The following is a 144179-nucleotide window of genomic DNA, read 5'->3' as shown; positions in this document are numbered from 1 at the left end:
GGCGAAGAGTGATGCCGCCGAGTTAGTCCAGATTTGTGAAGCTTGCCAATTCTTGTCGAAGCAACAACATTTACCAGCACAACAGCTGCAGACCATCCCTGTAACGTGGCCATTTGCATGCTGAGGGTTGGACATGATCGGACCCTTTAAGAAAGCCTATTGCCTCTTTAACCTCAGCCAAGGCAGTAGAATTCATACAAGACATAATATTCAGGTTTGGGATAACAAATAGCATCATAACTGACCTGGGATCCAACTTCATCAGTTCTGAATTCTTTGATTTCTGCGAACAACGGAGTATCCAGATCAAATATGCATCAGTAGCGCATCCAAGAGACAATGGCCAGGTGGAAAGAGCCAATGGAATGATACTGGAAGCACTCAGGAAGAAAGTGTTCAACAAAAATGAAAAGCTTGCAGGAAAGTGGATTAGAGAGCTGCCATATGTGGTTTGGAGCTTGAGAACTGAAGCTTCTCGATCCTTTGAGACTCAGATGTGATACAATTACTAGTCCCAGGAGGCTAGTAACCACATTCCTTACTTCAAATAGTACAGAGTTCGAATAAATGTTATTACAATACCAGGGTACAAGCTCGAGAGAGCCAGAAATACAAAGCGCAGTAGAAGATAAACTAGCCCAAGCCACAGGCAGAACTGGGTGCAGACACAGCCCCCTCAATCAAGCATAGCAGAAAAGAAGTCTTCAGCTGCTGAAAAACATAAATAAATCTGGGTGAATACACTAGGTATTCCGCAAGCCCATCCCGCTCCCATAAGGAGAAAGGGACCTATATCATACATGCTATATATGGTGGAGTTGAAGTCACTCTTCTTTTTCTCAGAGAAAGGCAGTACTTTTAGAGTTTTTCCCAAGGAAATAGAAATAACACATTACTCAACCACTACTGAGCTTCCCGCTCCCGTGGCATCGTTTTCTTTTCCAAAAACATACTCACACACACATTTCCCTGTTCACGGAGGTTGTAAAGCACTAATTGTCATACCACACCAGACTCGTCCATACCAGTGGACACGGACTATTCGAATAGGTTTGAACTCTCCGCAGAGGGGTACACTTTACCCACTAGTCTGGCTCTATGATCCCATGGCCAATGAGATCCGAATCCGAATCTCTTTCTTCCCTCGCACGTCCTAACCTTAGCGGTTATACCGAAAGGAGTCAGGCCACCGCCATGTCCAAACTGGACAAAACATCCCCCCTCCTTATCCTCCCGGTGCTCCCCAGCCTTCATAACCCTAGGTTTGGACCGTACGAGTTTAGATTGAGTGACTGCCCATACAGTCTCGAGTGGTTGTACTTATCATGAGTATAGGTAGTGAAGGATGACAAACCAGTCCTTATATGAGGGGACGATCCTTCTGCTCACACCTAAACCAGTTGAGCCATCACCTTAGGCCCTCCCCTAAACCAGGGAGTCCCTGATCATCCCACTCACAAGGTGATGAGGGTGAATACCCTTCATCGCACACTTTTTGAAAACATCGTTTAATCAAAACCACTGCCCTTTTCCCATCCCACATTTTGTACTCAAAAGATGTTTGTTAATGCGGGCTATCTCTCTACTCACAATGCAAATATTCCATCCCTTAATCCCGGCTTAGGTAGTGGTAGAAAGAATGGGTAAATTATGCATCAAGGGAAGGATGGACTTGCCTTTGTCGAAGCTTTCCTGGCACAAAAGATTTATCTCGGAGGGGTCGGGTTCCTGCCCTTCTTCCGGAGTTATAAATTCCGGAGGATCGGATCCCTCTTCCGCTAACAAACATAGATAAGGAACAATACATCAATCATGGTGACTTGGTAGGGTGTGCCAATTATTATACATTATTATTTTTGTGCCCTATAATTTATTTAAACTATTTTTGGTGCATAAAATATCAGCATATAAATATATATGAAAATGGGAAAAAGAAATGGGAAAAGGAAAAAGAAAAAGGAATTCTCAGCTAGCTGGGCCGGGGGGGGGGGGGGGGGATTTTGGCCCAGCCGAGCGTGCGCGCGGGGCAGGCGACCAAGCCGGCCCACGGAGGAGCGGCGACGATGCGGCGGACATCATGGGTGTGGGCCCACGCGTCAGCGAGAGGAGGGGGGGGGGGGGTAACGGCGTGGAGCGCAGACAGGGGGGCGAACCGGCCGGGGCTCGACCGCCGGTGAAGCCCCGTGGTGGTTCTCCGTCGGGGCTCCGGTTCCGCGACGGGGGAGTGATGGCGAGGCACGGACGGGGGTAGGGGATTATGGTGGAGGGGCCAATTTGGCCGGAGGGTGTCTGGGGTGGCCGGTCCACAGCGCGGTGGCGGGCGCTCGCGGCGGTGAGGTCGCCGGCGAGGCCAACAGTGCAATGGGCGAGGGGAAAACAGTGTGCCGTGCTCGGGGTGAAGTGGCGGAGCTCAAGAGCTAAACTAATTTAACTAGAACCCAACGTAGAGGGGAAGGGGAGGCTCACCAGAGATGGATATGGCGGCGGCGCTGACTCAATTGAGCTCGGGGGAAGGGGGAAGAGATGGTCGAGGCCGGGGTGAGGAATTGGGGAGCTCAGGGCGGCCCTTTTATAGGCGCCCGGTGCGGGGAAGGGGGCGTGAGGTGTCATGCCCCGGTGAGCTCGCCACGACGGAGATGGTGGTGCACAGTGGCGACGACGGGATGGCTCGGGCAGACGGGGCGACGGAATGGCTCAGGCAGACGCAAGGCGCCAAACCGAGCTGGTGAACGCGATAATGGCGAGGCGACGGGGCGGGCAGTGGCCGGCGGCGATCGCGTCGCTAGCCCCGGTCATAGACGCGAGGAAGGCGTTGACGGGCGGGGCCCGCTCGCCAGAGAGAGATCGCGAGAGAGCGAGGGGGTGCGGGCTGACGGGTGGGGTCGACCGATCAGCGGGGGAGAGCAGCGCGGCGCGCTGGAGGGAGCTAGGCCGCGTGGGTCGGGGGAAGGGGGGGGGGGGCGTGGGAGGGAGCTGGGCCGAAAACGGCCCAACCGGGGGGGAGAAGGTTTTTCCTTTTTCTTTTCTATTTTCTATTTCCTTTCTATTTTCTATTTCTATTTCTTTTATCCCCTTTTCTTTTGAACAAATAATTAGCTAAATAATCTTAGGTGCTAAAAAAGTAATCATCTATGTGAGGTGCTTCTAACAATCAAGGTGTATGCATATGATGAAATGTCATATGAGGGAGAAATTAGGGAGAGATAAAGGGGTCAGGAGATAAGGGTTCCAAACCTCGGGTTGGAATTTTGGGATGTTACAAGAACTCAACCTAGTCGAGCTCTACATGGAAATACTCCATTCTTCATGGTTTATGGTTCAGAAGCAGTGCTACCCGCCGACCTCATGTTCGGGGCACCGAGGCTGGTCTTCGAAAGCATAGCTGAAGCAAAAACTACTAGGCTAGAGGATATTGATGTGCTGGAGGAAGAGCGACAGAACACAGTAATTCAGTCAGCTAGATACCAGCAGACCTTGAGGCGCTATCATGATAAAGTCGTACGACACCGATCCTTTGCAGTGGGAGACTTGGTCCTTCGCCGAATTCTAACGGGGGAAGGACGACAGAAGTTGTCACCACTATGGGAAGGGCCATTCATTGTATCAGAGGTCACTCGGCCAGGATCATACCGGCTTACTCAAATGGATGGTACAGAAGTGGGGAACTCATGGAACATAGAGCATCTTAGAAAGTTTTACCCTTAGCAAGGCCTCAAAAGCTCTCGAAGCAACATTGTACTCTGTAATTGGAGACTCCATCATCAATAAAGTTTTCGTTTTCAAAGGCATTCAAACTCTTGACTATCAGCTGACTTCGATTTGATTGGACTTGAAATCAACATGCTAACTCGGCTTAGCCGCTTAGGGTGACCACTATACCCTACTGACGGAGCAATCGGCTTAAGTCGATAATGACTTAAGACGGTGCAACATGCTCACACTTACTCGACTTAGGGTGACCACTATACCCTACTGATGGAGCAATCAACTTAAGTCGGCGACGACTTAAGACGGTGCAACATCATCACGCTTACTCGACTTAGGGTGACCACTGTACCCTACTGACGGAGCAATCAGCTTAAGTCGGCGATGACTTAAGACGGTGCAACATGCTCACGCTTACTCGACTTAGGGTGACCACTATACCCTACTGACGGAGCAATCGGCTTAAGTCCGCGACAACTTAAGACGGTGCAACATGCTCAGACTTACTCGACTTAGGGTGACCACTATACCCTACTAACAGAGCAATCGACTTAAGTCGACGACAACTTAAGTCGGTGCAACATGCTTGCGCTAACTCAGCTTAGGGTGACCACTGTACCCTATTAACGGAACCATCAACTTAAGTAGGCAATGACTTAAGTCGGTGCAGTATGTTCACATCCACTTATCTCAGGGCGACCACTATGCCCTACCAGCCAAGCGATCGGTTGAAATCGGAAAACGCCCTGAAACCACCATAACACCTTTACTTTTACAGCTGTTCAGGGTGACTACTATACTCTAACAGCAAAACAATTAACACTCCAGGAAAAAAGAACGTTTTACTTGTCAGCACCAAGGACATGTTCTGGCACCCTGCTCACAAAATAGTCGAGTTCTAACATAACCATCACACCCACGTAGAATTCATATTACATCAAGTGTTGTGCAGTACATCACTGCATTTATTGCGGAGAGGACGCGCATGACCATAGGTGGGCGGCAGTAATTACATCAACAGGCACACAGGTGCAGCAAGCCAACCACCAATCGGACTCTGGCCCCACCTGCAGACTCACATCCTCCTCTGAGGCGGGCCCGGGGGCCACTATCGGTACCCTGAATCAGGGTACCCTCTCCTACAGTATGAAGGCGCTGCACCCGTACGACACCTCCTGGTCACACGGAGAGCGGCACCCAACCCCACCACATGGGCAGGCCTAAGGGCACCACATGGCGAGGAAGGATGATACGTCCCAGGAAGCACCGTTGGGTCCGGACCTCCACAGAGGAACACCGGACCCCTGTAAGTACGAGCCCGGAGCTCCGATGGAGACATGTCGGGTCCCCCTGAGTGAGGTCCGAGCCTTGGCAGGGTCCCGGGACGGAGAGGACCCCTGCAAAAGCAAGGGTCCGGTGCCGACACGTGTCCAGGCCTTGCCCTACGCTCCCCGCTCAGGCAGAAACCCGCCACGGCCGCGTGGCTTGTGGCCCGTAACGTAAGCCAACGGACCGAGCCTAACGCAAGGCCCATGCGGCTGTGCAATCTTTGCATTTATTGCGGAGAGGACGCGTCGCTTGCCACCACGCTGACAGGCGACATGCCCTCTCAGCATTTAATGCGTCCTGTCCAATCCGCCGGCAGGCGGCGTCAGGGTCACCCAGCAGACGGCGCGCCTGACCAGTCTGTTAGCAAACAGTGCGCCCGTGCCGAGCGGCGCACAATACCCATCACCTCTTCTACAAGAAGCTTCCCTACACGCCGAGGATACGGAGATCTCGGGCGCCAGGGCACAAGAAGATTACCCTAGCAGAAAACGTTGGTGGCTCCAAGCGCTATATTCTTTATGTCCCTAGGCCCACATGTCGGGGCCCAGCACCTTTGTGCATGCCCCCCTTCAACTATAAAAGGGGAGGCATGCGATGTTACACACAGGCAGAATCAGACAGGCTCAGGTCAGGACATCCAATCTTAGGCCCACTCACACACTCACAAGTTCATACAAGCTCTCAAGCAATACATCACACAGTGGAGTAGGGTGTTACGCTCCGGCGGCCCGAACCACTCTAAATCCTTGTGTGTTCTTGTGTTCTTCCCACTTTTCCAACTAACAAGCAAAACGCTTAGGCCCCTCCTCATCTTAGGATTTAGGGCGGGTGCACTCCGCCACCCGGCCGGAGATTTGCTCTCCGACATTTGGCGCGCCAGGTAGGGGCTATGCATTAGGTTTTTGCTTGTTTTCCTTGTCCAAGCATGATGGTGCATATCATTGAGCACCGCGCCAAGACTTTGGTGGATTTTGTGGTGGAGGGAGAAGCTACTTCCTCCACACCGCAGGTTCCCAATCGACCAGGGCCAGGCACTGCTGCTGTGCACGCCGCACCCACACGGCAGCGCAAGCATCCCGGACTCCGTCGAGGGCATCACCAGGGGCGTTGTGGGCAGCCAGGGAGTTGTTGCGACACCCTCCAAGCTCCACGGCCTCACCAGGGGCCATGAAGCAGTGGCGGGACGACGTCGACCGACTACTCGGTATGACACATTCTATGTCGACCACGTCAAGGACGCGGTCACCCCGGTGCCAACACGAGGCGTCAGCATCTGTGCGCTCGCCCTCAGTAAGGGGTGCGCAGACCAACGACCTCCGGGCAGAACTCAACCACAGGCGTGCGGGAGAGGATGCCTGGGTCTCTTTGGAAAGGGCGTGCGAGCGCCACCAAAACATTGATGGTCGCAACCTCGATCAAGACTTCGCTACGGTTGCACCGCAGACGCCAATGCGCACCCGGTCTCAAACGGGTGTCCCCTTGGCCAGGGTGGGCTGCGCCGCTCTTGCGGATCATCTCCGCGCGGCGTCATGGCCACCCAAGTTCCGGCCGCACCTGCCGGAAAAATACGACGGAACGTCGAACCCATCGGAATTCCTGCAGGTGTACCTTACCGCCATCACGGTAGCAGGTGGAAACACCGCTGTGATGGCAACATACTTTCATGTGGCCTTGTCTGGGCCTGCCCGGACCTGGCTCATGAACCTCACCCCGGGGTCAGTCTACTCCTGGAAGGAGCTCTGCGCGCGGTTCGTTGCGAACTTCGCCAGTGCTTACCAACAACACGGCGTGGAGGCCCACCTCCATGCGGTGAGGCAGGAGCCCGGGGAGACCCTCCGGAAGTTCATCTCCCGCTTCACCAAGGTGCGAGGTACTATACCTCGTATTTCTGATGCTTCCATCATCACAGCCTTCCGATAGGGAGTACGTGATGAGAAGATGCTGGAGAAGTTGGCCACACATGACGTGGAAACTGTCCCCACACTCTTCGCCTTGGCCAATAAATGCGCCAGAGACACCGAGGGACGTGCATGGCACTCGGCCCCACAAACTGGAGCTACCCAGTCGGGTGGCTCGGGCGCCTTCCCCCGGGACGGAAAGAAGAAAAAGAAGAACCGCGACTACCAGAAGCCGCGGTCCACCGCTCTAGTGGTTGCAGCCGCGACCGGGGGCTAGGGCGACCGCAACAAACACCCACGACCATAGAGGGGTAACAGCGGCTCATGCCCAGTGCACCCCAACGGTCGCCACAGCGCCACGAATTGTCGCAAGATCATTGACCTCGTGAAATGCGTCAGTGAGCGACGTGAGCAGTTTTCCAAAAACGGCTCCCCACCTCGCCACCGACCTGGCAAAGGAAAGATCGACGATGGCGAGGTGGCCGCGGCTGAGCGGGATCTCGGGTATCAGTCGCCCGAAGGGGACCTAAAGGATGTTTTCGCCGGAGGCTCCTACTCCGGTGATGACAACTAGGCGGACCCCAGGGGGACCCCATGCTCCCCAGTCTATGGAGCTGAAGCATGCCTTCCTCCAGAAACCCTTTTGGATCCCCCGCAGATCCAGGCAGCCAATAGGTACACGCAGAAGTGACCACAAACAAAGACAAGGGCTCCCGTGTCAAATGCAGGTGGGGACCTAGGGTCGGGACCTAGGCCTACAGCAAGTACCTGAAAGGGAATTAGGCTTTCACCTAGTCCCTAATTGATTTTGGTGGTTGAATTGCCCAACACAAATAATTGGACTAACTAGTTTGCTCTAGTGTATAAGTTATACAGGTGTCAAAGGTTCACACTTAGCCAATAAAAAGACCAAGTATTGGGTTCAGCAAAGGAGCAAAGGGATAACCGAAGTGTGCCCTGGTCTGGCGCACCGGACTGTCCGGTGTGCCACCGGACAGTGTCCGGTGCACCAGGGGACTTCACGCTGAACTCGTCACCTTCGGGAAAATCCAGAGGCGCTCCGCTATAATTCATTGGACTGTCCGGTGTACACCGGACAGTGTCCGGTGCTCCAAGGAACGGCGCCTCAGGAACTCGCCTGCTTCGGGAATTCGCAACGGCTAGTCCTCTATAATTCACCGGACATGTCCGGTGTACACCAGACTGTCTGGTGTGCCATCGAAGCAACGAATACTTCGGCGCCAACGGCTACCTGCAGCGCATTGAATGCGCGCCAGCGCGCACAGAAGTCAGGCACGCCCATACTGGCGCACCGGACACTCTACAGTACATGTCCGGTGCGCCACCGGACATCCAGGCGGGCCCAGAAGACAGAGCTCCAATGGTCGGAACCCAACGGCTTTGGTGACGTGGCTGGCACACCGGACATGTCCGGTGTGCACCGGACTGTCCGGTGCACCATACGACAGTCAGCCCCACCAAACGGCTAGTTTGGTGGTTGGGGCTATAAATACCCCCAACCACCCACCATTCATAGCATCCAAGTTTTCATACTTCCAACCACTTACAAGAGCTCTAGCATTCAATTCTAGACACACCCAAGTGATCAAATCCTCTCCAAATTCCACACAAAGCTTTAGTGACTAGTGAGAGAGATTTGCTTGTGTTCTTTTGAGCTCTTGCGCTTGGATTGCTTTCTTCTTTCTTGATTCTTTATTGCGATCAAACTCACTTGTAATTGAGGCAAGAGACACCAATCTTGTGGTGGTCCTTGTGGGAACTTTGTGTTCCAAGTGATTGAGAAGAGAAAGCTCACTCGGTCCGAGGGACCGTTTGAGAGAGGGAAAGGGTTGAAAGAGACCCGATCTTTGTGACCACCTCAACGGGGAGTAGGTTTGCAAAAACTGAACCTCGGTAAAACAAATCCTCGTGTCTCATTCCTTATTCGCTCACGATTTGTTTTGCACCCTCTCTCGTGGACTCTATTATATTTCTAACGCTAACCCGACTTGTAGTTGTGATTATTTTTTGAGAATTTCAGTTTCGCCCTATTCACCCCCCTCTAGGCGACTTTCAATTGGTATCAAAGCGCGGTACTTCATTAGAGCCTAACCGCTCGAAGTGATGTCGGGAGATCACGCCAAGAAGGAGATGGAGACCGGCGAAAAGTCCACTACAAGCAACGAGAAAGCTCTATCGGGAGAGTCCCGTAACAAGGAGAAGAGGGAGGAGAAGAAGAAGGAAAAGAAGACTTCTTCCCACAAGTCGCACCGGAGTGGCGACAAAATTAAGAAGATGAGGAAGGTGGTCTACTACGAGACCGACACTTCATCACTTTCTACCTCCGGCTCCGACGCGCCCTCCATAACTTCGAAGCGCCATGAGCGTAAGAAGTTTAGTAAGATCCCCTTACATTATCCTCGTACTTCTAGACATACTCCATTACTTTCCGTTCCATTAGGCAAATCGCCAACCTTTGACGGTGAAGATTATGCTAGGTGGAGTGATTTAATGAAATTTCATCTAACCTCACTCCACAAAAGTATATGGAATGTTGTTGAGTTTGGAGCACAGGTACCATCCGTAGGGGATGAGGATTATGATGAGGACGAGGTGGCCCAAATCGAGCACTTCAACTCCCAAGCCACAACAATACTCCTCGCCTCTCTTAGTAGGGAGGAGTACAACAAGGTGCAAGGACTAAAAAGCGCCAAGGAAGTTTGGGATGTGCTCAAGACGGCGCACGAGGGTGATGAACTCACCAAGATCACCAAGCGGGAAACGATCGAGGGGGAGCTCGGTCGCTTCCGTCTTCGCCAAGGGGAGGAGCCACAAGACATGTACAACCGACTCAAAACCTTGGTGAACCAAGTGCGCAACCTCGGGAGCAAGAAGTGGGATGACCACGAGGTGGTTAAGGTTATTCTAAGATCTCTTATTTTCCTTAACCCTACTCAAGTCCAATTAATTCGTGGCAACCCAAGATATACACTAATGACCCCCGAGGAAGTAATCGGGAATTTTGTGAGCTTTGAATTTATGATCAAGGGCTCACGGAAGATCAACGAGCTTGACGGCCCCTCCACGTCCGAAGCTCAACCGGTTGCATTCAAGGCGATGGAGGAGAAGAAGGAGGAGTCTACACCAAGTAGACAACCAATCGACGCCTCCAAGCTCGACAACGAAGAGATGGCGCTTGTCATCAAAAGCTTTCGCCAAATCCTCAAGCAAAGGAGGGGGAAGGATTACAAGCCCCGCTCCAAGAAGGTTTGCTACAAGTGTGGTAAGCCCGGTCACTTTATAGCTAAATGTCCTATTTCTAGTGACAGTGACAGGGGCGATGACAAGAAGGGGAGAAGAAAGGAGAAGAAGAGGTGCTATAAGAAGAAGGGCGGCGATGCCCATGTTTGTCGGGAGTGGGACTCCGACGAAAGCTCTAGCGACTCCTCCGACGACGAGGACACCGCCAACATCGCCGTCACCAAGGGACTTCTCTTCCCCAACGTCGACCACAAGTGCCTCATGGCAAAGGACGGTAAAAAGAAGAAGGTTAAATCTAAATCCTCCACTAGATATGAATCCTCTAGTGATGAAAATGCTAGTGATGAGGAAGATAACTTGCGTACTCTTTTTGCCAACTTAAACATGCAACAAAAAGAGAAATTAAATGAATTGATTAGCGCCATCCATGAGAAGGATGATCTCTTGGACTCCCAAGAGGACTTCCTAATCAAGGAAAATAAAAAGCATGTTAAAGTAAAAAATGCTTATGCTCTAGAAGTTGAGAAATGTGAAAAATTATCTAGTGAGCTAAGCACTTGCCATGAGACAATAGACAACCTTAGAAATGAAAATTCAAATTTGTTAGCTAAGGTTGATTCTATTGCTTGTAATGTTTCAATTCCCAATCTTAGGAATGATAATGATAATTTGCTTGCTAAGATTGAAGAATTGAACTTATCTCTTGTTAGCCTTAGGAATGAAAATGAAAAATTAATTACTAAGGCTAAAGATTTTGATGTTTGCAATGCTACTATTTCCGACCTTAGAACTAAGAATGATATATTGCATGCTAAGGTTATAGAATTAAAATCTTGCAAACCCTCTACATCTACCATTGAGCACACTTCTATTTGTACTAGATGTAGAGATGTTGATGTTAATGCTATACATGATCACATGGCTTTAATTAAACAACAAAATGATCATATATATAGCAACATTAGATGCTAAAATTGCCGAGCATAACTTAGAAAATGAAAAATTTAAATTTGCTAGAAGTATGCTCTATAGTGGGAGACGCCCTGGCATCAAGGATGGCATTGGCTTCCAACAGGGAGGCAATGTCAAACTTAATGCTCCTCCTAAGAAATTGTCCAACTTTGTTAAGGGCAAGGCTCCCATGCCTCAGGATAACGAGGGTTACATTTTATACCCTGCCGGTTATCCCGAGGACAAAATCAGGAGAATTCATTCTAGGAAGTCTCACTCTGGCCCTAACCATGCTTTCATGTATAAGGGTGAGACATCTAGCTCTAGGCAACCAACCCGTGCTAAGTTGCCTAAGAAGAAAACTCCTAGTGCATCAAATGAACATAACTTTTCATTTAAAACTTTTGATGCATCTTATGTTTTAACTAACAAATCCGGCAAGGTAGTTGCCAAGTTTGTTGGGGGCAAACACAAGGGCTCCAAGACTTGTGTTTGGGTACCCAAAGTTCTTGTTTCTAATGCCAAAGGACCCAAAACCGTTTGGGTACCTAAAGTCAAGAACTAAACTTGTTTTGTAGGTTTATGCATCCGGGGGCTCAAGCTGGATCATCGACAGCGGGTGCACAAACCACATGACAGGGGAGAAGAAGATGTTCTCCTCCTACGAGAAAAACCAAGATCCCCAACGAGCGATCACATTCGGGGATGGAAACCAAGGTTTGGTCAAAGGATTGGGTAAAATTGCTATATCCCCTGACCATTCTATTTCCAATGTTTTTCTTGTAGATTCATTAGATTACAATTTGCTTTCTGTATCTCAATTATGCAAAATGGGTTACAACTGTCTTTTCACTGATATAGGTGTCACTGTCTTTAGAAGAAGTGATGATTCAATAGAATTTAAGGGAGTGTTGGAGGGTCAGCTATACTTGGTAGATTTTGATAGAGCTAAACTCGACACTTGCTTAATTGCTAAGACTAACATGGGTTGGCTCTGGCACCGCCGACTAGGCCATGTTGGGATGAAGAATCTTCATAAGCTTCTAAAGGGAGAGCACATTTTAGGACTAACCAATGTTCATTTTGAGAAAGACAGGGTTTGTAGCGCATGCCAAGCAGGAAAGCAAGTTGGTGCCCACCATCCACACAAGAACATCATGACGACCGACAGGCCGCTTGAGCTACTCCACATGGATCTATTCGGCCCGATTGCTTACATAAGCATCGGCGGGAGTAAGTATTGTCTTGTAATAGTGGATGATTATTCTCGCTTCACTTGGGTATTCTTTTTGCAGGAAAAATCTCAAACCCAAGAGACCTTAAAGGGATTCTTGAGACGGGCTCAAAATGAGTTCGACTTAAGGATCAAGAAAATTAGAAGCGACAACGGGACGGAGTTCAAGAACTCACAAATTGAAGGCTTCCTTGAGGAGGAGGGCATCAAGCATGAGTTCTCTTCTCCCTACACCCCACAACAAAATGGTGTAGTGGAGAGGAAGAATAGAACTCTATTGGACATGGCAAGAACCATGCTTGATGAGTACAAGACATCAGATCGGTTTTGGGCCGAGGCGGTCAACACCGCGTGCTACGCCATCAACCGGTTGTATCTACACCGAATCCTCAAGAAGACATCTTATGAACTCCTCACCGGTAAAAAGCCCAACATTTCATATTTTAGAGTCTTTGGTAGCAAATGCTTTATACTTGTTAAAAGAGGTAGAAAATCTAAATTTGCTCCTAAGACTATAGAAGGCTTTTTACTAGGATATGACTCAAACACAAGGGCATATAGAGTCTTTAACAAGTCCTCTGGACAAGTTGAAGTTTCTTGTGACGTTGTGTTTGATGAGACTAATGGCTCTCAAGTACAGCAAGTTGATCTTGATGAGATAGGTGATGAAGAGGCTCCATGCATCGCGCTAAGGAACATGTCCATTGGGGATGTGTGTCCAAAGGAATCCAAATAGCCTCCAAATGCACAAGATCAACCATCCTCCTCCACGCAAGCATCTCCACCAACTCAAAATGAGGATGAGGCTCAAGTTGATGAAGTAGAAGATCAAGCAAATGAGCCACCTCAAGATGACGGCAATGATCAAGGGGGAGATGCAAATGATCAAGACAAGGAGGATGAAGAACAAAGGCCGCCACACCCAAGAGTCCACCAAGCAATCCAACAAGATCACCCCGTCGACACCATCCTCGGCGACATTCATAAGGGGGTAACCACTAGATCTCGTGTTGCACATTTTTGTGAACATTACTCTTTTGTTTCCTCTATTGAGCCACACAGGGTAGAGGAAGCACTTCAAGATTCGGATTGGGTGGTGGCGATGCAAGAGGAGATCAACAACTTCACTAGGAATGAGGTATGGCATTTAGTTCCACGTCCTAATCAAAATGTTATAGGAACCAAATGGGTCTTCCGCAACAAGCAAGACGAGCATGGTGTGGTGACAAGGAACAAAGCTCGACTTGTGGCCAAGGGATACTCCCAAGTCGAAGGTTTGGATTTCGGTGAAACCTATGCACCCGTAGCTAGGCTTGAGTCAATTCGTATATTATTGGCCTATGCTACTTACCATGGCTTCAAGCTTTACCAAATGGACGTGAAGAGTGCCTTCCTCAATGGACCAATCAAGGAAGAGGTCTATGTTGAGCAACCTCCCGGCTTTGAAGATAGTGAGTACCCTAACCATGTCTATAAACTCTCTAAGGCGCTTTATGGGCTCAAGCAAGCCCCAAGAGCATGGTATGAATGCCTTAGGGATTTCCTTATCACTAATGGATTCAAAGTCGGAAAGGCCGATCCTACTCTATTCACTAAAACTCTTGAAAATGACTTGTTTGTATGCCAAATTTATGTTGATGATATTATATTTGGGTCTACTAACGAGTCTACATGTGAAGAGTTTAGTAGGATCATGACACAAAAGTTCGAGATGTCTATGATGGGGGAGTTGAAGTATTTCTTAGGATTTCAAGTGAAGCAACTCCAAGAAGGCACCTTCCTAAGCCAAACGAAGTACACTCAAGATATTCTAAGCAAATTTGGAATGAAGGATGCCAAACCCATCAAGACACCCATGGGAACCAATGGGCATCTCGACCTCGACGAGGGAGGTAAATCCGTCGATCAAAAGGTATATCGGTCGATAATAGGATCTTTGCTATATTTATGTGCATCTCGACCAGATATAATGCTTTCCGTATGCATGTGTGCAAGATTCCAAGCCGACCCTAAGGAAGCTCACCTTACGGCCGTAAAACGAATCTTGAGATATTTAGTTTATACTCCTAAGTTTGGGCTTTGGTATCCTAGGGGATCCACATTTGATTTGATTGGTTATTCGGATGCCGATTGGGCGGGGTGTAAAATCAATAGAAAGAGCACATCGGGGACTTGCCAGTTCTTGGGAAGATCCTTGGTGTCTTGGGCTTCAAAGAAGCAAAATTCCGTAGCTCTTTCTACCGCCGAAGCCGAGTATATTGCCGCAGGACATTGTTGCGCGCAACTACTTTGGATGAGGCAAACCCTTAGGGACTACGGTTACAAATTAACCAAAGTTCCTCTTCTATGTGATAATGAGAGTGCAATCCGCATGGCGGATAATCCCGTTGAGCATAGCCGCACTAAACACATAGCCATTCGGTATCACTTTTTAAGGGATCACCAACAAAAGGGAGATATCGAGATTTCTTACATTAATACTAAAGATCAATTAGCCGATATCTTTACCAAGCCACTTGATGAACTGTCACACCCGGTTTTTTAGAAGGCAAACCGAATGCGAACCATGTACGTGCCAGGATCAGTTATTCACGTACACAGCAGTTACATAACATGGACATCATCACACAGTGCTCGAATAGTATTAAAAAGGGAAATAATAGTCGATTACATCATACGTCTGAGACGTCCATATAGTCCTTACAATAAATCAAAGTGCAGAAAAGAAACGTAGATAAACGCGGCCTTCACAGACAGCCGACTGGGGGTTGCCGCTAACCCACGCCTAGAACTAGTCGTAATCTTGGAACTCCTGAAGGTCTCCTTCCACAGCTTCATCTTCTCCTGAGCAGTGGTTGCAATGCTGACAACCAGGGGATGGGGGGTTTGGTGTGTAGAGCAAGGGTGAGTACACATCAACATACTCAGCAAGTATCCTGTTTGGCTATAGTTGACTAGCTTTATGTGGGGATAAGTCAAGCAGTTGCTTTTAGTTGGTCAGATCATTATTTACTAATAGAAGGCCAGGTTTTAGCATTAACCCAAGTTATTAGCCCGATGTACCCTTTCCAAACGGAAAGAATACCACTTACCAGCACCATAGTCATAACCAGAACCATCGATCTCATAGCCACCTGTACCATAATGTCTCCGATCAAGTACCACTAATCACTGGAGCTCCCTTGGCCGCTCATAACCGTGAGCACGACTGATATATCAGTTTTCAAACATTCTGTAGAGGTTGTGCACTTTACCCACAAGCCGTGATTCCCATTCTGTCCGGAGAGAGCTACTCCCCATTAACCACTACCTAGGTGGCCTAGCAGGGCATCACTACGTAGCCTTTACAAAGATTCCTCGGGGCTGTAGCCACCCGTTAGGTTTCCTAAATGCACCGCACTCCTCCCCAAGGGGCGAACCCAAACTTGGCAGAGCGAGCCGCATACACCGAGCCCCATTGATGGCACGACGGCTAAGTGAACTACACCCCGGATCCTATAATTATTCAGCTAAGGGCATCCCATTCCACCCTCATGGTTGCACTGTTTTCCCGGGCGGTCATCCATAGAACAGGTCCTTATGGAGAGGCACTCGAGAAACCGCTCGAGCCCCCTTGAAGACCACAAGTATAACATCATAATAAGAGAAGGGAAAACAACGTATCATAGATAATCTCATCATGTTCATTGATTAGAGTTTGAGCAATAGCATAAAGCTAAACAATAATAATCCAACCCAAATAGGTAAACAAGGACATGGATAACAAAAGCTAGTCAATCCTTAGGCATAAATGTGTAATGCGGGAGGTGAATTAAAGAGTGAATAGGACAGAGATAGGTCAAGGGACACTTGCCTCCACCAACCGACTGCTGCTCAGGGGCTTCTCCTGCGAGTTCCTCGGGTTCTTCGACCGGATCGTTCTCTATGCGATTGCAAGCACACATACATCCATCCATTCAAATTAGGAAACAAACAGTACACCATACAAGAGAACAAATAAAGTAAATATGCATAGAATATCACATACGATAATGAATTTACCTTGGTTAGAAAGAAATGGGGAAAGGTCTTGCGAGAGTTAAAGCTTATGCTCGAGACGCACTACGGGTAAACGAATAACTAAACGTTACGTGCTCTAGTTCCAATTGGTTCTAACAAAAGGATTAGTTACACGCACTAATGTAAACGTGACCACTTTTAGTAGATTATCATTGAATGAGATAGATGATTAGCTATACAAATTAACCGACGTAACCAATTTCCAAGTTGAGACTCCTATCTTATTAATATAAACACATGATTAGCGCGCATAGGACACGGGGGGGGGGGGGAGGGGGGTAGACGGGGCGTCTGGGGGGTAGACGGGGCACGACGGGTCGTGCCAAGGCACGCGCACTACGCGAGCACGCGCGCGAGACCGCACGCACACGCCACAAACTAGTCGTGCGCACATCGGGGCCGAGCGCTAGCCGAGCTCAAAGCCGCGCGCTAAAGGCACGCTGGGCCGAGCTCGAGGCCACACCGGGGCCGTCACGACGCGAGCAAGGCACGGCGGGGCGAGCGGGCGGGGCGAAGCACGGGCGGGGCGGGGGGCACGGCCGGGGCCGGGACGGCACGGGTCCGAGGCGGGCGCGGGCGCGGCGGGGACGGCCGAGCCGGGGCGGGGCGGCCGAGGGCGGGGAGGACGAGGCAGCCGGACGCGAGGGGCCGAGCGGGGCTCGCGCGGGGGCGGCCGAGCCGGGGCACGGCGAGGGGCGGGCTCGCCGGAGCGAGGCGCACCGGGGCTGGGGGCGACGGGGACAGGGCGGCCGTGGCCGGGGTCGGGGCGGGGTCGGCGCGAGCTCGCCGGTGGGCCAGGCGGGGCGAGGCGGCCGAGGATGGGCGGCCGAGCCGAGCTCGCCGGAGAGCGGCGCGGGGAGGGCGGGCGCGGGCGGCCGAGGGCGGTCGAGCCGAAGGCGGCCGGGGCCAGGGCCGAGCTCGCCGGAGGCGGCCAAGCTCGCCGAGCCGGGGACGGCCGGGGGCGACCGGGCGCGGGGCCGGCCGGGCGCGGGCGAGGCCGGGGCGGCCGGAGCCGGGGCCGAGGCCAGGCGGCCGAGGCGGGCGCGCCCATGGCGCGGGGGCGGGGGATGCCGGCGGGAGGGAAGGAGGAGGGAGGGGAGGAGAGAAGGGAGGGGGAGGGAGAAACTTCACCGGAGAGGGAGGCCGGCGCGCCGGCGGCGCCGGGGAGGGCCGGCGGCGGCGCGGGGGCGGGACGGGGGCGACGACGGCTAGGGTTAGGGTGAGGGAGAGAGAGAGGGGATGACGAGCGGGGCCCGCGGGGAGGGGATTTTTGGAAAAAGAAAAGGGAGGGGGTGGGCGGTTGGGCCGGCTGGGCCCAAAGGGGGAGGGGGGGGGCACGGCTAGGCCGCCAGCCCACGACGGGGAGGGAAGGGGGGCGGCTGGGCCGAAAATGGGGAAGGAGGGGGGGAAGGAGAAGGAAAATGTTTTCTTTTTCTAAAATCTATTTTCCTCTAGATGAATGCTTTCACATTTTTAAACAATAAAAAAGTATGCATGGTTCGGCATGGTGCATCACTCAAAATAAAGTATTTTAAGGTTTTGCTTTACACGAGGTCTAAAGCCAAAACCCGCTATAACTTTGGAAAAGATCAAGGTTTAGCGAGGGGAAAAGGGAAAAGGAAAGGGTAACGCCTGAATTTGGTGAGAGAAAAGAAGAAAAAAAATTCTACCCCCAAATTCAGGGCGTTACAAACCTATCCCCCTTAAAAGAATCTCGCCCTCGAGATTCAGGGTTGGCTAGCAAAGAGCTCTGGGTATTTAGCCAACAGATCATCTTCACGCTCCCAGGTTGCTTCTTCCTCTGAATGGTGATTCCATCTAACTTTGCACATTCTGATGGTCTTCCTTCGGGTGACTCTGTCTGCGGTCTCAAGGATTTGCACTGGCTTCTCAACGTAGGTCAAGTCCTCCTGGACTTCAAGACCTTCCACTGGCAACTGCTCTTCTGGCACACGCAAGCACTTCTTCAACTGAGACACGTGAAAGACATCATGCACCGCAGACAAATTCTCTGGCAGACTGAGCTGATAGGCCACTTCTCCACGCCTTGAGAGAATTTGGTACGGACCAATGTAGCGGGGTGCTAGCTTGCCTTTGACTCCGAACCTTCTGACTCCTCTGATCGGTGACACTTTCAGATAGACAAAGTCTCCGACTTCGAAACTCAGCTCTCTTCTCCTTGTGTCTGCATAGCTTCGCTGCCTCGATTGCGCTATCTTTAGATTCTCTCGGACCATCTTGATGTTCTCTTCAGCTTCAAGTAGAATGTCTGGCCCAAACACCTGCTTCTCTCCAGGCTGATCCCATTGCAATGGAGTTCTACAACTCCTCCCATAGAGCGCCTGAAATGGTGACATCTTCAAACTAGCCTGGTAACTGTTGTTATAGGAAAACTCTGCATAAGGCAATCTCTTGTCCCATCCGGACTGATCTTGCAACGCACAGGCTCTCAACATATCTTCAAGAATTTGATTGGTCCTTTCGGTCTGGCCATCTGTCTGCGGATGATAAGCTGAACTGAAATTCAGATGTGTGCCCAAGGCTTCATGCAACTGCTGCCAGAAATGAGAGGTGAACTGCGTTCCTCTGTCTGACACTATCTTCTTTGGCACACCATGAAGACAAACGATCCGAGACATATACAATTCTGCCAATACTGCACTGCTGTAGTTGGTCTTGATAGGTATGAAGTGGGCTGACTTGGTCAAGCGGTCCACTACTACCTAAATGGAATCGTAGCCGGCTCGAGTGCGAGGCAATCCGACTATGAAATCCATACCGATTTCATCCCATTTCCACTGAGGGATCTGCAATGGTTGTAGCAAACCAGCTGGTCTCTGGTGCTCTGCCTTAATTCTTCGACAACTATCGCACATAGCCACATGCTCTACGATTTCCCTCTTCATTCCGTACCACCAGAATTTCTTCTTCAGATCCTGATACATCTTCTCACTACCAGGGTGAATCGAATAGGCTGTCTCATGAGCTTCCTTGAGAATCAACTCCCGAATAGACTGGACATTGGGAACGCACAAGCGGTCTTTGAACCATATCACACCTTCTGCATCTTCCCGAAAATCTTTGCCTCTGCCATCTAGAATCAGTCGCCGGATCTCACTGATCTTCTCATCATTCTTCTGCGCTTCTTTGATTTTGTGCTCCAAGGTAGGTTCCAACTCGACTGTGACTCCTCGCGAATTGTTCAGAAATCCGAGACTCAACCTGTCAAACTCCTTGGCCAACTCGTAAGGCATCGGACGAGCGACCATCAGATTGACTTGACTCTTCCTGCTCAAAGCATCTGCCACTACGTTTGCTTTGCCTGGATGGTAATGGATCTCCAACTCATAGTCTTTGATCAACTCTAACCATCTTCGCTGCCTCATATTCAACTCTGACTGAGTGAATATGTACTTCAGACTCTTGTGGTCTGTGTAAACATCGCATTTCTGTCCATACAGATAGTGCCTCCATGTCTTCAGTGCGTGAACCACTGCTGCCAACTCTAGATCATGGATTGGGTAATTCTTCTCATGAACCTTCAGCTGTCGGGACGAGTAAGCCACAACCCTTCCCTCTTGCATCAACACACATCCCAAACCTGTGTAACAAGCATCACAATACACCGAGAAGGGCTTGTGCACATCAGGCAAGACTAGGATAGGCGCTGTTGTCAACTTCTCTTTCAGCGCTTCGAAGGCCTCTTGGCATTTCTGGGTCCACCTGAACTCAACCTTGTTGCCTAGCAACGCTGTCATTGGTTTCGCAATCTTCGAAAACCCTTCAATGAATCGCCGATAATATCCGGCCATTCCAATGAAACTCTTGATTCCTCGAGTATCTGTTGGCGCTTTCCAGTTTAGAATGTCTGCCACTTTCTTCGGATCCACGGCCAATCCTTCTTTGTTGATTATATGACCCAAGAACAGGACTTCATTGATCCAGAATTCACACTTGCTCAACTTTGCATACAACTGGTGCTCTCGCAATCTCTGCAATACCATCTTCAAATGATCTGCATGCTCTTCTTCGCTTTGAGAGTAAATCAGAATGTCGTCGATGAATACCACCACAAACTTGTCAAGGTAATCCATAAATACACTGTTCATCAAGTTCATAAAGAACGCTGGCGCATTGGTCAAACCAAAAGACATCACTGTGAACTCATACAAACCATACTTGGTAATGAATGCCGTCTTCGGAATGTCCGAAGGTCGGATCCTGAGCTGATGATAACCTGACCTCAGATCAATCTTGGAGAACACACTGGCTCCTCTCAACTGGTCGAACAGATCTTCTATTCTGGGCAAAGGGTACTTGTTCTTAATTGTGACTTCATTCAGAGCTCGGTAATCGATACACATCCTTTTGGTGCCATCTTTCTTTTCCACGAACAAGACAGGAGCGACCCAAGGCGAGGTGCTTGGCCGGATGTAACCTTTCTCTGACAGCTCATCAATCTGCTCCTTAAGTTCAACCAACTCTAGTCCGGATATTCTGTAAGCTCTCTTAAAGATAGGAGAGGTTCCAGGAAGAAGCTCTATGGCAAACTCAACTTTCCGCTCTGGTGGCATACCCGGTAAGTCCTTTGGAAACACATCTGGGAATTCGGACACAACCTTGATACTCTCAATTGGGTCTGCTTCACTGCTATCGACAGCTATCTGATAACAACTTCCTTTCTTTGGCTCAGGCGGGACTAACTCGGTCACCACTTCCTCTCCTAGTGGGGACACCAACTTGATGGTCCTTTTATCACAACTGATAACTGCCTGATACTTATCTAGCCAATTCATCCCTAGGATGACATCTATTCCCTGAGTACCCATTACTATAAGGTTGGCGGGAAACGCTATCCCCCTTATTTCCACACTCACATTCAAACAAATGCTATCGGCTCGAATTCTACCACCGGCTGAGTCAATTTGAATGGGGGTTGACATGGTAGTAATTGGAAGATTATGTGCTTCTACCCATGATGCAGTAATGAAAGAATGTGTTGCTACAGTATCAAATAACACTTCTGCAATATGGGAGTCGACTGGGAACATACCTACTATCATGCCGGGGGTCTCCTGAACTGCTTCAGCCTCCAAGTGGTTCAGTCTTCCATGATTATAGCGTGGCTGAGAGCGGTTGCCTGCGCCAGGCTGAGACACATTCTGCTTTGCTAGGGCATTGGGGCCTGACTGCTGCTGGGCTGCCTTCTTCGGACATTGCATCACCCAGTGGCCTTGCTCTCCACAGTGGAAACATGCTCTGTTTCCAACCTGAGCTGGTGCTACCTGGCTGTTCTGCTGTGCTGCTGGGGCAGGAAGACGAGGTGCCTGCTGATTCTGCCTCTGAAACTGACCTCCTGACTGATTGCTCTGACGATTCTGATACTGGTGCTGAGGATACTGCCTTTGGAACTGCTGATGCTGCTGAGGTGGACGCTGGTTCTGCCTGAACTGCTGAGATTGATTGCCTGAGAAACAAGGACAATTGCTGCTTCCAGGCTGGGGTCCACTGATCTTGCGCTTACGATCCTCCATCTCCTTACGCTTCCTCTCTGTCATGATTGCTCTGTCAATCAGGTGCTGGAATGTCGGGAAGGTATGATTCATCAGCTGATACTGAAGAGGGTCAACCAAGCCTCTCAGGAAACGGTACTGTCGCTTGGTGTCGGTGTTGACATCTTCAGGAGCATAGCGGGACAACTGCAGAAACCTGTCCCGGTACTCACTGACAGACAATGGCCCTTGCTTGAGAGCCAGGAACTCCTTATTCACTGTCATCAGACCTGCAGGAACATCGTACTGACGGAAGCTTCCTCTGAACTCTTCCCAGGTGATGGCGTCAGGGTGGGCATGGGTGGCGAGGTAAGACTCCCACCATGACTGAGCTGCTCCTCTCAACATACGGGGACCATACAGGACTTTCTCCCTGTCATCACACTGAGCGGTGTGCAACTCCCGCTCCACAGTGCGCAGCCAGTCTTCAGCATCCATGGGGTCAGAAGAGTGAGCGAACGTTGGTGGATGACCTCTCATGAATTCAGCATGCTTGTCTCTGGGCATCTGAGGCATCTGAGGCTGAGGTGGGGACTGCTGCTGCTGCTGCTGAATGGCGGCCAAAGTCTGACCGATGGCTTGAACTGCCTGAGTCTGCATCAGAAACATCTGCTCGATCGACATCGGAGGCAGGGGCGGTAGGTGCTGTTGCTGGGGCACCTCCTCCTGTTGAGCGGCTCGCTCCTGCTGAGCACGCCTTCCTCCTCTGCGCCTGTTCTCTGACATCTGCAGAATGCAACCACACATCAGAACTGATCTGGCAAATCTTGCATTATAAGAAAAGAGTATAGAATTCTTCAACAGCACTGAACAGATGAGCATCTTCACTGATCTCCAACACAGACCACACAACTTCCCAGATAAAGAGGAAAGTGGAATAAAAGGTTTCCCAACTATATAACTAACTCCATTAACATAATAGGTAAACCAAAATGCAGGGGATACCCACACTCTGGTGACAGTCATTACAAAGATCCAAACCAAACAAAGTTCATCATGACAACCATAAATGCACAGGATATAGCAAACTACCCTGTCTAACTAAGACTAACTAAGAGCGAGACTAACGCTAAGACTGTAGCTTCTACATATATATTTCATATTAATTACAAGATCCAACTCTAACGATCTATGGTTCTAGATTTATCTTGGTCTTACAGTCGGGGTTGCCATAAGGCTGGTGTCCACGCCGAGGTGAGCGGTACGGGTGCTGAGTCCCGACAGGAGCGGGGGAACCATCGTCCAGGTGACGACGTTCCGCGCGCTCAGCCCGCAGCAGGGCGATCTCAGCATGAGCCCTACTCAGCTCGTCTAGTGCATGGTCCAGCTCCGTGTTTAGCACGGCGGCTAGGTTGACTGTGCTGCTCAACCTAGGATTGTCTTCACCGACAGGTGAGACAATCACGCCTCCTGTGCTGCCAGATGGACGGTGGGGGTAATACTTCAGGTCAAGACCGTCAGCTACCCCACCGAGAACCGAGCAGTAGTGCGAAAGCGCACGCCGTGCAGCATCTTGCATGGCCGCCCCAGCCGAGTCCCGCTCAGAGATAGAATAGTGCTCTGAGCAGGCCTCCGCACCCTGGAGACTGTTCTCCGGACGGCGCACCAAGCAGGTTGCCTCCCAGCGGTCCGGGTAGACCCCGCGACTATGCTGGTAGACCACACAGGGATACTCGATGGACCAAGTACGCCGGTTAAGTGTCCGACGTAGCAGGGTGTCGAGCGCATCGTGGAAGTGACACCCGCGAGCAGCGTCACGAGTGATGGGTCGGGCGACCCATCCTTCCGGCTCATGGTCAGTAGAGAAGTCGGTGTCGTGGCTCGAGCTGTCGTTGCCACCTCCGCCGTCTTGGTCTCCTCCAGCAGCTACTCCAGAGGCTGAGGCGCCGAGTGGTGGTGCAGGGGGCGCCTCCAGAGGAAGCACGGGGGAGCAGCTCCTCACGGGCTCTATCTCCTGCTGGAGCGAGAAAGAAGAGCCCCGCTGCTCCTGTCGTCGATGTTCCTGCTCCTCATGCAGGCGGTGGTGCAGTCTCTCCAAGTGGCTGGACTGTCCGGCCACGGGACGGCGAAGCGGACACTCAGCAAGGCGGGAGGGTAAGAAGGGGATGACGGACTTTCGTGCAGTGTGTCTAAGTCGAGCCATCTACAAAAGACATCGCAAGAAAAAGGGTGAGGACAGAATTAATATGACCAACAAATAATGAATCATAAATAAATGAAGGATTAGAATAAAACACAATTTTTAGCAAGGTATAATGTATAGTAGAACATAGGTTTGGTCGGTATGACCAACTTTTGAAGGGATATCAAAGTCAAGGCAGGGACAGAGGTCTATAGTCCTTAGAATGACCATTCTATTCTAGGTTAGCGGTCCTACAGTCAGCACGACTTTGATACCACTTATGTCACACCCGGTTTTTTAGAAGGCAAACCGAATGCGAACCATGTACGTGCCAGGATCAGTTATTCACGTACACAGCAGTTACATAACATGGACATCATCACACAGTGCTCGAACAGTATTAAAAAGGGAAATAATAGTCGATTACATCATACGTCTGAGACGTCCATATAGTCCTTACAATAAATCAAAGTGCAGAAAAGAAACGTAGATAAACGCGGCCTTCACAGGCAGCCGACTGGGGGTTGCCGCTAACCCACGCCTAGAACTCGTCGTAGTCTTGGAACTCCTGAAGGTCTCCTTCCACAGCTTCATCTTCTCCTGAGCAGTGGTTGCAATGCTGACAACCTGGGGATGGGGGGTTTGGTGTGTAGAGCAAGGGTGAGTACACATCAACATACTCAGCAAGTATCCTGTTTGGCTATAGTGGACTAGCTTTATGTGGGGATAAGTCAAGCAGTTGCTTTTAGTTGGTCAGATCATTATTTACTAATAGAAGGCCAGGTTTTAGCATTAACCCAAGTTATTAGCCCGATGTACCCTTTCCAAACGGAAAGAATACCACTTACCAGCACCATAGTCATAACCAGAACCATCGATCTCATAGCCACCTGTACCATAATGTCTCCGATCAAGTACCACTAATCACTGGAGCTCCCTTGGCCGCTCATAACCGTGAGCACGGCTGATATATCAGTTTTCAAACACTCTGTAGAGGTTGTGCACTTTACCCACAAGCCGTGATTCCCATTCTGCCCAGAGAGAGCTACTCCCCATTAACCACTACCTAGGTGGCCTAGCAGGGCATCACTACGTAGCCTTTACAAAGATTCCTCGGGGCTGTAGCCACCCGTTAGGTTTCCTAAATGCACCGCACTCCTCCCCAAGGGGCGAACCCAAACTTGGTAGAGCGAGCCGCATACACCGAGCCCCATTGACGACACGACGGCTAAGTGAACTACACCCCGGATCCTCTAATTATTCAGCTAAGGGCATCCCATTCCACCCTAATGGTTGCACTGTTTTCCCGGGCGGTCATCCATAGAACAGGTCCTTACGGAGAGGCACTCGAGAAACCGCTCGAGCCCCCTTGAAGACCACAAGTATAACATCATAATAAGAGAAGGGAAAACAACGTATCATAGATAATCTCATCATGTTCATTGATTAGAGTTTGAGCAATAGCATAAAGCTAAACAATAATAATCCAACCCAAATAGGTAAACAAGGACATGGATAACAAAAGCTAGTCAATCCTTAGGCATAAATGTGTAATGCGGGAGGTGAATTAAAGAGTGAATAGGACAGAGATAGGTCAAGGGACACTTGCCTCCACCAACCGACTGCTGCTCAGGGGCTTCTCCTGCGAGTTCCTCGGGTTCTTCGACCGGATCGTTCTCTATGCGATTGCAAGCACACATACATCCATCCATTCAAATTAGGAAACAAACAGTACACCATACAAGAGAACAAATAAAGTAAATATGCATATAATATCACATACGATAATGAATTTACCTTGGTTAGAAAGAAATGGGGAAAGGTCTCGCGAGAGTTAAAGCTTATGCTCGAGGCGCACTACGGGTAAACGAATAACTAAACGTTACGTGCTCTAGTTCCAATTGGTTCTAACAAAAGGATTAGTTACATGCACTAATGTAAACGTGACCACTTTTAGTAGATTATCATTGAATGAGATAGATGATTAGCTATACAAATTAACTGACGTAACCAATTTCCATGTTGAGACTCCTATCTTATTAATATAAACACGTGATTAGCGCGCATAGGACACGGGGGGGCGTCTGGGGGGTAGACGGGGCACGACGGGTCGTGCCAAGGCACGCGCACTACGCGAGCACGCGCGCGAGACCGCACGCACACGCCACGAACTAGCCGTGCGCACGTCGGGGCCGAGCGCTAGCCGAGCTCAAAGCCGCGCGCTAAAGGCACGCTGGGCCGAGCTCGAGGCCACGCCGGGGCCGTCACGACGCGAGCAAGGCACGGCGGGGCGAGCGGGCGAGCACGGCGCACGGGCGGGGCGAAGCACGGGCGGGGCGGGGGGCACGGCCGGGGCCGGGACGACATGGGGTCGAGGCGGGCGCGGCCGAGCCGGGCGCGGGCGCGGCGGGGACGGCCGAGCCGGGGCGGGGCGGCCGAGGGCGGGGCGGACGGGGCGGCCGGACGCGAGGGCCGAGCGGGGCTCGCGTGGGGGCGGCCGAGCCGGGGCAGCCAGGGCGCGGCGAGGGGCGGGCTCGCCGGAGCGAGGCGCGCTGGGGCTGGGGGTGACGGGGGCGGGGCGGCCGAGGCCGGGGTCGGGGCGGGGTCGGCGCGAGCTCGCCGGAGGGCCAGGCGGGGCGAGGCGGCCGAGGCCGGGCGGCCGAGCCGAGCTCGCCGGAGAGCGGCGCGGGGAGGGCGGGCGCGGGTGAGGCCGGGGCGGCCGGGGCCGGGCGCGACGGGGGCGGGGCGGCGCGGGGAGGGCGGCCGAGCGGGCGGCCGAGCGCGGGGCGGCCGGGGGCGACCGGGCGCGGGCGAGGCCGGGGCGGCCGGAGCCGGGGCCGAGGCCAGGCGGCCGAGGCGGGCGCGCCCATGGCGCGGGGGCGGGGGACGCCGGCGGGAGGGAAGGAGGAGGGAGGGGTGGAGAGAAGGGAGGGGGAGGGAGAAACCTCACCGGAGAGGGAGGCCGGCGCGGCGGCGGCGCCGGGGAGGGGCGGCGGCGGCGCATGGGCGGGACGGGGGCGACAGCGGCTAGGGTTAGGGTGAGGGAGAGAGAGAGGGGATGACGAGCGGGGCCCGCGGGGAGGGGATTTTTGGAAAAAGAAAAGGGAGGGGGCGGTTGGGCCGGCTGGGCCCAAAGTGGGAGGGGGGGGGCGCCAGGCGGCCCACGGCGGGGAGGGAAGGGGGGGCGGCTGGGCCGAAAATGGGGAAGGAGGGGGGGAAGGAGAAGGAAAAGGTTTTCTTTTTCTAAAATCTATTTTCCTCTAGATGAATGCTTTCACATTTTTAAACAATCAAAAAGTATGCATGGTTCGGCATGGTGCATCACTCAAAATAAAGTATTTTAAGGTTTTGCTTTACACGAGGTCTAAAGCCAAAACCCGCTATAACTTTGGAAAAGGTCAAGGTTTAGCGAGGGGAAAAGGGAAAAGGAAAGGGTAACGCCTGAATTTGGTGAGAGAAAAGAAGAAAAAAAATCTACCCCCAAATTCAGGGCGTTACATGAACAAACTTTTAACAAACTTAGGCATGAACTAAATATTCTTGATTCTAGGAACTTCTTTTGTTGATTTGCACACATAGCTCATTCATATACCTTTGATCATGTCTCTTTCATATGCCATGACTAATGTGTTTTCAAGTGAATTTCAAACCAAGTCATAGGTATATTGAAAGGGAATTGGAGTTGGAGTCTTCGGCGAAGACAAAGGCTTCCACTCCGCAACTCATCATTCGCCGTCGCTCCGCGCATCTCTCCATCCTTTGGGGGAGAGTCCAAAGCAAAAGGACTCCGTCTTTGGTATAATTCTCACTCATTTATTTATGACCAAAGGGGGAGACAGTAATTCTAAGGGCTTATATTTCATTCTAAATATCCGTTTTTGGCGATTCATGCCAAAGGGGGAGAAAGTATTAGCCCAAAGCAAAAGGACCGCAACACCACCTAATTTTAAAAACCAATGATTTTTCAGTTGGTAAATTTCAAATTGGTATCTTATTGTGTTCAAAAGGGGGAGAAAGTAGTATTTTCAAAATTGATATCTTAAAACCCTCTTGAACAATAAGAGGAGAATTTCATTAAGGGAGAGTTTTGTTTAATACAAAGGAAAAGCATTTGAAACAGGGAGAGAAAATTTCAAATCTTGAAAATGCTTTGCAAAATCTTATTCATTTACCTTTGACTAGTTGCAAAAGAACTTTGAAAAGGATTTACAAAAGAATTTGCAAAAACAAAACATGTGGTGCAAGCGTGGTCCAAAATGTTAAAAATAAAGAAACAATCCATGCATATCTTATAAATGTTCATATTGGCTCAATTCCAAGCAACCTTTGCACTTACATTATGCAAACTAGTTCAATTATGCACTTCTATATTTGCTTTGGTTTGTGTTGGCATCAATCACCAAAAAGGGGGAGATTGAAAGGGAATTAGGCTTTCACCTAGTCCCTAATTGATTTTGGTGGTTGAATTGCCCAACACAAATAATTGGACTAACTAGTTTGCTCTAGTGTATAAGTTATATAGGTGTTAAAGGTTCACACTTAGCCAATAAAAAGACCAAGTATTGGGTTCAGCAAAGGAGCAAAGGGATAACCGAAGTGTGCCCTGGTCTGGCGCACCGGACTGTCCGGTGTGCCACCGGACAGTGTCCGGTGCACCACCGGACAGTGTCCGGTGCACCAGGGGACTTCACGCTGAACTCGTCACCTTCGGGAAAATCCAGAGGCGCTCCGCTATAATTCACCGGACTGTCCGGTGCTCCAAGGAACGGCGCCTCAGGAACTCGCCTGCTTCAGGAATTCGCAACGGCTAGTCCGCTATAATTCACCGGACATGTCCGGTGTGCCATCGAAGCAACGGATACTTCGGCGCCAACGGCTACCTGCAGCGCATTGAATGCACGCCAGCGCGCACAGAAGTCAGGCACGCCCATACTGGCGCACCGGACACTCTACAGTACATGTCCGGTGCGCCACCGGACATCCAGGCGGGCCCAGAAGATAGAGCTCCAACGGTCGGAACCCAACGACTTTGGTGACGTGGCTGGCGCACCGGACATGTCCGGTGTGCACCGGACTGTCCGGTGCACCATATGACAGTCAGCCCCACCAAACGGCTAGTTTGGTGGTTGGGGCTATAAATACCCCCAACCACCCACCATTCATAGCATCCAAGTTTTCATACTTCCAACCACTTACAAGAGCTCTAGCATTCAATTCTAGACACACCCAAGTGATCAAATCCTCTCCAAATTCCACACAAAGCTTTAGTGACTAGTGAGAGAGATTTGCTTGTGTTCTTTTGAGCTCTTGCGCTTGGATTGCTTTCTTCTTTCTTGATTCTTTATTGCGATCAAAATCACTTGTAATTGAGGCAAGAGACACCAATCTTGTGGTGGTCCTTGTGGGAACTTTGTGTTCCAAGTGATTGAGAAGAGAAAGCTCACTTGGTCCGAGGGACCGTTTGAGAGAGGGAAAGGGTTGAAAGAGACCCGGTCTTTGTGGCCACCTCAACGGGGAGTAGGTTTGCAAAAACCGAACCTCGGTAAAACAAATCCTCGTGTCTCATTCCTTATTCGCTCACGATTTGTTTTGCACCCTCTCTCGTGGACTCTATTATATTTCTAACGCTAACCCGACTTGTAGTTGTGATTATTTTTTGAGAATTTCAGTTTCGCCCTATTCACCCCCCTCTAGGCGACTTTCAGTACCAAACCAAGAAGGGCTCCGTAACTCTCCCCCAGCTGGGAAGGACCCTTCAAGGTAACGGGAATACACCGACCCAGGGACTGCCATCTAGCTATGATCGGAGGAGTGCCTTACCCCGATGTCGAAACATCTCTGTAATTTCTATCCATAAAGCAAGTCTGAGGGGTCGAATCTGTTTTTTGTAACTAGGTAACGCATACGTGTATGACAACCTGGTGGGGTCTGTCCCCGTAAACCCGGCATATTGGTCTGCACACATGCACGACGAGTTATAAAGAGAAACTACCCCCTCAGTTGTGCTCTTGTGATAGTTCCATCTTGCTGCTCCATGGTCCTACCTTGCAGTCTTTCAGATAGTACTTTTTAGCTAACCCACCCGTACGGTTTCCATCTGTCTGACATGACGACATCCGAATTGAGCAGCCAGGCTTGCAGTTTAGGGCCTGTTGGGGACTTGTTCTCAAATGCTTCGAATTAAGAACAAGGCAACACAAAAGTTAATGATTAAAGACCTTTCGTCCTTCGAAGCACTATTTCCCTTAGGATATAATGATCTTCAGACAAAGGTCATGAAGGACATACCTTCATCATCTCAATATACAATGGAAAGCAGGATCATATGACACATAAAAACATGAATAATCATATAATATCATTCAGACATTTTTTATTATATAATCATGAATAAACACGGATAATATTAAATTACATTTATACCTTCGGCTTGGCAGAAGGTGAGAATCCGAGTGTGACGTGCGAGTAAATACAAGACAACATGAACAATACGGGGGTACTGTTCATCTATTTATAGAAACAGGGCACAGCCTGTGAGATATTACATTCATGCCCTTTACAAAAGATTACAATTATGACATAGACTCTCATGGATCAATCGGTCATTTCATCTTTAAGTCGGTACAGTCCTTCGTCTTGAGACATGCCACTATGCCGAAGCTTTATGGATGATAGCTTCGGTACTGCTTTTGAGAGGATCTACCGAAGGTGTTTCTTCTTACAGGATCTTCAGCGACGAAGCATACCCCCAACAGTAGCCCCTTCGCGGTGCTAGATCATTTTTCGTAACGAGCTTGATCCGTGAAAAAGTCTCCTAGGCTTCGGAATGCCAAAGGTCCGAAAAACACCTTCCCTGAGCTCGTTGCCGAGAAACGATTAAAATATTCCGAGCACGAGGTGGCCCCACCATGCGGCGGGTACACGCGTCCTGGCGATTCACCTTCTCGGGTTCTATGGCCCACCATTCAGTGGGTGCGGACGACTGTTTGTCCGGTACGGAAGACCTGACGATTCACCTTCCCACCGTGGCACTATATAAACAGACGGGTAGGTGTGAAGTTACCACAGCATTCATTGCTATTGCACTGTTTTGCTGCCAAAAATTTGACCATAGCCAAAGCTTGTTCATCGCACTCAACCGAAGCACCACTGTCGGCTTTGCTTCGTCACAAGAGGAAGAGCTTCGGGAAAATTAAAAAATTAACAAAGTCAACAACTTCATCAAAAACTGTGAGGAATTCATCATCAAATGGCAAGGGTATGTTCCACTGCCAGGGTTACACGTGACAGAGAAGAAGCCAAAGCTGCTGAAACCGCTCTGATTTCTGAAGTGATGAAACGGTCGGGGCTGGTAGCGCTAGAGGATGTTTCTGACGAAGGTGCATCTGCCGCTGAAGCTGAGCAGGTTGGTGCTGAGGAAGGTGAATCTGAAGATGATTATAGTGTCGTGCCATCTAAACCCAGCCACCTGTAGTTTGGGAGGTCCACTGTTACCGAAGATGATATGCCTAAGTTGATGAAGTTAGGCTATTTCAGTGAAGCCAAAAAGGAACTAATTCGCTTTGGCGGAGAGGAAATTACTCCGAAGCCATAAAAGGATGAGGTGGTAGTCTTTAAAAGCTTCTTTAAAGCAGGATTAAGATTTCCTTTGAATGAGATTATTGCGGATGTTTTGGGTAAGTTTGGGATTTATCTTCATCAGCTAACTCCTAACGCCATCGTTAGGCTTAGCGTCTACATCTGGGCCCTCCAAAGCCAGGGGGTAGAACCGTTTGCCAAAGGCTTCTGCCGGGCACATGAGCTTCATTATCAGACAAAAGCTAGAGAAGATGGGCTGCACGAAAACTTCGGCTGCTACAATTTTGCTTATCGCAAAGATGCGAAGTCTCCAGTTATCAGCTATCGTACCAAATGGCCAGCTGGCTGGAAGACTGAATGGTTTTATGTCAAAGTTGATGAGAAAAAGGAGAAGCTGGTTCAAAGCCCATTAGAATTAATCTTCGGAGAGACTATGCCTCGGTGTGACATGAAACCGGAGAGTCCATGCCAAATTGCACTGGGGGAATTTCGAGTTATTGCGGAGCACATTAGTACTAGGGATCTGGTGCAAGAATTCTTAGCTTTTAGAGTGTTCCCAACTTTGAAGGAATGGGACATGCCGAAGCTCAAAGGGGAAAAGAAAAAGAAGGAACTCGTTCGGTTGCCCTATTACTATAAATTCAAGAAACACTTCAAAGAGCCTTGCCAAGAATGGTTAGATACGATTGAGGTTATGTGCAACGAGATCCTTGGCAACTATTCTAAAAAAGAAGATCAATTAATGACTGCAGCCTTTGGCACTCGACCGAAGCGAAGGTTGAACCGGGTGATGGATGCCCTGAACTTTGAGTATCCTGACTATGAGCAATTGGACAGAGGTGCTGAAGGACAAAAAAGAAAAAGAGTTGCTAGCGTCCTAGATAAAGAAGCTGCTAAATTGGTGAAAAAGGATGAAGAAACTTTGAAGAAAAGAAAATTAAGCCCTGAACCGAACTGCTTCGAAGAAAAAGAAAGCTTCAGCTCTGAAGCGAAAAACGACTGATATTGAGGATGAAGCTCCTTCAACACCTCCTGCTACCGACGTGGAAGAAATTTTAAAGGTAATGACTGAATCTTTGCCTATCAAACTAAGTCCACTAGGGCCACATCTGACGAAGCTTTTTCAGAAGGAAAAGGAGCCTTCAGTAGCGAAGAAGCCAGATGAGCCGAAAAAACGAAGAATTATTCATGTAGTTGAAGTTATCGAGCAGACACCATCGCTGGCATCGACATCAAAGACTCCAGCTATTGAGAGCACTGCTGCTGCCGAAGCTGCACCCACCGAAACCAAAAGTGCCAAAGCTGAAACTGCTGAAGATGTAAATCTAGATGCCACACTCTCTGAAATTGATACCATGCTTCTGGATGCGGCCGCAGAAGAAGCTGTTGCAGCCGCTGAAGAGATCCCGGGCACAGTGGCTGGGAAAGGAAAGGAGAAAGCCGAGGATACTTCGGAAGAAGAAGACTTCAATTTCCAAGATATACTTGGGCAAGAATTATCAAAGGCCGAAAAAGAAGAACTGAAAGAGTATGTCATATCTTGCGGGTACAGACCAGGTGCGTTACTCTTCGGGGGAGTCAACGAAGAAAGCTTAGGATGCCTTTGGGACCATACTGGGCTGAAGGTTGTCGGCACTCTATCAAAGAGTGTTGGCTTCCCGAAGGTTGAGGCAGACCTCAGCAGGTACCGGCGGCAGCATATCGCCGGTAGCCTATTTTATGCTAACTTTAAGGTAAAATTCTTAACTTTTTATTGTTTTTATATGAGGATTGTTTTCTGATGAAGTTTATTTTATCAGAGCTTAGTGCTGAGCAAAGTCCTGAGGATGCAACAAGACCTCGAGGACAAAAAGAACGAAATTATAATTGAGGGCCTTGAGAAGAAGATTAAAGACCATGAGGCTACCTGGAGAAAAAAGACTCGAAGGTTCACTGGCGGAGGCCCATGCCGAAATTGCTAGATTGAATAGTGAACTCTCCATGGAAAAGAAAAATTTTGAAGCCAAACTCGAAGTTGAAGCTGAGAAAAATTCAAGTTTGCGGAAATCACTGAAAGAACTTCAAGAAAAATGCGTAGACTTCGGCAACCAGTGCCTGCAGCGGCTAAAGTAGGTTTTCAACTCGGTTGGAGCCAGCGCTGAGAAATTCAGTCCTTCGGTTGAGAACCTGCCAGAAACCTTCGAACATATTGAGGGCGAAGTTGATGCACTCGACGAAGTTATAGCTGGACACGCCGATTTCTGCGCTCTGCTAGCTTCTCGGGGCACAACTGTTGCCTTCATAAAATCTGGCTGTGAACATGGAAAAAATGTCAACAGACCAAATTTTAACTTATCACCAACAGATTTAATTGATATCCCCAGCCTAGCTCGGAGTATAGGAAATAGATTTATAACTCAAATTTAGGTAAAAGGCGGGCGAAAAATGGCTGGCGACGAAGCTCGAAGCCACCTTAAGCCGGTAAGAAATTTGTGCCTGTTACTTTACCTTTTCCTTGGACTCTGCACCTCTCTCATACTGTTTTAATATGTACAGGATGACAACGCTGAGGAACAATGAGCCGAAGCTTAACAGGTGATCCGAAGCTCAGATGATCCGAAGCTCAATGATGTTAAAACTGAAGACCTTGGTGAAAAAATTCTAGAGAAAATCTTGTAATATTGTTGTAAAAATATTTGTAATTTAAGAATCAAATACTAATTCTGTAAATTTGTGCATACCTTGTAATATATTTTCACCTTTTCATCCATGTATGACCTGCTTTGATGTACACAAAACTAGTATTTTTTGAGCCGAAGGCGAAAAACACCTTTCCTTCTTTTCGTACACAACGAAGCATGAAACTGCTTCTTTTTCTTTTTGTCGAAGCCTTATCTTTATAGCCGAAGCATCTGCCTGTGTCTGTATGTTATGATGATAATGATCCTATGTATGTCTAAATGAATGTTTATGAATGCAAATGTATGATGTAATGTGTCGTGCAAATGAATGTCCAAACACACGCATACGAAGCCACAACCATAGCCTTCAATCCCTTGGGAATGACCGAAGTCTCTTTGCCGCTTATTTTTCGGCTTCACCGCTTATTTTTCGATGTATCAGCGCTGACTTTTCGCTGTAAGTTCTGCATCCCCTTAGGAACGTCTTTTGAACTTCTTCGCCTTCTATTTCGGCGGTATTTTTCGCGTTGACTTTTCGCGCTTAGCCTTATATTTTGGCGGTATCAGCGTTCACTTTTCGCTGTAAGCTCTACATTCCCTTGGGAACGAATTTTGAGCAGAAAACTTACATTGCGCTCCTTAGGAATGGCTTTTTGTAGCTTCGTCGTGCTCTGCATCCCCTTAGGGATGTCTTTCGAGCTTCTCCCTGTTTTTTTCCTTTTTCCCTGCACTCGATGGTGCATGTTCAGTTTTTACATTTACATATTTGGGGGATTTTGCTCTCGTAGAGCTGAATAAGAAAAGGAGAAATTACATGCTATGGCCCCATTAAAAACTTTTCTCCCCCTTTGGAAAGGAAAAGGGTGCCATAGGAAAAATAAAAAGATTACATCAAGCTAAACATAATATCGTCGAAGCTCATCCGCATTCCAAGATCTAGGAATGTCGCTGTCGTCCATATCCTTTAATCTGTAAGAACCGGGTCTTGACGAAGCTGCTACCAGAAAAGGTCCTTCCCACTTTAGCTGTAGCTTGCCTACTGTATCTGGGTTGGCCACTCTCCGAAGTACCAAATGCCCTGGCTTAATGTTCTTTAGCCGAACTTTTCTGTCACACCATTTTATTGTTTCGGCTTGGTATTTATTGATATTCTCCATGGAAAGTTAATGTTGGGGACTTCGGAGGTGGAAGTGAGTTCACCGGAGGTGGGTGCCAATGTTGGGGACTTGTTCTCAAATGCTTCGAATTAAGAACAAGGCAACACAAAAGTTAATGATTAAAGACCTTTCGTCCTTCGAAGCACTATTTCCCTTAGGATATAATGATCTTCAGACGAAGGTCATGAAGGACGTAGCTTCATCATCTCAATATACAATGGAAAGTAGGATCATATGACACATAAAAAACATGAATAATCATATGATATCATTCAGACATTTTTTATTATATAATCATGAATAAACACGGATAATATTGAATTACATTTATACCTTCGGTTTGGCAGAAGGTGAGAATCCGAGTGTGACGTGTGAGTAAATACAAGACAACGTGAATAGTACGAGGGTACTGTTCATCTATTTATAGGCACAGGGCATAGCCTGTGAGATATTACATTCATGCCCTTTACAAAAGATTACAATTGTGACACAGACTCTCATGGATCAATCGGTCATTTCATCTTTAAGTCGGTGCAGTCCTTCGTCTTGAGACATGCCACTATGTCGAAGCTTTATGGATGATAGCTTCGGTACTGCTTTTGAGAGGATCTGCCGAAGGTGTTTCTTCTTACAGGATCTTCGGCGATGAAGCATACCCCCAACAGGGTCCCTGATGCGAAAGTAGGGAGGTCCGACAGCTTGGGGGCCGGCTCTAGAGAACGGGACCCCGTTCCATGGGGTGGTCCGGAGCCCGTGTAGCCGCTCAGCATGGTCCCGTACCGTGGGCCTGCATGCTCCGCCACCCCGTGACGGGAACTTAGTATCTAGAGTTATAAGTCCTGCGAGTCCGACAACCTCGGGACCGGAGCTAGAGAATGGACATTAGTCTCCTGGGGTGGTCCAGAGCCCATGCAGCCGCTCAGCCTGGTCCCGTACCGTGGGCCTGCACGCTCCACCGCCCTGCGACAAGTGTCCTAGTATCTAGAACCGCGACCCAAGGGGGTCTGGACACGCAACTTGGCCACCCGGACTAAAACCTGCGAGTCCCGAGCATGTATCAAAGGACGACTAATGTCAGATGGAGAACCCTATGAGGTGTACTACTAATGCTTCCTAGCTAAAAGTTGTGTACAGGTCCAGATCCCAGCGAGTTTGCCTCCCGAGGATTGTTGACAACCTTTTCAGAAACGCTGGTATCCAACCTCAACACATCAAGCCTGCATCCCATGCAGGGGGCCAGGTACCAAGGAGGATTCAACAATATCGCACACAGCAGGAACAAGTTGAAAACGGATAAGTGCTAATACTGCTTAACAAATAGTACTCTTGAGTACCTTACAAAAAGCGAAAGTATTACATCTGTTTTCAAGTGGAAGTCTAGTTCCATTTCTACTCTGCAGGTATGAACTACCTCCACACCAGTAAGGGCCGCGGGATAGCTGGCTCCGGGCGGCTCGCTAGCGGGGGCGACCACATCAGCACCGACGGTGGCGGCCACCTCTGCATCGACAACTCGCCAAGCAGCGGCGATCATCTCAGCATGTACGCCGCTGCGAAAGGGTCCTCACCCCCGTCTTCCTACGAGGGGCGACAACGAGGCCATTAAAGCCAAAGAGCCGGAGGTCCGGCGGCAGGTGGCACTGACGGTCTCGCCAGCGGAGGCAACCACCTCTGCAGTGGGGAGCCTCACCAGCAACGGCGACCACCTCAGCATCGACGACAGCGACTACCTGCGCACCAGTGCCGTACCGGCGAACGGCAGCCGACCTAGCACGCGCGAAGAGGTCCTCGCTCCCGTCCTCACTGCGGGAGTGAGGACAAGACCATCCAAGAACGCCGCTGCCGCCCCCACGGCGTACGACGTCTTATACGACCCCCTGGTGCGGCCGGTGACGTGGGAGAAGCCGTGGGTGTGGCCGACCTGCGCACGGCACGACTGTCGCCCGTGCGGTGGACGAACAGCCACGCCCCGTCCAAGCGGCAGGAGGCAGCGCCGGAGGCGGCACCAAAGCCACCCAGGCCGAGGAGCCAGACACGCGGCAGCTGACGGCGCCTCAGACGGTCGACCCCGCGTAGCCGAAGTTTGCCTCCTTCGCAAGGCTGGCAAACGCCCTTATCCCCCGAATGCTGGAGGAAGAAGCGGGCCGCCAGCCCGCGCGAAAGGCGGAGCCCCGACTCGGCTCACCCTCCTCCCCAGCGCGGATGATGAACATCCTTGAAGCTGAGGGCAGGGGAGGCTGCAGCCCGGCTCGCTTCTCTCCACCACAAGGCTGGTAGTCATCCTTGTGGATGACCACCGGCCGGAGGTTGCGATCGAGCTGTGTGATGAAAATCCTTGAAGTCGAGCGATGGCGGAAGGATGCCAACTCCCATGGGGTTGCACTCCTCTAACAACAACAAGAAGAATACAAGATCGGCGGCGCCACCACGAGCGCGAGCTCTTCGGCGATGAGATCACTGGAGGAGATGGCCCTGACGCGGATCCCTCTAGAGAACACTGGCGCACCCCATCTGGAGGCCCGGAAGGTGGAAGGGCGCGATGGATGCAAGGGGAGCGAGGCATGGCTACTACCCGGGAGATCGACCCCTTTTTAAAGGCAGATCTCCCCACTCGCGCCCCCGAAGCGTCACGGGCGAAGTCTCCCCCGACATACACCAAGGTTCCCACCTTTTGACACGGGGGCCAGGCCCCACATGTCATACAGACTGACCCGAAGAAGGAGCGTGCAACTGCCCCACAGTTATGCGCCCCTCCATTTTCGGGGCAACCGACGGACAGGAAGGCGAACCGCCACACAAGGGACATGGAACCGCCCCGCAGTTAAGCGCCCCTTCATCTTCGCTGTAACCGGCGGTCAAAAAGGCAAACCGTCGCGCAAGAAGCGTACAACCGCCCTGTTGCGTGCCCCCTCAGCTTCGCTGCAACCGGTGGTCCAACACGGGGGCCCAGGCCCACATGTCATGCAACCAGCGCGCCGGTTACTGGGTGTAGAAAAACCGCGCCGCCGCTTGCGCCAATGCCACGTCTTCTCGGGGCTGTAGCGAAAGTCTGAAAAGTTAAGTTTTTCAGAACCAGTGCAGCGACTCGAGGCGCCCCGTGCATGGCCCAACAGTGACATTAAGTACGATGGTCACGGGCCAGTCAGACGTGGGAATAGGCGAGGCAGACGACATGACCATATTCGGGCCGGCAGTAATTACATCAACAGGCGCATAGGTGCAACAAGCCAATCACCAATCGGACTCTGGCCCCACCTGCAGACTCACATCCTCCTCTGAGGCGGGCCCAGGGGCCACTGTCGGTACCCTGAATCAGGGGTACCCTCTCCTACAGTATGAAGGCGTTGCACCCGTACGACACCTCCTGGTCACACGGAGAGCGGCACCCGACCCCACCACATGGGCAGGCCTAAGGGCACCATGTGGCAAGGAAGGATGATACGTCCCAGGAAGCACCGTTGGATCCGGACCTCCGCAGAGGAACACTGGACCCCTGTAAGTACGAGCCCGGAGCTCCCGTGGAGACATGTCGGGTCCCCCTAAGTGAGGTCCGAGCCTTGGCAGGGTCCCGGGACGGAGAGGACCCCGGCACAAGCAAAGGTCCGGTGCTGACACGTGTTCAGGCCTTGCCCTACGCTCCTCGCTCAGGCAAAAACCCAGCATGGCCGCGTGGCTTGTGGCCCGTAACGTAAGCCAATGGGCCGAGCCTGACGCAAGGCCCATGCGGCTGTGCAGTATTTGCATTTATTGCAGAGAGGACGCACCGCCTGCCACCACGCTGACACGCAACGCGCCCTCTCGGCATTTAATGCGTCCTATCCAATCCGTCGGTAGGCGGTGTCAGGGTCACCCAGCAGACGGCGCGCCTGACCAGTTTGTTGGCAAACAGTGCGCCCGTGCCGAGCGGCGCACAGTACCCATCACCCCTTCTACAAGAAGCTTCCCTGCATGCCGAGGATACAGAGATCTCGGGCACCAGGGCACAAGAAGATTACCCCAGCAGCAAACGTTGGTGGCTCCAAGCGCTATATTTTTTATGTCCCTGGTCCCACATGTCGGGGCCCAGCACCTTTGTGCATGCCCCCCGTCAACTATAAAAGGGGAGGCATGCGACGTTACACACAGGCAGAATCAAACAGGCTCAGGTCAGGACATCCAATCTTAGGCTCACTCAGACACTCACAAGTTCATACAAGCTCTCAAGCAATACATCACACATTATAGTAGGGTGTTACGCTCCGGCGGCCCGAACCAATCTAAATCCTTGTGTGTTCTTGTGTTCTTCCCACTTTTCCAACTAACAAGCAAAACACTTAGGCCTCTCCTCATCTTAGGATTTAGGGCGGGTGCACTCCGCCACCCGGCCGGAGATTTGCTCTCCGACAGTGCAACATGCTCACGTTTACTCGACTTAGGGTGACCACTATACCCTACTAACAGAGCAATCGGCTTAAGTCGGCGATGACTTAAGTCGGTGCAACATGCTCGCGCTAACTCAGCTTAGGGTGACCACTGTACCCTATTAACGGAACCATCGGCTTAAGTCGGCAATGACTTAAGTCAGTGCGGTATGTTCACATCCACTTATCTCAGGGCGACCACTATGCCCTACCAGCCAAGCGATCAGTTGAAATCAGAAAACGCCCTGAAACCAGCATAACACCTTTACTTTTACAACTGTTCAGGGTGACTACTATACTCTAACAGCAAAACAATTAACACTCTAGGAAAAAAGAACGTTTTACTTGTCAGCACCAAGGACATGTTCTAGCACCCTGCTCACAAAATACTCGAGTTCTAACATAACCATCACACCCACGTAGAATTCATATTACATCAAGTGTTGTGCAGGACATCACTGCATCGAAACATCTTTGTTAGCAATGTCTTTCATAGGAGCGACGGAAGAGGAAGGACGACTCGAAGCATCGGGCGCAGCCTTAACGTCGGCGACAATGTCGTCAGGCACCACTACGCCGGGCCTCCTCATCAAGATCCGCCCAACGCGAATGGCTTTGTCCATAGCCTTGTCGCGCTAAGCCTTCAGAACGCCGCAGTTGTCCTCTGAAGCTTTGACAGCCAGTCGAGCAGCTTTTAGCTCATGTGCAACAAGTTTCTTTGAAGCACGAAGATCTCTAATGGTTGAATCCTTGGTTGATAATAGCTATCCAAGCCGCTGAACTTCATCTTGGGATACTTGCAGCTCGTGACGATGATGGTCCAGGTCCGACATAGTGAAGCGGTGGCTCCTTTCTAAAATAGTCAAGGAGTTGCTAGCGTCACGGTATAACCTATCCAGATTATCACGAGAGGCTGCAAGTGCTCGTCTCTCCTCCTACGAACAAGAAGCAACATTCAACACCCAATCAACAATAAGCGTGGCAAAGTCAACCAAGGAAGTTTACCTCATGTGCCGTCCTTTCAGAGTCAAGTTGAGAATTGAGGGAGGAATTCAAAGAACGCGCGTCGTCCAAAGAAGCAGAGGTTTGGGCCAAGTGGGCTTGACTCTGAGAATACCTCTCCTTGAGGTCGAAGCATTGTTGGGTCAACTCGGCCCGACTTCGTGAATACTTTTCCTCAAGATCAGAGCACCGCTAGGCCATATCCGACAATGCAGCTGAGAGAGTGTTTTGTTCGTGTTCTTTGCGCTCTTGTTGCTTGGATCGCTTTCTTCCTTCCTCATTCTTGTTTCAAAGTGACTTGTAATCAAAGCAAGAGACACCAAGTGTGTGGTGGTACTTGTTGGTTCTAAGTGACACGTTTGATTAAGGAGAAAGCTCACTCGGTCTAAGTGACCGTTTGAGAGAGGGAAAGGGTTGAAAGAGACCCGGTCTTAGTGACCACCTCAACGGGGACTAGGTTCTTTAGAACTGAACCTCGGTAAAACAAATCACCGTGTTCATCTGTTTTATTTCTTGGTTGATTTGTTTTCCCCTCTCTTTCGGACTCGGATTTAATTCTAACACTAACCCCAACTTGTAGGGTGTGCTTAAGTTTATAATTTTCAGATTCCGCCTATTCACCCCCCTCTAGGCGACTTTCAGGAAGCCCACGTGAGGTCCAAGCACCTCGGTCGAGTAACTCCGTAGAGAGTCATGGGCCTTCTCCACGCGCAAGTGGTGCTTCGTTTCTGGCTCCTCTCGGATGCTCCCCTCCATCTCCATTATCGAGCTTCCGACTAAAAACGTCGCGGGCCTCGTTCCCTCTGGTATGCGGTGGCGGCTGTGACACAAACTCGGTTCTCACGGTCTCGCAAGACTCTCGCCCCACTCGATACAATTACAACGGCTCGCGCAAGAGCCAAGGGGTTGTGTGGTTTATCTAAACTCACTCAACTAACTAGGGTTTCACCTAGAGCAAGCGCTAAAGCGGTCTAACTAACCTAAGCACTTCACAAAGCACCTACGCTAATCACCAAGTGATTCTATTAAGCACTTGGGTGTATGAGCACTTGGAAATGTCTACTATATGCCTTGGTATGTTGCTTGGGCTCTCACACCTTGGAATGGCTGATTGGGGTGTATTTATTGCCCCCAACACAAAACTAGCCATTGGAGAAAAGTTTGCTCTATGCGACACACTAGATAGTTTGGTGGTGCACCGGACAGTGCATTGTTCACTGTTCGGTGCGCCTAGCCATTGGTCTGACACTGCAGCCGACCGTTGGCACGCAGGATTTTTACACCGGACACTCCGGATGTCACACCGGACAGTCCGGTGGTCTTCTCTCCACAGTGCCACCTAGAACTAGTCGTTGGGGCTACTGTTCCTTGGTGCACTGGACAGTCCGGTGCTCTAGACTAGACAGTCTGCAGGCAACACTTCCTTTGTTTCTTAGACTTCACTTGATCTTCATAATGTCTTATTTTGAGGTGTTTCTTTCATCAATGCCTTGTTCTAAGTAACTTTAGCATCCTGTGAACTACAAACACAAACACTAGCAAACACATTAGTCCACAGGTTATGTTGATCATCAAACACCAAAACCTATTGAGCTAAATGGCCCGGGGTCCATTTTCCTTACAAGTGATAATGGAGTTGGGGACCCTGAAGCGATGAATAATGTCCATGAAGAACGCCACCACTTGCTCGGATTTGAATTTGATGTTGGTGAGAGGTCGGACCTCGATCCATTTGAAAAATTTGTCGATGGTGACCAACAGGCACGTGAAACCCCCGGGCGCCTTTTGTAGAGGACTGGCGAGGTCTAATCCCCATACAGCAAAGGGCCAAGTGATCAGAATTGTTTGCAGGGCCTAAGCTGGCATGTGTGTTTTCTTCACGTTGAACTAGCATCCTTTGCAAGACCGCACAATCTTAGTGGCATCGACAACCACAGTTGGCCAGTAGAACCCCTATCTGAAGGCGTTTCCAATAAGGGTTCGGGCATCACGTGGTGCCCGCAAGCCCCCGAGTGGATTTGGCCCAACAGTTCTTGTCCCTGGCTGATGGGTATGCACCGCTAGAGAATTCCCGAGGGGCTACGTCAGTACAACTCCTTTTCCTCTCCAAGCAGTTGATGGTCTTTGCCGCTGAGCTAGGCGTCTGACCTCAGCCTTGCTGAGAGGGAGTTCTCCTCAAAGGAGGTACTCCAGGTATGGGGTTCGCCAGTCTAAGTCTGTTGTGGCCCCGCCCTGTTCTCCACTGATCTACATGGCTTCGGGCTCACCAGCTGGGGGCACTATGGTGTCGGGAGCAAGTTCGAGCGCCTCCTTAATTACAACAGAGGGTTTATAGACATCCCTGGAAAAGACATTCGGGGGAACCGTGGTTCGGCCCGAGCTATCTTTGCCAATTCGTTCGCAACCGTGTTGTAACGTCGTTCGATGTGGTTAAGTTCCAAGCCGAAGAAGTCCTCCAGGCACCGAACCTCTTCGCAATAGACCTCCATCCTTGCATCATGGCAGCTTGAATTCTTCATGACTTGATTGATGATGAATTGGGAGTCCCCTTGGACGTCGAGGCACCTGATTCCTAGCTTGATGGCGATGCGCAGGCCATTGACCAAGGCTTTATATTCGGCCACATTGTTGGATGCAGCGAAGTGAAGGTGTATGATATAATGCAGATGTACTCTGAGGGGTGAGATGAAGAGTAGACCTATGCCTACTCCTATTTTCATCAGCGACCTGTCGAAGTACATAGTCCATAGCTCGGTCTGTATTGGAGCCGTCGACAACTGAGTGTCGGTCCATTCAGCCAGGAAGTCAGCCAAGATTTGAGACTTGATAGCCTTTCTTGGGGCGAACGTGAGTGTTTCTCCCATGAGTTCGACCACCCATTTGGCTACCCTTCCCAAGGCCTCCCTGTCCTGAATGATCTCCCTAGAGGGAAGGATGACACTACTGTCACTGGGTGAGACTAAAAGTAATGTCATAGTTTGCGCCGAGCCAAGACTACCGCGTACATCAATTTCTGGACTTTTGGGTAGCAAGTCTTCATTTCTAACAATACCTCACTGATAAAGTACACCGACCTCTAAACAGGCAAGGTATGTCCCTCCTCTCGCCTTTCAACTACAACCACGACGCTGACCACCTAAGTGGTTGCGGCGACGTAGAGCAAGAGGGGTTCCCCTTTGGTGGGTGGCACCAAGATATGTGTGTTGGTGAGGGTACCATGTACTAAGACCGATAGGGAGGAGGGCAGGTCCACGGAGACGTCGGAGCGCTAGTCAGCGGTCGTCGGAGGTCGGAGTCATCGTCGTACCGTCGGGCATCGGATGTTCTAGAGACTACGAGAGCAGCGGAGAGACCGAGAGGGCGAGAGGCGTGAGTGAAGCACGACCGCGCGACGTGTTAGGGTTACGGGTTACCAGGGGGCAGGGGGCTTATGGATGGCTTATGAGTTATCAAGGCGAAGCCAGCCCAACGAGATGAGTGGGGAGTGGTCGAGTGGGGGGCTGGGGGCCGGTCTCCTGCTGGATTTGTATCGAGCCAGTTTCCAAGCTCATCACCCACCGGGTCATGCCCAGGCCAGCCCAACGGGCTTAGATGGCTGTCGAGCGAAGCACACTTTCCGGGTCGGGCTGGGCCCAGGCCTGCTTTAGTTCGTGCGGGGTCAGGCTCGTGTCGTGCTAAAACACTGTGACCTTAATCTTCAACTATTGTATATCTTCAACTAATTTTAGCATCTAACTATTAGCTCTAGCGCATTCAAACAAGACCTTAAATAATTTATTTAGAAAAGAGTAGATTTAATTAATTTATTTAGAGCATATTCAATTTATGCTCTAATCTCATCTCCCTCAAGTACTGAGCTTTCTTAATCTTTTTTAAATCACTACTTTGGAGATATCTTATTCCTTATTTGGGATGTAATTATTTAGAAAATTTTAAAATATACAATAAAAAATCACCATGCAAAAGAATAAGTCAAGCTTATAGAACCTTCCATACAAGCTATGAAGATATGCAAGAATAAAGATGACTTTTTAGGAAGTTCGACATCAACCATGATAAGTTATGAAGTGTTAGATATTTATTGTCATAGAAAATTTTAGATTTATCTAAATATAGATAGTTTCGCTGAAGTTTTTAGAGTATAACATGTGTCACACATCCATCAAAGATGTTGCCTATATAATGAGGGTGTCCCCCTTGACATAATCTATAACATATCAAACAATACCATACCAAGTTAGCTTAAATTGTGAAGTATAAAAACTGTTGTATAATATTATTTATTATAACACACTGATATTATTGTAAGTGTTAGTCTCTCGTTTAGTTCGCATAATTTTTAATTATGTAATGCATAAAGTGTGTGTCTACTAAAAAGTTGAATGTGGCTCTCATGAGGTTTTATATTTAATTTCAAGATTTAAACTACTATAAGATCTATAGTTTGATTTTATTACCCGAAACAAAAAATTACTTAATCACACAGGAACTGCATGTCCAGCAATAGTGCATTAGTTAACGATAAATTAGAAAATTAACTTATGCTTATTTGAAATGATTCGTGACATAAATCCAATTAAATTTGCTTTTAAAAAAATAAAGTTTACAACAACCATATGAATTTGTTAGAGCAACTAGTTGCTCCGCGAATTTTATGTTTTCACCCGTGGTGTTTGGTATAAAGTTATCACTGGGTCACTGATTAAACAATTTATTAGTTTGTTTTGTTTTATTATTTTTACACTTATTTTCGACTATGGCTAGTTAAATTGAATTTTGTCATCGGCCTTGCGCGTCGGTACACAACTCTTTCACACAACTTTAAGTTGTATCGGCTTTCTCAGGTGCACGCACACAAGCTGCAGCATGACACAACAGCATCACCTCGTCTGCACTCTCGCTGCACACGCCGACACATCTAATATGACATGATGACGACGTAACAACCTACTCCTCGTCCTCCACCGTGATCGTCCATCCTTTAGCTTAGGCGGGGAGCGGGTTTGGGTCTGTTTGACGCACGACAAAACCGGATCAGATCCAATAGCTATGCTTCTTAGGGACAAGCATAACTATCGTCGCTTCATAAGTTGAAGACCATGTCATGCGGGGATGGTCGTTGGCAGTCGATGACTGATGATGTCTATCCATGCATGCATATCTGAAATATATTGTAAATTTGTTGCGGTTACAGGCCAAGCCATTGGTAGGAATGTCAACAGGAAATGACAGATCATTACCAAGTCCTGCGGTGATCCGTACTTGCGGTGTTAGCGCAGTGCACTAAATTGAGTGTTAAGATGAGATGCAGAACACTTGAGATTGTAAACATACAAGTGCTATTTGATTCATGTTTCTTTGGTGTTAAACTGTACCACACTAGAAATTGATATCGACCTACTCGAACTTGTTACTGCTCGTACTCGAGTGTGAATTATTATCATTGTCATTTATGTTACATTTGGTGAACTAAACAACACCACAATGTGATTGAACTGTCTTCTTGTGAAGTAGAAGATACAGGAATCCACCAGCTGTCTTGTGAAACAGAAAGGAAGTAGTAGTAGCTCCCAATATGGTTCTTGAACTGCTTGTCGTTGTAGGTGAAATTGCCATGAGCTCAGCGGACAGATGGTCAGTGAGGATGGAAGAATTCTTTACAGTGGCGTAGTGGACAATTGGTCAGTGAGTTGGTGGCTAATATGGATTTCAAGTGTTTAAACTTCATTCACGCGGTGAGCAGTTTGCAATTTGTGTGGTAAAATTAACCCATGTGTGAGTCATTCAATAGAGAAAAAATGCAGCACGACCTCAAAGGCTCTTGAGATAGCAGGCAGTCGCACGAAGAAGCGAGCAAGACAGAGAGATTAACAAAAGATTAGCGTTAGGTGCCCTAATTATCAACATGTTTGAAAGAGAGGATGCAATATGATCTGACGTTGTCATCAGTGGTGCTGACGCCATCTACGCCACCGCAACGCCTACTTCAGCTTGTCGTGGAGCACGTTGATTGACGTGACCTTGTTAGACCCACATCTATCTCGATGTATAGCCTCTTCACCCGCTTGATCTCAACTATCTCAATGTATAGCCTTTCATTTGCTCGAGCTCAACTAGATGCATATCATATTCACTCACTCGAGCTCAACTAGACGCTCCACTTATTGGATCTGATAACGAGTATATGACATGTGTGGTTAAATTTGAAGTACTAAAAGGGAAATGTGCCCTTGGGCAATTTTCTAGTATATTTTGGTGATTAAGTGCCCAACACATATTGAGTGAGTAATTATATGCCAAATGATGGATGAAGTGCAAATCGACAAGAAGGTATGGTTCTAGACTTAGTACATTGGTTTTTATGTACTAATATATTTGTCTAAGTGCTAGAATCAGGAAAAGAAAAGGATTGGAAAAGAGTTGGCTGTGTACAGCCATCTGCTGCTCAGTCTGGGTGCACCGGACTGTCCGGTGGTGCACCGGACAGTGTCCGGTGCGCCAGGCTGGGCTCTAGCGAACTGGCCACTCTCGGGAATTCGTCGACGGCGTCCGGTTATAATTCACCGGACAGTCCGGTGGTGCACCGGACTGTCCGGTGAGCCAACGGCCGCCAGCGCAACGGTCGGCCGCCAAATCCGCGGGCGACGCGTGGCCCGCTCCAACGGTCGGCAGGGTGCACTGGATAGTGTCCGGAGCGCCAACGGCTACAATTCTGCTACGGTCGGTTGTGCTATTTTAGGAAGGAGATCCGCACCGGACCATGAATAGTGGATGTCCGTTGCGCCACCCGACAGAAGGCAAGAATTGCCTTCCAGGAATGCCTCCAACGGCTCCTAGCTGCCTTGGGGCTATAAAAGGGACCTCTAGGCGCATGGAGGAGGCACCCAAGCAATCATTGATCATCTCTAAGCACCAAGACTCCATTCTCGTGCATTCGATTCTTTGAGATAGTGACTTGAGCACCATTTGAGTAGAGAACTCCTGGAGTTGTGTTGTGAGCTCAAGTTGTGGCTTTGTGTGCGTGATTGTGCTCATACTTTGAGTCTTGTGTGTGTTGCTCTTCCCACCCTTACTTCTGTGCTTCTTTGTGATCATCAATTGTAAGGGCGAGAGGCTCCAAGTTGTGGAGATTCCTCGCAAACGGGAAAGAGTATAAGAAAGAAAATATTGTGGTATTCAAGTCGATCATTGGATCACTTGAGAGGGGTTGAGTGCAACCCTCGTCCATTGGGACGCCACAACGTGGAGTAGGCAAGTGTTATACTTGGCCGAACCACGGGATAAATCACTATGTCTCTTGTGCTTGTTTTCTTTGTGACTACTGTGTTTCACAAGAGCTCGGTCCTTAGCCACTTGATTCTATTGTACTAACACTTAACCAAGTTTTGTGGCTACAAGTATTTGATTTTTACAGGATCACCTATTCACCCCCCTCTAGGTGCTCTCAATTGGTATCAGAGCCATTCTCTTCACGCAAGGGACTAATCGCCCGAAGAGATAGATCCTAAGGGAAAGGGGATGGTGGTCAATGACAAGACAAAGGAGTCTATCATCAACAAGCCAAGAGATGATAAGCCCTCGAACTCTGGCTCGAGTCATAAGAAAAGAGACGGGAAGAAGAAGAGGCGCATCAAGAAGATCGTCTACTACGACAGCGACGAGTCTTCTTCTTCCCCAAAAGACGACGACGACGAGAAAAAGAAACCGGTTAACTCAAACTTTTCTTTTGATTATTCTCGTATTTCGTTTAACTCCAACGCTCATTTACTTTCAATTCCACTTGGTAAACCTCCGCACTTTGATGGAGAAGACTACTCATTTTGGAGTCACAAAATGCGTAGTCACCTATTCTCTCTCCATCCAAGTATTTGGGAGATTGTTGAAAACGGAATGCTTTTTAATAGTACTGACAATTTCGTTTTCATTAATGAACAAATCCATAAAAATGCACAAGCTACTACTTTTTTGCTAGCGTCCTTGTGCAGGGACGAGTACCACAAGGTGAGCGGCTTGGATAACGCCAAGCAAATTTGGGACACCCTCAAGATTTCTCATGAGGGGAACGACGCCACCATGATCACCAAGATGGAGTTGGTGGAAGGCGAACTGGGAAGGTTCGCAATGATCAGAGGGGGAGGAGCCAACCCAAACGTACAACAGGCTCAAGACCCTGGTCAACAAGATCAGGAGCTATGGAAGCACGAGATGGATGGACCACGACGTCGTCCGACTTATGCTCAGGTCCTTCACCGTCCTTGATCCTCATCTTGTGAACTCAATTCGTGAAAATCCTAGGTACACGAAGATGACGCCTGAGGAAATACTCGGAAAGTTTGTAAGCGGGCGTATGATGAACAAGGAAGCAAGATACGTTGATGGTGGGGATTGCAGGCCCCGAGTGCCCACAAGTGCATCGGTATGATCTAGCCCTCGAGCTCCCGAGTATTTCATGAGGATTGCTTAGGGGTTTACTTAGTTTCTGGCGAAGCCATGGGCCTGCCTTTTGCTGACCTCTTCCGACCTTCCACCATGTAACGTGTCCCTCCTTAGACTATAAGTGATAACCACCATCATACAGTACGTAGGGTACTATCTCGTATCAAGAGTCCGAACCTGTCTAAATGTCCATGTTGCATGTGCATTTACCCTTAGTTCTTAATCTCGCAATCCACCACATAGATCACTGTCGAATAATCCTCGACAAACGAAATTTAAGTTTCCTATATTCTTTTTTTTGAAATGTTGGCATTATTATTGTTGTTTTATTTTTCCAAGAACATATGTCATTATTAATTTAATCCATACATAAAACATTACTCTTGCGATTAAATAAACTACACTTAGATGAAAAATAACCGCCAGAATTTACTCGCAAAAAGAAGAAGAAAAACATTAGAATTAACTGTTTAATGATGGAGTAAAAAGATAATCCTGAAGGTGCTTAATTATTTCTTAAACCATCTTTTTTTCTCACACTCTCGTCTAATTGATAACTTTGAGCATGTTTGGGAGGCCCCTAAATTGGCTTCTACTTATACAGGAACTCTTCCAAACAGTGAAAAAATCTCTCAATGAAGAACACTTATAGGATCTGGAGCCACTTTTTGGGGAGAAGCTGGAGCCAAAAAATATTGGCTCCGAGCGGCTCCCCCTCGCTTTGAGTCCTGCCCCTCTCCCACGCCCCTCTCCGTCCAATGTTCGCCGCTATGGCCCCGTGCCAGCCTCTGCTGCCACGCACCCGCTCGGTCACTGTCTGGCCTTAGCCGATCTATGTCAAACAGTGGCGAATCTAGCCGAAAATATTATTGGAGTCAGCATCATCAGCTTTGTTATGTGATATAAATTTTTTTGAACTCTAATAATATTTTACTAAAGGATTTACAAATTTTATCAGGGTCAACTAATCCCAACAAAGCACCCTAAATTCGCCCCCGGTGTCAAACATCGTTGCCCTGCCCCAGCATTTGCCGTCGTGGCCCCATGCCGGCCTCCGTCGCCTGTGCCTCATCCAGGATATTGGCCATCAATTTTTACTAGGTGGATGCCCGTGCATTGCAACGGAAACATATCGTCACTATAGGGAACGCGGCTCCTACCAATCTGGTATCAAAGGTCTCGACGATCATGAGCTCTGTCGCTGCCCCTAGGCAGCAGCCGCCGCCAGCATCAGGCGGCCCCCAGCAACGTCCAGCGCGCTGGTCGCAGCCCCTACTTCGTCGGTAGCCATGATGCTTCGCCGATATTCCCCCAAATACCCAGCCTCCTTGCCGGGCAGCGCCACTGGGGCATGGCGGACCCGCAGCCAATGGTACGTTGTACGGCGTGGTAGACGGGCTGCTCTACGTAAATGGACAAACAAAAAAATTATTGCTACAAACTTATGATCAGCTAGACAAAAAAACAATATAAATGATATATAAAGTTGTTATTATGAGTAAGTTAGAAAGCGCTACAATACGACAACCCCATGAGGCCATGATGCACAATAACAGATATTCAATATGCATAAAACTCCCAAGTGAACAACACATGTGATGAATCTGCTACTGACGCTAGAGCTGTCAATGCTCCCCCGTGCACCATTTGCTTGCCATTCTAGAATATGAACATGAGCAGTTAGCATTGTTTACTAACCATGATAACAAATATATTTGAAGCAACCTGAAACCTAATTCAACACAAGTAATTGTGTACCAGAAGAAGAACAAGTAATTTATTCACGATTTCATCCAGTTAAGGCGTCAAAAATTCTGGTGTACAATTATCACTAAAATTCAAAATCGCAGAAACAACATGTGCCTATAAACAAGAAGAGCAATACAGGTCAAAATAGATTGCCAGGTCCTAAGATGTATGACATGAACATGTAATCTGGTATAGTAGAATATAGGCATATAAATTGTATAAACTTAATATATCAATGCACACAAGACTTAAACAACATTCAGTTCAGAGGTCTGGCATACATAAAGTTAGTAGTTGCTTGGTAATAAAATTACTTTTTTATCGTAGAAACTTGTAAGCTCAAAGATCAAAAGGGATTTGTTTGACATTTAGATGTGCTAGCTGCCCACATATATTTATATTTAAAACATGTAAACCACACACAAACCATATTGGTCTACATCAACCTGTTTATTGATGCAACCTCAATTAAAATTGTGATGTCTTACAATTTTTAATAATAGGCAAATATGTCGACAACCGTACATTAATCTAATCTTTTCTAGCAATATTGATAAGTCGTTGTTGTATGTTTGGAGGGATGGCATAGCGGCATGAATTATCCTCGTAGCTTAATAGATCAATTACAAAGTTCCTTCGAAGAATCTTTGCATCCTACACACAAAGACATAAGAGAACAAAACATCAATTTTATATTATGTAACTGAAATGTATGTTTGAACAAGAAACAAATGTACTCCACTCACCCTATCAAATTCCATTCGTCTAGCACTCCCCCACATGACCATAGCTTGTAGAACGAAGTAGCTAGTATTAACCCTACAGAATAATGTTTGGCCAACTATATTATATACAATGGTTATCATAGAAAAAATTTAAACTGTTGAGAACATGGTATTGAGAAAATACCCTTTTAAGTCCATTGGAACACCAGACCGAATTGTATGTTCCCACTTAAAAATATCATCTGCCCATCCAGAATGTTTCTTATTGTAGGCAATCTTATATTCTTGGAGGCCATGATAATTGCTTCCGCAAACCTCTTGTATGGCATGTGTTTACACCAATCTTGAGTGGGTGTAAAGTCTATAAAAGTTACGTGCTTTTTACCATGATCGATTACGAAAAGTGAGTAGCATCCGTTGAATTTCCATGGCATAAGAACCTACAAAATATCAGTCATTAGGATTGCAACGAAGTGCCTTTTATAAATACATTCGAAATGAACACATACTTACATATTTACAACCAGTGATATAATAGTTCAATGAAGGCCAACAGCCAAGTGTTTTGGCTAACTCTTCTAATGTAGGATCCTGATGGTACTTTGGAAGTTTACCAAAACCAACCATTCTCTGGATAAATATATATACATGTTCACATGAGGATTATATGTATAGATACAATATATTACTACATTATTGATTAGAAACAAACTTACCCAGAAGTGCATGTCCATATAATGTTTTTTATCCTTTATCATTTCATCTTTCAACATATGTGACTCGTTAATGGCCAACAATCGAACAGCCATGTCAAAACATTTTAGAGTCATATCTAGATTTACCCTTAATACGTTTTGCAGGTCCTTGACAGATATTTCTATCTTAAAAGGGTTAAAACTTCGCACCCATGTCATCATGTAATGCAACATGACAAAAGTCTATCAAAACTCTACGTAGTTAGTACCTATAAAATAGATAAAACAATGAGCACTTACTCTAATGTCGTTGTGGGGGATAGATATCCCCTGGGTCCACTAAAGAAGTAAAAGGCCTCACGAACGGCCCAAGGGCCCAATAATTCGTAAGGTCATTCTTTCGTGGGCCTAGGGAGAGACAGCCAACAAAGGAGACGTGAGACTGATTAGTGCAAACACAGGCGGCCCACAACGTCGAACGAATGGATCACAACAGAGACCCGACTTTCCCGCGCTGAAGCCCTCATGCAACAGAGCCATGCGAGGATAAGTCGGTGAAGGTTACGTAGGGATAAACTCAAGAGGTTCACTATCTTTTAGCTACTTGTTGTTATCATATCACATGTACTGCTCCACGGCCAAGTATATAAGGCCTAGGGGGCACCCCTTCAGATCGACCCTATCCTACTTAGCCATCCACAAAAACTCTCTGCGCCCTCTATCTAGAGAATCCTCTTGTAACCACGCTGATATACTCACCAGGACGTAGGGTGTTACGCACTTCTAAGCGGCCCGAACCTGTAAATCTTGTCCATTGTTCCTCGTGCGATCAGGCACGAACCATTTTGCTACAGTTGTCGACACCGCCCTACTCCTAAAAACACCTTGAGGGGCAACCCCGGGTGTGCGGTCGGACCCAAAACACCGACAGCTGGCGCGCCAGGTAGGGGGTGTGTCGACGATCCAAGCTAGCTCAATGGCCGTCACCTTCCACAGCAAGATTACCATGCGTCCCGGATCCACATTCTGCTTCGGGACGATCTCATCCGTGGCGGACGAAGAGGGAATTCTACACCGCCTCGCGGATCTACCGGAACAGAAGTCTCCTCCAACAAACTCCGAAAATGCTGGAAAAACGCTACCTCCGGCTCTTCGGAACAAGATCGTCTCCGGGGAGGCTGGAGCTAGAAGCTCGCTGACCCGGAAGACTCCGCTGTCTACTTCCCCGACGAAAGAATGGACACAGATCATGAGAAGGAAGGAGATCAAGGAGAGGCCAGTCGTTCCTCCCGTTCCTCCGACCTCAAAGGAGAGCGGAAAGAAAGTCGCCGCGGCAGCAATACCGCTCTACCCCGACGTCCTCTTCATCGGGAGAGCAGAGTCGCCCGCCGTCTCCGACGATGAACCGACCGCGCCTGGAGAAGAACCACCTCAGCGAGAATCCCGCCGACGAAGGAATCGACGCAGGAATGTTCGACGACATCACTCAGCTGGAGAACGGGATCCGGAGCAGCCTGTCTCGCGAGACGAGGTCTCAGAGATAGGAGAAACTCCGGAAGAACGCGTCTTCAGGGAACGAAGGAACTCCCGACGACGAGATCGCCGTCGGACTCAGGAGCAAGCCGAGCAAGATGCAAGGCAACGACGCGAGAACCCGCTCTTCGGGCGCAACCTGAACCCCGACTTCGCCCGAGCTATGAATACGCCGAGCGAGGTCGGAGGCGTTCTGGCCCGGATAGCCGACGGACTTCCTCGGACCCCCGATGCCGAGGGATACCGGCGCCTGTTCACTCAGGCAGCCAACCATCTTCTACCGCTCGCCCACCCGCCGAACGATCTGCGACACGCCATCAACAGTCGCCGAGACGCGCGAAGCTCTATCAATGCTTCGCGCGAACGGCGGCACGAGAACGAAATTCGCCGTCGGGAGGAGTATGACCGAGATCATGGCTTCCCGACTCAAAGCCAGGCCACCCAAATCGAGTCGGCAACAGCTTCAACTGGTGGAACCACCCGGGGACGGTCGAGGAACAACCACCGCCACTCCCCTCCCCGGGACAGATGACATCCTCGACGACAGGAGGACACGTGCGGAGTATCTGCCCTTACTCCGCGCCTTAGGGCCATCCAATGGCCTCCCAACTTCAAGGTATCCAATGTCGACAAATATGAACCTAAGCAGGATCCAGGGGGCTGGTTAGCCGTCTACACCACCGCTGCTCGGGCTGCCGGGGCATCCGAGGACGTCATGACTGCGTATCTGCCCATCGTCCTCGGGCAAGACGCGCTGCAGTGGCTACGACATCTACCCCGACACTGCATCGACGACTGGGGAGACTTCAGCCGACGTTTCACCGCCAACTTCCAGTCTCTCTCCGACAAGCCAGCGCAACCATGGGACCTCAAATCCATCAAGCGCCGGGGGGATGAGACTCTCCGGTCATACCTTAAAAGGTTCCAGACCATGAGAAACCGCATCCCCGAGGTCACGGAGGCGGCCGTGATCGAGGACTTCTACAGAGGATCTAATGACTCGGCTTTCGTCCGAGCCATACTGCAAAAGGCGCCAACCACCTCCGAGGAGCTATTCCGGGAAGCCGACCTCTACATCACCGCTGACGAGCGGGCCCAGGACCTCATCGGAGGAGCAAAGCCCGCACCGGCGGCACCACGACGCGACGCGAACCAGCCGCCCGACAAGCGTTGGGAGAAGAGGCCCCGCGAAGAGGTACACGCCGCCGGACCACCCGCCTCTCGCGCCCGAGGAGGACCTCGTGGAGGCGAACGCACGCTGGACGACATCCTCGACGCCCAGTGCCCGTACCACAAGGATATGCGCCACACTCTCCGCAACTGCCGGGACTTCAAGCACTCCGTCGGGCATGGCCGACCCTTCCAACCTCTACCACCTCCTCCGCCGAGGGGAGGACCAGATGAACCACGACAGCCCCATCAGCTGGAGGAGGGGGGAGGAGGAGCTTTCCCGCGCGTTGACAGGGAGGTCAACGTCATCTTCGGCGGACATGGGTCGCAGGAGAACAAGAGACAACAAAAGCTCAACGACCGCCAGATACTGGTGGCGACCACCGGCCCTCCCGCCCCGTACCGGTGGTCGGAGCACCCAATCACGTTCACTCGGGATGATCAATGGCTCAACTTCGACCACCCGGGCAAATACCCGCTCCTCGTCGATCCGGTGATCCGAGAGAGCCGGGTGAAGAAGGTGCTAGTGGACGGGGGGAGCAGCATCAATGTCACCTTCCCCCGTACGCTTCAAGGCTTGGGAGTTCACCTCAAAGAGCTCCATGAGTCAGACACTCCTTTCTTTGGCATCGTGCCGACGGAAGGGGAATACCCGCTGGGCCACATCTACATGCCGGTCACCTTCGGGACTCCGGATAACTACAGAACCGAGTTCCTGAGGTTCGAGGTGGCGAACTTCGACTGCGGGTACAACGCCATCATCGGGAGGCCAGGGCTGGCCAAGTTCATGGCCATCCCACACTATACGTACATGATACTGAAGATGCCCGGACCACAAGGAATCATAACTGTGCGCGCTGACTTCCAAGGCGCCGCGGAATGTTTCCGAGTGGCCATCCAAGCAGCCCTCACCACCAAGCCGTCAACGGTTCCTTCTACACCGGCGAACTCTAAGCCTGATGAAGACCTCGCCGTGCCGGCAAACGAAGCTCAGGCCGCGACCTCTATGCGGCCGACTGAGGACACCAAGCGGATCAACCTGGGGTTCGCTGATGAGCGCAAGACGGCCATCATCAGCTCCAGTTTGAGTGACAAATAGGAAAGCGCGCTGGTCCAGTTCCTGCAAGATAACCGAGACGTATTCGCATGGCAACCTGCGGATATGCCGGGAGTCCCAAGAGAACTGGCCGAGCACAAATTGAAGGTCTATCCCCAGGCGAGGCCGATCCGGCAAAAGCTGCGTCGTTTCACGCCCGACAAGAGAGAAGCCATTCGTGCCGAGTTAGCCCGCTTGGTCGCGGCCGGATTTATTAGAGAAGTATTACACCCCGAGTGGTTAGCCAACCCTGTTCTTGTACTCAAAAAGAATAAAGTGGATTGGCGCATGTGCGTCGACTATACTGATCTCAACAAACACTGTCCGAAGGATCCCTTCGGGCTCCCAAGGATAGATCAGGTGGTGGATTCCACCGCTGGATGTTCGATGCTGTCTTTCTTAGATTGCTATTCCGGGTATCATCAGATTAGTTTGGCAAAAGAAGACGAAGAAAAAACGGCGTTCATCACCCCGTTTGGTGCTTTCTGTTATACCTCCATGCCGTTCGGCCTCAAAAACGCTGGAGCGACTTATCAGAGAGCTATTCAAACATGCTTAGCCGATCACTAGGGCAAGCGTGTGGAAGCTTACGTAGACGATGTGGTGATTAAAACGGAGAATCCGGAAAATTTCATTGAAGATTTACAGCTGGTTTTCAATAGCCTGAGAAGATATAGATGGAAGCTCAATCCTGAGAAATGCGTCTTCGGGGTACCAGCGGGAAAGTTACTCGGATTTATTGTCAGCCACCGGGGAATTGAAGCTAATCCAGATAAGATTGAAGCTATCATGAAGATGGAAGCTCCTCGATCGCAAAAGAAAGTTCAGCGACTCACTGGATGTATGGCAGCCCTGAGCAGATTCATATCCAGGCTGGGAGAAAAAGGTCTGCCATTTTATAAATTGCTGAAGAAGGTGGATAAGTTTCAATGGACTTCAGAGGCACAGGAAGCTCTAGACGCACTGAAGAAATTCCTGACAACGCCGCCAGTATTGAAACCGCCCCGGCGAGCTACGCCGACTCAGCCGGCTGAAGATCTGCTGTTATATATCTCTTGCACGACTCACGTGGTAAGCACTGCGTTGGTAGTCGAGCGAGTGGAAGAAGGGCATGCCTACCCGGTACAACATCCCGTCTATTTCATCAGTGAGGTTCTAGGCCCATCGAGGAAAAAGTATCCTCAAGTCCAGAAGCTATTATATGCAGTACTTCTAACTGCCCGCAAGCTGCGCCACTACTTTGACGACCACAAAGTCATAGTAGTTACTGGTTTTCCAATAGGGGACATTCTTCACAACAAGGAAGCCATTGGCCGAATAGCCAAGTGGGCTTGCGAGTTGGGGTCCCATGATATCGAGTTCCGACCTCGCACTACCATCAAAACTCAAGCACTGGTAGACTTCGTATCAGAGTGGACAGAACAGCAAGTGCCGGATAATCCAGAAACCGCAGAAGTATGGCGAATGTATTTTGATGGCTCGCTGAAGCTGCAGGGAGCAGGAGCAGGAATTCTCTTCACTGCACCTGGAGGCGAACACCTCAAGTACGCTCTCCAACTACTATTCCCGGCCTCCAACAACGCAGCCGAATATGAAGCTTTGATACACGGATTAAACATCGCCATATCGCTGGGTGTCAAGAGACTGATGGTATACGGGGATTCTCTGGTAGTCATTAGTCAGATAAACAAGGAATGGGATTGTTCAAGTGATTCAATGGGAAGATACTGCGCCGCCGTCCGAAAGCTAGAAGATAAATTTGAAGATCTGGAGTTTCATCACATAGAAAGAGATCGGAACACGGCGGCTGATGTACTGTCCAAACTTGGATCCGGTCGGACTCAAGTCCCGTCCGGGGTCTTCGTGCAAGAAATTCTCCAGCCCAGCATCTCGACGGATCAAATAGAAGAGTGCATTATCATAGAACAACCCGAGTCAAACTCTGAGGACTGGAGGCAACCGATTATTAAATATATAAAGAATGAAGAAGAGCCAGATGATAAGAACTCGGCAGAGCGCATTGCCAGACAATCAGCTCACTATACACTCATTGGGGAGATATTATACCGGAGGGGCGCGTCAGGCGTCCTCATGAAGTGCGTTCTCCCGTCCACCGGGAAGCAACTTCTGGAGGAAGTCCATGCTGGGCAGTGCGGAGTACATGCAGTATCCAGAACATTAGTCGGGAAGGTTTTCAGGTCAGGATTCTATTGGCCGACGGCGAAGAATGATGCAGCCGAGTTAGTTCAGAGATGCGAAGCTTGCCAATACCTGTCAAAGCAACAGCACATGCCAGCACAGCAGCTACAAACTATACCAGTAACTTGGCCTTTCGCATGCTGGGGATTGGATATGATTGGACCTTTCAAGAAAGCTCAAGGAGGATACACCCATGTATTGGTAGCAATTGACAAGTTCACTAAATGGATAGAGTTTCAGCCCATTGCCTCCTTAACCTCTGCTAAAGCCGTGGAATTCGTACAAAGCATAATATTCAGATTTGGGATACCAAACAGTATCATCACTGACTTGGGATCCAACTTCACCAGTTCAGAATTCTTCGACTTCTGCGAGCAAAAAAGCATTCGGATCAAGTATGCGTCTGTAGCCCATCCGAGAGCCAACGGGCAGGTTGAGCGAGCCAACGGAATGATACTGGAAGCACTTAGAAAAAGGGTCTTTGATAAAAATGAAAAATTCGCAGGAAAATGGATAAGAGAATTGCCTTATGTCGTTTGGAGCTTGAGAACTCAACCTAGCCGGGCCCTGCATGGAAACACTCCTTTCTTTATGGTCTATGGGTCGGAGGCAGTGCTACCCGCTGATCTCAAGTTTGGGGCGCCAAGATTGATCTTCGAAAGCATAGCAGAAGCCGAAGCCACTAGGCTGGAGGATATCGACGTACTCGAGGAAGAGCGACTGAATGCGGTGATTCAATCAGCACGATACCAGCAGACTCTAAGGCGCTACCACGACAAAGCTGTGCGGCAACGTTTCTTTTCGATGGGAGACCTCGTCCTCCGCCGAATTCTAACGGGGGAAGGACGGCACAAATTATCACCCTTATGGGAGGGACCTTTCATAGTAGCAGAAGTCACTCGTCCCGGATCATATCGCCTCACCCAAATGGATGGTACAGAAGTCGGGAACTCCTGGAACATAGAGCACCTCCGAAAGTTTTACCCATAGCTGTATCTCAAAACAGCCAGGGTGACCATGTATTCTGTATAAAGGAAATACGTCATCAATAAAGAGAGATTTCAAAGATACTTGACTCATTTATGATTGACTTGCATTCTTACTTAACTCGGGGTGACCACTATGCCCTACGAACGGAGCAATCGGCTTAAGTCGTAACGACTTAAGGCGATGCAACACGCTCACGCTTACTTAACTCGGGGTGACCACTATGCCCTACGAACGGAGCAATCGGCTTAAGTCGGCAACGACTTAAGGCGGTGCAACATGCTCACGCTTACTTAACTCGGGGTGACCACTATGCCCTACGAACGGAGCAATCGGCTTAAGTCGACAACGACTTAAGGCGGTGCAACATGCTCACGCTTACTTAACTCGGGGTGACCACTATGCCCTATGAACGGAGCAATCGGCTTAAGTCGGCAACGACTTAAGGCGGTGCAACATGCTCACGCTTACTTAACTCGGGGTGACCACTATGCCCTACGAACGGAGCAATCGGCTTAAGTCGGCAACGACTTAAGGCGGTGCAACATGCTCACGCTTACTTAACTCGGGGTGACCACTATGCCCTACGAACGGAGCAATCGACTTAGGTCGGCAACGACTTGAGGTGGTGCAACATGCTCACGCTCACTCTACCGGGGGTGACCACTATGCCCTACTAACGGAAGTTACCGGCTAAAAGTAATTGATGACTTGAACCAGTATAGCGTACTCACGCTTATGCAGTTCAAGGGATGATCTCCATATCCCACAAACAAACTTCATAATCATCATGCAGCGTTACCACAAACTTGCAAACTAATAAATTCTGATACAATAAGGGAGTAATCACGTCATTCGAATGATAAGCCGATACTTGATCATGCTAACTGCGCGCTCAGAGCACGCGAACTGTTTCTTTATTTTCTAATGTCTTTCTCAGGAACGACTGACGATGAAGGGCGATTCGAGGAATCAGGGGCAGCATTCACGTCGGCTTTTATATCTTCAGGGACAGCCGCGCCGGGTCTTCTCATCAAGATTCGTCCTGCTCGAATGGCCTTGTCCAGGGCCTTATCGCGCTGAGTTTTAAAAGTGACAGCAGCTTCTTCAGCAACTTTAACAGCCTGCTGAGCAGTTTCTAACTCCTGAGCAATGGATTTCTTAGAAGCTCGGAGTCCCTTGATGGTGGCGTCCTTTGCCGACAGCAACTGTGTAAGGCGGGCTACTTCATCCGAGGATTCTTGCAGTTGACGGCGCTGATTGTCAAGCTCCTCCATCGTAAAACGGTGGCTCCTCTCCAAGATGGTCAGCGAGTTGCTGGAATCTCGGTACAATCTGTCCAAGTTATCGCGAGAAGCGGCAAGGATGCGTTTTTCCTCCTACAAGCAAAAATCAACTCATTCAGAATCCAAGAGCATCATAAGGCGAAGCACAGATTCGTAAGCTACCTTCTCAGAGTCAAGCTGGACATGAAGGGAGGAACTCAGAGCGTTGGCATCATCCAAAGCCGCAGAGACCTGACTCAACTCGATCTGACTTTGAGAATACTTCTCCTCGAAGTCAGCGCATCGTCGAGCCATTTCGGCTTGATCTTGAGAGTGTTTTTCTTCAAGAACTGTGATCTGCCGAGTCATCCCTATCAAGAAGTATTCAAACAAAATGAGGTCAGAAGGTAAAACAATCCACGGGCAAGAACAAAGAAGAAGAAGAAAGGACACTAACCAGCATTGGCGGCCTCCAACTCAGATACACGACTCCGAAGCAACACCGGATTCCAACGCTCAAGAGATGAAGCCACCTCCGGGATGGAAGCACCCTGCGACTTCAGCTGGCCGACCATTCCATCCACCAAAGCCTGATAAGAAGAGCAGATGATCATAATGGCAACAATTCACGCAACATAAAGATCCAACTAAAGCACAGCACAGCACCTGGAGGTTGGAGAAAAGCGAAGGGATCCCCAAGTCATTCGAAATCGGCTGATGATCAGGTGCCAGACCACCACTCGAAGCAGTTTGCAGCAGACCAGCAGGAACAAGCTCAGTACATTCAGCAGAGTTTAACTCCAGACCAGTGGGGATGCTGCCCTCCAAAGCGACCCCCTGATCCGGAGTCCGAGCCACCATCATGCCGCCAGAATGTGGAGGTGAACCCACATGAACATCCATGGAAGTGCAGGAGGGAGACCCCGCTCGGACACCCTCGGGGGCTGGGTCAAGGTTGGCACTGCCCACTTGAGCCGGGTCACCCCCGGCAACACCCTCGGGGGCTGGGTAGTGGCCTACACTCCTCACCTGAGTTGAGTCCTCCCCGGCGACACCCTCGGGGGCTGGGCACATGTCAGCACTATTCAAAGGATCCAAGCTCTCTGCCGTGACCACCTCTAAGGTCGACGGGCCTTCAGCTGTTTCCACAGGATCAGGACGGTCCAAGTCATTATCCCGGCCCTCGAGATCGTGCTCTAAGGTCGACGAGGCACGGGACGACCTCAACCCAGCATCTGGCACGGCTGCACAAGTTTCTGTTGCATCAACGTCTGCAGGTTCCAACAGCAAGTTCTCAGGGACCATATCCTCTAGAGCTTGATCAAAATTGGCCATGGACAGTTCTTGCAGACCAATAAGAGCAGACAAGGCAGGAGAAGGAACCCCACTACTACCACCGCTAGCGACGAACTGCCGACTGTTCTTCCGAGTTAATGGAGTTTCATTCTCTTCCTCCTCATCTTCCACAGCAACAGCACAAACAGCATCCTCATTGGGGTCAGCAGCAGGCGGAGCGCACCCAATGGGAAAGGAAGACCTTCGAATGGATTATCCTTAAAAAATCCATTTGAAGGTCGGGGGCTGCACCCATTGGGTGCACCTCCGGTGCACCCCATGGGCGTAGAGCAAGATCGAAAAGACTAATCCTTAACCGAAATGCAAGAGTACGAATGAAGATAACCTTTGGAAGAAGACCTTCGAGTAGATTATCTTCTAAAATCTACTCAAAGGTCGGGGGCTACACCCATTGGGTGCACCCCCGGTGCACCCAATGAATTCCGGAGTCTTACAATCCAAAATGCCGACCTCTAAGGCACAAGCACAAAGCCAAACTTTGGTCGGACGAGTGATCAAAACCAGAGAAGACAGCAAGGAATCATTTTTTGGACCTTGGATCTTTGAGTTGATTATCCATTATAAACCACTCCAGACGCCAACCTTTAATGCTGTCCTTGAGGGGTATCTCGAGATACTCGGTCTTCCGCCCCCGGCGCATCTCTAAACTGGCACCTCCGACCAATTGATGCTGCCCCCCGGCCATCCCAGGACGGCAGTGATACAGATACTTCCACAAGCCAAAATGCGGCAGCACGCCAAGATAAGCTTCGCAAAGGTGAACGAAAATAGAGATTTGGAGAATGGAGTTAGGGTTCAAGTGAGTCAGGTTGATGTGATAAAAATCAAGGATACCACGGAAAAAAGGAGATATGGGAAGGCCGAGGCCGCGAAGAAGAAAAGGAGTGTAAACCACTGACTTGTGGGTATCTTCGGTTGGGACAGTGGTCCCGTGGCAAGAACGCCAAGAACAGAGTTCCCGTGGAGGGAGAACCCCGATGGAAACAAGGCGGAGAAGCTCAACTTCAGAAATCACAGACATATGGTTACCTGCGAAGGGTAACTGACTGTTGGGGTCGATGGCGGGGATCACTGCGGCAGACGAGTTCGCGGTCTTCCTCTTGGGCGCCATCTTGTTTCTCGCTGGCGAAACAGAGCAGGAGGCGAGTGGCAGAGAAGACTCAGATGCGGAAATGCAAGAACTAGGGCACGGAAAGCAAAGGCGGCTAAAAGCGCGACTCTTAAGGGATATTCTTGAGCCAGATACCTTTTCAAAAGTGCCCAGTCATCACCCGGCGGTCATCTCCGAAATCCCAGCATGCCACGTGGATATCTAACAATTATTTCCAAGAAAGCCGATGTGCCACCTCATCACTCGGCCGTTTTCCTCAAATTAACTTGAGAAGCTGGCTATCACTCGGCGCTGCATCTAAAGCGCCGACCACGTGTTCAATCGCTCGGCATTACTTCTAAAATGCCGACGCCGACCTTCAATCACTCGGCGCTGCCTCTAAAGCGCCGACCACGTGTTCGATTGCTCGGCATTACTTCTAAAATGCCGACGCCGACCTTCAATCACTCGGCGCTGCCTCTAAAACGCCGACCACGTGTTCAATCGCTCGGCATTACTTCTAAAAAGCCGACGCCGACCTTCAATCACTCGGCGTTATTTCTAAAATACCAGCCCCGTATTTTGTCACTTGGCATTACTTCTAAAATGCCGATGCCGACCTTCTATCATTCGGCATTGCCTCTAAAATGCTGGTCTTGTGTTCGATTGCTCAGTGTTACTTCTAAAACGCTGATGTCAATCTTCACTATCGCTCGGCGCTGTTTCTACTATATCAAAAGAATCGTTTCAACATTCAGCAAAAGCAGTGACAAGTCATCAAAAAGAGGGGATAAACGACAATCTTCATTAAAGGGAAGTTGATGAGCTTACAAACCAACTCTTTATGAGTTGGTACTTCCCTAATTCTACTCTACATTACTACTACTACTAAACTACATTATACTACTCTACACTACTACTACTACTAAATTATACTAATTACTACTACATTATTCTAGCTATACTAAACTATACTAATATCTAAGAAGACCAGTGGCACCTAGCCACTGGCCCTGCCCCTGCCGCCGCCGCCGCCCTTGGTGCTGCCCCTGCTGCTGCCCCTGGTGCTGTCCCCGCTGCCGCCGCTGCTGCCCTTGGTGCTGCCCCTGCTGCTGCCCTTGGTGCTGCCCCTGCTGCTGCCCTTGGTGCTGTCCCTGCCGTCGCCGCCGCCTCTGCCGCTGCCGTCGCCGTCGTCGTCATCATCGTCGTCGTCGTCGTCGTCGTCTTCACCCTCGTCGCCGCCGTCCGAGTCCTCCTCATCCGAGGAGTACTCCGACTCATCCGAGCCTTCGAGCCCGGCGCGCTCGACGGCCCGGATGTATGTCCAGACCTCCGCGGCTATCCCCTGGGAGTCGTCCGAGTCATCGGACGACGCCGGGGGAGAGACGGGAGCCGGAGACCCCTCGGGCTCGGAGGAGAACTCCTCCTCCGAGTACTCTGAATCACCAAACTCCTCCGATGGAGGAGTCGGCTCACGCTTGCGCTTGTTGTTCTTGCCCATGGTTAAAGCTTTGGGAGAGAAGAAAGGGAAGAGGCAGTAAGGAGCAGCGAAGAGATGTGAAGAAACCAGAGAAGCAAAGGGGTTATTTATAGAAGGGAAAGGCAACCGCTCACTTCTAACCGCGGTCACTGAACAGTCGCAAGGCATTCAATAAGCACTTCCACCCACCCGAAGACACGTCAGACGGCGGACGCCGTTTCATGCAACACTACACCCATTGGGACTCCAGTCAACAGCGCGAAGGATATGATTACACTAGCCGTCCCATCGCATTACTACTCAGAGGCAACTGGCTAAAACACTCCGCGTACCAAGTCGTCCCTTGCCCGCACCCATTGGGGGGGGGGGACGCCCAGGAATTATCGGTATATTTTTCAAACGGTCACATCTGTGCAGAGCATGCAGTGAATACCTCAAGACAAAAATGAGATATCAGTAAGGATCAGAGGAAAGCCAAATATAACCAGCAAAGTACAAGATATGGCCGACAGAAACGACGTGAAGACTAGACAGAGAACGTCCGTCAAACGTCCAATCAATCGCAGAAGCAAATAAATTGCACTACCTAGCAAGATATGGATGGATTGCAAACTCGGCTGCTAAAGACAAAATATACGCTGACCTGGGCAGCAAAATATTGATGACATAATGCTGACCTCCAAAGCATAATGCAAAATAGCCTCATGCCAGTTTTCGCAAGTGAAAGGAAGACCTTCGAATGGATTATCCTTAAAAAATCCATTTGAAGGTCGGGGGCTGCACCCATTGGGTGCACCTCCGGTGCACCCCATGGGCGTAGAGCAAGATCGAAAAGACTAATCCTTAACCGAAATGCAAGAGTACGAATGAAGATAACCTTTGGAAGAAGACCTTCGAGTAGATTATCTTCTAAAATCTACTCAAAGGTCGGGGGCTACACCCATTGGGTGCACCCCCGGTGCACCCAATGAATTCCGGAGTCTTACAATCCAAAATGCCGACCTCTAAGGCACAAGCACAAAGCCAAACTTTGGTCGGACGAGTGATCAAAACCAGAGAAGACAGCAAGGAATCATTTTTTGGACCTTGGATCTTTGAGTTGATTACCTCTAAATCAACCCAAAGATCGGGGGCTTGTGGGGGATAGATATCCCCTGGGTCCACTAAAGAAGTAAAAGGCCTCACGAACGGCCCAAGGGCCCAATAATTCGTAAGGTCATTCTTTTGTGGGCCTAGGGAGAGACAGCCAACAAAGGAGACGTGAGACTGATTAGTGCAAACACAGGCGGCCCACAACGTCGAACGAATGGATCACAACAGAGACCCGACTTTCCCGCGCTGAAGCCCTCATGCAACAGAGCCACGCGAGGATAAGTCGGCGAAGGTTACGTAGGGATAAACTCAAGAGGTTCACTATCTTTTAGCTACTTGTTGTTATCATATCACATGTACTGCTCCACGGCCGAGTATATAAGGCCTAGGGGGCACCCCTTCAGATCGACCCTATCCTACTTAGCCATCCACAAAAACTCTCTGCGCCCTCTATCTAGAGAATCCTCTTGTAACCACGCTGATATACTCACCAGGACGTAGGGTGTTACGCACTTCTAAGCGGCCCGAACCTGTAAATCTTGTCCATTGTTCCTCGTGCGATCAGGCACGAACTATTTTGCTACAGTTGTCGACACCGCCCTACTCCTAAAAACACCTTGAGGGGCAACCCCGGGTGTGCGGTCGGACCCAAAACACCGACAGTCGTATCATCTTGGATTGTCATGATGTAATCACATAGAACATCTATTAAATCGGCTTTGGTCACTGACATGTCCTTTGTTGAAAGGTCACTCAGTAAAAATTCATTAGTGCACTCATCGGTCGGGATTTTTATAGGAGTTCTTTTATCCCAATCATGAACAAACCACCTTTCTAAGTCTGCTTGAGTGATGGGGCCATCATCATCTTCCATCAATACTTCGCTTTCTTCAGATACACAGAGTAGTTTCCTCTTCTTAGGATTTGTGGGACTATTTAATATCTGAACACCAGAGGAGCTTCCAGCATCGACTTCTTTGTCATACTTGTATAACGGACACCCCTTTCTCTTGTTTATATCTGAAGATAGTAATATAGCAGCCATTTTTTTCCTAAAGTGTGACATGTCATCCTGCAAATAAGAAACATTTTTTTAGCAATTATATGTATCAATTGGTTTGGCATAATAACAGAAGACAGCAAACAAATATTCATGTTATAGCCACATGTAATTTATTGTTCAAAAAAGAGACCCATCAGAAAGTGCAAACTGCCGACAAGAAAATTTGTGCATGTGATAAATATGCAGATTGCAGTTATGTCCACAGTGTATGCAAAGCAAAACGACTGAACCAATCATAAAAAATCGCCAGTCGTACGACAAAAAACAAAGGCGAGCACGACCTAGAACAGTAGGGATGCAAACAAGTCTGCAGCCTAGAAGAAAGCTCTACCACAATTCACGGCGTCCATGATGCACGCATAATGTCATGGTAGTAATAAATAATATACCTGGGTAAAATTATCAGATAGTTCATCCCCTGTCCAGTATTCGATATAGTTTAGTAGAAAGAGGCCACACGAGGAGCTACATCAACCAGATGATAAAATGTCAAGATTAACAGCAATGAATATTAATAGCAACACAGAAGAATGTATGGTGTATCTATCTGTTTGCTTTGCATATTCCATTTCTATTTCTCTAAGTGGCCAAGAAGCAACTCGGAGGTCTGGCCACCTGTGATCTTTTAACTCCTTACGCTGAGATACCATATCAATTTGTCTTTGGAGTCCTTTTATCTGTATATTATTATAAAAACATAGAATTGGAAGTTGAGATTTTAAGTTAATAAGGGATTAGTAATTGTTGAGTTTGTATAAACTCACAGTGTCAATGAGGTCATTGCGACCGGACGATGTACCAAGTGAGTCGAGCACTTGTATCTCCATATTTCTTGTATTGATCACGGCAAGATACCAGTGCATTTCTCGGATATTTATTGAAATAAACACCTACAAGTCAATTATAAATATTGCATAATAATACATGTAAACACTAACAGTGTAGATTGCAATCTCGTATTTACCATGCCATGGTCTAGATAAAGTAAAACCCTTCTTTCAGCGCTAGATATTTGTGCCATGTCTTTACTTGGATATAACTCATATGTTTTAGTTTCAACATCACCGTCTCGCTTTAGAAAGTTGAATTGAAAAGCATTTTCTATGTGTACACGACCTCTAGATCGGCATTTTAGATGCTCTTGAGCTTTTATTAAATTTATGTAACAGTCTATCACCTGCAAGTATGTAAGTTATGGTTTAAAATACCAGGGTGAGTATCAAGGAAGTGTGGTGCTCCTAGCTAGTTGAGTTATCATGAATTACCTCATCACCTAGATATGTGTTCGGTTGAAATAGGCATTCCATCCACTTCCTTTCCACAAAGGCATCATCAATAAGCACGACTTCTACCCTTGGTAGGGATGGCAGTTGGACCCGTGGGTATGGATACCCGCGAGTTTCGTACCCACCGGATATGGATACGGGTACAAAAACTCACCCGTGGGTCCTATCGGGTCGGGTATGGGTAAAATACTTTACCCACGGGTATCCAGTGGATACCCGAAATATCAATATACCTCTTTAAATGTGCTACATCCACTAAAAATGTGCTACATTCACTAGAAAAACTAACTCGCATGTGTTGTTGATTAATGAATATTAATTTGTGTTGTGTTAACAGTCAACTGTAATGTAATCGAGACCAATGAGACATTGAAAATGTTATAACTGTCAACTGTCATGAACTCATTAAGCTTTTATTCTCTGTACTCAAATTTAAATTTATTGGATGTGATAATTATGAGTTGAGATATTGTATCGACGTGTAGCCAAATATAGTCATTCTCGTGTTGCATTGGTGCTTAGATGTAAACTAAAATATTTTATGCATTTATTATAACACTGACCGAATGTTATTTAGTCTACAATAACATATCCACTGGATACCCGATACCCGGTGGATACCCGATGGGCATGGGTACGGGTATAGTTTATCGCCCGATTGGCTTGGTGGGTATGGATATTTGTAAAAGTCTCGGGTACAATTTCGGGTCGGGTATTATTATACCCGAACAAAACCCGACCCGCTGCCATCCCTAACCCTTGGTTCACAAGGGATTTCTTTAATCCAATCGATGAGTGCAAGATCACCCTGCGTGCAAATATAATCTACAAACAAAACAGTCATGAGATCAAACATAAATCACTTACAATAAAAACAATACAAATTGATCCATACGGTAGTATGGAAGTTATCATACCTTTCGGAACTATTGTAGTAGTCACCGATTTTTTTGGCTTGTTATGAGACAAGGACATTAGTAGGGATTCATCTACAGATAATGTATTATCTCTTTGGATGACTATAAGTGCAACATTTTCCTCTTGAGATTCCATCCACGGGAGACAAAAACCTATACTCATTGTTACTATGTATTATTTGATACACGATTCAAATTTTTCTATTATAACCAGCTAAACAATTTTACATGCATTAGTGATAACATAACAATGAACAATTAATATTGCAAATAAAATGATATAAACATATTGTAGAGGGGAGGCGGGGGCAGTCTACAGTCAATCATTTGAATGCAGATTTACGTAACATTATTCTCCAGAGACTAACATACTGCACTGCAGTTATTAACTTCAATAAATAAAATCTGAGACTGGTTGTACAGTTTTTGACCCCAATAAAATATGAAGCTGCATTCAACCTCAAATTGTCCACAACCCGAAACATCCGCATATAGTGTTCACATACAGTATTGGCCGAGTTCACAGACATTATACCGATAGAAACAAATTCACAGTCCAACTACGGCGTAAGGACCTCCTTATAGACGATATTCTTTGTGTATGTTACGCCATTTATTGTTGACTTCTTTTCCACCCCCTTCTTCATTTTATCATCAGTGACTGGAATTACAAGTACCTTCACATTCAATCGAGTTGTGGCCCTTGAGAGAGCAACATATAGCTGGCCATGAGAGAATACTGGTTCGGCCAAGTACACAGCAACATTAGGAATCGTCTGTCCCTGAGACTTGTTAACAGTCATGGAGAAACTTAGTCTTACCGGAAACTGCTTCCTTTTAAAATGGAAAGGGAACATCTCGTCATCAGAAGGGCACAGGGGTATACGAGGCAAGAAAACCCGCATTCCAGCATGCTGACCAAGGACAGTTTCAGCATCGATACTATTTTTTTGGAAACCACGTACCACCAGCCGTGTACCGTTGCAAAGTCCGTTAGCAGGGTCTATATTCCTAAGCAACATGATTGGGCACCCAATTTTGAGCTTCAGAACGTGCGGGGGTAGTCCATTAGGAGTCAGCGTGTTTAGGAATTCCGTTGGATAATAGTTATTAGGATCGTCCACCGCGGTGTCAAAGCTATGGTACATCATCTGCTCCCGTTGGAAACGATCGATCATCCTCATATTTATCATATTCACTCCGTCGTTCCGAGTAGTCAATATTGCTCTTGAAGTGATGTAGCTTGTATTAGACATGTTTTCGTTTAGACTGGGGTAAATGTCATCTATCATTCTGTCAAGGTCGCGGTCATCACCGGTATATGGCACACATACCTCATCTGGAAGACGAACATCACCATCGTTGTTCACTTCCTCAGTTCCACCACCGACACACAACAAATATTCTACAAACCATGGGTCGCTCTTTGCTCTCATGTTGCGAACAAGCTTTAGGTGGCACATTGATTCCCATAGGTACGAACTTCGTAGAGAGGCAGCAACTATCTGAGCCCTTGACCCCTTACGTACAACAGGGAGTACTTGTCTGAAATCTCCCCCAAACACAATAGTCTTCCCACCAAAGGGCAGACCAGGGCGTCCCATGATATCACGCATGATGTTGTCCAACGCTTCAATTGATTGTCTCTTAGCCATTGATGTCTTGTCCCAAATAATGAGCGACGCTTTCTGTAGCAACTTTGATGTCCCACTTTGTTTCGTAAAGGTACATATAGCACCATCATCAATAGTAAGTGGTACCTTGAAGCGTGAATGGGCAGTTCTCCCACCAGGCATTATGAAAGCTGCAACCCCAGTTGTAGCTGTTGCAACTGCAATCTTGTCCTGACTACGTAGCACCGCAAGCAATGCCTTATACAGATAAGTCTTTCCAGTCCCACCAGGCCCATCCACAAAGAACACACTGCCATTACTGGTGTCAACAACAGATAAGATGACGGCGGATTGATGCGGGCGGTTGTTTGAGGCTTGAATGGAGATCATGTTTGCATATCCGTGTCTGTGGTTGGCGGATAGCTCGGGGCGAATAGCGCGCGGGCGTGCGGGCGTTTGCGGGGGCTGTTTGCGGAGAGGTCGTGGCATGGGCGGCGGGATGTGCGGGCGGTACCCGCGCGCGTAGGGAGCGGCATGGCGGCTGGATTCGCGGTGGGAATCAAGGCGTGGTGGGGGTGGGCGGGCGGGCGTGCGCGACCTGCGCGTGATCCGCGCGCGTAGGGCGGGGAATCGCGACGGGGTGGGGGTGGGCGGCCGGGCGCGCGCGGGATCCGCGGGAGGCAGGGGATCGAGAGGTAGGGGATGGCGGGGGCAGGGGATCGGGAGCGGCATGGCGGCTGGATTCACTGTGGGAATCGAGGCGGGGTGGGGTTGGGCGGCCGGGCGCGCGCGGGATCCGCGGAGGCAGGGGATCGGGAGGTAGGGGATGGCGGGAGCAGTCTACACTGGATCCTTAATAGTTAGTAGAGATAATTTTGTTATGCACATGAGTTGTTTACACATTTCTATGAACACACATGGGTAGTTCGTGTAAATAGCTACACAGGTGGCATTATGGACATTTTCCTTATATATATCAAATAAAAATACAAGAGATGTCGTTTTGCCAAATAATTTATTAAAAATTCCTCTTGTAAAAATGTTGGAGCCGGAGTCAATTTAAAAGTAGCCGGAGCCGTGCCAAACACACACTTGCGTTAGCTCCACGTACTAACCATATAGACAGGTCATCCTATTCACCGTGCATGCGTGCACAGGAGCTTCCAGCTATATATATATGCGCACAAAAATGCTAGCAGTTTCCAGATAAACCCAAAAGCATGTTGCATGCATGAAGACACGCGCGCGTATCATCATCGCACGCATACTGCAATCCCCCGATCATTACCCTTTGGTGAATCCCATGACGTTGGGCGTGCCGGTGCTCTGCAGCCATGACGCGCCGTCGATGAAGGCGCCGGCGGTGAATGGCGTGGCGTCGGCCTGTCCGATGACGTGGTAGCCTGGCCAGTTGACCCTCTTGCTGGTGCCGGCGCCCGGGCCGGTGTTGGCGTACTCGGCGTAGTAGAGCGTCTTGAGGCCGAGGTCGCCCATCCACTCCGCCCACCCTTCCGGCCTGATGAGGTCGCCGATGGTGCTCTCCATCACCACCGTCCTCGCGTACTCCTTCCACGGCCGGCCGAGGTAGGTGGCGATCTGGAGGCGGTCGGGGAAGAGCGCCTGCTCCGGCACGATGCGGCAGCCCTGGAGCACGATGCCCGTGGGCATGTTGGGGTCCGTCCGCCCTTGCGCCGTCACCATGTTGGACTGGCTGTCCCCGGGCTTGCGCACCGTCATGAGGCAGTTCTGGAACAGCGCCGCCGAGTTGCCGAAGATGAAGTCCACGGTGCCCAGCACCTCGCAGTCGCGGAAGAACTGCCGGTTGGCGTGCACGTACAGCGTGTCCTGGTACCCCTCGAACCGGCAGTTGTAGAACACCGACTTGTCGCCCTGCACGTGCATCGCCACCGCCTGGTGCCCCTCCGGCCCCGCCGTGTTGACGAACCCCATCGACTTGCAGATGAACCCGTTGCCCTCAGCAGCTGCACATGCACGCTTTCATCTTCATCAGACGCGTTCTTCCCGGCCGCATCTAGTCCAAGTCATCACTATCTATGCAAACTTACAGAAGGTGGCTGAGGCGAAGGTGGCGAAGCCGCCTGCGTTGCTCTTGTCGCCGGTGACCACCGTCTGTGTCGGCCCGTCGCCGTACATGAAGATGTTGGCCATGTTCTTGGGAACGGTGACGTACTCCTTATACGTGCCGGCCTTCACGTAGATGACGAAGCGCCCCTCGAAGGTGTTGGGCACGGCGGTGATGGCCTCGGTGATGGTCTTGAAGTCGCCGCTCCCGTCCTGGGCGACCACCGTGTTAGGCTTCTGGGTCTGCTGCAGGAGCCTCCGCTGGGTGGCCGGCAGCCACTTGGGGAAGTCGCTGGGCGGCACCCCGCTGCGCCCGTCTTGGATCTCATCGAACGTGCCGATGAGGCCCGTGGTCAGTACCCTGTGGTCGCCGGACATGGTGTTCTCCGTCGTCGCCTCATCAAGCTGGCGCTTGGCCTCGGTGGCCGCCTCGTCGATCCCCATGAGCGTCCGGGACAGCAGCTCTCGCTTACCGGCGAGCTCGTCGGGGAGCTCCTCCGCCGCGAGAAGCTGGCGGTTTGCCTCGGCGGACGTGCTGGCGATGCTCTCGAGCTCGGTGGACAAAAGGTTGCGCCGGGCAGCGTTATCGGTCTCGTCGTCGGGCGACACGCCCAGCAGCTGGTGGCGGGCGAGGACGTCGTCTCCCTGGGCGCTGGAAATCCGAGACCCCAAGGAGCTAAGCAAGCGCCGGCCGTTTGCGCCGTGGGACATGCCGGTGATCTCGTCCAGCGTATCCGACAGGAGCTTCCGGTTTGCGTTTGCCACGCCCACGATCTCGTCCAGAAGCCCGCGGCCGCCGCTGGTCACCTCCTCGGCATCGCCTATCTGCCAGCCAAGAAGCCGGCGGTCGTGCCCCACAGCACCCGCCAGGGTGGCCTGCAGATCTTTGGCTTTCCCCGGCATGAGATCGCCGAGGCGGGTGAGGATAGCGAGCGCGTTGCTGCTGAGCTCGGTGGAGTTCTGCAGCACCTTGTCCATGGCCTCCTTGAGCTCGGGCTTCTCGAACCCGTCGGCGCAGGTGTAGACGTAGGTCATGATACCGGAGACCCAGACCCGGAGGTCCTTGACGTGGCGCACCACGTCCGCGGGCTTGACCCGTGCCAGGGCCCTGAGGTCCTCGGTGGCGTCGTCCAGGAGCTTCTTGCACACGTCCATGGCGTTCCTGCTGAGTTTGTCCTGGGCGTCCTTGCCAATGTGCGCGGACCGCTGGAAGGCGGTGGAGACCTCGTCCAGCGCCACGTTGAGCGCGTCCCGGAAGACGTCCTCCGGGCTGGAGGTGTCGCTCACGACATGCTTGAGGCTCTGCTCGCACTTCTCCGGGTACCGCGTGAAGGCGCACACCGTGGAGACCTTCACGCTGGAGAGCATGTTGCCATCGTTGTCGTCGGCGCTGGTCACCGTGGCCATGGTGCCGATCACGGCGACGATGCCCACCGCGGCGATGACGCTTGCGACGGTGACCCTGTTGGCCATGGCTGACGATGCGGGGTTATCTGGGAGGACGAGGCCTCGCGGCGACGCTTATATATGTTACAAAGGCCGGCATCCCCGGCGTAGCGTGTGGACACGAGCAGTTCTTGGCTGGAGGAGCACCCTCCCTGCTTTGGGTTGGGTTCCGACTGTTTTAGGCTACCGGCTTCGAATGGTTTGCATTGCATGGCAGTACTCTCTCTGCATCGTGGCCGTTGCCACTGTTTTCTTTTTATGGTACTGCTAGTAATGGACGAGAAGAGGTCTTCCTCCTGATTTATTTCATTGGGGATGAATTATATTATTACTTTTACTATATTTCAAATTCTTGCAACATACAAATTTACCATTGTTCGACCCTCTTCCACATTAATTAACCAACGATAGAAAACTGGCATAGTACTGTAGAAAAATGGTGCCGGTGTCAAAAGGTTACAGTCAACTAAGGTTGATTGATAATGAGCCAACTCAACTCGATTCGTCTCAATATATTAACAAAGAGTAAAGTACACTAGTGGTTCACAAATTTGTCATGTTGTGTCATCTACCCCGAACTTAGAAAACCAAGCAAACAAGTCCTCGAATTTTGTCAGCCCATGAAAACTATCCAAAGCCAGATTTGTAAAACTAGATACCGACGTGGCATGCCACGTCAGAGCCCTTGGAGCCTCCAACTTGGCATGTCGTGTCACTTGGGTCCTCGAACTTAAATTTTATGTCACTTCAACTTTCATTGGTTTGCTCTAATGTGGCACGACACGTGTCAGTGTTTCGTACCTCGCTCCGACAAGTAAATTTATTGTGTGTTCCGGACTCCGAAGGGTGTGCACGGAGGGCGTAAGATTTATACTGGTTCGGGCAGAATGTCTCTACTTACAGTCATTGGTGGCTTGCGCTACAGACACCATTGATGATCAAACTCGTGAGTAGCGGTAAGCAATCGAGATAGGGAGGAGAGGCTCTCATATCTCTTGTTGAGGTGGAAGTGGAGCTAGATGCTGCAAGGTGGAGTCCTAGCTATGTCTTGGCTTGGCGGGGCTCCGGCCTCCTGGTCCTCGTCGACGCTCCTCCTCCTGTTCGTCCTTGTGGGTTCGTCTCCGTCTGAAGGCGTTCGGTTGTCTCCAAGAGCTCTCTCCTTCGGTCCCCCTACCCGGAGGTCGGTCTCTTCCTTTTATAGGCCGGGACATGGGTCAACAAGTGGTAGCTTCCCTAGGAAGGAGCCATAAGGCACGCGTTTTACCCTAGGTGGAGCCACGTGTATTTGTGGGGCTCAAGGCTGCCTGGTTGTCTCGTATTTACCGGGCGTCAATGGTCTCGGGCGTCATCATAATGACTACGACGACCCTAGCCTTCGTAGCCTAAGGCTCGGCGCAGCCCGTCGTGTAGTACCCTGCGGGGTGTATGCGTACTCAGGCCTAGTACGATAGGCCATAAGTGTGCCGAGGTCCGAGGGCCTCATAGGTCATGAGTGCTATGCGGCCCGAGGTGCTCGTAGGTCATGAGTAGAAAGCGGACTAGCGTTGCGCTGTGGCTCGGTGGCAGGCGTGGTTAAATACGGTCGGCTATTTATGGCGAGTCAGTTCAGGGCCGAACGCGAGATCCACTCGAGTGGTTCCCTACCAACACGTTCGGCCTCTATTGTCAGGTTCCGACACGTCCAACCCTAGGCTCGGTGCCGCGAGGTTCGACCGGGGGCAGGTCCTTTTAGGGTTGATGTATCTACCTCTCTCAACTGACTGGCGGGCCCTAGCGATCAGGGGCTCCTTTCCTTAGCGTGCTCTCTGACTGGCGGGTCATAGAGACCGAGGGTCATTCCCTCGACAACACGTCAACATCTGGTTCATATGTTACAAAGTACATCTTTATCTTTATCTTCCAACATCCTATTTACATGTCTAGAGTTACTCACCCTAGTGTATATACAGACTAAATCATGTGTATCTCAACATATATAAAAACATATTAATCCACCTAAGTTATCACCCATTTACCAAAATAAAGCAAGGACCTTTCAGTCTCTCTATTCTTGGTATTGATGATAATTCTACAAACAAATGAAAACTAAGCGCATAATCCAAAGTAGCACTTCACACTAGTGTAAATTGTTAGCTTGGTTTATATTTTATGATGCTTGTCCAACTTTTAAGCTTTGTCATTATGATATGAATAAGCACCATAAGATTTTATTGAGTAGTGATAATTTCCCCTACATGTGTGCTTGAATGATTTAGATACAAGCTTACACACAGGCATAAGTATGAAATTTGTGGAAAGATTGTCAATGATGCTAAGGTATACAATATAAATATATATACCTTTGTAACATGTATACCACTCATTAAAAATATAATGGTGACATGCCATGCCACATTAGAGCAAACCGATGAAAGTTCGCAGACTCAAGTGACATAGCATTCAAGTTCGGTGACCCAAGTGACACAACATGCCAAGTTGAAGACCCCAAGTGGCTCTGGTGTGGCATTGTCACGTCAGCATCGGTTTTACAAACCCGACTTTGTGAATGGTTTGCATGGGCTGACAAAGTTCGAGGACCTATTTGCCCAGTTTTCTGAGTTCGGGGATGATAAGTGACACAACGTACCAAGTTTGTGGACCGCTAGTTTACTTGGCTCGACCGAGCTTGAGCTTGCTCGACTCCGCTCGGCTCGTTAAGAAACCAAGAGAACCAATGTAACTTGGCTCGTTTGCGAGCTCGAGCAGCTCGTTTAGCTCGTGAGACACAAAAAAAATATACATATATATAACAATATAATAATTACTAGTTAATTATAGATCAATTTAACACTAGAAAAGAGTAATAATAGCCATAATTTTGCATACCATGTCAATCCAACACCAAATTAATAAAGTTCATTACTTGGTAATTCATTCAACACACGGACTTTATTTTTCTAACAAATGGTTGCTTGTTCAAGTTACCGAGCTGGTTCGAGCTGGTTTGTTAACAAACCGAGCTAAGATACTAACTTAGCTCGTGACAAAATTAAAACGAGCTAATTCAAGTCGAGTCAAACTGACCATGAGCTAAACAAGCTCACAAATTACGAATATTTTGTTCAGCCCTACTAACGAACCGATTCAAAAGAGCTATTGGTACAGCACCTAGAGCCACCCATGCTTATACAGTTTCAAATGAACAAAAGCAAACTGAACAAAAGCCAGAGGATTAGACTATTAGAGCACAAGATGATCATCCGAATGATAGGATACGTTCAGCCCCAACACTTTCCGTTCTCGTAGCGTCGATCGGCTGAAGTCGATGCAACCAATCGTCACGCTCTGCTGAAAGCTTGAAACTGAAAGGCTCGTGCAAGTGCAACACGAGCAAAGCCCTTGATCGGCTTTCTTTTGGCGAAAAGGGCCCGTGCCTGCATGCGCGCTCCCCGAAGGCCCGAGCTAGTCTCGACCTGTCCAACTCGTTACATGGGCTGCCGAGCATCATTCAGCACCCTTTAGCTGAACAAGCAATGGAAAAGTATAATGGAAGCGGGTGTAAACTCATCTTAGTCCTAGGTGTTCCCTGAGTAAAAAAGAGTGCAAGTGTGCAACCCTAGATTTAAACCAAGTCAAAAAAATAATAACAGAAAGTAGCATCTCTTGATAAATTTATTATTAAAACATACTATACTGGTAACTTAATGATGCTTATTCGTATCGCAAATGTTAAATTTTTTTCTTTTGTAGATCTAATCAATTTTGAACTCATTTAAACATTTAAGAAAAATAATAATTGGACCTAAATGGATGGAGCAGTTATCACCGGTATGTATGAGTCTATTTATATGATTTATGAGTCTATTTGTGTGTATGATTCAATAACCTGATGATAAATTTTTGAAGCCCGCTAATAAAAATGGTAAATAGGAAATCACTCTCTAATGTAAGCACCTAGAGGAAATAGATAATCCAATACCTCTTACGGACTCCTAATATCATTTGTCACAGAATTATTCTAGCCTCTATAAGTTCGAACCATGAATCCAGGTCACAGTCAAGCATACAGGACACAAGTACAGTTTGTAAAGTAAAAAAATGAAGAAAAAAAATCCTTCGTTCTTTAATACTCCCTCCGTTTCTTTTTATTAGTCGCTGGATAGTGCAAAATTGCACTATCCAGCGACTAATAAAAAGAAACGGAGGGAGTACTACGAAGTAAGCTTTTATTTTTAATAGTGATATATTTTTATTTGTCTTTTACAATACTACTTAAATAATTTTACAGGTGCTACCTAGGGATTAACGAAGGCGTACACAATAGGTGTCGTTTTCGTTAATTGTCGAAAGGCCCGGAGACAACAATCCACCTCCAATAGTTCATTAACGAAGTCAAACACTTTATGACAATCATCTCCAATAAAAGAGTTAACCTAGGTGACTATCTTAAGTAGTCTGCCACGGTTAATATGATAATATATAGAGACGACAATAGTACGACTGTTGCCATTAACATATCATTAACAGATCCACTAGCCCTTAGCATGTGCCTCTTGGCTAAAAAATCATCCTCTCAACCACCCCCATCATCTTTCTCCGGAAGCTCCCCCATTCATTTTGATGAGATTGGAGGTTCTAGAACTACAAAAATCACCATTTTTGAGGTGGGAGGGGGTTGCTCTTGGATTATTTGAAGGAGGACATTATAGGAAGTTCTAGAATGCAGATGTGGTGATGTGGGCATGCTAGGCCACATCACCGAACCTATTCATGCCCACATTCGAAAATTCTTCTGACGACACAGGACCTCCAAATTTTTAGAGCCCTCAATATTTTTACCTATTTTTTGTCAAACTATTACTTCATTGACTATAAGATTTGAATAATATCAAGGGGTATGAGAAAATCATTAGATTTTTTGTTTACATATGAGTTGTGCTCTTTAGATAACAAAAGTTTATTTTCTTCTTCTACTCAACTTGAGATGACGGTAAAGAGTGGCCAATATTCTGATGTCGGCGGCAAAGACTTGCATATATATAGTTAATGTTTCTCTAATACTTTATCTCTAACAAAGACATGGACCCCTCATGATATTCTAAAGTTCGTGAAGCGAATGGATTGTTCTCCTAATGCCAATATTGCATGCATACTTTTGTTGCATCTGTAGAACAAAGCTTTTCAAAATTGAAGTTGTTCAAGTCCCACATGCACAATACTAACAACAATTGTATTTGAACATGTTGTTCGAGAGAAGATTAAATATGAAGATGTAATTGAAGATCTCATTTCAAAGAACATCAGGCACAAGATCCTCTTTACTAGAAGTTAAAAATATATCAGTAAATATGATACACCCTTTACATTTTAATTTTAATGCCTAATTTTGTTTTAAATATTTAGATAAACACAGTGGAATAAAATTTAGGATAATTTTATTTTTATGTAGTATAGGTGATATGGCATACTTTTGTATTTTGCACATAGACCAAAAAAAACCTTAGAGACGAACCTATCTAGCTATTGTCATATATTAGTGTCAAAAATAGAAAACAAATGAATAAACATATCTAGGGCTCATGAAGCACATGCATATATGGAATTTGGAAGTTGAAACCATGATTCAAGTGTTGGGTTCTTGGAAACTTACATCAGTGTTGAGTATCACCAACTTGAAGACACAAATGGATGTTGAGTACCACCAAGAGTTCCCCCAAACACTTCACATTACACATAATCTTAAATGGAGTTGTCATTTGAATGGTGCCTCATGTGAAGTGCTTGAAGGGAACTCATGGTAACACCAAACATTGTTCAAAGGTGTATCCCATATGGTATTCACATGGATAACTTATATTATTATAACTAAATGCTTCATGATGCTAAGAGTTCACCCAAACACTTCACAATGGCCCTTTATTAAGTCAAGGTCTCATGAAGTGCTTGTAGGGAACTCCTAGTAACACAAAACGTTGCCATGTCCTTTATCTCATATCACATGGTGCATGACTAACATCAAGCAAATGCAAATGATTTGTGACACCAAGAGTTCCCCCAAACACTTCACAAAAGCTCTCAGTGTGATGCCTCGTGAAGTGCTTGAAGAGAACTCCTGAAGACACCAAACCTAATTCTTTCAAGGTATATGGATCCACGTCCTTAAATAATTTCTTCTGTCACACACTTGACCAAGATCCGCCAAATGATTTGTGACACCAAGAGTTCCCCCAAACACTTCACAAAAGCTCTCAGTACGAAGCCTCGTGAAGTGCTTGTAGAGAACTCCTAGGGACACCAAACCTAATTCTTTCAAGACATGGCACACACACTTGACCAACATGCTCCAAATGATTAGTGGCACCGAGAATTCTCCTAAACACTTCACAAAAGCTCTAAAAAAGTGTCAGCTTGTGAAGTTTTTGCAGAGAACTCCCGCGGTCACTAAACATTATTTCCAAATATGGTTGGTGGCATCAAGAGTCCCCCCCCCCCCCCAACACACACAAACACTTCACAAAAGGTCTGAAAAATAAATATAGTGCCGCATGAAGTGCTTGTAGAGAACTCCTGGGGACACCAAACCTAATTGTTTCCCCCACTATCCTGTATCATATGCTGGTCCTCGATCTAGTAAGATCTCCAAAGTTCATGCTGCACTTAAGGGGGGGAAAAAGCGCATGCTGCACTAAGGGACCTAGCTAGCCAGCACAATTGCTACTTGTCACCCAGACTTCCCTCAAACACTTCACTATGTACACTCAGCTAGCTCCGGTGCATGCATGCACACAATGCAAACACAGTTCCATTGAACTAGGTGTAGCTACTGAAATAGTTTGACAACGCCAGAGAGGACGACCAGGGTGACAACCAAATTAAAACTAACCAACCAGGACCCTTACTTGGTACATTTCCCGTGGACTACTTCGCTTGTTTAATCCGCCGCTGATGATGAGCTCAGAGCTGGCTGCTATTTATAAGTCTAGACCAAAGTGTTAAGCTAGCTAGCTGTGTGTGTGAGCACTGTACGCGTACGTGGTTCTTGGTCATGGAGAGAATGGAGTGGAGGATGCACCTAGCCGCGATCCAGCCTAGGTTAACCAGCAGGAGCGAAGGGAATCCGGCGAGAGAGCTTTTGCTCGGCACTCAGTAGCTCTCTCCATACGAGTTTGGAATCGCAGAAAGCACATGGAGCTAGCAAAAAGCGCCCAGAGTCTGCAAATTAAATTCTCCTTATCTCCAGGCTCCAGCAGATCGAGCGATGGCTGATGCGTGCCGTCGTCGTTCGGTTGTTTCTGGCCATGCACGTTTTTTCAGCTAAACCGCGCGCCTGTAGTAGATCTCGGTTTTTCTTTGAAAGTTTTCATGTAGTTCTCGCTAGACTTTCGTTAAACACACTGGCATACACTATCGATGTGGTCAGCAGAGCAGAAAAAAATGCATAAAATGGTACAGAAGTTGGGTAGCTAAATACCATGTGTGATGCAATGTGATTGCCTCATGTGAAAGCTCGGTTCCAGTCATACTCTGTGATCGATGCGAGTCGTTATCATTCATTATATTAGAAGGTGATGATATTTAGCTCTCTGGACTCTAGAGCATTGCTTATACCTTGACGAAGCAGAGCTCTAGACAAGTTTTTATCAGCGTTTTTTAATGACGTGGAAACGTTTTTAAGAAGAGAAAGAAGAAGTGAGTTTTATGGGAATGAAATTTTCTTAACACGATTACCAACTCTCTGGACGAGTAATAAAATTAGACGTCAATAACATTATAGAATTAAACTTTCCATTAAAAAAACGAATGTTACATCTACTCCCTCTGGTATCCTGTTAGTTATCGTTTTGGACAAGGTTTGAGTCAAATTTATAAAATTTTGACTACAAATAACTATTTTATTATGTAGTTTTGAAACATAATGTATATATGCACCGATTTGTCTTAACAAGTACTTTTATGAAAGTATAAATATATTAAGAATTTACTTGTATTTTAACAAAAAAAATATTGGTCAATATTGTATTTTGAAGACCGTGCCGCTGTCCTAAGCGACAACTAATAATATATATACCAGAGGGAGTATGTTTCACTTCGTTCTATATAATGAAACTTCCCACTGAAGCTAACAAGGCTATAAAACTCCTTACTGAGACTGGCCTTAGTTAAAGACCTGTAGTTTCCTATTGTGGTTAACCCAGGTTTAACAACAGATGCCAAATTAAACTAGCATGAGCTGTCAATTTCGAATTGGGGATATCATATCATATAGGAGTAGCATATTGGCATGATGCACGGCGGTGTGTATTCCCTAGCCTGTTGTCCAGCATGGTGCCATGTCGGTGCAGCTTAAATAATGTTCACCAATACTATTAAATACACGACGATGACAGCAATCATACAATAAACAATTGCAAAGCACATTACCTAATCCGGCAGCTCCATGCTATATAATGTGCCCAAACCCAGTGGTCTCTAGTTGCTGTGGCTTTGTGCGTGGCTGCTGAATGGGCATGCAGCATAAAGGCAGCAAAAAAAAAAAAAAAAGGTTGAGACGGGACGACACAGAGAGAATCAATGACTCGTATTCCCAAATCCCAAAAGGCCAAAAACCATACGCCGCCCAAATGCAAAAGCTGAAGAGGGCGGGGGGGCGTCCAGGTTCAATGCATGTACACGACCCCCCTTCCGTCTTGATCTGACCTGTGGGCTGTGGCCTGTCGCTGCTGCCTGCAACTGCAATGCAGGTCATCTCTTTCAAACCCCACACGGCCACACGGCATGTTTCAAAGTCAGGTCCAAATTCCAGCAGCTCTGAGCTATAGAAAAAACGGCTTGGGGGCGACGGAGAGAGGGGTATTTGCAGTATAAGTACCTTTGGATCGAAGAGCATCACTCGAAGATGCATCGAGGACTGTTCTTCTTCTTCCTCAAGCTGTAGCCTGTGGGAGGAGAGGCCGGAGAGGCCTCCCATGGAGTTCCCCCACTCATCACTTCTTGTTGGTCCCCTGCTAGCTGTTCGTTCCCTCAGCAGGTAGCTAGAGATGATCTTGCTTTAATTTTGTGCTGATCTCTTACTCGTCGTGTACGCTCATATGCATGGGGCGACGGATTTGTCTCTGATCGTTCCCATGCCGCCTCTTGTATCTTGACTTGGATCTATATATCAATGCAAATAAATCATCGATGGGTGACAATCGATCCAAGCTTCCTCATGTGTTTTCTTTTTTGAAGTTCTTTCACTAGCTATTCGATCGGAATTTCTTGTCTACTGCTGTATATGCTTGTGATTGATCGCCTGCATATAAATGGAAATATTGTGACTTGTAGTTTACGTGCTCTAAGTTTTTATCTTGACGCCGCTATCGAAAGGTGAACATGGACCCTACATGTCGTTTTATTTTATTTTAGGAAAAAAGACTTGGATCCTGCCTTTTGTTCCAATGGTGACTGCTAGTATATTTTAACTGGATTGTTTTAGAACGCACGTTAGATCAAAGATTTACTATCCGTGCTGTAAAATCTCTGTAATTTTTCTAACCGCTAGTAATTACTAAGGTTGTGACTTATGACAAACAAAACGGCTCCCCTGATCAAAGATCCAAAGCACCATATAGGCACGGTTCCTAAAACATTCTATAAAGTACTCGCCCCTCTCAAAATTGCCCGATGTTTATTGTTTCAAAAATAAATAAATAAATAAACGATGTTTTAGATTTGTTCTAAGTCAGACCAATTTAATTTTAATTAAATCTATAGTAAATAATATTAATATTTATGACAAAAAAACCAAATATATATATAATAAGAAAATATATTTCATAATGAATCTATAGTTATTAATTGGTATCATAATCTTTTGTATGGAATTATCAAACTTGAAATGGTTTAAATTATAATACATCTAAACAATGTCGTTCCAACTTGCTGAGAAGTCAAATTAATGACTTTGTCCAATTATATATATATAATGTTAATATTTACAATACATACCTAATAATATTGAATATATTTTTATAATAATATTATTTATTGATAAAATATTGCTAATATTTTCTGTAAAACTAATTAAATTTGAGAAAGTTTATTTGATAAGCACGAATCTCATTTTCTGGGACGAAGGATGTTAAACGGAGGCATATAGGGTACATATCAAGTGGCACATGCTTCTAATCTTTCAACGTCACATCGATTTTTCTTACGGCTCTTATTTAAAATAAAATACGCCGTACTATTAAATTAGCAATTACATAATTTATAAATATTTTTTCTAGAGCTTTTTGACATTTTGGACATTAAAATAATAAGGACCAATTAAAAGATGACACAGCAGTAGGTGATTGGTAGCCAATGCTACACGCCAGTATCCATCGATACCAACGGAAGCCACCCATCTACTGCAGCTGCGCTTCCAGCTGACTCGCTACTCTTTATTTTAAACTTTAGTCTATAAAATGTATAATTTATAATATAAAAGAGTGTGATCTAGATGGCCTTAGGACACCTTGAAAGGCAGGAACTCATACGAGTTGTACAAGTTTTTTTTATAAAAAATCAGTTCATTGCTAAAGGAAAGGAAAAATGCAGTATTTCTATGTTCCAAAGGTGGCCTAAATCCCAGCCTGTGAAATAGTATATATCATCGTGTGAAAAGGGGATCTTTCCCCTCCCGTTGAACTAATTTGAAAACTCGAATCCCCTGATAGATTAGGGGATAAATTAGTTCATTTCTCAGTCTTAACGAGATTTGAGTTTCTAAACTAACCGTTATTAGTCGTCGTCGGAGCAGAACTCCGTATGATCCAATTTGTCTAGCTCACATCATCGACCATCACCGGTGGTGGCAACTGGGAAGCGGTGAGATCCAAGTAGCAACATTCCCTGATCCCCACAAAGCAATACAGGTGCTCCACAAAACCACAATCTTAAAAACAAAAAGGCATGCACCAGCGCAATCCAAGCAGGAAACAGGAAACGAGTGTTCGTTCACATGAACATAGTTTATCAGATGGGCAGGACGAAAACAGCATATAAAACGCTGCAAGGTTTCTAGTTTCAACAGAGTTTATTCTCTAAGCAGAGGTAGATTGCCCCACCAGCTTTGAGACACCCACCTGACACTGCCGTTTCACTCCATCGAACTCGCCCATCCTTGCTGTGCCGCCGGTATCACACATCGGCACACGATTTCACATAGCTGCCAGCATGAGATCGTCATAGGCTAACTCTATGTACATAATAACTGGATGTCTGGATACAAGCAAGCCTACAAGCTCTAGCAGACTTCGGTCTCAAACTTGAGGCAGATCCCCATGCTGAATAGTTCCTGGTAGAGCAGCTTCGCGCCGTAGGGCACGTTGATTCTCACAATGTTCTCCGAAGACTTGCAGAACCCACAGTAGGGGCCACGGATCTTTTTGCCTCCGGGGACAGACCTCATGACAACATTAGCCACGCGCTCGCACGTCTGGCAGATGTGCATCTGGGAGAAGTCACTCAGCATGAAGAGGCGCTCATGCAGGTTGGCAGCTGACCCATGGGCGAGGAGGCAATCACGCTCCATTTCCCCAAACTTGACTCCACCGAACCTTTTCCTGTCAGCGACAGGCTGCCTCGTGAGGGGGTGGACCGGCCCAGTATTACGGTATTTCACCTTATCTTCGGACATATGAATCAGCCTCTGGTAAAAGGTAGGGCCCATGAAAACCAAGGATTTCATTCTTTCACCAGTTCGACCATTTAGAACGTTCTCGGCTCCCCATCGTGAATATCCAGCCCTGCAATGCAACAAGATACATAGAAAGTTGTGTGTTTCCGCCATTTTGAGCAAAATATTACAAAAAGAAACACAAATGTGAAACTACTGTAAACTAAGAGATACTAGGAACAATGCAGTACATGTTTATTCAGATGACCAATATACAAAATGAGGTTAGCCACTATTCTCTCTCTGTGTAATTTATTTCTCTACCTTTCTTTTTTCTTCTTCTGCATGTGTAATAAGCAGTAAAGTACTAACAGAGTTAAGACTTCAGAGAATTGGATGCATTAATGACGTACAAGGTTCTTATAAGATGTACTCCCTCCGTTTCGTTTTAGTTGTCGCTGGATAGTGCAAAATTGAACTATCTAGCGACAACTAAAAAGAAACGGAGGGAGTACTAATTTAAGGCAAGCAACTATTCATCCTTTGAGAGGGTCTCGTATATTTGTTTCGCGTGCAAGGAGTGGTTTACTGAATCAAGGCAAGCAACTAGTCATCCTTTAGAAGAAGAAACACTTACTTGTGCAACTGTTCTGCAATAACATCAACTGATGCTGTGGTGAATGGTGTTGCGTATCTCATTGTACCTTTGCAGGCTATTCCCTTCCCAAGAGCAGCTTCAAGCAGCTGTCCGGGAGTTTGACGTGTTGGGAAGGCATGTGGATTTATCACGATGTCTGGGACTATACCGTCGTGAGTAAATGGGAAGTTCTCTTGAGATTCTAGAAAACCAACAACACCTTTTTGGCCATGCATGCTGGAAAACTTATCTCCAAGGCAAGGTGTCCTCACCTAAAATCAGATCAAGAAAGAAAACTTTATATGGTCAATAGAAAGTAGCATATGGGTGTGAATATGAAAGTGGGGACGCAAAGAAAATGAGGATAATCACATTACAAGAAATGGTAGGAATCTAAGGGCCTGTTTGGTTCTATGGGACTAAACTTCAGAGTTTAATCCCTCCCTTTTAGTCCCTAAATTGCGAAAGTGAAACACCCAACATATGGTTTAGTCCATTTTAGTCCTTGTGTTTGACAATTTAGGGACTAAAAGGGACAGACTAAAGTTTAGTCTCATGGAACCAAACAGGCCCTAAGGAAATGGAAATTGTGAGTTGAGCTGCTGACCAATCGAGCCAGCAGCCTATCTGGGCCCACCCATGTCCTAAAAGTCAAGAACAAAGAGAAGCTAAATTCTTATTATTAGCTTTTTGGGGTATGGGACGTGGGTTGGATCAACGGAATCATGTAAAGTGCTGAACCCCATAAAAGATACTACCCCTGTTTCATAATGCTTGTCAACTTTGATTTTTCTGTCTATACTTTTTATATATATGGTATTATGGTTCAATAGTGGAAATTAGCATGGTTAGAATTGGCAATGATGGTACCCAAAGAATATTATGTACATAGAAATGCTTGTGTGTGTCAGTTACATCTTAAAAGTTAATAGTGTCAATTGTTGTAAAAGAAAAAAGAGGTAATCAAGTCAAATCAAGTTTTATTTTAATCACAAGGGATTAAGTAACCATGAGTGCACACTGATGCCTGTATTTTTTATCATCCATCGTCCCTCTTAATTGCATGGCAAGAATATAGGCATAGATAACCCATTAATCTTTTTGGGTTAAAAAAGAATACCAATAAGGCCAGCAATAATCACTCGAGCAAGATAACTAATGGTTTAAATAACAATGCCAGGCACACAAAATAAGATAACAAGCTTAATTGACAATCAATGAATCAATGCAGCTACATATGGTTCCTGTCAATCCATCCCAAGTTCCCAACACATGTAGAATGAGGTGCAGCCAAACAAAGCCTTACCTGTCTTAGAGTAACCACAGCAAAATTCTTCCCTTCATCATTTGCTGAAAGCAATACTTTCTGAACCATTCCCTTTTCTGTATGCTTCAACTTAATACTGTGGTCTTCTCCAGATTCTGAGACTTTTCCAATAACAATGTCATTGGTCTGAAGACTTGCACCAATGTAGGGTAAGCCATCATCATCAAGATTGTCAACACGTCCTCTTTTGCTTTCCGTTTTCCCAAAGTCTATCTTTTCCTTCAATTTCAGTCGCTTGGTTCCATCCTTGTTTTCTACATCTGCCTTATAGCTCCTGAGGTGTTCAGTCCTAAACATACCTCGTTCAAGAGAAGCTCTATTCATAACCAGGGAATCCTCTTGATTAAACCCCTGATGAACATTGACTGCTACAATTGCATTTTGTCCATTGAAATATTCTGGTCTCGTGAAGTCATCTTTTCTTCCAAAAGTAGTGCAGTCTGACCTGCCAAGACAGTCGGCTATAACTGTTTTGAAAAGAGGCCTCTGAGGATAATATAGTTGATGAGAAAGAGTGTCAACTCTGATGCGTGGATTTGAGGTTGAGTACCCAATAGCTTGTTGCGAGTGTTTTTCAGATTGGTACAATACCCTCCGAGCAAAATTATGGTTTGCAAAAGGAATGATACCACAGCTTAATCCCAGAATAAAGGAAGGATCCAGCTCACAGTGAGTATAACTAGATATAGCTCCTTCACTCTCAAACAAATGTCTGATTCCCCAGGCACATTGTATATCTTCCTCCTCTTCGACACCAATGAATTCAATTATTTCTTGTTGCATTAATTCCTGGAAAGAGAATGAGCGTCCCTTGGGCTTTCTGATTTTATTAAGGTTCTCAACCACAAGAAGTGGTCTGAGGATTCGCCCTGCATCTGAAAACAGACGAACCTCCTTGTAATGCTTGTCCCTTTTAATTTCAACCTAATAAGATGAAACAGGAAACATACAAAACATTATAAAGAACATCTTGGTGTGGAATATTAGTATGCACTACTGAGGTGTCAACAACTAAAAGCAACTGACATCCTCACATTTGTGCATTGAGAAAAGGATGCAACCTAAAATTACATGCCTCAAACACAATGGTCGAGATAGGCAGGAAATATTCAACGGTTAACTGAAACAGGAAAGACAGACGGAACACAGTTTTGGAAACTGATAATGAACAAACTAATATAACAGCTTGATCACTTCAAAGCCAATGATTTTAACCTATTTATACTCGCTAATTAACCAAATTGCGGAAAACATTTGTCCTCCAAAAATAGGTAATAGATATAAGACAGAGTATCAAGATTGCAAAAGAGCCAAAGAAAACCATTATTATTCAAGGAGCCTTTATAACCAAGTTATATGGATCAATGTTTACTAAATATGAAATTTGACTTCTGTAAAATCAATAACATGAAATTGGGATTCTTCTAAAACAAAACACTGTACATATATGGAACCTGCACACCAAGAATCTTAGTAAAGGCTGTAAATAAGTTAAAGCAGAAAGTGATCAGCCATAGGGAAGAGAGAGCACCTGAGGATCAATCAGACTGCTGCGTCTCATGCACCTTAATCGAAATACAAATGAAGCTGAATCAGAACAAGATCCTAGCCAATTGCCATTCAAAAAGATCTTGTCCATTCTTTGAATGTGCTCAGTAGGAATGTCATTCAGCTTATTCATTCCACAAGAAATGAAGCTCTCAATCAAGGGCTGCACCACCTTTGAGCTAACAATTGAAGTAACAGCTAGATTTTTTACAAGTCCACAGTTTTCACCATCCGGAGTGGACATAAAACACAGTTTTCCCCAATAGGATGGATTCCTGTACGTAAGGGTTTAGTTTTAGGTCACGCCATGAGGAGATACAAAAAGTCAAAAACACAAGATGGACATGCAATATTTGGTTGATGAATAATAAGTTACTTACGGATATCTTGCATCACCAGCTTTCCCAGCATAAGCAACCCGCTGCCGGGTTTTCCTCAAGTCAGACATCATTTGAAGAGGATTAGTTCTCCTTAGAGTTGCAACAATTCCTGAGCACCGTTCAGCTCTTTTGTAGGGATGGCACCAAGAACCAGTGGAAAAGGCACGATTTAGACCATTAGTAACAATCGATGCATCTATATAACGTTCAAGATCTTGTAACTCACGGTCACTGTTTAAATCTCTTTGAATGGCCTTAACCATGCGTCTCTCTGCTTGCCTAAGATGTGCCCTAAGTTCCCTTCCAAGCAATTCACCAGGTAGGTCCAGCCTCTTGTTCCTGAAATCATCCTTATTATCACATTTACGCTTCCCAGTAAAAGCCATTAGCAGACATTTCACCATGTACCCTAAGAAAAGTGCTTTGTTCCTATTTCCACTAATACCAGGAAACAGAAACTTAGCGATATAGTCATCAAAGGACTCCACTGGAGGAAATTTCGAACTTTTTACCAACTCATCAACATATTGACGAGCTTTATCTGATTTACGAAAGCCTCCACACAGCTCATCAGATTCTTTGATAGTTGCAGATATCGTGTTGATAACAGAAGCATCGCAATCTTGCATATCTATCACATCAAAGGCTTCCTTATCTGACGATATTCCAAGTGCAAAGAACAACAACCAAACTGGCATTGTCGCATACAAAAAGGAAATGGAAATGATTTTGCTCCCACTGAAATCTTCACTCCTTGTAGATTCAACTAGTTTAATATATATACGTCTACGCTTCATTTCAGACATAAAAGAGATAGTCCAGCAAGGACGGTCACTAATCCAAAGCCTCCTTAGACATCTTAGCTCTTGAGCAATAAATACCTGCAGGTATGACAACAATAGAAACATAATTCGTTCTGTTTGCAGTAAAAAGGCTACGACTCAGATAGTCACACCCCAAAAGGAAACTCCAAATTAACTTAGCAAATAATCAGCTATCTAAAATCACGAAATGGTATCTGAGCATATCATCAGCAAGTCCTCGTTGTTCCTGTAAATAATTATCACTGGAAACTTTGAAATTTTATTAGAATATCCGGGATATGACTAAATAACACACTGCAGCTCATTTACACCATGTATTGCATGGATATGTGCCGGAGGGCTCGTAAGGCGTATCCGATACAGATACACATCTGATACGTATCTGCAGAGTATCCAATTTTTTTCTGTTATCACAAATTTTGATTGTGTGCGCCGATAAGTATGCCAGTTGGATACAGCCTAAGCCTAGCCCAACAAGAAGCAATGGTATCTCCCTCTGCCCATGACACCATAGCCCCCGATGCTGGAACTCTCGCACCCTCATGCCGCCTCCCGGAAACTCGTGCGGTAATGCACGCCTCGTCCTGCGCACGGACTGCCAGTGACGAGTCTTCACCCCCGCGATGTCGATCCAGCGACCCTCCAACTCCTGAGTTCATTCCCTTCCCTGTTCTCACTTCTCGATCTACTCTATTATTGCTTGATTTCTTTGCTCCCCACTGATGCATCGGTCATGAACTGATACATACAAGACAGTGGGATGTGGGAGGGAATTCTTTTGATTCACTTGGTGGTATTGGCGTTCTCAAAACGGCTAACCCCTCTGCCTTGATCTCTCCCCCTTGATGAGCCTGAATTGCAAGCTGTCTTTTGGTTTGGGTGATTTGCAGCATGATGGATCTTGTGGACGAGAATTAAGCAAATGAGGAAATAGGAACTGGATGCGAGCCTGAATGCCTTTTGTTACTTTCCTATATTTGAGAATTTGAGACATGAGACATGTTGTTCTGTAATAATAGAACTTAAGTACTTAAGTAGATTGCAATGTGTTATTGTTTTATCAATTTTAATATGTGTTATTCTCTTTTTATTTTTAACTAGCAAAATGTATCTGCGCACGTTTTTTTTTTTTTGAAAAACTGCTGTATCCGTGCATCCATATCCTTCCAATACTGATACACATATCGGTACTTCGGCATTTAGACCTATATATAGTTTAAACACAAGAAGCGGCATATGGCACCAGGAGACCAACTCAAACGGATGCTGTGCCAAAGTATCCTTCGATACAATAGAATCCTATTTTACATAGCTACAATCATATTTGGACCCCCCCCCCTCTTATGAGCATGTACATGTTTTCTGAATGGGTTCTAAGAAAGCTATAGTCCCATGCCAGCAACAAAAGGACACTTGAAAGTTCCTACATACTAATACATTAACAACAGAGAACACAGAGTTATACCTTCTCCATTCCCTTGACCAAAAAGTATCCACCTGCATCAAACAGGCACTCACTTTCCTTAAGACTATGCAACAAACATAAGTTTGATTTCACCATAACTGGAAGGAGGCCAATAAATATCCAGTGAGTTTCATTCATGAAGTTCCTTTTTTGAACAAAACCATCATTCCCTGTTTTAGATTTGTCACTTTTCTCCAAAGAATAAACCTGGTACAATGAAAAATAACCCACAGATAATCAGGTGACCATAAAACCTAAACAATTGTGAGTTCAATTATGACACCAAAACAAGTACCAGGGTGGCTTCATGTCGAGCTTCATCATACATAAGGAATAAGTAAATGTAATAGGCTCTTCAAATAGAATTCAGCAAATGGAGAAAACAAGAATAACTATAGTGCTGATGACTGATGGGATGTCCTCAAAACACCAATCACACATCCAATCCTAGGCTGCTTTATTTAATATTCAATCATTTAGAACTATGCTATACTGATTAGTGTGCCAGGGAAATTCAAGCAAATGACATGCAGGCATGTCAATATTGCTCAGTAGCCAAGGCATTGGTTTGTGTGTTTGGCTTATAAGAGAAGGACTGAATTTTGTGTTGCCTACAATAGATAGTATGGGTTCATGCCATTCATATCCAAGCATTTTTGTAACTTTTCTTTCCTCACCACTGATTTTATAGTTCACCCAAGTGGCACTTTTTTTTGGAAAACATTGTATTATAAAGAGCAAGTAATGGACATGTAAAAGAATGAAAATACTCAGGACCTGAATAGTCACTTCTACTCTAAGTCTTGAAGCATATGTCATATTCTGGAGACGAGCATGCCAAGGTTTAAAATCAACAGAAACCTCATCTTTGCCAGTCCAAAACACAGGCTTTTCAAGCTTCACTCTCCCAAACTTGATGATTGCATGCTTCCAGCTACCTGATCCTTTCTTTGAAGGATCATAGCCAGGTTCAACAATCACTTCACCCAGCGAATCAAAAAGCTCCTGGAGCCCATGCGAGACAAACTCATTGTAGGAATTTATCTGATGGCTAATCAGACCAACTTCATCAAAGAAGGACCTCGACGCTTCTTTGCAAAACTTCTCTAGGCTTTCCACACTCATGTTGATTGGAGGATTGGAAAATGGCTCAGAAGAAGACTTTCCATTAACATCATCGTTGAGAGATGATTTTCCCTTAATATCAACATCCATAGATGGCTGGCCTTCATCAGTGTCTATAGGAGAATCCCTGTTTCCCTCGATGCTATGGGATTTTCCTGCTCCATTGTCATCCAATTCCATAGCTTCTGGCTCAGAATCAGAGCTATTTGATGGTAGCGCACTGTCTTTCTGTAGCTCTTCCATGACACAAGCACTGGCAGCTTATACCCTAGCAAGTATCACAAAATCACCAAATTAATCAATTAGAAACTAATCGTATCAACAAAAATTATACCATACAGAGTGGGCTGTTAAGATCATGAAACCAAAACCACTAACGCATTAATGATCTATAAAAAATACGGTCATGAAGGGCAAGGGGAGTTAGGATGGTGTTAAATCATTTATAAAGGTCAGGGTATACAGTATACACCGAGTTGCATAAAAACCAAGGAGCAAGTGACAGCACATATCAGAAAAACCGAAGCAGAAAACAATGATATATAAACATCAATCTATCACTTATCAACAACCTGGCTCATCGTCAATTGATGGTGAACTGAAGAAACTGGACAATTGCCACACATAAAATGTTAGAACAGAGCATGTCACAACAGAGAAACCCCATCAATACTGCCGGATGTTTTTTTTAACAGTAAGTCAGTGCCGACTAAAGAGTAATCAAAAGACACCAGGGGATGAAATTGACATAGGGGGGCACAGGGATTCAGCTGAACTCAGGAAAATCATGGAAAATAAACTGCATTCGTCCTTCGTAGGATCTCAGATGCCGACCAATGTGAGTGTTAGGGATGTAATCGGATCGAATACAGACCGATATCACCAAAACCATGTTTGTTTTCATATTTCTATTCGGATTCAAATTCGAATACGGGTAGCTTCGGATACGAATACAGATGTTCTCGAATACAAATACGGATAGTTGCATGTCGAATACGGAACTAGTCGGACACAGATATCATCGTTAATAATTTTTTTATCGGATACCATGTAAGACATCATTACACATATATTATGGTTGTAATCATTTATCCACTCTGAGTCTAAACAGTTTTTAGCATTATGTGTGTACATATGCCACTACTTCGTAAATTTTCATGAATTTTATTTAGAGTGATTTCTCGTGTAACTTACGCAACAAGTGAAAATGAAATGAAATAGACACTGATATATTGTGGATGTTATGGTCCAAATATTTTTTAAGATTATATGTGGACATATGTTATGTCTCCATAAAATTTCATGAATTTCCGATGATATTTGTGTATTCTTAATTTCTTTCTGCAAAATATCAATAAAATGTACACAACTATCTGGTAAGATATCCGGATATCCGAGAAGATATCCGGATATTCGATATCCGACGGATATCAAACATATTGTATTCGAATCCGATATCCGAACATAATATCTGTACATGTATCCGTTATCTGCAAAAAAAAAGTCCGAATATCCGAAAATTCTATCCGAATCAATGTTCGGCATCTTTGAATCCGTCGAACTTCCAAACCAAATTACATTCCCTAGTGACTAGTGAGTGTTGCCCGCTGAAGAACGACAAAAATGGAAGCTAGCGCTAAGAGCAGTGGTATCCTTGCATATACCAGCAAATGGGTCCCCCATCCGCGCGCATTTTCTTCTATTTCTTTATTCATATAGAACTTTCTTGTCATTTCTTGTTTTTTGTCTCATATAATCAAGGAAGGGGTATAAACTAAAATCCAGTCAAATTTCACCTATAAAAGAAAGACTACTATTCCTTAGTAATGTATAGGAAGAAGGGGTCATCTTTTTTAGGGATAGGAAAATCTCGTGTGTGTGTATATATATATATATATATATATATATATATATATATATATATATATATATATATATATATATATATAATATTCATTTTGTTTTTTTAGTTAGGAATTTCGCCTAAACAAAAGAAATACAAAGGATCTGGCAAGAGTATCTGATCAACCCCACTCTCACAGACGGCGGACGAGCGGCGGGTGGTGGATCCGAACCTGGCGGGTGAAGGGGAAGCTGCGGCAGGCCGGGGTCGGCGGGCGAAGGCGGACAGCTGGCGGTGCAGCGCGTCTCCGGCGACCGGCGGCAATGAGCGGTAGTGGGAGGCGGTTCGTAGAATGTGTCGGAGACTGAGAGTGAGGGACGGAGAGTTCGGGCGTTGTAGCGCTGCGGGATGATCACCTCGAGACGGGGACGGGGGTTTAATGGGCAACCGGCGGCGTCGACGATGCCCGGTGGTTCTAACAGGCGGAGGCGGGCCAGCGGTCAAGCAATGCTCTGCGGGTCCCGGTCTCAGTGACGAGCGGGTCCTGTCCGCCGAGACAGATACGGCTTTTCATGGTGAGTACCTTAGCGGGGATCAAGGAGGGCAAGGGCATCATGTGATCTTCTGTGCGAGATCACGGTTTATCACAGCACAGGTTTGGATAGACGGCCCAACCAACGGCAACGAGAAAAGCTGAAATCGAATGACAACACATATAACAACAATAATTGAAAAATCATGCATATGTTACATCGCATGCAGAATAGCCTCAGTTCTTTTCTTTGTCACACGCTTCTCGTTTCAGGCTTTTGAAACATTAGAACTGCTTCCCAGGTTGCCTCCAACTCCAAGCATGGACAAGAGCCCTCCACCGTGCAGCCTTCACTCCGGATCTCTGGCTCCGGCTCGCTCCGTCATCCGGGCCGTTGCCTTCTAGACCACACGAAGGGGAGGACGTCTTCAATGAGCCAGGGACCAGCGCCTGATGTGGTATCAAGAGATGGTGCTTCCCTGCGCCCCCTTACCGCAGTTCGGGTGCTGGCACCGGCGGCCACCTCCGTGTGAGATGCACAGCCCAGAATGACCTTCAGCACCGCGAGTGCAACCCTCGATCCTCCACCTTTTCCCTTCACCGTGTTTTAGGCAGAATCCGGATTTCCCCCTTGCCGCACTCGAGCATTCCTTGATCCCACACCAGCGCCCACCACCATGAGCGATACAGAACTCTGTCTTCCCTGCCACGCTTTTGGTGCAGCCTAACTCTTGGCATCGTCTCCCTCCTCCATGAGCCTTGCAGAATGTTGTCCGACTCTCAGCACCTTTGTTGCAACCTCTGCCCACCGCCATGAGAAATGCAAACTCCTGATGCACCCCTTGCACCTTTCCAACACCCGTTAAACCTGCATTTCTTTGGATGACGCTAATGACTCCTCTGCTCACTACTTGTGCCAGAAGTTGCAGCAAACGAACAGTCAGCTGTAATGGATACCTCGTGATGATTTAGAGATCTATCATGATCGCTTTCAGTACCACATCCAGTTCCCTCATGCTGTTGGCCATCAGTGTCTGGAGATGTTCTATTAAAACAAAAGTCTCCTGATCTTGGCACGAACAGAAGTGGCAGCACCTTGTTTCCTTGTTGCTGAAGTTGAACCCTCATCAATGAGCGGAAAGATGATACCAGTCTTTCTTACAGGTGAATAATTCTTCCTACCACTCGTTGTTGCAGATTGTAAATTTCTCGAGCTGCATCTTGAAAGGCCCAACATTAAACCAGGTTCAGCTGTGGCACAATATTGAGTGAGCAAACTAGAAGATTCATAAGTTTCGTTTCCACCAAATGAGTAACTATCGGCAGAATAAAGATTTGGTGTTGGCCCAAGTCCAAGGACCAGCCTGCAGCTATCATCAGAATAGGCCAAACTTTGTGGTTTCCTACATATGGACTGCGGTATGGTTTTATCATTCAGCATGTGTACTTTAATCCAGAATAGCACTACTTTAGAGAGACAGAAAAGTACTACATTCTTTTCTTTTTAAGTGAAAAAAAAAAGAGATAGGTTTCTAGGCATGGACAGCATGGATTGGTGGGTTTACAGGCTGACGCAGGAACATAATACATACCGGATCATATCCCTTGATGCTCAAGCGTAACATGGCCACCCTTGATTGGAGTTGACAATCCAGGCACCTAGAAAAAAATGATTTTGCAGCGGAAAACAACAGCCACAAAGAAAAAAAAATCTTACTAGTCTGATATGATACTGTGTGAAGTATGACAGTTCTGCAGTATACCAGGGCACAATAACAAAACACACTTCAAAATTTCAGATAGCTTTACAACTCTAACCATTGGAGAACAAAAAAAAACTGCATATTACATGTTCAAATCGGGAATAGTTTCTCAACCAGCACTGGTTAGATCCTAAAGGACTTCATCCTCCTGAATCAGGATCTCCTCCTCCGCTGCTCCCCAACAACAGCTCTGGGGCTTTCCACCGCATGAGGACGGGCAGCAGCTCTGCAGTAAATTGATACAGGCTAAGGAATAGTGCAGAGAGGAGAACTGTAAACAAAAGAACACAATGAACAATGTCTGGTTTCACCCCGGTACCAGGAAGAAGAAATATTAAACAATGACAACTACGTGCATGTAGCAGCCCACTGAGCTTTCAAGATTGCCGTGACAAGGATAACTAACAAAGTTCCCAAGGGACAAGATGGAATCTGGCGAAACCCACAGACCAGAAATTTGTTTGTCTAAGAAAATAGTGCCATTGGAAGTCTACTTTGTAGACTGGATTAAATCCTGGTAGATGTTTCAGACAACCTAGCATCCTTGTCTGCTAGGAATTCTGAAGTACATTGAGAACATCAAGGACGCAGAAATCTCTTCACCAAACAAAGCTCAAGTGATGCTTTGATGGTATACTGTTCTTCATGGTGTACTTTGTAGATCAAATGGTTTTTCAAATGAACTACTATCCAGGAATAATGTTTCGGGCACTCGGAATTTCTTACACTACCGTATCAGGAAATTGAAGAAAAGACATACCTTGGGGCAGGTGTATATTATAACAGTCAGCCAAGTCCAGCTGCTGGGTGCATAATTTGAGGAACCGTCTCCAGCTTCATGGAGAAAGTATGATAAAGGAGACATCAATTGCAGTTCATACTGGCGTGGTGAACCACACAGCCTACAGGTGCCAGGATCTTGTAATTTTGTTGTAGCCAACAGTGGCTTGCCACCATAAGAATACCTAAAGAAATATTGCAAGCCAAAATTTAATTCAGGCTGTGCAAACCAAAAGGGACAAGAAACAAATGGTTTGCAAATACCAAGTCAGGTTGCAATGATACTATGTAAACTAAATGTTTAGCTACCTAAAGCATTGCTGGGGATATGCATCCAGCCGTTTCTTGAATTTTAAAAAAGTTCTGTCAGCACCAATAGCTCTATCGTACTCATACTTTTCTCCTTCCCATTTTTCTTCTTCGTCATTTGCGGCATCCATGATTTCTTTGTCCAAAACCAACTCACTGCTACTTGAACCCACAGCGCCTTTGCCCCCATATAGTTCCTTATTATAATGTATGTAAAAACAAGGAAGGACTGCAACAAAATTTTATCAGATCAAAACACTCGGGTTTTGCATACATGGTAACGAGTTGTTTCAAAGTTGTCCTCACCAGGTATGCTCAGATCACATGCTTGCTCCTTCAATACAGGACGTTTTACAGGAGCATTAGCATGCTTCGATTTGTTCTTCTTCTTTGAGTTTGATGCCAAAGTTGCAGCTTGTTCAAGTGCTTCGGCTAAGGCATCTAGATCAAAATCGTCATCATTTGTCTCAGGAATTTTATTTTTATCATTCTGTTCTTCTGGAAGACTTGTAGAAGAAGGTCCATTCGGTTGACCTAATTCATCACCACCACCTTCTGTTTGCATAACATTATGGCATTTTTGAACTCTTAGAACCTTCCAACTATATAAGAAGAAAAAGGAACAAAAAGGTACTGACTTAAAATCATGTAAAAATGTCTGGATATCTAATAAAAAGATTGAATCAATTGGCATATACTTGCCTTTGAGGTTTAGGTCCACATTCTGGTGTCGGGCAAACAAGCACATAGATTATCCTCTCCTCAATGTTTAGCTTTGCCACAGGCGCATGTACCTTAAGTCCGAACCACATTAGTTTTTTTTTACAAGGAACGACATTGATTCATCAACATACAAGCGTTTTGTGCCATCACGGATCTGTTCGTAAACATAGTTCGTAATGCTAAGTCAGAGAACTGCAAGCTTGTAACTTTACAAGCCTGTGCCCAAGCACTGCAACACTCCGTTTCCTTACATGACTGACCATAAAGATGTTTTTCAACTAGTAAATTCTTGCTTAATCAACGACACGAAGACATTTACCTGAGCAACAAGACAAAGCTTGGTCCCACATAAGCTGCACTGAAGAGTCTCGGGCTTGAAGCCCATATCACCAGTTGGCCAATCCTACATAATAAAAAAAACAGCAAACGACTCAAAAAGAGCTCGGCCTTCAACTACTGATGCCCCATTGCTTATGATCCCTCAGAAAAATCTCTGACCTCCGAGAAGAGTCATCGAGTAAAATGTATAATCATGGGTGGGTTAACTGAATAACGTGCATGACATAAGCTAGAACCAGGAAGAGCTACACAGGAAACACATACAGGGACTCCACCGATCTTAGTGGTGTAGTGGTCGGCCATCTCCCTGTAATCCGCCGCCCAGGGACCTGGCAGACCTAGATGCACCTCCGCCATGCCGACCTCCCTGCTTCTGTGCTCTTCCTCGGCAAAGGGAAGGCTCAGCCAATAAGGTACACCGCAAAGGCACGTACCCGCTGCTACTCGCCGGCTACGGCGGCGTGAAGAGAGGTGAGCGGAGTGGTGCGAGGGGGGGGAGGGAGGTTTTAGGCGGCGAGACGGCGACGGCGTGGCAGCCTGGCAACGGAAGCCGAGCGGGGCTGCATGCTTGGAGTTGGAGTGGGGAATTCCGCGGTGCATTCTGGGCCGGCGGCCGGCGCTGGTGTCCTAGAACCAGGCCCTGATGGAAACGGGTTCGGCGGGTCGGGCCTAAAAGGACGGTAGGCCCAGGACACAGGAGTTATGGATCAGATGAACCGGTCGGCGGTCGTGATTATAATAACAACTGGTTGTTACGAAGACTAGCCTCGTGGTTTGGTTTGAAGGTACGCCAAAAGCGACGGATCACGACGATTACAAAGCACTAGCCAACGAACACCTTCGTCTATTCCAGATCTGAAGATGCCAGCACCAGCACTGGCTTTTCTCTGGGGAACTGAACATTCTCCGGCCGGTGACACTTTGTTCCCATGCATGCTGGTGCACGTTCCGATATTCGACCGGCTAGCACGGCGCGACAATGGAAGATACAACTACAGCTCGACTTGTCACGGAGCAACCGAATGCAAACAGCCCACACGTATGGGATCCGATACCTCCTCTCCTCATATGTACATTACATGGCCCTGCGTGGCTGTGTTGGGGGTGAGCTCACGTCGTCGATGAAAGGACGTGCAGAACCCTGGGCTCGTGACACGTACGAGTCTGTTAAATGGATGATCGTTTCTGCTACGCCTGCATTCGCGATAAAATAATTAATGGTTGCTCTGGGTGGGGATCTAATCTAGTCCATGAGGATCCATCCCCAATATGCTCGACAGCTAATACGTTCGAAGTTAGGTCTGAAATACTGAAGCTCTGCACTTTTGCATGCTTCCGCAGCAGTAGCATTTGTCTGAATATACTAGGTAAGTGCCCGTGCGTTGCAACGGCAACATATAATACCATGATGAATTATGTACAAATGTGTGTTTCATTGTTATCGTAAAATGTCTGTGCTTTGCATACAATCATATTTGATACCCATAAAAAATATATGTTCTATACACATTTAGATCTCGAGATTTCCAATTCCCTCCAACGAAATAAGTCCAAGAAATTTTGTTTGAGACCTAAGTGACCTCAGAACAAATGTTTACATTCTGACAAATCTTTTTAAGATGCTAGAACATATTCGATCTTTAAAAAGAACCATAGATTCCAATCTAAAAAATCAGCTTGCTGACATTGCCTTGGCTCCACGGTGTCGTTGTCACCGCCACATAGGAACATCGGTCCCTTGTAGCCGCCACAATACGCCCTCCCTACAACCGCGTGCACAACAGCGCAACAAAACGGCCTGACATATAGCAATAAAAGGCAACAGTCAAAGACATTTACAGAAAACAATGTTGATGCACTAAGCACTTTTAAAAAAAGAATGAAGGTAGTAAATGAAAGGCATAAACATTGAGTAATAAAATCAAATTCCCTTGGAGTTGGTAGTATATATTACCACTCAACTCAATAAGTGCTTTTGTGCATATCCTACACATATGTTGTTTCTAGGCAAAGTCAAATTAATAAAGACTGATGGTATTGGTTAACAGGGATGCAGTAGATTAGTAGTACATTGAAGGAATTAGTAAGACCATTTTAAAAATAACTGACAAGGTATTGGTTGCAAAATGAATGCAAGTATAACTGTAGTGAACACCTGTCATATTGTAATGGTGATTAAGTACGAAATTTCTAGCTCAAAACGGGTGTAGTAGGAGCAACAAAGATGATTTACTACTATGCACAACCAGTGCTGGTGAACAAAAACCCGATTGTTCATAGAACATAATGCATGTTAACATAACTTATGGGTTACCAGTTGTTATACCTTGCCAAAGTATGAAGAAGCAAAAGATGACAGAAATGATCAAAGCCACCAGATTCGCAATGGAAGATGCTGATTTGGAATTCATCATCTTCTCCAATGCCTTCATACGCTCCATCCTAGCCCTCTTTAACACCACAAGCTGAAACATGTGAGATGGTAAACATGAAACATTCTTAAATATGCTCTTACAGTTAAAATGATATAAATTTGTATTATATGTGGAGGTCAGTTAAAAAATCCATTCTTAAATATGCAAAAACTAATAGGAAAGCAAAACAAAATGTACCCTATTTACCAAAACATGCTCCATAAGTTTAGTGTCAGCATTAGTCCATCCATCAACTACACTTATTGCCATTACAATAAGATCAGCTCCCAATACAATAAGATCACCTGCATAAACAATGGTCAATAGATGGAGTAAGTCCAACAAACTATAGAAACATACATCAAACAGATACAAAAGGCCCTCGCATACCCTGGTTCACGGGTTGGCGCCTATTTGAGGATACATTAGAATGGTCCAGTCAAACACATAGTCGAACGAGTATCCTGTATTAGTAACAACACAATTATGAGATACAAATAACATGACATCCTAGTAAAGAACACCTGAAGAATAAGCATGCACGCTAAAATCATACCTTCCCGGATAAAGAAACCATAGAATAGTCACCCTGATATATAGAACAGCGACAATATGCTATTGAAATTAGAAGACAATTAATACCATGAATTAGTATATAATTATACCAATTAAATCTAAAACAAAAGAAAAATATTATGTGATTGCTAATAATGACATAAGTGATTCAAAGTGCAGGGGTGATTCACAGATAGAATGAAACATTCATGTTTCATTCTCTACACTCCCTAATCACATCGAAATTGACATTTCATTGTCGTCTCTAGTATAATGACACCGACACATACCTGTGGATCACCTATGTCACTGTCCGGTCGAGGCGCAGATGGCTTCTAAGGAGCAGATGATTTGGTCGAATTTACTGCTCACAACCATAGTATTTCAGCCCACCGTTACCAGGTGGAGGCAGCACCTGCCAATTCGAAATTCCTCTCCGTTTGCTGCCCAAGAAACATGTAAAAACAACGGATATACATTACAATGAGAAAACAACCAGACAAATCTGGAAAAAAACAAATATTCAGATCCGAAACAAGAGAGTAGAATTACTACATCAACATGGGAAACAACTTAAGTTAAAAAATGAGGTTTCCAATTTTTAGGATTCCACTGAATGTACAACAGCTCCAACCTCTTTTCTTGTGCCTTAGCAGCTACGCGAGCGCAAAGCGTCCAAAAAGGAGCATCACAAAATCTATGATTGCAAAGTAAATATGTCAGTCATTTTCTAAAAATGATACGAACCCAACCAATAAGCATATCATTGACTGAAACATTGAGAAATTCACATGACACGTGCAGTTGGCACACTCCTGATTTTAGTTTCAGCAGTCTTTGAAACGTAGGGATTTCACCAGAATTGTGAATTTCTTTGAAATGCATGCCGTGGATCAAGGAGTATAAAAATTTCACAGAAATTTGTTTAAGCGGTAGCTCTACCGAAACTATGGCCTATTCGATGATAGTCACCTCCTCTCGGGCCTCTTGGTGCTCTTCGTCCGCCGCGTCACCAAGTTCGGCAACACGGCCCACGCGGACCGGCTCATCTTCTCATTCTAGGATCCGGATCCAAAACACGCATACACAAATCTATATTAAAAAGGATTATCACCTTTGTGTTGGTCCAGCACCGATGTCTGACCAACACTCTAGCCATATATATTTTCATCAGTTAGGCCATTAACAGGTAGAACAATTGCTTGATATAATTACCTTAGATGAAATAAATTATGTTTTGCTGAGGTCAAAGCATTCTAGAGGAAGATACCTGAAAAAGAATAGAAAAATAAGTGTAATGAGACATGCATGTCGTTCCAAAGGAACAATGGCCATAGTTTGCTCATCTCTATCGTCTCTTAGCTCTCACCTGCTTATTCACCATGCACCACCATCGCTCCCTTCCCCGCTCTCGCACCCCATGTTGCAGAAATAGGGATTTTTAAATCTGAGGCGAAAGAGGTGTGCATCAAAGATTCCACTCCAGTTTGCATATATATGAGTAAAAACAGAAATCAAAGAAAGTGAGAATAATATTCTCACACAAAGTCTGTAAAAAATGCATAGGCATATATGAAACTATTAGTGCCAGTGGCATACCATTTGTATGTTTCATTAGTTATCCTTCTTTCTTTAGTGAACAACATCATGGTTAACGCAGAGAGACGGAGTGTGGCGGCAATTAGCAGCGAACAGCAGGCATGAACAACCATCAGTTACCCAAGGTGAAAAGTCGTATGATCTGGATAAATAGAGTTGCCCATGGTCAAGAGTCCTATGAGCTGGAGAAAGTCTATTTAACGGGATACATAATGAAATATCAAGACCAAGTCATCTAATAAGTTATCTTGTTCCGATGAGCCTTAATAAGTTATCCTGGTCGCGCTCTACCGCATGCTACTCTCTCCCATTGATTTCCTTGTGAACAAGATCAGGAACAGCAATGTGTAGCTTTCTACAGATATCTGGTTTCCAGGCTGACCAGGGCAGGTTAAGAGATAGAAAGAGAGATAGGCAGACAGACAGACAGACATACAGACAGGGAAGTAAACTGCTCCTGCAGTGGAGTCGTTTGGCGGATTGACAATAAACAGTGTCAGGGTCAGGGCCTTTCACCTTTACACTAAAAGCCGGACTGGAGGGCGGCAAAGAGCGATCGCAAATGGGGGGTCCCTTTTGAGAATCCAAGGAGATAAACCAGCAGCCAGGCCCCTGCGTTTCTCTTTCTCCCTCGATGTACAGTGGAGCAAGCAACGGACACGGAACGTGTGGAGATGGGGAGGAGTGTCTGTCGAAATGCAGTGAAGGGTGGATCGACTTCACTGTTAGTCTGTTACTACCAATGAAGCCTGAACAGACACAGGACAGGTGATGGACAGGGCTAATGGTTTCAGGAATGGCAAAGGCAAGAGGTCCACTGATACAGCATATCAGCAAATGCTCCTTATAGACATTCTAATAATGTTGCAATATATAGCAGCTTGGTACAGATAATCTAATCATGCAAAACAAAGTTGGCACTTGACAATCCTATAGGGGCTGATATTACCATTCAATAAGGGGGCAAAATCTACATCACTGCAAAGCAGAATGTAACATAGCACAAGGAAAGAAATTTTTATTACTAACCAGGTATTACAATGTCACCAAGGCCAAGCATGGAGAATGGCCGTGCATCATCCGCAGTAGAAAACAGAAGCTGTACATAACCAAACAAAGCCAGATCAGCTGAAGCATCAAGATGAGAAAAATGGAACCAACTAACTGAGTAACTGACAATGGTATTAACAAAAAAAAGATTCAGTATGAAAGAGTGCTGACCTTTATCAGAGCATCAAAAGATTTAGCCACACTGACCATAACTGGAGTGAAGAACACCCAGAAAATGTCATATACAAGAAGTCCACCCAGGAAATGGAAAAGGACAATTGCATGTAATAATGAACAGAGAATGATTCACTGGCACAATGTTGAAACAAGTAGAAGAAATCAACTCAGCCATAACTGATAAAATGGTTGTAACATTATTTTCAGAAATAGTCAATACAGTAGTCAAAGTGCAAGGACCCAGCCCCAATTACTTCAGAACTACTCCATCTGTCCCAAATTAAAATTTATTTTACCTTTTTACATGATTCATACAATAATTAATGTATGTGTTCTATATATATGTCTAGGTTCATAATTATCCATATGAATATGGACATAAAAATCTAGAGCTAAACGACTACTATTTTGGGACGAAGGGAGTATTAATCAATTATGCATGAGACACAGGTTCCATATTATAATATTCATGATATAATATGATCACAATTCAAAGCTCGCCAAGGAAGTATATGACAAAGTGCATGCTAAAAAACCCCACATTAAGCAATACTTGTTGCCCAATACAATCTGACAAGAATATGAAATTGTACACATTTAAATCCACATACAAACAACAAGCAATACTTTTAACTTCCTATAGTGCATAAGAGATAGCTCCTTTCATAGACAAATGAAGTAAAGATATATTAAGACTAGATGATCCGTAATAAAGCATAGATATAATATTATAATGTTTCAGTGGTGATTATGATAGTATAGAGATAATAAAATAAGGACAGGTTTGTGATTGAAATAGTGATGATGTGTTCTCAGAAGTTATAGCAGAAAATAGAAGTATATAGTGTTCAGACCAAATCAAGCAATCATTGAGAAAACACTTACCGAGAGAATGGCTCCGGTTTTAAATGATCCCAATGACAGCATCTCAATCCCCTGAGAAAGTGAAGTGTTAAGATTCTAGTATTTCAACGAGGTCCTACCTTGAAAGGAAGAAGGACAGATCGATCTCTGACAGTCTGACGCCACGTCAACCAGCAGAGAGAATTCCTCAAAGATCGTTAACAAGTCAATCCATCATTGGATCATGCAGGACTGCACCCATCATTTGCTGCAAGCAACCGAGCTGGTTTGGTGTGCTAAAAAGCCCCTCCCAGATCGATCGAGCAGCATGCCCGATCGAGGGGGATGCAACCTGATTATTTGGTGATATAATTTGGTTTGATATTGACATCCTAGATGTAGCTCCAAATTGTTAAAATCATGATTTTGGCTTAGAACATCGTTCTCATGAACAGGAGACTGATTATGTTTTGCTACTCGGCTCTCACGTGCCGCTCAACCGTCAATACCATTAAATATGATTGTGCCGTTGCAACGCACGGGTATTGAACATAAGATTCAATTGCATAGTGATCTACCATCCTTAAGGCACTACCTCTTATGCACTAATCATCCTCAGAAACAAACATTCCAGTGATAAACCCAATACAACACTACACAAGAGAAAGTTGTACAAAGGCCTTAGAGCACAAAAATATGGAAATTTACTCCATTCCAAACTATGTCATTTTGGATTTTCTAGATAATGTTTTTTTACTATGTATCTAGGCATGACATATATCTAAGTGCATGGCAGCATCTAGAAAAGCTAAACGACTTAGAGAGGGAGTAACAGGAATAGAAAAACAGTAGCATGATTGTACTTAACTACATTTTCATCTCTATTTAAACATTACAGTCAGCTATAATAGAACCCTGAAATCAACTATATTCCATTTAAGGGGCTTAGGCCATAAAACCAAACCCAAACTAATAGAAAGTCCCTGAGGAATCAAATACAATGGTTCGGTGTCGTTTCAACGATCATATAGCCCTAGGAAATTACCATATCAATGTTTTCATGTCCACTGCATATCTGGTCAGTGGGCAACAACTCCATCCCATCCTCTTGGTATATCTATTATGGACAAAAGAGATACAAGAATTAAAGAACGTAGAAGATAAATACTGAGTCAACTAAAACAGAAGGAAAAAATGGAACAATTAGCTTGCCTGTTCACCATATGCATTCACATTCTTCTGCTCACTGAACAGATAGGTATCATTGAATTGGTTATCACATAAATCTGATGAAGGACCAACTGAGGGTAGTGATTTATCTTTTGCACATTGGAATGCTGAGAGATCATCTAGAATATCATAATCGGAATAAGACGAGTCAAACCCTTGCTGCAAAGCAACATAAGAAGAATAAACAACATTTGAAGAAGGAAGCCAAGATAACCCATCTGTATTCTCCAGCTGCTGTTGATCATATGTGAAATCAGATCTCCTTTTTCCAATAAAAGGAAAAAAGAAATAGAGTTAATTTCTTTAAACAAATCAAGATTTCAGACAGTAAGCTATAAGTTCTGAATACCTGAATAATGTATCAACATCCTCAAAATTGTCAATGCCAGGCCAATCAATGTACTTTAGATCATTATCTCCATAAGTGAGGCTATCCTGTGGAGCACTGTGGTTATTGAGAATGGGCGAACCATTGCTCAGTGCAAACTGACAGGAGTTCGAGTTATCCGTTGGACATCTGGTTTCAGCGATTGTATTTTCTTCCCTTGAAGAAAAGGCGTTGGAGCTGTTTTTGCAATCTCCAATGCAGTCACCAGCACTGTTTATATTCTGGGATACTATCTTGTTCTCATGTTGGATGTTCTCTGAATTATATTTCTGTGGAGCTGAGCTATTTGTTCCAGGGATGACACCTTGAATTTTCTCACTGGCAACTGCATGCTTCAACTTCTTAGTACAGAGATAATAAAATAAGGACAGGTTTGTGATTGAAATAGTGATGATGTGTTCTCAGAAGTTATAGCAGAAAATAGAAGTATATAGTGTTCAGACCAAATCAAGCAATCATTGAGAAAACACTTACCGAGAGAATGGCTCCGGTTTTAAATGATCCCAATGATAGCATCTCAATCCCCTGAGAAAGTGAAGTGTTAAGATTCTAGTATTTCAACGAGGTCCTACCTTGAAAGGAAGAAGGACAGATCGATCTCTGACAGTTTGACGCCACGTCAACCAGCAGAGAGAATTCCTCAAAGATCGTTAACAAGTCAATCCATCATTGGATCATGCAGGACTGCACCCATCATTTGCTGCAAGCAACCGAGCTGGTTTGGTGTGCTAAAAAGCCCCTCCCAGATCGATCGAGCAGCATGCCCGGTCGAGGGGGATGCAACCTACTCCCGCCTGAACTCCGCGGCGGGGGAGGCGACGAGCGGTTCATCGGCGATGGGGGGTGGATCAGACGGTTGGCGACGGTGGAATCGAGGCTGGGGCGGCGTTGGCGGCGGGCGAAACCGGGGACATGGCTGTAGGGGATCCACCCGCGCCCACGACGAGGGAGTCCAGCACGGACTCTCGTTGCTGCTGCTTCTGCATCTTCCCGAAGCAGTCCACCACGGGCGCCTTGGTCAACAGCTCCATTGCGGCGCGACGAGGGCGAGGTTCACAACCCTATGCCTCTGTTCTTCCTTAGATCTTGGTGCCGGAAGCATAGAGCGCGAAGGTGATCGCCTCGTTCTCGAAGGCAGCGATGGAGGTGAGGTGAGGCGGTCGGGGGACGAGCAAGTAGGGCAGGCCGGAGGTGACGACTGGTGGGAGATGGGGGATCGTGGGCGGGTGGGCGTCGGGGGAGAGATCGGGTGCATCGGACGGAGGAGGGCTTCACGGGACATTGGACGGTTGAGATCGCGGAATGGCAGAACGGAGCTGAGGCAGGCTACCCTTAGAGCCTTAATAAGTAGTAAAGATTCTTATGCTGGTTTACACATGTGTATAACAGATGTCCACTGTGTGAGTACGCAAGTGGATCTGAACTTGTAAAAAACAAATGAGTAAAGCGCGGAGGCGGACCTGGGGATCCATGTCCGGGAAAAGAGGGAGAGATGGGATTCGTCATCTATAGGAGTTTTGAATGCATTGCCCTCGGTATATATCCAGGCAAAAAGAACAAAAAAACTCTTGGAGTATTCTGATGCTAGAGCAGCATGTTTTTGTCAATTCCTCTTTTAACTGAAGTGCATTAAACTTCTTGATACTAATAAGTAACACAAAATTTTACACAATTGAATTTTTAGAAAGACCCAGCAGAAAGAAATTATCTTGGCACGAGACTATATGATGGCATCACTTTCCACACAAATTTTAGAGCACTACATTGGTAATAGTAATCTAGCTGGCATAAAAAATCATGGTGATTGCGACAAGGCAGTTGACATCATGAACAACAATGATAAAATCTCAGGAATGACAAAAGGAAACCACTGAAACTGCCAAGAGGGGGGGATATGGAGTTAATACTGAATGGCTATGTAAACGACAAAGGTAATGAAAGTAGTACATCAGAAGTGAGGAAGCAATGACAAAATGTACAACCAAAATATAAGCAGCTCTTACTCAAAATCGGTGCCTAAACAATTATGTAATGCATAGTAATGCATCAACAGTCCAAATGTAAACATTCAGGGGCTAATAAACCAAAATAGTTAACATTGTAGAACATGATGTACTTACTGCCTAGGGGCCACGAGAACCATTCGAGGTGAAGGTTTCTTTCCCACTTGGTTTTGGAGCCAAGACTGCCCTCAGCTTGGGCCAGTAGTAGGGACACCAGAGGTAAAGAAGCATGTGATTTCTGTTAGGCCTTTCTGAGACCGGATGATTTCCATACAGGCTGCACCTATCAGTGATGTTTCATTTAGTACAAAATCAACATCACATAAAACACAAATAAGGCTTATTATATACTATACTCTCAGCCCAGACCAAGCAGAGACTGCAACGAAACACATGTTTAAAATTTAGAAGCACGGTTCTTCACATAACATCGTTAAAGATTGGATCAATTTAATTCTACAAAATATATTAACAAGAAAGTAACATCTAAGCACATGCTTTCCTTAATCTACTATCACCGTAGCGAATAGTTAGTAGCATTCAATAACCAATGCAAGGAATGTATATCAAAATCTAATAAGATTGAAAGAAAGTTTGTTGATCCAATAGCAGCCAAGTTTATTCCTGGATTCTACTGGAGGGAAGAGAACAACTACACAATCAAACGAGAAATAGAAAAAGGCATTGAGACTGCAACCAAATAGCTGACTGAAAACCGAATAGCTTTCATTCGAAGGCTGGTTCAATTCATACCATTAAGGAACAAGATGCAGCTATAATTTAGATGTTTAAAACTAAAAACTGTGAAGATCAATTGCCCTACAGAACACTCTGCAACTAACTAAAATTTTGTTTGGATGTCAGGCTTGACATAAAAACAATGCATGGATGCATTGTCGCTGTCCTAAAGCAAGTTTTGAAGGGCTTGTTGTTTATATCTCTGCTTCCTTGATAGGATCAGCATGGCCACTTCGGTCGTCAAGGATGTCCTACAAGTGACAGACGTCCACGGAGATCCGGAAGCAACAGTCTCGCCCGCGCTCCTAGACCCTGAGGAGCGAGTTCATGCACTTTTGTATGACTGTGAGCTGCTTGCACACGCGGCGGCCACACACCAGCGCCTGCAGCCGCACAATGCCCCGCAGTGCCCTCAACACCCTCCAAGCATTAACACATCCACTAACAAGAACGAGTGACAGGACAAAAAAGCAGAGGCTGTGGCGATAAACCTAACAGGAATGCAAGGTGGCGAACTGGATGCGGATGACAGTCCACTCCTGCCTGATGACACAGAAGTCCCTAGGCTGCGCGCGCACGACAGCCGCGATGACAGAGGTGCTGAGCATGTCAGCAGTGGTGGTGTGTATAAGTTTCTTGGCTGCTTATATAGCGCCTTGTACTTGGTCTTCATATAAGACATTTTCTTCTCTTGATCTAAAAAATGTGCAGCTCTCCTGTGTGTTCTAGAAAAAAATGGAGCTAAAGAACCCTTTGTAGTTTCTTAATAATAATAACCTTGGACAGATCCAAAACGAGAACTGCTATATATTTTTGAGTATATAATGATACCAGTATATGTGTGGTGTTTTCTATAAATTTTACTAAAAATCTAAAAGTTTAACCTAATACAACTGTAAGAACTGATTTATTTAGGAATGGAGGAGGATACCAAGTTACCAACCTGGTTGGGACTACAAGGAAGTTATTTTACTTATTATAAAATTAGATAGCATGGGGTCTAGCAGAGAGGTTAATGACAAAAAAAGTTTGAGAACTTGGTTAGCATACAGGGAAGTGAAGATGTGAGAATACCTTGTGGCGCTTTTTGCGAGCGAAGAGATAAGCAAAGGTACTTATCATACATTGACTTTGTAATCAAGTTTTGGTATGCAACCATATTTGCTTGGAATCTGTTTGGAAAGACAGAAATCCATCATTAGTGTGTTTGGAAAGGCAACTGACTAAGGAAACTCTGGACTATAAACAAAGCTCTCAAATGTTCTCCTCCCACAGGAAAATAGAAACTGACAAATGATACACATGTGCACTGCATTTCTGCCTAAGCACTAAAAAATATTACAATTGTTTCGTAGGTATTGTCAAATATACTTACCCACAACCTAGAAATCTTTATCGGTTTTGACGAACGCTGCAACAAGCGCACGTGGGAGTACGACAAGCCACTCCTCCATGCAAAACACATGTACGAATGGCATGCAAGACATTGTTCAATAGATTCTCCCTTGCGTATATGGTAGCTCCTGATTTGTTGTGCCCATCGAAAAGCTATAAATCAACAAAGCACAATGGCAACCGTAAGATGGGTATCAGAATAAAAAAGAATCAATTATCAACGATATACCATCATCAAGCTTCGGCTAAAACACAACATGAGATGTAATCTAATATGTTTTTTCATAACACCATATAGTAAAGATGTGATGTGTTGGCCTACGTCGGCGAGGAGCAGCTCAAAGTAAGGTCACTGCATTGTAATGAGATTATCCATATTGAACACTCAAGCATGTGCAAAATGAATTTTATGATATTCATTGTGAAAACTAAAAAGGAGAACAAATCGGTACTAAGGAATCATTATTTATGATCCACTTCGCAGTTCAATCAGTGCACATTTTCTGTTGATGGCTCAAGTAACTGACCAGTACCAATGAATCTGACAAAATTTAACATTTCAGAGTTGCATTGATTTGTTGTTATTATTTGGAGTGGAGTAATAACATATCACACTTTAAATAATTTTAAGCACAGCAAAACAACACAAACAAATCATGAGACAAAAAGGTTGTTTCAACATTTCAGGGTGCTCATGTATCTAGAAGTATGATAAAATTGCAGACCTGTGACTTGGGGTCAGAACCACTACTGAACACATAGCTGCCAATGGAATATGCAAGATCCCAAGCTGCTTCAATATGTGAAACACACTGCCTGCTTACCCATTAGATAAGTACAAGTTTAAGAGGCAATGTAATGGTGTGTGTGTGTGTGGGAGGGTGGGGGTGAGCGACGCACTACGTACTGGTAGTTTTTGAAGTTGGCCACGCAAAGGAGGGGAGCAAGCCCTCGTCATATGCAGCGGTGATGGGGCTCACCATGGGAAGCCCCTAGTGTTTAGTGTTCCTCGGCCAGCATCATTTCCAGTCACATAATATTTACTAACAATTACCTGCAAAATTCGAATTATGTACGACATTACCAGCCAGTTGCAAGGATGATGATTGAGGTAGCAATAGCAAAGCCAATACCTTGGGTCATGTACAGGCTATGTTGTCAAACATTTTAGATTTGTAAAACATATCACCTGATGAAGTAGACCTGAAGCATAGCAGATGTCTTCTCTAATTGGGAAAATAATTTTTAAGAGAAGCGGGATCGGGGGAGTAGGCGCGAGGTGCGCGGGGGAAGGCGGCCTTGGGTCTGACGATCTGGCCTGTCCTCCTCTAGGCCCCATCATCCTCGCCCTCGCCGGTCCTGTGGGCTCGTCGTCTCCCTCCCATGGGAGAACAACATCGTCGAATCCGGCGGCTGCGAACTGGAGGTCGGGCCGCACCTAGTCCTGGTTGAGCAGGTCGTCGAGGCGTTCGGTGCCGTGGGGGCGCGACGGTCGTGGCAGCGAAGGTTGAGGCAGAGGGATCGTCGTCGTCGGAGGGAACCGCTCACGCCACCCAACGTTAGCAGATCCTGATCCGTCGGAGACTCGGAGGGCGTCGGGAGGTAGGTTCAGGGGAGCAGGCGCGAGATGCGGCGGGAGATGCAGTGAGAGAGAGGAGGGGAGCAGTGGCGTCGGTGGTTCCGTGGAGGCCGAACTGCACAGCTTGAGCCCGTGGGAGTCGGATGGTGCAGATTGACCGGAGGCAGTCTTTGCTCCCCCGCTGCGAGGATGAGCTTCGCCACGGTCGACTCCACTTCTGCCCCTTCCCCGGGGTGCCGGGCATCTATCTCTCTGCGTCGGGGGCGAGCTTCTCCATCGGCGACCGATCTGCGCACCGAGCCAGCGGCGGCCTCGTGGAACGTGGATCTAGGCACCGGGGGAGTGCGGCGCGCTTGTCGTCGTCGATGGTGGTGTGGGGTGGGGCGTGGGATCTGGGCACCGGGCGGGGGCGCCAACAGCTTCTCCACCGGCGGTGTACTTGTGGGACGTGGATCTGGCCGTCGAGGGGTGCGACGCTCATCGTCGTCGGCGAGTGTGTGGGGGATCTGGGTACTGGGGGAGGGGCGGAGCGGTGGATCGGCCTCGTGGGCGACGTCGCCGAAGGGTGAGCGGGACGGTGCTTGCACGACGATCGATTGGGGCGGCGTGGTTGCCAAAGGCAGGGACGGCTGGGACGTGGGAGGGGGCGGGGGCGGAGCACGGTTGGATCGTCCTGGATGAAGCGAACGGTCCAGATTCACAGATGGCAGAACGAAAAAAGGCAGGCTACTCTTAGAGCCTTAATAAGTAGTATATATATATATATATATATATGGAAGAGGTAATGGAAGCCCTGGGCTTCCATTAGTATGGGAAGCCCCAGTCAGGTATATTCACGCGCGCCCGATCTGGTTCTGATTCTGGCTTGGACAGATTCCAGCGTAAAACGTGAGCAAAAACAGCGTAAATGAGTACGAAATTTAGCGTAAATCCTATATCTGTTTGTAACAGCAAACGGAGCCCAAAATTCCGGCGTGAAAATCGCGTGCAGCCGATCGTGCGCGGGTTCTGGCTCGGGTAGATTCTAGCGTAAAACGTGAGCTAAAACAACGTAAATGAGTACGAAATTTAGCGTAAATCCTATATCTGTTTTGTAAAAGCAAACAGAGCCCAAAATTACGGCGTGAAAATCGCGTGCAACCGATCATGCGCGGGTTCTGGCTCGGGCGGATTTCAGCGTAAAACGCGAGCTAAAACAGCGTAAATGAGTATGATATTTAGTGTAAAACACACGCACAATCTCACTTCGCAAGAGATTGTTGTAAAACACATCAAAAAGTGTCATAAATTTGGCGTAAAACGCAGTAAGACTGTTTTTTATGGAAGCATAAAACACAACAAGAAGTGTCGTAAAATTTATTTTGAAATGCATAAATCACGATGGTCTCATAGGACACTTGTTTTGTTCACAGTTGTAACGCCCTGAATTTGGGGGGTAGAATTTTTTTCTTCTTTTCTCTCACCAAATTCAGACGTTACCCTTTTCTTTTCTCGTTCCCTCGCTAAACCTTGATCTTTTCCAAAGTTATAGCGGAGTTTGGTTTGGAATTTTCGTGTAAAGAAAAACTCTAAATTACTTTATGTTGTTTGATGCACCATGCCGAAACATGCATTCTTCGATTGCTTAGAAATGTAAGTGCATTCATCTAGGAAGATCGGATTTCGAAAAGGAGAAAAACCCTTTTCTCCCTTTTCTTTCTCTTTCTTTTTCTTCCTCTCTCCCCTCCTTTTTCTCTCTCCCGCGCCGTGGGCCGCCCCTGGCCGGCCCAGCCGCCCCCGCGCGCGCCCCCTTTGGGCCCATTGGCCCAGCCGCCCCCTCCCTTTCCCCCAATTCCCCCAAAACCCCTCTCTCTCCCTCTCATTCTCTCTCTTCCCCACCCCAGCCGCCGCCCCCTGCCCTAGCCGCCGCCCCCTGCAGCTCGGCCGCCCCCTGCAGCTCGGCCGCCCCGCCGCTCGGCCGCCCCGTCCCCGTCCCCGGTGAGCCCTCCCCTCTCCCTTCCCTCTCCCCTCCCCTCCCTCTCCCCGGTCAGGCCGCCGCCCGGCCCAACCGCCCCTGCCCGCGCGCCCAGCCGCCGCTCGGCCGCCCCTGTGGCCGCCCGGCTCGGCCGCCCCGGCCCCGGCCCAACCGCTCGCCCGCTCCTGCCCAGCCGCCCCTGCGCGCCGCCGGCTCGGCCGCCCCCGCCCCTGCCCAGGCCGGTTCAACCCCCCCCCTTTTTTATTTATTTTATTTTATTTTCTTTCATTACTGTTACTTATTTTATTTTAGGTAGGTTAATCATTGTTCATGTTATTGAAATAGGAAACTTAATTTAGAATTTCGTTAGCTAGTTAATTCATATAATCAATTGTTTATCCAGTTCAATGTTGATCAACTAAAAATGACTAGGCTTCCATTAGTGCATATAACTAAATTCTTTTGTTAGAACCAATTGTAACTAATCATTAGTGCATAAGCTTTAACCCCCCCCCCCCCCCCCCGCGAGACCTTTTCCCGTTTCTTTCTAACCATAATGAATGTGATATCGAATGTCATACTTGATGCATATCCACTTTATTTGTTCCCTTGTATGATGTACTGTTTGTTTCCCAATTTGAATGGATGAATGTATGTATGATTGCAATCGCATAGAGAACGATTCGGTCGAAGAGCCCGAGGAACTCGCAGGAGAAGCCCCTGAGCAGCAGTCGGTTGGTGGAGGCAAGTGTCCCTTGACCTATCTATGTCCTATTCATTATTTAATTCACCTCCCGCTTTACACATTTATGCCTAAGGATTGACTAGCTTTTGTTATCCATGTCCTTGTTTACCTATTTGGGTTGGATTATTACTGTTTAGCTTTATGCTATTGCTCAACCTCTAATTAATGAACATGATGAGATTATCTATGATACGCTGTTTTCCCTTCTCTTATTTATGATGTTGTACTTGTGGTCATCAAGGGGGCTCGAGCGGTTTCTCGAGTGCCTCTCCGTAAGGACCTGTTCTATGGATGACCGCCCGGGAAAACAGTGCAACCATAAGGGTGGAATGAGATGCCCTTAGCTGAGTAATTAGAGGACCCGGGGTGTAGTTCACTTAGCCGTCGTGCCGTCAATGGGGCTCGGTGTATGCGGCTCACTCTGCCAAGTTTGGGTTCGCCCCTTGGGGAGGAGTGCGGTGCATTTAGGAAACCTAACGGGTGGCTACAGTCCCGGGGAATCTTTGTAAAGGCTACGTAGTGATGCCCTGCTAGGCCACCTAGGTAGTGGTCAATGGGGAGTAGCTCTCTCCGGGCAGAATGGGAATCATGGCTTGTGGGTAAAGTGCACAACCTCTGCAGAGTGTTTGAAAACTGATATATCAGCCGTGCTCGCGGTTATGAGCGGCCAAGGGAGCTCCAGTGATTAGTGGTACTTGATCAGAGATACTTTGGTACAGGTGGTTATGAGATTGATGGTTTTGGTTATGACTATGGTGCTGGTAAGTGGTACTCTTTCCGTTTGGAAAGGAGTACGTTTGGGTTAATAACTTGGGTTAATGCTAAAACTTGGCTTTCTACTAGTAAATAATAATCTGACCAACTAAAAGCAACTGCTTGACTTATCCCCACATACAGCTAGTCCACTACAGCCAAACAGGATACTTGCTGAGTATGTTGATGTGTACTCACCCTTGCTCTACACACCAAACACCCCCCATCCCCAGGTTGTCAGCATTGCAACCACTGCTCAGGAGAAGATGAAGCCGTGGAAGGAGACTTCCAGGAGTTCCAAGACTACGACGAGTTCTAGGTGTGGGTTAGCGGCAACCCCCAGTCGGCTGCCTGTGAAGGCCGCGTTTATCTACGTTTCTTTTTCCGCACTTTGATTTATTGTAAGGACTATATGGACGTCTCAGACGTGTGATGTAATCGACTATTTCCCTTCTTAATACTATTTTGAGCACTGTGTGATGATGTCCATGTTATGTAACTGCTGTGTACGTGAATAACTGATCCTGGCACGTACATGGTTCGCATTCGGTTTGCCTTCTAAAACCGGGTGTGACATAAGTAGTATCAAAGCCGTGCTGACTGTAGGACCGCTAACCTAGAGTAGAATGGTCGTTCTAAGGACTATAGACCTCTGTCCCTGCCTTGACTTTGATATCCCTTCAAAACTTGGTCATACCGACCAAACCTATGTTCTACTATATATTATACTTTGCTGAAAATTGTGTTTTATTCTAATCCTTGATTTACTTATGATTCATTATTTGCTGGTCATATTGATTCTGTTCTCACCCTTTTGCTTGCGATGTCTTTTGTAGATGGCTCGACTTAGACACACTGCACGAAAGTCAGTCATCCCCTTCTGACCCTCCCGCCTTGCTGAGCGTCCGCTTCGCCGTCCCGTGGCCGGACAGTCCAGCCACTTGGAGAGGCTGCACCACCGCGTGCGTGAGGAGCAGGAGCGTCGACGACAGGAGCAGCAGGGCTCTTCCTTCTCGCTCCACCAGGAGATAGAGTCCGTGAGGAGCTGCTCCCCGTGCTTCCTCTGGAGGCGCCCCCTGCACCACCACTGGGCGTCCCAGCTTCTGGAGTAGCTGCTGGAGGAGACCCAGACGACGGAGGTGGCGACGACAGCTCGAGCCACGACACCGACTTCTCTGCTAACCCTGAGCCGGAAGGATGGGTTGCTCGACCCATCACTCGCGACGCTGCTCGCGGGTGTCACTTCCACGATGCGCTCGACACCCTGCTACGTCGGGCATTTAACCGGCATACTTGGTCCGTCGAGTATCGCTGTGTGGTCTACCAGCACAGTCGCGGGGTCTACCCGGACCGCTGGGAGGCAACCTGCTTGGTGCGCTGACCGGAGAACAGTCTCCAGGTGCGGAGGCCTGCTTAGAGCACTATTCTATCTCTGAGCGGGACTCAGCTGAGGCAGCCATGCAAGATGCTGCACGGCGTGCGCTTTCGCACTACTGCTCGGTTTTCGGTGGGGCAGCTGACGGTCTTGACCTGAAGTATTACCCCCGCCGTCCATCCGGCAGCACAGGAGGCGTGATTGTCTCACCTGTCGGTGAGGGCAATCCTAGGTTGAGCAGCACAGTCAACCTAGTCGCCGTGCTAAACACGGAGCTGGACCATGCATTAGACGAGCTGAGTAAGGCTCATGCTGAGATCGCCCTGCTGCGGGCAGAGCGCGCGGAACGTCGTCACCTGGATGGTGGTTCCCCCGCTCCCGTCGGGACTCAGCACCCGTACCGCTCACCTCGGCGTGGACACCAGTCTTATGGCAATCCCGACTGCAAGACCAAGATAACCCTAGAACCATAGTTCGTTAGAGTTGGATCTTGTAATTAATACGAAATATATACATAGAAGCTACAGTCTTAGCGTTAGTCTCGGTCTTAGTTAGTCTTAGTTAGACAGGGTAGTTTGCTATATCCTGTGCATCTATGTTTGTCATGATGAACTATGGTTGGTTTGGATCTTTGTAATGACTGTCACCAGAGTGTGGGTATCCCCTGCATTTTGGTTTACCTATTATATTAATGGAGTTAGTTATATAGTTGGGAAACCTTTTATTCCACTCTCCTCTTTATCTGAGAAGCTGTGTGGTCTGTGTTGGGGATCAGTGAAGATGCTCATCTGTTCAGCGCTGTTGAAGAATTCTATACTCTTTTCTTATGCTGCAAGATTTGCCAGATCGGTTCTGATGTGTGGTTGCATTCTGCAGATGTCAGAGAACAGGCGCAGAGGAGGAAGGCGTGCTCAGCAGGAGCGAGCCGCTCAACAGGAGGAAGTGCCCCAGCAACAGCACCTGCCGCCCCCGCCCCCGATGTCCATCGAGCAGATGTTTCTGATGCAGACTCAGGCAGTTCAAGCCATCGGTCAGACTCTGGCCGCCATTCAGCAGCAGCAGCAGCAACAGCAGCAGGCCCCACCTCAGCCTCAGATGCCTCAGATGCCCAGAGACAAGCGTGCTGAATTCATGAGAGGTCATCCACCAACGTTCGCTCATTCTTCTGACCCCATGGATGCTGAAGACTGGCTGCGCACTGTGGAGCGGAAGTTGCATACCGCTCAGTGCGATGACAGGGAGAAAGAACTGTATGGTCCCCGTCTGTTGAGAGGAGCAGCCCAATCATGGTGGGAGTCTTACCTCGCCACCCATGCCCACCCTGACGCCATCACTTGGGAAGAGTTCAGAGGTAGCTTTCGTCAGTACCATGTCCCTGCAGGTCTGATGACAGTGAAGAAGGAGGAGTTCCTGGCTCTCAAGCAAGGGCCATCGTCTGTCAGTGAGTACCGGGACAGGTTTCTGCAATTGTCTCGCTATGCTCCTGAAGATGTCAACACCGACGCCAAGCGACAGTACCATTTCCTGAGAGGCTTGGTTGACCCTCTGCAGTACCAACTGATGAATCACACCTTCCCGACATTCCAGCACCTGATTGACAGAGCAATCATGACAGAGAGGAAGCGTAAGGAGATGGAGGATCGTAAGCGCAAGATCAGTGGACCCCAGCCTGGAAGCAGCAATCGTCCTCGTTTCTCAGGCAATCAACCTCAGCAGTTCAGGCAGAACCAGCGTCCACCTCAGCAGCATCAGCAGTTTCAAAGGCAGTATCCTTAGCCTCAGTACCAGAACCGTCAGAGCAATCAGTCAGGAGGTCAGTTTCAGAGGCAGAATCAGCAAGCACCTCGTCTTCATGCCCCAGCAAATCAGCAGAACAGTCAGGCAACACCAGCTCAGATTGGGAACAGAGCATGTTTCCACTGTGGAGAACAAGGCCATTGGGTGATGCAATGTCCGAAGAAGGCAGCCCAGCAGCAGTCAGGCCCCAATGCCCCAGCAAAGCAGAATGTGCCTCAGCCTGGAGCAGGCAATCGCTCTCAGCCGCGCTATAATCATGGGAGACTGAACCACTTGGAGGCTGAAGCAGTTCAGGAGACCCCTGGCATGATAGTAGGTATGTTCCCAGTCGACTCCCATACTGCAGAAGTGTTATTTGATACTGGAGCAACGCATTCCTTCATTACTGCATCATGGGTAGAAGCACATAATCTTCCAATTACTACCATGTCAACCCCCATTCAAATTGACTCAGCCGGTAGTAGAATTCGAGCCGATAGCATTTGTTTGAATATAAGTGTGGAAATAAGGGGGATAGTGTTTCCCGCCAACCTTATAGTAATGGGTACTCAGGGAATAGATGTCATCCTAGGGATGAATTGGCTAGATAAGTATCAGGCAGTTATCAGTTGTGATAAAAGGACCATCAAGTTGGTGTCCCCACTAGGAGAGGAAGTGGTAACCGAGTTAGTCCCGCCTGAGCCAAAGAAAGGAAGTTGTTATCAGATAGCTGTTGATAGCAGTGAAGCAGACCCAATTGAGAGTATCAGGGTTGTGTCCGAGTTCCCAGATGTGTTTCCAAAGGACTTACCGGGTATGCCACCAGAGCAGAAAGTTGAGTTTGCCATAGAGCTTCTTCCTGGAACCTCCCCTATCTTTAAGAGAGCTTACAGAATATCCGGACCAGAGTTGGATGAACTTAAGAAGCAAATTGATGAGCTGTCAGAGAAAGGTTACATTCGGCCAAGCACCTCGCCTTGGGCCGCCCCTGTCCTATTTGTGGAGAAGAAAGATGGCACCAAAAGGATGTGTATCGATTATCGAGCTTTGAATGAAGTCACGATCAAGAACAAGTATCCTTTGCCCAGAATTGAATATCTGTTCGACCAGTTGAGAGGAGCCAGTGTGTTCTTCAAGATTGATCTGAGGTTAGGTTATCATCAGCTCAGGATCCGACCTTCGGACGTTCCGAAGACGGCATTCATTTCCAAGTATGGGTTGTATGAGTTCACAGTGATGTCTTTTGGTTTGACCAATGCGCCAGCATTCTTCATGAACTTGATGAACAGTGTATTCATGGATTATCTCGATAAGTTTGTGGTGGTATTCATTGATGACATTCTGATTTACTCTCAAAGCGAAGAAGAGCACGCAGATCATTTGAAGATGGTATTGCAGAGATTGCGAGAGCACCAGTTGTATGCAAAGTTGAGCAAGTGTGAGTTCTGGATCAGTGAAGTCCTGTTCTTGGGTCACATAATCAACAAAGAAGGATTGGTTGTGGATCCGAAGAAAGTGGCAAACATTTTGAACTGGAAAGCGCCAACAGATGCTCGAGGAATCAAGAGCTTCATTGGAATGGCCGGATACTATCGGCGATTCATTGAAGGGTTTTCGAAGATTGCGAAACCAATGACAGCGTTGTTAGGCAACAAAGCTGAGTTCAAGTGGACCCGAAAATGTCAAGAGGCCTTTGAAGCGCTGAAAGAGAAGTTGACTACAGCGCCTGTCCTAGTCTTGCCTGATGTGCACAAGCCCTTCTCGGTGTATTGTGATGCTTGTTACACAGGTTTGGGATGCGTGTTGATGCAAGAGGGAAGAGTTGTGGCTTACTCGTCCCGACAGCTGAAGGTTCATGAGAAGAATTACCCAATCCATGATCTAGAGTTGGCAGCAGTGGTTCACGCACTGAAGTCATGGAGGCACTATCTGTATGGACAGAAATGTGATGTTTACACAGACCACAAGAGTCTGAAGTACATATTCACTCAGTCAGAGTTGAACATGAGGCAACGAAGATGGTTAGAGTTGATTAAAGACTATGAGTTGGAGATTCATTACCACCCAGACAAAGCAAACGTAGTGGCAGATGCTTTGAGCAGAAAGAATCAAGTCAATCTGATGGTCGCTCGTCCGATGCCTTATGAGTTGGCCAAAGAGTTCGACATGTTGAGTCTCGGATTTCTGAATAATTCGCGAGGAGTCACAGTCGAGTTGGAACCTACCTTAGAGCGCGAAATCAAAGAAGCGCAGAAGAATGATGAGAAAATCAGTGAGATCCGGCGACTGATTCTAGTTGGCAGAGGCAAAGATTTTCGAGAAGATGCAGAAAGCGTGATATGGTTCAAAGACCGCTTGTGTGTTCCCAATGTCCAGTCCATTCGGGAGTTGATTCTTAAAGAAGCTCATGAGATAGCTTATTCGATTCACCCTGGCAGTGAGAAGATGTATCAGGATCTGAAGAAGAAATTCTGGTGGTACAGAATGAAGAGGGAAATCGCAGAGCATGTGGCTATGTGCGATAGTTGCCGAAGAATTAAGGCAGAGCACCAGAGACCTGCTGGATTGTTGCAACCGTTGCAGATCCCTCAGTGGAAATGGGATGAAATCGGTATGGATTTCATAGTCGGATTGCCTCGCACTCGAGCCGGCTACGATTCCATTGGGTAGTAGTGGACCGCTTGACCAAGTCAGCCCACTTCATACCTGTCAAGACCAACTACAGCAGTGCAGTATTGGCAGAATTGTATATGTCTCGGATCGTTTGTCTTCATGGTGTGCCAAAGAAGATAGTGTCAGACAGAGGAACGCAGTTCACCTCTCATTTCTGGCAACAGTTGCATGAAGCCTTGGGCACACATCTGAATTTCAGTTCAGCTTATCATCCGCAGACAGATGGCCAGACCGAAAGGACCAATCAAATTCTTGAAGATATGCTGAGAGCCTGTGCGTTGCAAGATCAGTCTGGATGGGACAAGAGATTGCCTTATGCAGAGTTTTCCTATAACAACAGTTACCAGGCCAGTTTGAAGATGTCACCATTTCAGGCGCTTTATGGAAGGAGTTGTAGAACTCCGTTGCAATGGGATCAGCCCGGAGAAAAGCAAGTGTTTGGGCCAGACATTTTGCTTGAAGCCGAAGAGAACATCAAGATAGTCCGAGAGAATCTGAAGATAGCGCAATCGAGGCAGCGAAGCTATGCAGACACAAGAAGAAGAGAGCTGAGTTTCGAAGTCGGAGACTTCGTCTATCTGAAAGTGTCACCGATCAGAGGAGTCAGAAGATTCGGAGTGAAAGGCAAGCTAGCACCCCGCTACGTTGGTCCGTATCAGATTCTTGCGAGACGTGGAGAGGTGGCCTATCAGCTCAGTTTACCCGAGAATTTGTCTGCTGTGCATGATGTCTTTCATGTGTCTCAGTTGAAGAAGTGTTTGCGTGTGCCAGAAGAGCAGTTGCCAGTGGAAGGTCTTGAAGTCCAGGAGGACTTGACCTACGTTGAGAAACCAGTGCAAATCCTTGAGGTTGCAAACAGAGTCACCCGAAGGAAGACCATCAGAATGTGCAAAGTCAGATGGGATCATCACTCAGAGGAAGAAGCAACCTGGGAGCGTGAAGATGATCTGATGGCCAAATACCCTGAGCTCTTTGCTAGCCAACCCTGAATCTCGAGGGCGAGATTCTTTTAAGGGGGATAGGTTTGTAACGCCCTGAATTTGGGGGTAGAATTTTTTCTTCTTTTCTCTCACCAAATTCAGACGTTACCCTTTTCTTTTCTCGTTCCCTCGCTAAACCTTGATCTTTTCCAAAGTTATAGCGGAGTTTGGTTTGGAATTTCCGTGTAAAGAAAAACCCTAAATTACTTTATGTTGTTTGATGCACCATGCCGAACCATGCATTCTTCGATTGCTTAGAAATGTAAGTGCATTCATCTAGGAAGATCGGATTTCGAAAAGGAGAAAACCCCTTTTCTCCCTTTTCTTTCTCTTTCTTTTTCTTCCTCTCTCCCCTCCTTTTTCTCTCTCCCGCGCCGTGGGCCGCCCCTGGCCGGCCCAGCCGCCCCCCGCGCGCGCCCCCTTTGGGCCCATTGGCCCAGCCGCCCCCTCCCTTTCCCCCAATTCCCCCAAAACCCCTCTCCCTCCCTCTCATTCTCTCTCTTCCCCACCCCAGCCGCCGCCCCCCTGCCCTAGCCGCCGCCCCCTGCAGCTCGGCCGCCCCGCCGCTCGGCCGCCCCGTCCCCGTCCCTAGTGAGCCCTCCCCTCTCCCTTCCCTCTCCACTCCCCTCCCTCTCCCCGGTCAGGCCGCCGCCCGGCCCAACCGCCCCTGCCCGCGCGCCCAGCCGCCGCTCGGCCGCCCCTGTGGCCGCCCGGCTCGGCCGCCCCCGTGCCCGCCCGGCCTCGGCCGCCCCGGCCCCGGCCCAACCGCCCGCCCGCCCCTGCCCAGCCGCCCCTGCGCGCCGCCGGCTCGGCCGCCCCCGCCCCTGCCTAGGCCGGTTCAACCGCCCCCCTTTTTTTATTTTTTTTATTTTATTTTCTTTCATTACTGTTACTTATTTTATTTTAGGTAGGTTAATCATTGTTCATGTTATTGAAATAGGAAACTTAATTTAGAATTTCGTTACACTAGTTAATTCATATAATCAATTGTTTATCCAGTTCAATGTTGATCAACTAAAAATGACTAGGCTTCCATTAGTGCATATAACTAAATTCTTTTGTTAGAACCAATTGTAACTAATCATTAGTGCATAAGCTTTAACCCCCCCCCCCCCCGCGAGACCTTTTCCCGTTTCTTTCTAACCATAATGAATGCGATATTGAGAGCACCTAGAGGGGGGGGGGTGAATAGGTGATCCTGTGAAACTTAAACTTGTAGCCACAAAAACTTGTTAAGTGTTAGCACAATAATCGCCAAGTGGCTAGAGAGAAGGTTTTGCACAATACGATAATCACAAAGAATTCAACACAGAGAAGACACAGTGATTTATCCCGTGGTTCGGCCAAGTACAAAACTTGCCTACTCCACGTTGTGGCGTCCCAACGGACGAGAGTTGCACTCAACTCCTCTCAAGTGATCCAATGATCAACTTGAATACCACAGTGTTATGCTTTTCTTTTCTTATCCCGTTCGCGAGGAATCTCCACAACTTGGAGCCTCTCGCCCTTACACTTTTGAGGTTCACAAAGAATCACGGAGTAAGGAAGGGAAGCAACACACACAAATCCACAGCAAGAATGCGCACACACACGGCCAAGAATCGAGCTCAAAGACTATCTCAAAGTTCTCACTAGAACGGAGCTCGAATCACTTAGAAAGACAAACGAATGCGCAAAGACTGAGTGTGGATGATCAAGAATGCTCTAAGGTTGCTTGGTGTTCTCCTCCATGCGCCTAGGGGTCCCTTTTATAGCCCCAAGGCAGCTAGGAGCCGTTGAGAACAAATCTGGAAGGCCATCCTTGCCTTCTGTCGTCGGGCGCACCGGACAGTCCGGTGCACACCGGACACTGTCCGGTGCCCGATTTCCTTCCTTAAACAGCGCAGTCGACCGTTGCAGATGCGGGAGCCGTTGGCGCACCGGACATGTCCGGTGCACACCGGACAGTCCGGTGCCCCCATCCGACCGTTGGCTTGGCCACGTGTCCCGCGCAGATCGCGCAGCCGACCGTTGGCCCGGCCGACCGTTGGCTCACCGGACAGTCCGGTGAATTTTAGCCGTACGCCGTCGGCAAATTCCCGAGAGCGGCCACTTCGCTCGAGGCAGCCTGGCGCACCGGACACTGTCCGGTGCACCACCGGACAGTCCGGTGCCCCAGACCGAAACAGCCTCTTGGCTGTACACAGCCAACTCTTCTCTTTTCTTCTTCTTTCTGTTTCTGATACTTAGATAAATATATTAGTACACAAAACCAATGTACTAAGACTTAGAAACATACCTTTGCTCTTGATTTGCACTTTGTTCATCCATGGGCATAGATTCACATTTAAGCACTTGTGTTGGCACTCAATCACCAAAATACTTAGAAATGGCCCAAGGTCACATTTCCCTTTCAATCTCCCCCTTTTTGGTGATTTATGCCAACACAACATAAAGCAACTAGAACAAGTGCAATATCACTTCAAATAAAAATGAATTTGAGTTTTATTCAATTTTGGCATATATGGATCATCCTTTGCCACCACTTGGTTTGTTTTTTGCAAATCAAACTCAAATCTCTATCTCTAAGTCAAACACACATGTTGAAGCATAAAGAGAGTCATTCCAAAAGAGATTGATCAAGGATTTCAAAAACTCCCCCTATTTCCCATAATCAATATTTCTCCCCACAAGAAGCCAACTTTTGACAAGAGAGACAACAAAAGAGTTTTGACAAACCAAAAGTTCTATTCTACTATTTTCAAAAATCTCTCAAGTGGTAGCTGATCCATTTATCGCTTTGGCCTTTATTTTCTCCCCCTTTGGCATCAAGCACCAAAACGGGATCAATCTTGGCCCTATAACCCCATTGCCTCACCAAAGTCTTCAATTAAGATCAAATGGCAATAAGAGTATATGAGATGAACTTGGAATAAGTTACCCTCTCATCGGAGTGCAGTGGAAGTCTTTCATGGTCCAAGTCCACCTTTTCCCTTTTAATTCTCCTTTGAGACTAAAATAAGCAAACTCAAGCATACGGTTAGTCTCAAAGGGTCAAGTTGTAACACATCTCCCCCTGAAACTGTGCATCACTTTGCAACGGGCTTGTGAGGTCCAGGGAGTGTTTGTACAACTTGAGCACCACGATAAGCAACAAAATGCAGAATGAACATGATCAAAGGCATAAACACATGTATGCTACAATTCAATCCAAGTTCCGCGAATCTAAGACATTTAGCTCACTACGCAGCCTGCAAAAGGTCTTCTCATCTAGAGGCTTGGTAAAGATATCGGCTAGCTGGTTCTCGGTGCTAACATGAAACACTTCGATATCTCCCTTTTGCTGGTGGTCTCTCAAAAAGTGATGCCGGATGTCTATGTGCTTTGTGCGGCTGTGCTCAACAGGATTCTCCGCCATGCGGATAGCACTCTCATTATCACATAGGAGTGGGACTTTGCTCAGATTGTAGCCAAAGTCTCGGAGGGTTTGCCTCATCCAAAGTAGTTGCGCGCAACACTGTCCTGCGGCAACATACTCGGCCTCAGCGGTGGATAGGGCAACGGAAGTTTGTTTCTTAGAGTTCCATGACACCAGGGACCTTCCTAAGAATTGGCATGTCCCCGATGTACTCTTCCTATCGACCTTACATCCAGCATAGTCGGAATCTGAGTATCCAACCAAGTCAAAGGTAGACCCCTTTGGATACCAGAGCCCGAAGCAAGGCGTAGCAACCAAATATCTAAGAATTTGCTTCACCGCCACTAAGTGACACTCCTTAGGATCGGATTGAAATCTAGCACACATGCATACGCTGAGCATAATATCCGGTCTACTAGCACATAAGTAAAGCAAAGAACCTATCATTGACCGGTATGCTTTTTGATCAACGGACTTACCTCCTTTGTTGAGGTCGGTGTGTCCGTCGGTCCCCATCGGAGTCTTTGCGGGCTTGGCGTCCTTCATCCCAAACCGCTTCAGCAAGTCTTGCGTGTACTTCGTTTGAGAGATGAAGGTGCCGTCCTTGAGTTGCTTCACTTGAAACCCAAGGAAGTAGTTCAACTCGCCCATCATCGACATCTCGAATTTCTGTGTCATCACCCTGCTAAACTCTTCACAAGACTTTTGGTTAGTAGAACCAAATATTATGTCATCGACATAAATTTGGCACACAAACAAATCACCATCACATGTCTTAGTAAAAAGAGTTGGATCGGCTTTCCCAACCTTGAAAGCATTAACAATTAGAAAGTCTCTAAGGCATTCATACCATGCTCTTGGGGCTTGCTTAAGTCCATAGAGCGCCTTAGAGAGCTTACACACGTGGTCGGGGTACCGTTCATCATCGAAGCCAGGGGGTTGCTTCACGTACACCTCCTCCTTGATTGGCCCATTGAGGAAAGCGCTCTTCACATCCATTTGGTACAACCTGAAAGAATGGTGAGCGGCATATGCTAGCAAGATACGAATGGACTCTAGCCTAGCCACAGGAGCAAAAGTCTCCTCAAAGTCCAAACCTGCGACTTGGGCATAACCTTTTGCCACAAGTCGAGCCTTGTTCCTTGTCACCACTCCGTGCTCGTCTTGTTTGTTGCGAAACACCCACTTGGTTCCCACAACATGTTGCTTAGGACGAGGCACCAGTGTCCAAACTTCATTTCGCTTGAAGTTGTTGAGTTCCTCCTGCATGGCCAATACCCAATCCGGATCTAGCAAGGCCTCCTCTACCCTGAAAGGCTCAATAGAAGGGACAAAGGAGTAATGCTCACAAAAATTAACTAATCGAGATCGAGTAGTTACTCCCTTGCTAATGTCACCCAGAATTTGGTCGACGGGATGATCCCTTTGAATCACCGCTCGAACTTGGGTTGGAGGTGCCGGTTGCGCTTCTTCCTCCATCACGTGATCATCTTGTGCTCCCCCTTGATCACACGCCTCCTTTTGATGAACCTGTTCATCGTCTTGAGGTGGGGGATGCACCGTTGTTGAGGAAGAAGGTTGATCTCGTTCATCTTGTTCCTGTGGCCGCACTTCTCCAATCACCATGGTTCGTATAGCGGCCGTCGGAACATCTTCTTCATCTACATCATCACAATCAACAACTTGCTCTCTTGGAGAGCCATTAGTCTCATCAAATACAACGTCACTAGAGACTTCAACCAAACCCGATGATTTGTTGAAGACTCTATACGCCTTTGTATTTGAGTCATAACCTAATAAAAACCCTTCTACAGCTTTGGGAGCAAATTTAGAGTTCCTACCCTTCTTCACTAAGATGTAGCATTTACTCCCAAATACACGAAAGTACGATACATTGGGTTTGTTACCGGTTAGTAGCTCATACGAAGTCTTCTTGAGGAGGCGATGAAGGTAGACCCTGTTGATGGCGTGGCAAGCCGTGTTCACGGCTTCCGACCAGAAACACTCGGGGGTCTTGAATTCTCCAAGCATTGTTCTCGCCATATCGATTAGCGTCCTGTTCTTCCTTTCTACCACACCATTTTGTTGTGGTGTGTAGGGAGCGGAGAACTCGTGCTTGATCCCTTCCTCCTCAAGAAACTACTCCACTTGAAGGTTCTTGAACTCAGACCCGTTGTCGCTCCTTATCTTCTTCACCTTGAGCTCAAACTCATTTTGAGCTCTCCTGAGGAAGCGCTTGAGGGTCCCTTGGGTTTCAGACTTATCCTGCAAAAAGAACACCCAAGTGAAGCGGGAAAAGTCATCAACAATAACTAGACCATACTTACTTCCTCCTATACTTAGATAGGCGACGGGTCCGAAGAGGTCCATATGCAGCAGCTCCAGGGGCCTTGATGTGGTCATCACATTCTTGCTGTGATGTGCTCCTCCCACCTGTTTACCTGCTTGACAAGCTGCACAAGGTCTATCTTTTTCGAATTGAACATTGGTTAGACCTATCACATGTTCTCCCTTTAGAAGTTTGTGGAGGTTCTTCATCCCCACATGTGCTAAGCGGCGATGCCACAGCCAGCCCATGCTAGTCTTAGCTATTAAGCATGCATCTAGACCGGCCTCTTCTTTTGCAAAATCAACTAAATAAAGTTTGCCGTCTAATACACCTTTAAAAGCTAGTGAACCATCACTTCTTCTAAAGACAGACACATCTACATTTGTAAATATACAGTTATACCCCATATGACATAATTGACTAATAGATAGCAAGTTATATCCAAGACTCTCCACTAGAAACACATTAGAGATAGAATGCTCATTGGAGATCGCAATTTTACCTAGCCCTTTTACCTTGCCTTGATTCCCGTCACCGAATATAATTGAATCTTGGGAATCCTTATTCTTGACGTAGGAGGTGAACATCTTCTTCTCCCCCGTCATATGGTTTGTGCATCCGCTGTCGATAATCCAGCTTGAACCCCCGGATGCATAAACCTGCAAGGCAAATTTAGGCTTGGGACTTAGGTACCCAACTCTTGTTGGGTCCTACAAGGTTAGTCACAATTGTCTTAGGGACCCAAATGCAAGTTTTATCACCCTTGCATTTTGCCCCTAATTTCCTAGCAATCACCTTTCTATCCTTTCTACAAATTGTAAAGGAAGCATTCAAAGCATGATATATTGTAGAAGGTTCATTCATTACTTTCCTAGGAACATTAACGACATTTTTCCTAGGCATATTATGAACAACATTTCTCCTACCAACATTTCTATCATGCACATAAGAAGAGCTAGAAGCAAACATGGCATGAGAATCAAAGTCATTATATGCATTACAACTCCTATAAGCATTTCTAGGTTGTCTTCTATCATAGTACATAAAGGCATGGTTCTTTTGCACACTACTAGCCATAGGGGCCTTCCCTTTCTCCTTGGCGGAGATGGGAGCCTTATGGCTTGTCAAGTTCTTGGCTTCCCTTTTGTAGCCAAGTCCATCCTTAATTGAGGGATGTCTACCAATCGTATAGGCATCCCTTGCAAATTTTAATTTATCAAATTCGCTTTTGCTAGTCTTAAGTTGGGCATTAAGACTAGCCACTTCATCATTCAATTTAGAAATTGAAGCTAGGTGTTCACTACAAGCATCAATGTCAATATCTTTACACCTATTACAAGTTTCAATAATTTCTACACAAGAATTAGATTTACTTGCTACTTCTAGTTTAGCATTTAAATCATCATTTATGCTTTTTAAACTAGAAATTGAATCATGACATGTAGACAACTCACAAGAAAGCATTTCATTTCTTTTAATCTCTAAAGCAAGTGATTTTTGTGCTTCTACAAACTTATCATGTTCTTCATATAAAAGGTCCTCTTGCTTTTCTAATAGCCTATTCTTATCATTCAAGGCATCAATGAGTTCATCTATCTTATCTATCTTAGATCTATCTAAGCCTTTGAATAAGCAAGAATAGTCTATGTCATCATCATCACTGGACTCATCATCACTAGAAGAAGCATAAGTGGAGTCTCGAGTACTCACCTTCTTCTCCCTTGCCATAAGGCATGTGTGATGCTCGTTGGGGAAGAGGGATGACTTGTTGAAAGCGGTGGCGGCTAGTCCTTCATTGTCGGAGTCTGAAGAGGAGCAATCCGAGTCCCACTCCTTGCCTAGATGCGCCTCGCCCTTTGCCTTCTTATAGTTCTTCTTCTTCTCCCTCTTGTTCCCTTGTTCCTGATCACTATCATTGTCGGGACAGTTAGCAATAAAATGACCAAGTTTACCACATTTGAAGCATGAGCGCTTCCCCTTTGTCTTGGTCTTGCTTGGCTGCCCCTTGCGACCTTTTAGCGCTGTCTTGAATCTCTTGATGATGAGAGCCATCTCTTCATCATTAAGTCCGGCCGCCTCAATTTGTGCCACCTTGCTAGGTAGCATCTCCTTGCTTCTTGTTGCCTTGAGAGCAAGAGGTTGAGGCTCATTGATTGGACCGTTTAGGGCGTCGTCGACATATCTCGCCTCCTTGATCATCATCCGTCCGCTTACGAATTTTCCGAGTACCTCCTCGGGCGTCATCGTCGTGTACCTGGGATTCTCACGAATATTGTTTACGAGATGAGGATCAAGAACGGTAAAGGATCTTAGCATTAGGCGGACGACGTCGTGGTCCGTCCATCGCGTGCTTCCATAGCTCCTTATTTTGTTGATAAGGGTCTTGAGCCGGTTGTAAGTTTGGGTTGGCTCCTCTCCCCTTATCATTGCGAATCGTCCAAGCTCGCCCTCCACCAACTCCATTTTAGTGAGCATGGTGATGTCGTTCCCCTCGTGAGAGATCTTGAGGGTGTCCCATATCTGCTTGGCATTGTCCAAGCCGCTCACCTTATTATATTCTTCCCTGCACAAAGATGCTAATAGAACAGTAGTAGCTTGTGCATTTCTATGGATTTGTTCATTTATAAGCATAGGGCTATCCGAGCTATCAAATTTCATTCCATTTTCTACAATCTCCCATATGCTTGGATGGAGAGAGAATAAGTGACTACGCATTTTGTGACTCCAAAATCCGTAGTCCTCCCCATCGAAGTGTGGAGGTTTGCCAAGAGGAATGGAAAGCAAATGTGAATTCGAACTATGTGGAATACGAGAATAATCAAATGAAAAGTTTGAATTGACCGTCTTCCTGTAGTCGTTGTCGTCGTCTTTTTGGGAAGAAGTAGACTCATCGCTGTCGTAGTAGACGATCTCCTTGATGCGTCTTGTCTTCTTCTTCTTCCCATCTTTGCGCTTGTGGCCCGAGCCCGAGTCAGTAGGCTTGTCATCCTTTGGCTCGTTGACGAAGGACTCCTTCTCCTTGTCGTTGATCATGATTCCCTTCCCCTTAGGATCCATCTCTTCGGGCGGTTAGTCCCTTTCTTGAAGAGAACGACTCCGATACCAATTGAGAGCACCTAGAGGGGGGGTGAATAGGTGATCCTGTGAAACTTAAACTTGTAGCCACAAAAACTTGTTAAGTGTTAGCACAATAATCGCCAAGTGGCTAGAGAGAAGGTTTTGCACAATACGATAATCACAAAGAATTCAACACAGAGAAGACACAGTGATTTATCCTGTGGTTCGGCCAAGTACAAAACTTGCCTACTCCACGTTGTGGCGTCCCAACGGACGAGAGTTGCACTCAACTCCTCTCAAGTGATCCAATGATCAACTTGAATACCACAGTGTTATGCTTTTCTTTTCTTATCCCGTTCGCGAGGAATCTCCACAACTTGGAGCCTCTCGCCCTTACACTTTTGAGGTTCACAAAGAATCACGGAGTAAGGAAGGGAAGCAACACACACAAATCCACAGCAAGAATGCGCACACACACGGCCAAGAATCGAGCTCAAAGACTATCTCAAAGTTCTCACTAGAACGGAGCTCGAATCACTTAGAAAGACAAACGAATGCGCAAAGACTGAGTGTGGATGATCAAGAATGCTCTAAGGTTGCTTGGTGTTCTCCTCCATGCGCCTAGGGGTCCCTTTTATAGCCCCAAGGCAGCTAGGAGCCGTTGAGAACAAATCTAGAAGGCCATCCTTGCCTTCTGTCGTCGGGCGCACCGGACAGTCCGGTGCACACCGGACACTGTCCGGTGCCCGATTTCCTTCCTTAAACAGCGCAGTCGACCGTTGCAGATGCGGGAGCCGTTGGCGCACCGGACATGTCCGGTGCACACCGGACAGTCCGGTGCCCCCATCCGACCGTTGGCTTGGCCACGTGTCCCGCGCAGATCGCGCAGCCGACCGTTGGCCCGGCCGACCGTTGGCTCACCGGACAGTCCGGTGCACACCGGACAGTCCGGTGAATTTTAGCCGTACGCCGTCGGCAAATTCTCGAGAGCGGCCACTTCGCTCGAGGCAGACTAGCGCACCGGACACTGTCCGGTGCACCACTGGACAGTCCGGTGCCCCAGACCGAAACAGCCTCTTGGCTGTACACAGCCAACTCTTCTCTTTTCTTCTTCTTTCTGTTTCTGATACTTAGACAAATATATTAGTACACAAAACCAATGTACTAAGACTTAGAAACATACCTTTGCTCTTGATTTGCACTTTGTTCATCCATGGGCATAGATTCACATTTAAGCACTTGTGTTGGCACTCAATCACCAAAATACTTAGAAATGGCCCAAGGTCACATTTCCCTTTCAGATATCGAATGTCATACTTGATGCATATCCACTTTATTTGTTCCCTTGTATGATGTATTGTTTGTTTCCCAATTTGAATGGATGAATGTATGTATGCTTGCAATCGCATAGAGAACGATCCGGTCGAAGAGCCCGAGGAACTCGCAGGAGAAGCCCCTGAGCAGCAGTCGGTTGGTGGAGGCAAGTGTCCCTTGACCTATCTATGTCCTATTCATTATTTAATTCACCTCCCGCTTTACACATTTATGCCTAAGGATTGACTAGCTTTTGTTATCCATGTCCTTGTTTACCTATTTGGGTTGGATTATTACTGTTTAGCTTTATGCTATTGCTCAACCTCTAATCAATGAACATGATGAGATTATCTATGATACGCTGTTTTCCCTTCTCTTATTTATGATGTTGTACTTGTGGTCATCAAGGGGGCTCGAGCGGTTTCTCGAGTGCCTCTCCGTAAGGACCTGTTCTATGGATGACCGCCCGGGAAAATAGTGCAACCATAAGGGTGGAATGGGATGCCCTTAGCTGAGTAATTAGAGGACCCGGGGTGTAGTTCACTTAGCCGTCGTGCCGTCAATTAGGGGTGGGCATTTTAAAACCGAAAACCGAACCCGAACCCGAACCGAACCCGAATAGACCGAATTATTGGTCTATTCGGGTTTTCGGGTTCGGGTTCGGTTCCTATATGTGCTATATTTCGGGTTATGGGTTCGGGTTCGGTTCCTAACCTATAAAACCCGAATAGACCTAATAACCCGAAATATAAAAAAGCTCTTAATATGTGATGGTATTATTATATGATTTATGAACTTATTAGCTAAAAATAATGATATCATCTAAACGATAGTATATATATCTTTGTGTGCTAATTTTTATAGTCACTTGTTGTAGTAATAGTACTTTCAATTAATTATCCATTGTCTATATTTTAACAAAATATACTAGTCTCTCTACAATTCGGGTCTATTCGGTGGACCGAATAGACCGAACCGAAATTGTGAGTCTATTCGGGTTCGGTTCCTAAAATATTTTTGGAAATTTCGGTTCTCATTTTCCAGAACCCGAAATTTCACAAACCCGAATAGACCGAACCGAATTACCCTAATAGACCGAATGCCCAGCCCTACCGTCAATGGGGCTCGGTGTATGCGGCTCGCTCTGCCAAGTTTGGGTTCGCCCCTTGGGGAGGAGTGCGGTGCATTTAGGAAACCTAACGGGTGGCTACAGTCTCGGGGAATCTTTGTAAAGGCTACGTAGTGATTCCCTGCTAGGCCACCTAGGTAGTGGTCAATGGGAAGTAGCCCTCTCCGGGCAGAATGGGAATCACGGCTTGTGGGTAAAGTGCACAACCTCTGCAGAGTGTTTGAAAACTGATATATCAGCCGTGCTCGCGGTTATGAGCGGCCAAGGGAGCTCCAATGATTAGTGGTACTTGATCAGAGATACTTTGGTACAGGTGGTTATGAGATTGATGGTTTTGGTTATGACTATGGTGCTGGTAAGTGGTACTCTTTCCGTTTGGAAAGGAGTACGTTTGGGTTAATAACTTGGGTTAATGCTAAAACTTGGCTTTCTACTAGTAAATAATAATCTGACCAACTAAAAGCAACTGCTTGACTTATCCCCACATACAGCTAGTCCACTACAGCCAAACAGGATACTTGCTGAGTATGTTGATGTGTACTCACCCTTGCTCTACACACCAAACACCCCCCATCCCCAGGTTGTCAGCATTGCAACCACTGCTCAGGAGAAGATGAAGCCGTGGAAGGAGACTTCCAGGAGTTCCAAGACTACGACGAGTTCTAGGTGTGGGTTAGCGGCAACCCCCAGTCAGCTGCCTGTGAAGGCCGCGTTTATCTACGTTTCTTTTTCCGCACTTTGATTTATTGTAAGGACTATATGGACGTCTCAGACGTGTGATGTAATCGACTATTTCCCTTCTTAATACTATTTTGAGCACTGTGTGATGATGTCCATGTTATGTAACTGCTGTGTACGTGAATAACTGATCCTGGCACGTACATGGTTCGCATTCGGTTTGCCTTCTAAAACCGGGTGTGACAACAGTATATCAAAATATAAAGTACAACGATATTTTGCCAATATTGTTGCAATCATACACGATTTTTTGACATGACAAAAAACGAGGAGCTAGCCCTGTCTTTGGTACTTCAGACATTTGGAACCATTAGCATTTAGGTAGGTCGTGGTCCGAAATGGAAGCATCGCTGCTCGGCTCTTGTCAAAACAGGTCTGTGTAAGCCTGTATAAAGCATAAAGACACGTCATAACAAGCATAAGTAAATCAAACAGAAACCTAAAATAATTCACCAGTTAAAAGACATGGATTGAGAGGAATGATATAATATAAGAGTAGAGTTATGCATTCAATTAGATCAATGCTGCTCTACAACAACCTGTCACATCATTTATTCATTTTCAGATTCTTGTATCTCCCATCATTTATTCTTATTCCTTCGTTACTTATGGTGAGAGTGTTTATCAACCAAATGTTGGAGCCTAGACTGCAATAAAAAATTGTTTATGTGCAAACCTCTTGCAGAAACAAATTGTTTATGACTGGCAGCCCTCTTTTGTTTGTACGATGATTACAACGTATACTCAACTTGCTCATGTCTGAAAAGACACTACTATATTTCTTGAAATTACACAATGTAAAAATGATGCAGGCTACTTATTACCCATAACCTCCAATACCATCAACCAAATGACAGTTATTTGAAATTACTAAAAATTAGATTCAGTCATATGCATATGCGACAATAAATATTGTCCCCTAAAAAACTAATTGCACGAACGTTTTCAGGGAGTAATGATGGTAAATATAGGGATTAATTATTAATTTTTGGTAGGGTAATAAACTTCAAGAAATTTATAGCTGCTTAAATATGCGAGTATAAGCAATATTACGCTTGATTCAGATACTTAGTCACCGGGCGGTGTCACTATATAACTTAGAGGCCAAAAGTTGTACAAGGAATCACTAATTACATTATATACCTTAAACCAGTTTAGAACACCTTATCAAGCGTGGCTTTATGACCAGCAGCATTTATACACCATACTACTATAAATACATTGAGATGGTTGGCATGCAAAGTATTATGTAGAAACTGATAAAACATTATCTTATATCGTAGAGGCATAAGTGACTACTCGTATATACCATACACTCACCAGAACATATTCTTGAAACATGCCATATCGGTGGGAAGCCTTCAAGGTGAATCCAATACTGTTACTTGGAACTTGAAGCCTAGAAGATAAATATGGCATACAAAAAGAGCAGAAAAATACTATATCATATATCAACAAATAACTAAGGGATGTAAATGCTCTCAGAATTATTCAAGAATTATCTAAACTATGTATAAAAAAGAACACAAGCTGCCCACTGGATTTCTACAAAATAATTGACAGATACTGATCTGCTTCCCTGATGAAAGTGAAAAGTAGTAGAACGTGTTCCCCACTTCTCGACTGAATCCACAAAATTCTAAACTAGAAAACAATCCAACACAAACTTTTAAAGCCAGCCAATGTTAGTAAACTGTAAGTTGACTACCAGCTAACAACCATATATCCTAGATGGCTAAACATTTCTATCCTGAACCAATAAGCCATAACACTCAAGGATCTATAAGACCATTGCACTCTTTTGTTTCCTATAATAATGCTACTGAACATAATAACTAGGCTGTTTGGAGTAGAATGCTACCAAACCAAATTTGATTAGTAAGACAGTGGTAAAAATGATTGGCACCCAATCTCACCTCCTACTCCTCCCTCCACTCGTTCTTCACTCATGTTGATTAATTCCAACAACACAATATCATCCCCATAGGTAGGGCGTCGCTCTTGCTCCACTTTAGGCTTGCTAAATTGAAAAGTATAGAGGCATAAATCCATTCACTCGATAGATATGTGAAACTACAGAGCCATCTAAAAATCGAAAACACACTGCTTACAGGTTCACATATTTGAGAAAAAAGCAACTACACAATTATATGGAGGTGAAAGAAGATTACTAGAATGGGCAATAAATGTTGCAAAACCAATCTGGAACTCTGACAGCTAGTGCAATAACATAACAGAATGAAGTCAAGACTAGCTTAGAGCAGAAAAAACAGAAAATTGTTTTGACAAGCGAATAGATTATTGGTATAAAAAAATGCACTTACATGTAGGATCTGCATAGCCCTCGAGCAGCTTTCAAAAGATCCATTTACAGGACTGCCTAGGAGGAACGTGGAATTCCCAAACAACGCTAGACTGAATTCTGCTGAATTGGGGCCATGGTCAGGTAGCTACGGAACAAAAACGGCAATCCCCTAATTACATTTCGCTCACACCAGCAGAGATCATAGATTAAAATGACAAAAGAAGATAGAAGATATTGAAACGAAAAAGACCATGGACATAGGACCTCTCGCAGAGCAGCATGACAGGGGGTCCCTTGTTAGCCTTGACCTCTCGCAAAACAGAGAGAAGAATTTCAGAAAGCGGAGCTTGTCCCGCTGATGAAACAAATGCATCTCGGAATAACTACTTCTGAAATATCAATAGGAATTAGGCTGCTTTAATAGATCTTCTTCCGCCTGCAAAAGCAACAGATAGAAGAATTTCAGAACTAAAACAATGTCTAAAACATTCTTCACCATAGCATATTAGTATATTAGTTTGAGACAAATCTTCATCGTAGCTTATTAATACATGTAATTCAAGAATATCTCTAAAATTGCCTCGTGCAATGTTTTTGGATCCCATACAAAAAAACCAGTAATCGGAGAGAGAGAAAAGGGACCAATCTGACTTCCATGTATCGCATCAGGCTATCGCGCTGGTTGTGGTTGGGAGCTGGGACGGAACCGTACAAAAAGAGATCGGGTTGGGACGTTGGGGTGTGAATCGACCAAAGGTGGACTTACTCGACCGGAGGTGGTGCCCGCTTAGGTTCGTCGCCATTGGCCCGTACCACCAGAGTGAGAAGCACCTTGCGAATTTGTATGAGATGAAAAGCGCCGCCACCTACTACGTTTGCCAGCGCGTCGTCGTCGCACCGAAGAAGGTGAGGCATGCGGTGCTCGCCATGTCTGGTGGTCCAGGTGCTCCTGCTCGTCGTCCCGTCGGATCACAGGAGCGATCTGCGAGGAAGATGGGGAAGGGAGATGAAGAAACGTCGGCGGCGGCTGTGTGCGCTAGAAATGTTAGGGTAAAGAAAAATGTGAATTTGGTGAATGTATTTTAATGGGCCACAACGGTGAAGTGAGGTATGATCGAATGGCATGGTTGGACCGAGACGCACAATTAGACCAGGGCTTCTTTTAATTATAGGAAGCCCAGGGCTCCTAATACCTAAACTATATATATATATATATATATATATATATATATATATATATATATATATATATATATATATATATATATATATATATATATATATATATATATATATAGTGCACTCGCTCGCTAACTTCCCAAAACATATATCTTTTTTAGGCTTATGCAGATTACAAATTTTGAAATTTGGAAAGAGCATATTTTATTATTCATCCCATCTTATTTTTATTGGCATGGTAATTTTGAAACTGATGTGACGAAAGACAATAGCTGTGGATGCTACACACTACTACATAGTATGTTTGGTTCGCTGTTTAATTTACTGTACTTTGACTAACTTTTATATCTAAAATTAGGTAAATTGTGGCACGGTTAGCCATGTTTCGCACACAGCTGTGGACGTTGCAGTTGCGGTGGAGGCCATGCCTGGTCTGAAGGTTGGCAGCTGGGGCACCGACACTGGTGGTCCAGGTGCTCCTGCTCGTCGTCCCGTCGGATCACAGGAGCGATCTGCGAGGAAGATGGGGAAGGGAGATGAAGAAACGTCGGCGGCGGCTGTGTGCGCTAGAAATGTTAGGGTAAAGAAAAATGTGAATTTGGTGAATGTATTTTAATGGGCCACAACGGTGAAGTGAGGTATGATCGAATGGCATGGTTGGACCGAGACGCACAATTAGACCAGGGCTTCTTTTAATTATAGGAAGCCCAGGGCTCCTAATACCTAAACTATATATATATATATATATATATATATATATATATATATATATATATATATATATATATATATAGTGCACTCGCTCGCTAACTTCCCAAAACATATATCTTTTTTAGGCTTATGCAGATTACAAATTTTGAAATTTGGAAAGAGCATATTTTATTATTCATCCCATCTTATTTTTATTGGCATGGTAATTTTGAAACTGATGTGACGAAAGACAATAGCTGTGGATGCTACACACTACTACATAGTATGTTTGGTTCGCTGTTTAATTTACTGTACTTTGACTAACTTTTATATCTAAAATTAGGTAAATTGTGGCACGGTTAGCCATGTTTCGCACACAGCTGTGGACGTTGCAGTTGCGGTGGAGGCCATGCCTGGTCTGAAGGTTGGCAGCTGGGGCACCGACACTGGAAAAGGAGGTTGGTAGAATATCACTGCTCTACAGCGACGTTTTCGAGTGGATAAGAGACCTGCCATGAGTTTATTGCAGGCAAAGCAAGGCCAAGGGAGACCGACAGCCGTACATCTCTTTTCTGTATCGATTCATCATCGCCTGCAAGGCTGCCTGCAACCGCAAGACTCCAACGGCTTCTCTTGCCCATCACAACATACAGACACCTCGCATCGCGCGCACACGCTCCACAGCGTCGCACCGGGCGGCTGACAGCGATGGACGGTGGAGCAGAGCAACGGATTCGGTGGCCAACAGCGTTGCTGTTGCCTGTTAAGACGCACCACCGTACCGATGACGCCGGCCCGGAACGAACCGCGGGGTCGTCGTGCTCGTGCCCCGGACCGGGCATGGGTTCCGCGGCGGTGACGCGGTCACGTCGGCACGCACCACGCGCGCCCGGGCGGCGGCGGCCGCCCCCCGCCTGCGCTCTACCGCATCCGCAGGTGCGCATGCAGAAAGTCACGGGAAGCCACGCCCATTTCTGGCGTCTTGCACCACGGGCAGATCCGCAGGAACGTACTAGCCTGTAGCTGCTGGACTGCTGGTGCTGAAACAACGTCCGCTAGTTCCGATGAAGTGAAAGAAGAATCACGCGCGCGTCGTCGTCGATCGCTCAGGACATGAGACGGCTCTCGTGCTTTTGCCTTGGTCACGGTCCATGATCTGTAGCCTGTACTCTGCCGCAGTGCGCCGTTTCTGCGTTGGCTGCTAGCCAGTGTCCACCGCGGTCAGGGTCGCCAGGCCAGGCTCACGGGAAAACACCGTCGGGTCCACCTATGCGGACATGCTTGCTGGTGTGGCTGGGGGCCGCCTGGTTTCAAACTGTGAACGGCCAACCCATGTCATATACCCATGTCCTCAAAGCACCAGTACCTTCTTTCTTTCTTCAGAAATAAGGATGCAGGATCGCAAACTCGCAACGTACTACTCGTGCTGTCGCCATGCAGCAAGTACGCAGATTTGCGTAGATCGTAGTAAACCCCCAAACCACTGCACTCTTTATAAACTGGTATAGGTGTTCATGCTCTGCTCCCAACCATTCCTGAAAGTCCCAACAGGGTAGCTATGTATGTACCAGTCCACAAAAACAAAGGTGCATTTGACTTTCGCAAAGGGGGAGGTGCATTTGACATTCCGACGATAGAGCGGAGCAACCTGCAATGCATCGACTCTGCGATCTTTCTGACGACGAGACGACTGCTGCTCCTTTTTACCAGATGGCGCGGTGCAACCTGCCACACAGACAGACAGACAGACAGACAGACAGACAGACATGTGTTGCGTATGCTCTACGGCATGGTGCCGGGGAAGGGAAATGGTATAAAGCTCCAGACGAAGCTACCATATGATTCGTATTCCTATCGTCGTATAGACGGATACTGACGGTGCATTGACCCGTAAGGTTTCTTCGTACGTAAACCAAGCATTTCGGGCATGCTCGCGGCTCTGACTTGCGAAATCAAACCAAGGTCCATCTGGCTGACAGCTAGCTTTGAGCTCGGCATCTGGACCTGACGCTGCTGTTCATTACCCAAATTGGTGCGGATCACAGGGCCACATCCACATGGGAAACAGCAACGGTGTGGTCATCTGAAACCAGTTTCCGGACTGCGAGGAGGAGGCACGGTCCCTGCGTGTGTCGATGCGCGCTGGTTCATCATGCGATGGGGATGACGACGACGACGACACGGCCTCGAATCTGTACTGCCCCGCGCATATATATACGGCCGCTGAAAACAGTACGCCTAACCACCACCGCGATGGTCCCGCGACCAAAAGCTCATGACGACGCGACACTGTGGGATGGTTCTGATAGATGTTCTTCTATTCAGAAAAAAAAACATGGCCGGCCCGGCTCAACCACCGGAGGTGCGGTGCGCCTTTGTTGCGTTTCCCTTTCCATGGCAATGGCAACCACCACCGCGAAGAATCTCCCGTCCGTCGGTCACGTACGCCGGCCGGGGTAAGTAGCCTAGGCCAGAGCTCACGTCGTCGGCCCGCTCAGGTATTCTTTACCTTGCGTAACTCAACTGCGTTCACTCGGCCGGGTATGTAACAACGGCAACGCCATTACGGCCGCCCACGTTCCGGGGTAAGTAACTTGTATGCCTCCATTTTCAAATCCTTTGCTTTCGTCGATGGTGAAGCGCCACTGCTGCTCTCCTGCTAATTTTTTTTTTCCCGAGATTTGCATCTGCTTTTTGTAAGCTCAGCTGAATCATTAGTGCACGCTATCGGTGGGAGTGGGACGTTAGCGGCTACAGACAGCTACGGCGCCACCGTTCTTATTACTAAATCCCATAGGGTAATAAAATCCCCCACGCACATTCGCGTACGCACCTGTTCCTACAGATATGTGGACACCCACACATTATCTAGTCTAGATATAAACATCTATAAGAAAAACAGGACCGACACATCTCGAGAGTGACCGAAAAAAACACTTCACTGCCTACCATACCACTGAAACTGAAATGTAACACATTAACTAAACTGCTAATCCAGAAGAGGGTGTGAATGTTCACCACAAACATCAGTAAAACGCACGTTCTTTAGAAAATTAGCCACGTAATACTGTTCCCACAAATCATAAAAATAGCAGTGTTGGATCAACTGTTAGACTAACTTTTTATGCTTACGTTTTTTTGGGAGGACGAGAATTTAAGATAAACAGTAGTTTAGTTTTGTAGACCTTGTCAAGCCAAAATATGCTTTGCATTTTTAAATTGATGATAGAGTGGCTCTTTGCTCTATCCATCCATGTTTGTTTCTAATTCAATGTATTATTACCATCAATTCAACCAACATGCCACTAGACTAAGGGTCTGTTTGATTGGCTTTTGGGGAAAAAAGGTTGGCTGGATTGAACCCTTTAATATCGCTTTTGAGAGGTAAAAGCCTGTGCCAAAAATCAAATCAAACAGACCGTACCATAAAGCAATCGAGAAACCACAATATTAGCTAGGGAATAACATTTGTAACTTCGCATGAAATTGGCCTCGGTCTAAAGGCCCGTTCACCCCCCTGCTAAATTTGTATCATTACTTAGTCTTCATCTATATAATTATTTTGTAATTAGACTATATTCAATACTCATGTTTTACATTAGAACATTCAATATGACACATACTAAACTTTAGACTCTAGAACCACACAAACTCTAAATAGAATCAATCCCTAGACTCCCCTTAGCCTAGATTAGTAACGCAACCGCACCTGTTAGAGATAGTTTGAAAACTCGAATCCTCTTAGGCCCCGTTTGTTTCCATTCATTTTTAGAAATTAGAATCTAACTAATGGAGTAAGCTATTTTTTTAGAATGTGACATTCCACAACTTTCCAAAGTTTATATATAAGCATATCGCAAATTCATATGGTTAAAGATATAAATTGATTGTATAGATTTACATGCTACTTCTCTATTGTACAACTTATAGCACACTCTTTTACTTGCTTATCTATATCATCAGTGTAGTGTATAACTAGCTCTCATATAATCTAGAATAATATACAAACATATTACATATATAAATATATTAATTTAATTAGTTCGTGTCTAAATTATGGTTATTAGAATAAAATTCAATTCAAATAAAACAAACGGGCCCTTAGTTTTTTCCACCTCTATTCCATCCAAATCCTAGGGAGATTTGAGCTTCTAAACTAGCCTTAGAGCATCTCTAACATTGTCCTAAATTAATGCCCTATCTTAAAATATAAGACCCAACTTATAAAAAACAAAACCAACAATGTCTTATTTTACAAATTTTTATTTAAAAATATAGCACACATCGTAAAATGAAACAAATATATTATACGTCATATTAGTGTCTCATCCTTATTTCTATATAATTTTCAGCGCTTTCTTTTCGAATAATAAACTTTACTCCTTAAAATACATGATTTAGGACTTGATTG

General features: G+C 46.7%; 4 protein-coding genes, 2 long non-coding RNA genes, 3 other non-coding genes and 2 pseudogenes across 11 annotated transcripts; 1 reads left to right on the top strand and 10 right to left on the bottom strand.

Annotated features, from left to right (window-relative positions):
* Positions 1 to 71661: 71661 nt before the first annotated feature.
* Positions 71662 to 74237, bottom strand: LOC100278720 (uncharacterized). Its single transcript, NM_001151905.2, has 2 exons — positions 72727 to 74237; positions 71662 to 72642 (listed from the first exon to the last, which is right to left on the bottom strand). Exons 1-2 carry the CDS (start codon positions 74213 to 74215, stop codon positions 71945 to 71947), a joined length of 2187 nt encoding a protein of 728 aa, NP_001145377.2. The 5' UTR covers positions 74216 to 74237; the 3' UTR covers positions 71662 to 71944.
* Positions 74238 to 79871: 5634 nt separating this feature from the next.
* MIR395p (microRNA MIR395p) lies at positions 79872 to 79960 on the bottom strand. The gene has a single exon (NR_121160.1). It is a non-coding gene; the product is annotated as a microRNA MIR395p (primary transcript).
* Positions 79961 to 80052: 92 nt separating this feature from the next.
* Positions 80053 to 80278, bottom strand: MIR395o (microRNA MIR395o). The gene has a single exon (NR_121159.1). It is a non-coding gene; the product is annotated as a microRNA MIR395o (primary transcript).
* Positions 80279 to 80385: 107 nt separating this feature from the next.
* On the bottom strand, positions 80386 to 80451 carry MIR395n (microRNA MIR395n). Its single transcript, NR_121158.1, has one exon. It is a non-coding gene; the product is annotated as a microRNA MIR395n (primary transcript).
* Positions 80452 to 90961: 10510 nt separating this feature from the next.
* On the top strand, positions 90962 to 91614 carry LOC103642109 (uncharacterized). The gene is made up of 2 exons (XR_560658.3): positions 90962 to 91177; positions 91415 to 91614. It is a non-coding gene; the product is annotated as an uncharacterized lncRNA (long non-coding RNA).
* Positions 91615 to 91789: 175 nt separating this feature from the next.
* LOC100194099 (putative DNA-directed RNA polymerase subunit family protein) lies at positions 91790 to 95557 on the bottom strand. The gene is made up of 3 exons (NM_001139153.1): positions 95190 to 95557; positions 92767 to 93382; positions 91790 to 92196 (listed from the first exon to the last, which is right to left on the bottom strand). The coding sequence occupies exons 2-3, from the start codon at positions 93355 to 93357 to the stop codon at positions 91984 to 91986; spliced, it is 804 nt and encodes a 267-aa protein (NP_001132625.1). The 5' UTR covers positions 93358 to 93382; positions 95190 to 95557; the 3' UTR covers positions 91790 to 91983.
* A 64-nt stretch (positions 95558 to 95621) lies between these two features.
* Positions 95622 to 97071, bottom strand: LOC103642110 (probable WRKY transcription factor 19; annotated as a pseudogene).
* A 116-nt stretch (positions 97072 to 97187) lies between these two features.
* LOC100384606 (uncharacterized) lies at positions 97188 to 100028 on the bottom strand. 2 transcript variants are annotated; one of them, NM_001177107.1, is made up of 7 exons: positions 99668 to 99988; positions 99384 to 99467; positions 99044 to 99135; positions 98648 to 98943; positions 98342 to 98570; positions 98013 to 98217; positions 97188 to 97478 (listed from the first exon to the last, which is right to left on the bottom strand). In NM_001177107.1, exons 1-7 carry the CDS (start codon positions 99758 to 99760, stop codon positions 97383 to 97385), a joined length of 1095 nt encoding a protein of 364 aa, NP_001170578.1. In that variant the 5' UTR covers positions 99761 to 99988; the 3' UTR covers positions 97188 to 97382. The 2 variants fall into 2 exon arrangements, with proteins under 2 accessions (NP_001170578.1, XP_035819054.1); XM_035963161.1 differs by lacking the exon at positions 98342 to 98570 and having other exon boundaries at positions 99668 to 100028.
* An 806-nt stretch (positions 100029 to 100834) lies between these two features.
* On the bottom strand, positions 100835 to 103548 carry LOC109943191 (uncharacterized; annotated as a pseudogene). The gene is made up of 7 exons (XR_002749436.1): positions 103007 to 103548; positions 102663 to 102815; positions 102374 to 102432; positions 102208 to 102281; positions 102016 to 102122; positions 101730 to 101868; positions 100835 to 101201 (listed from the first exon to the last, which is right to left on the bottom strand). The product of XR_002749436.1 is annotated as an uncharacterized protein (transcript).
* Positions 103549 to 104997: 1449 nt separating this feature from the next.
* On the bottom strand, positions 104998 to 108690 carry LOC103642935 (uncharacterized). Its single transcript, XM_020545533.1, has 7 exons — positions 108591 to 108690; positions 107621 to 108059; positions 107254 to 107533; positions 107087 to 107158; positions 106084 to 106134; positions 105193 to 105233; positions 104998 to 105070 (listed from the first exon to the last, which is right to left on the bottom strand). The coding sequence occupies exons 1-6, from the start codon at positions 108688 to 108690 to the stop codon at positions 105198 to 105200; spliced, it is 978 nt and encodes a 325-aa protein (XP_020401122.1). The 3' UTR covers positions 104998 to 105070; positions 105193 to 105197.
* Positions 108691 to 111907: 3217 nt separating this feature from the next.
* LOC103642108 (uncharacterized) lies at positions 111908 to 112732 on the bottom strand. The gene is made up of 3 exons (XR_560657.2): positions 112703 to 112732; positions 112521 to 112611; positions 111908 to 111948 (listed from the first exon to the last, which is right to left on the bottom strand). It is a non-coding gene; the product is annotated as an uncharacterized lncRNA (long non-coding RNA).
* Positions 112733 to 144179: the final 31447 nt, after the last annotated feature.

The sequence above is a fragment of the Zea mays genome, chromosome 10, assembly GCF_902167145.1.
Source record: "Zea mays cultivar B73 chromosome 10, Zm-B73-REFERENCE-NAM-5.0, whole genome shotgun sequence".
NCBI classification, from domain to species: Eukaryota; Viridiplantae; Streptophyta; class Magnoliopsida; order Poales; family Poaceae; genus Zea; species Zea mays.
The sequence above is the reverse complement of the archived record's forward strand: the minus strand, read 5'-3'. Positions and strand labels throughout refer to the sequence as shown.

Coding starts and splice junctions, on each gene's coding strand:
- LOC100278720 (NM_001151905.2), bottom strand. CDS start 74,215: ATGGCCAACAGGGTCACCGTCGCAAGCGTCATCGCCGCGGTGGGCATC. Junction 72,643..72,726: donor CTTCGCCTCAGCCACCTTCT/GTAAGTTTGCAT, acceptor GTGCATGTGCAG/CTGCTGAGGGCAACGGGTTC.
- LOC100194099 (NM_001139153.1), bottom strand. CDS start 93,357: ATGGAAGAGCTACAGAAAGACAGTGCGCTACCATCAAATAGCTCTGAT. Junction 92,197..92,766: donor GAGTAGAAGTGACTATTCAG/GTCCTGAGTATT, acceptor TCATTGTACCAG/GTTTATTCTTTGGAGAAAAG.
- LOC100384606 (NM_001177107.1), bottom strand. CDS start 99,760: ATGGCGGAGGTGCATCTAGGTCTGCCAGGTCCCTGGGCGGCGGATTAC. Junction 99,468..99,667: donor CTAAGATCGGTGGAGTCCCT/GTATGTGTTTCC, acceptor TTTATTATGTAG/GATTGGCCAACTGGTGATAT. Junction 99,136..99,383: donor AGCTTTGTCTTGTTGCTCAG/GTAAATGTCTTC, acceptor TTCGGACTTAAG/GTACATGCGCCTGTGGCAAA.
- LOC103642935 (XM_020545533.1), bottom strand. CDS start 108,690: ATGGAGCTGTTGACCAAGGCGCCCGTGGTGGACTGCTTCGGGAAGATG. Junction 107,159..107,253: donor TGAATGCATATGGTGAACAG/GCAAGCTAATTG, acceptor TGTCCATAATAG/ATATACCAAGAGGATGGGAT. Junction 106,135..107,086: donor GACATGAAAACATTGATATG/GTAATTTCCTAG, acceptor TCACTTTCTCAG/GGGATTGAGATGCTGTCATT.